Source organism: Oenanthe melanoleuca, chromosome 10, assembly GCF_029582105.1.
Source record: "Oenanthe melanoleuca isolate GR-GAL-2019-014 chromosome 10, OMel1.0, whole genome shotgun sequence".
NCBI lineage: Eukaryota > Metazoa > Chordata > Aves > Passeriformes > Muscicapidae > Oenanthe > Oenanthe melanoleuca.
Genome location: NC_079344.1, coordinates 10,061,884 through 10,179,946, shown reverse-complemented (window position 1 = coordinate 10,179,946; position 118,063 = coordinate 10,061,884). Strand labels below are relative to the sequence as shown.

Genomic DNA, 118,063 nt, shown 5'->3' with positions numbered 1-118,063 from the left:
GTTTTCCTTGGGATGGCTCCAGGTACAGAAAGGAGCCAGAGGAGGTGTAGAGGTGCCTTTTGATCTGTCCCTGGACTCTTGCACAAGGTTGGCACAGCCTCAGGCTTGGGACTTGCCATGCATGGACTCACCAAGCAGCTGAGGCTGGAGCAAACAGATCTAACCCCAGACAGGCCCTGTCCTCCCTGTGGCTTCAGGGCCAATGTCCTGCTTGGTTTGAGCTCATGCCCTGATGAATGTGGCTCTGATCAGCACCTTCCAGCTCAGCCAGCTTTGGGTAGGGGGCTGATCTGGCTGATAAAAAGGACCTGTGTGGAGCTGGGAGGGGGACCAGGCTCAGGGAGAAGGTAACCTGGGCAGAGACCAGGAACTTGTTCTTCTCTGAGCCCTGCTGCTGGCCAAGCGAAGAGATGGTCTAGGAATTGGTGTCCAGTTGGCTTTTTGGAGGAGATGCCTGGTTCATGAAGCAGAACAGACTCTATTGCCTGGGACAGCTGTTTATGCCTCCCTCCTCCCCACCTGAGCAAGGTGTCATTAGTGTCAGGTGCAGCTTGTTTGCTGCACAGGTACCATCCTTTGTCCTCCATGCTGACTTTTGGTGGGGCTTCCCTGACTGAGCTCCCTTTCACAGTGCAGTGCTAGGAAAAACAACTGTGCTGAGGCTTTTCAAGGATTTAGGAGGGTACATTCTGCTTGTCTTTAAATTGTTTTGTGATTGAAATCCATCTCCCAGTCTGCAGTGGCTACTGCAGCTTCTGTCTCTGCCCAAGCAGGAATTAGGCAGAAGCAGCTCCACCTGGGACCCTGGTTGGGTTTTTGTTTGCATCTGTTTTCTCTTCCCTGGTTAGAGCAGATAACAGAGAACTGGGGGTCATTTCTCAGGCAAGAAAGGGACTTGGTCTGGAACTCAGGGAGGATGGAGATGGGCAGTTCCTTGGTCCCATCTCCAAAGTGTAGTCAGTGATGAGGGGACAGGGATCTCCTTATAACCAGCAACGCTGCCAGCGCCCAAAAAGCTGTGCCCTGCTCCTCACCATGAGGGACCACAGAGCTCTGCTGTTGCACACTTTATTTCTCCCTCGCTGTAGCCCTCCCTTCCCAGAGCAGACACTCTCCTGTCCTCCCCTGGCAGCTCCAGGAAATGCTGTGGGCAAGGGCTGGTGGCTTTTCTCCAGCAGCTGCGGAGGGAAGGATGCTGTGCCTGGAGTGGGGACAGGAGGGACAGGCTGGAGTGCCTCAGCACGAGCAGTCACTGAGCCAATGCTACAGGAGGGAGTGGTTGGGGTTAGAGGCCACCCCTGGTGCTGTGGTACAGGGGGGCAGCAGGCTCCTGCTCTAGAGAGCCGTGTCCTCGGACTCGATGCGCGGCCCAAAGAGCTTCTCTGCGGTTGCTTTGCCGTCGTACTTGGGCAGGTTGCCACCAAAGTCTGCTGGCAAGATGTCAGCATCAATCTCCTGGTAGAAGGATTCCAGCTCCTCACCGTGCACAAAGACCTGGAGGGAGGTGGGAGTGACCCTCAGCAGAGGAACAGGGCAGCGCTTCCCAGCTGCTCCATTTCACCCCAGGACATGCCTCTGCCTGCAGGTCCCTTTCCCACACTCACCCTCTCCAGCAGTTTGCTCTTCAGGAACGGTTTGACCACGTTGTAGGTGGTGGTGAAGTACCAAGGCTGGTGGATGAAGTGGACGGCCTTGAACCGTGCTGGGAAGGAGTCCTAGGATCCCAAACCCAGACACAGATGGTTACAGATGGTGCTGTCCACCCAGACCTGAGCAGGCAGCAATGGACACTCCAGCTCCATGTCCCCTTCTCTATTTGATGGCCCCTTTCTGTTCTGACCCAGAGGATCAACCATCCTGGCCTCAGGAGCACCAGGGAGCTGAAGACCCTCCCAGACAGCTCACTGCTCCCGCTCCATGAAGGACCTTCCCTGGGAAGAGTGTCTGGCATTTGGTGCAAGGGCAGAAATCCTGGAGTGCCTGTGAGTCTCCATCCAGCCTGGGCCAGGCTGGGCTGAGAGGCTCATGAGGAAAGCGTGTCCTAGGATGCTGCAAGGAGTGGTAGTACTGCTTCTGGTCAGGCATTTGAGAAGGTAGGGGGACGAAATGGGAAAAATTTGGCAGGATTAAGCCAATTAGCTGGCAAGGAAGGGAGAGGGTGATGGGGAACAGCCTCTCCTTGATGCATTCTCATTGTTCCAGCATGGTGGCCATCCCAAACCATGCTGGCCCTGCCACCTCCCTTCTCTGAGCTCCCTGCTTCCCCAGGTCCCCTCTGCTGCTGCTGGGTGCAGACTTTGCCCCCTCACCTGCAGCATATCCACCATCTTCTTGAGCTCAGAGGGTTTGATCCCTGATGCCTGCTGCATGGTGAAGCCCTTGAAGTTCTCAATGATGCAGAACCCATTGATCTGGGTCTCGTCATTCTCCAGCAGCTTCTCCAAGATAATACAATAGGCACGAAGGATCTAATGGAGAGGAGACACAGCAGGGTCTTGTGTGAGGTCTCACATCCCATAGACCCTAGGAGGTACCCAGGAGAGTCCCTTGGAGTGTTATCCAGGGTCTGTTGGACTCCAGCCTGCTTGTCACAGCCAGCCCCCAGATTTCAGAGCAGGGAGGGGGTGATTGCATTCTCTTTTCAGGTGGTGAACATCCGATCTGGATCAATGATACACTGAGACCAAATTCAGGGCTGAGCAGAAAAGGAAGCTGGGAGTTACATGCCTGGAGACCTCTTTGCCAAGAAACCCTCTCCATGCCTTATGCCTCAGTTTCCTCTTCTGCCCTTGAATTAATGGCAGAATTAATTAATTAATGCCCTTGAATTAATGGTGTGGTGCCTTTCTTCAGCCCATGTTACCCCGAATTTGGCATGCACCTTGCACTGCATCCTTTGGGGGGTGAACCATGCTCTTCCAGACTCCCTCAGAGGATAAATTCAGAGGGCTACAGATTTGCTTCCACCTGTATGGCTGCACAGATGCACGTGTGTGTGTAAGGACGCTGTGCTCAGACACGCCAAGCAGGACAAGCCCAAAACAGGACCACTCTGCTGTGGGAGCAGCCTGTGCGTTGGGCTCACCTCATCGAAGGTGATCTCCTCGTAGTCCCAGTTCTCGATGTTGAAGAGCATCACCACCCGCCCGTACTTGTCCCTGCTGGCCAGGATGCCGGGGTAGCCGGCCTCGATGGTGCTGCGCACGGCCTCGGCGCTCAGGTTGTCAAACAGCTCGGGGTACTGCTGCCGGAAGTTCACATAGCCTGGGGATGGCAGAAATGGGGAAAGCTGGCTGCTCGCCCGGCCTCGGGGAGCTGGGCTGCCAGAGATGGGATGGGCTGGTGAGAGGTCAGTGCTGAGCCCCAGAGCTGTGGAAAGCTCTGCCTGGGACCCACATGTCTCCTCCAGCAAAGGGGGAAGAAGAAGCTCAGCAGCACACCAGCCCCAGCATGCTTGGTGTTATTCCTCCCTTTGCCAGGAGCTTCCCACACCTGCTTTCTCTCCAACACCTCAACAAGAAGATAAAGTAATTTCCCCCCTCATTTCCCTTCTCCCTTTCCTCGCTGTTTGGGTGAAACCCCCCATCTACCCTCTCTTGGCACCCTGCAGGCACAAAATAAGGAATTTCATCCTGGGAAAATGCAGGCAAACAAAACAGCTCGTCTGAGAGCCAGCACTGATAATTACAACTCATTATCCCCTAAGCTGACACAAAGAAGAGCAGAGCTAGAGCCAGGCAGGTTCCATCAGCAGCCACCCTCTGGGCTGCCCTTCTGCTCCCCCTCCATCCCCATGGGTCACTCTCAGTGTGAGGAGAGGATGCCACAAGCACCCCAACCTGTCCCCAGACCTAGAGGTGTGCCCCAGGGCTGCAGAGCCCCCCAGGCACCGTGCACAGAAGCATTGGGAGGGTGCAGAAGTGGCTCCTCACAGGGGTACAGAGGGGGGAGTGTAGGGCATGTATAGGGCACGAGGGGTCTCAAGGGGATGCAGCCCAAGCCAGCTGTGTTTGCTGCACAAATGAAACCATCACCATGTGTGAGGGTTTTTTCCATCTTGTTTGGGTAAATTTGCAAGGAATGGGACTGTCCTGGTGCTGCAGGATGCCTGGTGTCACCCTCATTTATTTCCTTCCCCATCCCAGCTCTTTCCAAGCCCCTCAACCCTGACTTTTTCTATTTATCCCCTCTCTTCATTCCCTTCCCATGTCAGGGTCCTACTCTGCCAGCACAGCCCAATCTGAGCCAGGAGGCACCAGCACAGGAGTGGGAGCTGCTGGGGGATGAGTACCCTCATCCTCACTCCTCATCATAACCCAGCACCCCTCCCCACCTTTCAGCAGGTCGTAGGCTCTGTGCACATCGAACTTGCGAGCTCGGATGAAGCGGAGCAGGAAGGAGTCATCCTTGTCCTGCACCTTCTCAGCCACCTTCTGGCACACGTCCTCGCCGCCCGCCCGCTCCTGCACCAGCTCCCGCAGCGCCTTCACCGCCATCTCCCGCTTCTCCTCCGTCTCGTTCAGCTCATCCTTTGCCTGGGGGGAGCAGAGAGGGCACCCAGTGATGCTATGCACACATCCTAAAACACCCCAGGGTCATGGAGGAACCCAAAAACTGGGAGAGGACAGTAGAACTTCCTGCAGCATCCCGGCATAGGGAGGGCAGGGTCACTCGAGTCCCCAGCTTGGAGACATTTTGGTAAGTGCATCCCCCCAATTCAAGAGACAGCCGAGGGTCTCCTCTGGCCCCTGAGGAGCAGAAGCCTCAGGCTGCACCTGCCCCAGTTCCCCAGAGCCTCCTCACCTTCTGCAGGGTGTGTGGGGGGATCTTCTCACACCTGCCAAAGACGGGGCCATGGTCCTTGGTGGTGAGGCGCTCCAGCTTGGTGCGCAGAGCCTGCTCCTCCTCCGACACGATCCGAAATGTGCCCGTCTGGGGATGGGGGGAGAGGATGTGGGGGTTCCCAGACAGCCCCCCAGCTCCCTGCCCCACTGCTCCTTGGGAGCTATGGGGAACGGGAGCAGCTCCACACAGGCACCCAAGGGGGTGCAGTGGGTTTGGGTTGGGCTCTGTGCTGCTTGGACTAAGGTGCACCATGTGCACCCCATCCCAGCACTGCAAGGAGGGCATGGTCAGAGCCCAGAGGACAGGGAGAGTACTCACAACTGCAGACATCTTGTCCTCTGTCTTCTGTCAGCAGCAGGACACTGGCAGAGGGAAGGAGGAATCAGCATGGATCCAAAGGGTCTCCACGGCCTCCCTTATGCCCCATTCCCTGCCTATCTTGCACAGATGGGGGCAGGAGTGGGTGTCCAGAGGATGCCCCAACCCTCCTGATCTCCATCACCTACTGCCTGCATCTCTGCCTGCCTGAGGAGGCTGAGCAGCCTGGAGAAACACCAGGGATGTTTGCAAAAGCAGCTTAAAAATCTGTGTATTGATCATCTCTTCATATATTTTTCTCACTCTGTCTTTCCTCTTTGGGGGCATCTTAGCCTGTGCTCACCCAGCACTGTTCTGTCTCAGACCACCTTCACGTGGGCAGAGCATCCAACTTTGGCCAGGCAGCCAGCTCATCCTTTTATTTCTACTACCAAAAGAAATAATATTACTAAAATGAATACTTATCCCTGAAGATTTGCCAAACTCTCAAGTCTCACTGCTCCACCAACTGCAAGGCTGGACTATAAACCTCTCAGCATCTTTCCAACACAGTCTGGGTGAAACACCCATCCATGAGGAGCAGGGCTGCCTTCGTCCTGCCTCCAGCATCTACCCCTGCCTGGCTGTAGCACCAGATCCGAGCCCAGGCTGGGTGAGGGATGCTTGGCTCCAGCTCAACCATTTCCCAGGGACATCCTCTTCCCCTCCACAAGGGATAGGCCCTTGTTCCAGGCACTAAAACCAATCCAAGCTCTGGAGGTACCAGGTTGAGTGAGGGCTGGATGATGGTCTTCAGTGCAGGTCTTTCAGTTGAAAAATGTCCTGGATACTCACCAGGAAGAGGAAAAGCTGAACTGTCCTCAGAAGGTCAGCACACAGAGTGAGATGGATGCAGGGATGGCGAGGCTGGAGTGGAGCAGCAAGGAAGCTGGGCGAAAGCTTTGTAGAGTCACCGGGTTGGGATTAGACCGTCACAAGGCATCAACTCACTGCAGCTTTGTAATTAAGTCAGCCCAGCCCAGGAAAGAAACCCCATTAAAACATTACAAAAGGCAGCTGAGGAGAGGGAAGGAGGGAGCTGGGGCTCCACCGCCAGCCGGAGCGTGCGTGGAGAGGCGGGCTGGATGCCGGACCCGATTAACAAAGTATAAAAGCTCCTTGTTGTGTAACTCGCTCATTAGCACGGGGCAGGGGCAGAGGCAGGTGGTGGGCAGCCTGCCATCCCAGCCTGCTCCCCGGGGTGAGCACGACAGGTCTCTTCCCCAGCTTCTGCCCCAAAAACCCTGGCAAGGTCCTGCTGTGAATTTGGCCGTGTGGGCAGGGTCTGGCTGTGGGGCTGGGTCTGTGGCAGAGGATGCTGCTCCTGGAGCTCTCCAGTCCCTCCCCTATGAGGCCTCCCAAACCAGCATCTATACAAGGCCCCTTTCAGCTTTAAAAAAAAAAACAAAAAACATACAGGCAAAATTTCTGCAATGCTTTCAAGTGATGATAACTGCTCAGAGCTCTGGGAACTGGAACCCATTCCACATCCAGAGAGATGCCACAGACCCATAAGGGAGGGGAGCACAGGGACATGGGAGAAACAAAGGTGAGTCTGCATATAGGTGCAACAGGATGGTAAAATGGGTTTGCTGGGATGCCCCAGCGTGCTGAAGCTCCAGGAGAGCCCTTGCAGCCTTAATTCTTTGAGTCAAGGCTTGTGGGAGCTGGGTGAAGATGTGAGGATGGAGCTCTGCTCAAGCCTGGGAGAGGAGCTTGGCCAGGCTCTTACCACGATGGGGATTTTGGGGAGGTGGCAGGGCTGGGCTAAGCACCAGAGCAGGGCTGAAGGGGCTTACACAAGGCATGTTTTGTAATGCCTCTGGGATTTACGGATTTGGTTTCCACACAGGGCTGTCCTGCGAGCGGAGCTGAGACCCCGATGGGAGAGAGGGAGGAGGAGGAAGGCACGAGACTCCAGATGGAAGGTGGGGGTGCTGCTGAGGGAAAATTCAGACCTGTGCCAGAACCCTGAGCATTGCTCTTCAGAGGAGACCCCAACCCTCCCATCCCCATTCCACCCCAGCCCTGGTGCAAGGCTCAGCTCCCTCCTACAGCTCGTTGGACCTTTGTGAGCAGCTCAGCACAAGATAGTGCATAACAGGGGTATATCATCAGCATGGGGTTTCCCAAATAGACCAAATAATTCTCTATTGGGGTGCCAGAGAGAATCTGTGATCCCTGGGCATCCTGGCCAGCATGGTCATACCAGGTGAAATAGTTTCGCAGACACATGTGCGACCCCTGGCATCAAAAAGCAAGTGTCTTGTCGTGGGTAGAAGGGTCCCAAGGGGGACCCACCCTGATGTACTGTGACAGATCCCAAAGTGCATCTCTCTTCCAGGCCTGGTTATCCCCACAGCCCCATGTCAAACCCGCTCCCTCGCTCTGCAGCATCAATTCCCGCTCCACGTGAGCACGGGGCTTGTGAAAGCTTCCACACTGTGCTGGCACCGGATCCTTTGGCCAAATCCCGCTGCTTAAAGGCGGGCTACACCTCCTGGTACGCTGAAGGCCACCCCTCACGTCCCCTGGAATTAAAGGGTTTACTCAGATGTATCTGAACCACACGTGGACGGCACTCGCTGCTGGTGCAGGGTGCCCTGAATGGGCACTTTGTGCCAAATGCCCCGTGTTATGAATACATATTATGGTATTGGCTTTTCACAAATATTAGGGTGGATACTGTATGTGTGGTGTTGAATTTGTTTTTAAGATGCAGTTTTCTTTAAGAGTAACATAGGCTGATAAATGTCTTTGTAGTAAGTGAACTACCTGTTTGGTTGGATATCACCCAGTGAAGACACTTGCTACACCAGTTACCAGCACTGACTGTCTGTAGAAATTAAAGATCACAGCCCAATTAAGACTAATAAGAAAAATAAATTAAAACCACAGCCAAGAAACATGCATGCTGTAAAAAGGCAAACTCAAGGAGTGGCCATGTAAAACAGTTCCTGGAATATGGAAAATAGTTTGTAAAAAAGTTTGAAAATGTATGATGGTCTATGAAAATGCAACGGGCTGTTGAATTTAAGGGGTGTCTCCAAAACAGCAGGTGTGGGCTTAGCTGAATGGCAAGCAACCGGCCGTTATAACCTTTTGTTTTATTGTCTTTTATTAAACCTTTTAAAATCTACCAGGAGAGTGAATCTCGTTTGTCACACCTGGTACTCCCGGCTGCTTGTACTCCATTAACTTTTTCAGTGGCTGCCCAGAGGGGCTGCGGAGTTTCCCTCACTGGAGATATTCCAGCAGCATCGGGCTGCAATTCTGTGCCGTGCGCCCTAGGACCACGCTGCCTGAGCCGGGAGAGCAGGAGCAGGTGCCGCGCCGCGGTTCCCGCTCCGTGACTGCGGGACCCAACGCACTGCCCAGCGGGACTCGAACCCGCGGCCCCGCGGGCGGCGGCGCGGGAAGCGCGCGCGGGGGGCGGGAGCTGTTCCCCGGGTGACGCGCGGGCACTTCCGGGCGGGAATTTCGGGGGTCGGAGCGGCGGCCCGGCGGTGCCGGGCGGTGCCGGGCGGTGCCATGGCGCAGCGCATCCTGTCGCTGGCGGCCGAGGAGGGCCCCGAGCGGCTGCAGGAGGCCCTGCAGGGCCTGGCGGAGGGCGAGGTGCGCGGGGCCCGCGGGCCGGGCGGGGATTCCTGCTCCGCGGGCGGCTCACAGCGTCCCCTTCTCTTGCAGCTGGGTGACATGGTGACCGGGCAGGCCCTGAAGGGCAGGGAGACGGCGGCTTTGCTGAGGGGGATCTTCAAAGGTGGGTGATGTGTGAGCTGCGCTCGGTGTGTGCTGCCCTGGTGCAGCACAGGGAAGTGTCACTTTTGGTAAGAAACCCGCTCCTCAGGGCTGTCACAGGGAAGCACGACATCCATAAATACATACGGGGAGGTAGCAAACTGGACTAGATGAGCCCGTGCTAAGCGCGATTTACTTTTGAGAGCCCTTGGTACCCTGCAGTAGGACTGAGCTGGCCGGATGGCAGCTAATTGCCAAGCTGGTTCTTCTCAAAATTTTGACACTTCCTGATCCCTGGCAGCAGGTTGAGTGAATCACAGGATGTGATAATAGAGTGGCCGACTAATTGATCCAAGTATCTAATTTCCTGTTCTCTGGGGGGTTTTTTATTTATTTTGTCAGGTAGGTGAAATGGGAAGTTGCAGGCAGGTGACAGTTTATTGCTGCTGATTTCCCGTAGTTTAGCAATGTGTTATTACTTGCATAACTTTTTCCCCATTTTTTGTCCCTCTATTTGCTTGCTGTAAGGTTCCCCCTGTTCCCAGAGGAGCGGTGTTCTCAGGAGGCTCCAGGTTTACAAGCACTGCATCCCACTAGTGGAGTCAGGGGACCTGCATTTGGGCAAGGTGTCTGAAATCATAGGACTGCTGATGCTGGAGGTAAAGCTCCTTTGGGCTGGCTTTGCTGGGCTCTGCTGAGTACAATTTAATATGTTAACTGAGGTACTTCACTAAGCCACTGAGAAAAATTAGTTTATCCTTTCCATGGATCTTCCCTAGACTAAGTTAGCTGGCTCTGTGTGAATTTGATTATCTTTAGATGTGTAGACTTAGGCTCAAAACTCCAAACCTATAATCACATTTAATGATCTGTTCTGTAAAAAACAGTACAAAGCAGAGATCTCAGGGCCAAATTTTCCTTTAAAGGGAGCATTTCCCTGTAAGGAATTCTGTCTTCTGCTGGGTTTTGGTGACAGTTTGGATATATATGTGGCATTCTGTGTGCTGCCTCAGGCTCTCTCCTGTTGTATGTTCTCCCAGGCCCGCCAGCTACCAGGCCATGCATTAGCAGAGCTTGCCAACCTGTTTGTGGATGTTATTAAAGGAGGCAGCCTGACCAATGGGAAATCCTTGGAGCTGTTTTCCACTGTTCTCACAGCACTGGCCAATTCCAAGGAGAACCTGGCCTATGGGAAAGGTAACCCCCATCAGCTCCTTCTCTGCAGCTTATCCTTTCTTCCTCTAGAATCAACTCCTAAGACCTTTGCTTTTTCAGGTGAACTGAATGGTGAAGAGTTTAAGAAACAGCTGATAAATACCCTCTGCTCCAGCAAGTACGTATGTCTGGAATGTCTTAGTTACATGGCAAAACATTGTGTTTCACATTGTGCTTGGAAAAAGACATCTCCATGAGCTGTGTGTCCTGTCATCCTTGAATCTGTGCCCTCTGTGACAGTGTCTGCTCTAGCTGGGAAGGCAAGGGAGCTCCCTGTTCCCAGATCTTGTGCGACTGTTGCATGAGCTGGTTTTGCTCCTTTTCTGGCATTTGTTATTAAAGGAGTTGGGGCAGTTCAGAACTATGGAAGTGTGGGTGGTTAGACTGGTGTTGATGATTTCTGGTGGAAATCTGGCTTCAAGTTTTAGTATCAGAATGTAACAGGGAAATGGTGACATTGAATAATTGTGTAGGAGAGAAGAGCTAAATGATTATCCAGCTTGCTCTCAATCTTCCAACATATCTCTGTTTTACCAGGTGGGATCCTCGGTGTGTAATACATCTTGCCAACATGTTCAGGTAATTCTTTTTCTCTTCAACATCAACTTGTGCTGTGGTCCTGTCTGTGTCCTATTTCATAAGCAGTTTTGGGCAAGTACAAATAAGAGGTCTGACCATAGCAGGCAAAGCACCATGGATGGTTGGTCAATGAACATCCACACCAGATCCATTTGGATGCAAAACACATCTAGGCATGGCATCGTGGTTTTTAGTCCATGTATGAGTGAAACTTGGCAAATAAATAATCTATTTCTGAAAAAAAATCTTTGATTCCACAGGGATATTCCATTATCAGGAGAGGAGCTGCAGTTTGTGGTGGAAAAGATCCTGAGGATGTTCTCCAGATTAGACCTGCAGGAAATTCCCCCTCTGGTCTATCAGTTGCTGTTGCTTTCTGCAAAGGTAAAAGCTCATGGGAGCTAGATTTCCCCAGGTTTATTACATGAGGAAAAAAATGTTCGGAGTGATCTACAGTCTGGATTTTGGCAGGGATTCTGATTGATCCCAAACCACACTGTAGGGATACAATGGAACATCATTAGGTTTTTTTTCCTCTAACTCCCTCTAGCCTGAAGAAGCTGACTGCTCAGAGAAAGATAGGATCATGGTCTTCTTTGTGGGAAAAGAAGCAAACCTTTGGGAAATAAGGGATGAGCACAGACCTCGCAGACAGCACAGAGGATTTTTTTTTTTCATTGTGGTTTTGCTCACTCTCTGTGACCTGCATGCTACAATAATAGCTTATGCACTATGACTGTCTACTGGGCTTTAGTCTGACTTGTACTGGGAATGTGTCATCTCCTGTGCTCTTCTCCAGAGCAGAGACTGCCAAGGACATCTCTGCCTTTTGACAGGGTGATCTGGCTCTTTTCCTTGCTTCATTTGTGACCAAGTCAATACCAGAATGGTCCAAAGACAAATTATATGTGTGTTATAGAGGGTCAATAGGGTCCACTGGCCAAAATGTATTGTTACATTTAAAGTTAGGAGTTTGAAAGCCTTCCCAATTGATTAAAACATAAAGGATCCTTTCTAATTAATAACAACTTCAAAAAAAAAAAAAAAAAAAAGACAATCAGAACACCCAAGAGCTTGAGTTTCTTCCAGCTATTTGATAATGCAGTCAGAAAAATAAGTGTAGTCAAAAGAAATATGAAAACTGGAAATCTGGAAATGAGCCATACAGAAGCACTCACCTGCCTTAGCAATTAATGGAGGGAAATGAAGGATACCCTAAGATTTGTGATAGGTGAGGGAATTGAGTATTGTTCTCTGGGTTACTGCAGGACCTGCAATGGCTTAATGTAATGTCCTGTCTTGCAGGGCAGTAAGAAAACTGTTCTGGAAGGAATCATCAGTTTTTTCAATCAGCTGGATAAGAGACAGAAGGAAGAACAGAGTGTTCCACAGTAAGTTCTTGCTCTGTCACACCCTTTATTTACTCCTGGCTATTTGTAGTCACACTGGTCCTGCCCAGGGCTCCTTGAATTTGAACTGTTAAACCTTGTACAAGAACATCTTTCTTGATCCATAAGGAATGATTTCTGGCTTTGGATGGCTTGTTATTTTCTGGTAAAACTCACAGGTCGGTGGATCTTGAGGTGGCCACAATGCCCCTGGACCAGCTCCGCCACGTGGAAGGCACTGTCATTCTCCACATTGTTTCTGTCATCAACCTGGACCAGGACCTGGGTGACGAGCTAATTAAACATCTGAAGGTATGGCAAAGATGGGGCAGCCACTGTTCTTGAGCATACTGAAACAGAGTTTAAAAACTTGGTTTGTTATCTGGACAAGGGATTTAATAATTTTTATGATTGCAGTCATGTTCTCTTTAGTGAGTGCTGATGTTTGAAGAGGCATGTGCTTGATGGCTTCTTAATTTCCAGGGTGTTTCAGTTGAAGATAACAAGCTTTCTCACTGCTCCTTGCTGTTTCCTAGGCTGAGCAACAGAAGGAGCCTGGTAGAGCCCTGTGTCCCTTCAGCGTGGCTCTTCTGCTGTCAGTTGCTGTAAAACACAGACTGCAAGAGCAGGTATGTGCTTGATTAGCTTGGAGAGAGAGCTTCCATGGGGTGCACTCTGCACTCCCTGTAAAGGAAAGGAAGCATGGTTAGGTCAGAGTCCCATCAGAATTAGGCTTAGAAGGTTTTCAGGATTCTCATGGGTAGGCAGTTAGATCATTGGTATGCTGTACTTTACTAAACACTGTAAAAGACCTCTGAGCAATATCACAATTTCCAAGAGTAGTGATTCCTGTGGGTTGGTATTGTAGGATGAGAAGAAAAGCAGTCTTATTTTTCTAATGTTTTGGCTCTGTGGTGGCCACATGAAGAGCATCTGGCAGCAAGTCACCCTCCTTGAGGCATTTAATGAGACTGGTGTATTTGTTCTGACAAAGAAATGAGTTAAAATTTTTGGCAGGCTGTAGTGGAACTTGTGTCTGGCTAGTGCTCTTACTGGAACATACCCAAGAATATACAGGTCCCATTTCAAAGATCATTTCCTCACACTTAATGATTTTATGTTCCAGATATTTGATTTCTTGAAAACATCAATCACAAGAAGCTGCAAGGACCTGCAGTTCCTTCAGGCCTCCAAGTTTCTGCAGGATTTGTTTCCTCAACAGTATGATATAACTGCTGTCATTCTGGAAGTGGTGAAAAATAGGTGAGTTGCTGCCACGTGCTGCAGAACATTCAATGAGATTTAGGAGTGGGGAGAGTTTCAGCTTTGTTAAAACACTCTGGGATGCTAAATACTTCTGACCATGTGCCGGCAGGGATCAGTGTCAAAATCCAAAGGTTTTATCCCAGTTTTATATTAGCGAATTAAAAAAAACCCAACAACATGCGGTTGTATAAATCTGTTCATTCTACCTCAAATCTCAGGGTCTGGTGGTACAAAGGACTAAACTGATCAGGACCTAATCTGCAGTGTTGAGTCATGCTGCTGGCTGTAGTTTGTGTTCTGATCAAGGGATGAGGAGCAAATTCACTGTTTAATCTGGTTCACTGGTTAGTCCTTTAAACATTGTGTGGGGTACCTCTGGTCTGTCACTAGTTGTCCTTTAGTTTGATGGGAGGCATTCCTCATCTCTTTTTCTCCAACTTGAAGACTTTGACATGAGTAGGGTACTGGTGCATCCCAATTGTAGCCTGCTCTTATGTTGAGGTCTGACCTCAGAGTATGTCATTCCCACCAGTGAGGAAACCTTTGGGCTGGAAAGGAATTGTGATGGAGAACTGCAGAGTGCAGAGTGTGCTAAGCAGCTGTCCCTCAGCCTAAGGATAGTCACAGGCTTGTGAGGCCTGTCATCTTCTCTGCTGTCATCAAGTGTCTCTCACTGCTGCTCTGGACCCTGGAATAACTGCAGAAGATTTTACCTCTGCTCTAATCTAAACTTCCCTATGACTGAATTGTTTCTTTCCTCATCTGTTTAATGTTTTCTTCAGTGCATTTGGTTGGGACCATGTTACTCAGGGCCTGGTGGATCTTGGCTTCAGCCTAATGGAGTCCTATGAACCAAAAAAGCCCTTTGGAGGAAAAGCTGCTGATAACAGTTATGGCCTTTCAAAAATGCCAGCCCAGCAGGCTTGCAGACTGGGAGCAAGTATCCTGCTGGAAACATTTAAGGTAGTGTATGTTTTGGAGAGGATTTTTTTTGGTGAAGGTAGAACAACTCTGTTCTTATTCTCTCTTGGTAAACGGTGTCAAAACCTTGCTTGCTATATCAATTGTGAGTGTTTTGCAGACAGTACTAGATTTTGGCTCTTATTTGCCCCTTTCCAGCTGGAAAAGGCCATCCTCATGTCTGTTCCTGCTGTCATGATATTTGTGTAATCCCTATTACAGTTTCCAAGAAACTGCAGAGGTAGAGAATGTAGAGAAATTCAGAGGTACAAATAAAATTTGACAAGGTTGGATTGAAACCCATTAATGTTCGCCAAACTGGTAAATTTTCATCCCATAGATGTTTGGAACCATTATGTTCTGAGTGTACTATGTGTGCTTTTTGTGCTGGTTCTGATTGTCCTGGGATGAAATCTGAATCAGTCTGTGTGGATTTAGGTGAAAGGGGACTTCTGGTGGCCATCCTTGCTTATCTGCCAGATCTGGATTTTCTTTGTACTGTACAATGTCTGTGCTGTGAAGTACAGAAATGTCTTAAAGGTTTTGATTTTTATTTATTGTTCTTCCTCATTCAGGTTCATGAGCCCATCAGAAGTGATATTCTTGAGCAGGTCCTGAACAGAGTCCTCACAAAAGCAGCATCTCCTGTCAGCCACTTCATAGGTAACAGAAAAGAGAGAGAAATGTGCTCTTCTCTGTGGACAGTCACAACACAGTTCCTCAAATCACATTATAGGATCACAAAATTTGGTTTGGGTTGGATGGGACCTTTGAAGGTCATCCAATCCACTGCTTTGTAATCAGCATGGAGATCTTCCACCAGACCAGGTTGCTCAGAGCCTCATCCAACCTGACCTTGAATGTTTCTAGGGATGGGACATCCACCACCTCTCTGGGCAGCCTGTGCCAATGTTTCACCACCCTCACTGTAAAAAATTTCTTCTTTATATCCAATCTGAATCTACTTTTTATTATTTTAAAACTATTAGCCCTATTCTTATCACAACACCTACTGATAAAAAGTCTGTCCCTGTCTTATAAACCCCATTTGAGTACCAAAAGGCTACAGCAAAGTCTTCCCAAAGTCTGCTTCTCAAGACTGACCGACCACAACTCTTTCAGCCCATCTCAATAGCAGGGGTGCTCCAGCTCTCTGAGCATCTTTGTGCCCTTCTGGACCTGCTCCAACAGGTCTCTGTCCTGCTTGTGCTGAGGACCACATAGCTGGACACAGTACTCCAAGGGGGCTCTCACCAGAGTGGAGTGGAGGGGGAGAATTTCCTCCCTCAGCCTGCTGGCCAAGCTGCTTTTGATGCAGCCCAGGATGTGACTTAGTTTCTGAAGTGCCTGCTGAAGTCACTTGAAGCTAAAAAAATCAGTTGTTCCTTCTCTGACTGAGGTTTTTGCCTTGTATTCATCACAGATTAAAAGTATTTTTGCAGGCAGTTGCCATGGAACAACTGACACACAGAAAGTCAGAATTATCAGTCAGTTGTCTGTTCCACGTTCCCAGCTTTGCCTTCTCCTCTTCTATAGGCTTGGGAGCCACTGGGGCTGCTGGGATGTCAGTGCTGCAGCCTCTTCCCTTGCATCTCAGTGCCCTCTGGTGGGGTGAAGCCCTTCAGCTGGGCTGGGAGCATTTTTAACACTTGGTGCCTGCAGTGGGCTCAGTTTGTTGATACTCATTTTATCATGGCCTCTCTGTGCTGTGGAAGGTCTTTGATTAGTCTGTAATTGTTAGCTCTACAGACATCTTCTGCTCAGGCTTTTCTTGGCATCAACTGTTCTTTTTGTCCTTTTATTTTTCAGACTTGCTGTCCAATATTGTTGTGTCCGCTCCTCTCGTGCTTCAGACTTCATCCTCCAAAGTCACAGAGACCTTTGATAATTTGTCCTTTCTGCCCATTGACACAGTGCAAGGGCTCCTCCGTGCAGTTCAGGTAAAGCTTTGCATTTCTCCATGCATCTCCTTGCTAGTTTAGTTCCAGTGACAGCTCTGGACCACAATTACATGCATGATCTGATAACCCTCCTCATGAAATGAGCTTTCGTTCTCTGCTGTGGGTTGTCCAGTGTAGCATGGAACTGTTCTTCAAGCATGGATTTGCATGTGCCCTCTAGCAAAAAGCATATGGTGTGGTCTGGCATGGGACCAAAACTGCTCTGTGCTGACCTTTCATCTGGAAGATGCCCAGATGCTGTATCCTGTAGAAAACTAAGTCTACGATGTTTAGCTGAATAGCTATAGCTGTCACATTGATTTTTCTCCTTCCAAGTTCCATGTCAGTATTCCTCTTTGCCTGGGCTGAGATATTGCCCTGGTGTTTTAACTTTTACCTGCTTTGTCCAACCTGTTATTTTCCTAAACCCTTGCACTGTGTCCTCACTAACCTGCTAAGGTGTCTCACTGCCACAGCTCTATGGGTTTTCTTGTCTATTTTTAAATGTTTTGGTCTTCTTACTGTACTGATGACAGTACTGGAAATGCAGGGCCAGATGGGCTTGAGGAAGATGAGCTCATATTCCCCAAGGGCTTGGCATGCCTTAGTGCTTTTCTCTCCAAAGGTTATTTTTCTTTCCAGCCTCTGCTCAAAGTCAGCATGTCAGTGAGGGACTCCCTGATACTTGTCCTCCAAAAAGCTATCTTTTCCAGGTAAGCTGGGAAGAGGATTCTTTGAAAAAATTTCTACAACTCATTTATGGTTTTAGAGCAGAAGTATTTTTTATTTTGCCTAAGTATCTTCTTACATAACTAGACAGTGACATCTCCTGTCCCTTTAGCCTGGAATTGTGGCACAGCCATAGCTCCACTGAACTGAAACACAAATCCCAGCCCCCATCTGAATGAATAGGCTTTGCCAGTTCAGAAAGCTGTTGGGAGCTCCAAATACATAGACAAAATTAAAACCAATTCCAACATGTGTCTAGCACAGTTGAATACATCCAGGGAGGGTCTGGAAGGAACCACTGATCAGAATGCTGAGCTGCCACATTCTCTGTGATCCCTTGCAAGGTGTTGCCATGCTTTGGCTGCCTGGTTATGAATATAGAATTCAAAATTTAGGATTATTTTTCAAAGCAAGGAACTTGGTCTTGGGAAAGACATGGCATTTCTGTGAGCAAAGCAAAACACTAGGTTTCTATGAGGAATTTTCCAACTCTGAGGTCTGTGACACTCTCCCAGCATTCAAGGGATATTTAATACTTGGGTCTTGGTCTTGTTCTTGTGAGCACTGTAAGGACAAAAAGGAGATTGAATATTGTGAGAATGTAGAGCAGGGGAATTTCCAGCAAACTGCCCAGCTCTTGACTGTTTGGGATTGTACTGCCCTTTTGGGAAATACAGTTGTACAGGGCCCAGTCTCTGTATTTGTGGCCTTTTTTACATTGCTGAGTTGGTATTTTATGTGCTTCTGAGCTTCTTGCTTCCATGTTTCCTTATGTAACCCTCTTTCCTGTCCCAATTCCCAGGCAGCTCGATGCTCGTAAAGCTGCAGTTGCTGGCTTTTTGCTCCTGTTAAGAAATTTTAAGGTTCTGGGCAGCTTGTCTTCCTCCCAGTGCAGCCAGGCCATTGGTGCCACTCAGGTAAGTGCTGTTCTGCAGTCCCTGTGTGGACACGTGAGACAGTCTGGTGTCTAATGTGCACTGTTTGAAACAGCTCAAAAGGGAAGTGTTCCCCCAGAATGGAAATACAGCTTTAGTAAGGATTAGTCCTAGAAATCCAGTAAGGATTTCTTTCCTGTAATGAAAGCTTTAGGAAGTGCAATGTGCAAAGAGACGCTGGCCTAGAGATGTTGTTCCTCAAAGTCATTCTCTCTTACAGCACCAGTGTTCTGGGGAGCATTCCCACTGCTCCATGACAATGATGAGGAGCCTGATAGCACAAGAACTATCTCAGTAATTGTTCAGGGGCCAGACCCTTACCACCTTGCTCCTGTGCTGTGATATTGTAACCAGTATAACGTGACTAATGTTCCTTCTCAGGTCCAGGCAGATGTTCATGCCTGCTATAATTCTGCAGCTAATGAGGCCTTCTGCCTGGAAATTCTGGGCAGCCTGAGGCGATGTTTGAGCCAGCAAGCAGACGTTCGACTCATGTTATATGAGGTAAACATGGTTTCTTCTGTCTCTTAAACAGCCACAAGCTCTTCTGTGGTCTGATTCTTCTCTAGCCTCAGGTAAATAATAATCATGTTATTGTGAAAAACAGCCTTTCAGCTCAGTTTTGTTCTTCATGGGCCATGTGTAACATGTTTTCACTCCTTCTGCTCTTGTTTTTTTTACCATTATAAACCCAAAGACACGTTGATGTATCTTCTTCAGCTCGTGCATTGTTTAAGAGCAAAAATATGTCAAGGTCTGTCTTGCTATGGTAAGGCCTAGGGAATGGGAAGGATGTTTGATGCCCTGTGAGGAGGAGTGGTATAACAGGCATTGGGTAGATGTGGAGCTGTTGAGAGTTAATTATGGGCTCCAAAGAAAACCCTCTCTGGAGAGTATGGAGAAGCTTCCTTAGAGACTGCATCAGGGATCTGTCTTCTCTTCTTTTCCAAGTTTCTATAAAAGCTTGTCTGTCCTTACATCTGTTGTGATAGGCTTGTTATAAAGGGCCATTTTTGGGTGCATATCTTAGGTTGTGTTAAAACCATGGGGTACTACCTTGAGGAAAAAAAACCTGTAGAGGTCAGAGAGGTTTTGTTTCCTTCTTGTCTTGACCTTTGATGAGCTGCAAGTTCTGCTTGTATTTGTCACTGTTGCTAGAAAACTTGTGCTTGCTTTATCCATCCACTGAATTTTCTCAGTCTGCAGGATTTGTTGCCTCCTACAGTTTCCCCACTGGCTTGTTTTGCCTTTGAAACAGGGCTTCACAGTTTGAAGTTGGATCTTGTGCTAGTGTTAAATAGCAGTGAAAGTCACTTTGGGCTTGATGCCACCGCTGCTAGGGAGATACAGCTTGTGAGAGGGCCCCTGTGAGGAAATTCATACTTTTTCTGATTCATACCTTCTTTCTGTGTTGCCTTTGCTTTGCCAGGTATGGAGTTTTACATTGTTGCTTCCTCATGGTTCCTTGCAGTGCCAAAGTGTCATTGCTGTCTTATGACGCCAACTTATTGTGCCTGTTGTTCATGTTCTCTGCTGTGTCAGCCAACTTGTCCTTCCTTCCTGTCTCCAGGGTTTTTATGATGTCCTTCGCAGGAACTCCCAGCTGGCCAGCTCTATAATGGAAACACTCTTATCCCAGGTAAAGTCCTGCTCCGTGGTGGGGCTGCAGGGGCTCTTTAAGAATTCTGCACTTCAAGCAGTATGGCAAACAATTCAGGTTAAATACTGGGGAAATCATTCCCTCACACTGGTAACCTGCCTGAGTGCTGTGACACTTCCCTAAAGAGGTGCTCAAACCCCTGCTACGCTGAGAGAGCAGACTGGTAAACGTCTGGACACAGGTTCATTTCCTGCCACAGGGTGGAAGTGGAAGGATCTCTTGGAGCTCTTTCCAACCCTTCAGTTCTTAGGTGCTGTGGGAAGTGTGAGCCCAGAGAAGTTCTTTGTGCTCTCCCTGTTCCTTAGCAGTGCACAGTAGTTACCCTCCCATAGTTCCCCAAGGATATGTGCTGACACAGTAATTATTGTTGCTGTCCTCCCATCGGGAGAATACCCAAGTCCATGTAGGATCTGGGAGGATTAACTCATCCCCCAGCAGTGTTGCTCATGGCAACAAGACAATCACATTTCCTCAATCCATTGGACAGGCTGTGCTTTCTTTGAGACAAGTAATTTTCTTCCCTTTAATCATCCAAAGAGTTCATGCTGACTAATTCCAGCTTTCCCATGACAGTATAGGATCTGAGAAAGGAATATGAACAGGGCCAAGGCAGCTTTTGGGTAACAGAAGGCACTTAATAGTAAGTTGGTGTAAAGGTGTAAAATGTTATAGCATCATTATGTATCTATAACTTTCTATAGCAGCAGCAGCTATTGATCCTCACTGTTTAAGGAGGGCTAACACTGCAGGTGGGGTGCAAGTGAAGTTACTTGTTGAGGTAACACAACAGTGAGTGGTCAGCTAATCTTGTTTTAGGGCACTGACGTGTCCTGGCTGAGGTACAGGAGCAACTCAAGAAGGGATTTTAATCACCAGTAGAGCAGATGATGTGGCTCATGTACTTGTACAGTCCCCTTATCACAGTGCCAGGTTTTGCTCTCTAGAATGGGGTACAAAGATTATTGTACTCTGTTTTCAAACATCTTAAGAGGCTCAGTTACCAAGTAACTGGTTATTTTTATTTCTTGTTTTCTGTGACAGATAAAGCAATATTACTTGCCCCAGCCAGACCTCCTGCCTCCACTCAAACTGGAGGGATGTATTATGGCTCAAGGAGATCAAATCTTTCTGCAAGAACCACTGGTAAGGACTGTATTGGTTGGTCACAGCTGCAAGCTCATCTTTTACTAGCATTTTAGTTGTCCTTCTACATGAGCTGAATACCTTGTGCTTCTTCAGCCTCTTCTAGCCTGAAGCAATTCTTTTAATGGCACCAGAGCTGGGCATCTCTCCCCTGCCTCAGGCTATTTATTAGAGCTCCCCAAGCACAGTGGTTGTGGGGACCTGTGTGAAAAATGCTGTAGGAATAGTGTTCTTCTGTTATCCTCTATTGAGTTCACCCTGCAGGGTTTTTTTTTCCCTCCTTTAACTTAATTCCACATAAAATAGTTGTGCCTGGTGTGAGTGTAGCAGGGGGAAGGATTTGTCCTTTGGTTTTGCTCCTTTGAAATTGTTGGAGATGAGACCTCAACAATTTGTTGGATTTCCAAGGGAACAAATTCAAATTAATCATTTTGGTTCCCCCTAAGGAAGCTTGCATGCAGTAGCACACTCAGGAAGGGAGCAGACACTTCAGCTAGAGGGAGAGTCCCTTTGGAAATTCCTTTCCATCTCCTTCAGTACCTGAGGTGGCTGGGTAGAGGGAGCAGGGGAAGTTGTCTTTACATCCCATCTAGAAAAGCTCAAGCAGAGAGCACTGTCTGAAGCTGGAACTGGGTAGCTTCTGTGAGATTACTGATCCCCTCAATTTGGGAATGAGGCATATCCTCAAGACTCAAGGCAGTTACAAAGGCAGCTACAGCTCTTTACATCCCACCAGAACAGTCTGGCCCATGTCCACTTCTGGCAGTGACCTCCAGCTCAGAGGCTCAGTCTGACTGTGTGGCTGCTTCCTGCAGGCCCACCTGCTCTGCTGCATCCAGCACTGTCTCTCCTGGTACAAGAGCACTGTGCATCTGTGCCAAGGAGCTGAAGATGACGACGAGGAGGAGGAGGAGGGTGTGAGATTTGAGCAAGACTTTGAAGAGATGTTAGAATCTGTCACACGACGAATGATCAAGAGCGAGTTGGAAGACTTTGAACTGGTAAATCAGATTTTTCAGCTTGACTCAGTGGGAGAAGACGCTGATTTCTTGTCAGGTTTTGAAAAGATTTTTCACTTGTTTCTTTTATCTCTCAGGATAAATCAGCAGATTTTTCACTGTCTTCTGGTGTCGGTGTGAAAAATAACATCTATGCCATTCAGGTGATGGGAATTTGTGAGGTTCTGATTGAGTACAATTTCAAAGTCGGGAACTTCAGGTAAAACATTAAATCTTCCCCTCTATTGTTTGCCCAGCTCTTTGGAGTACAGCCTCATTGCAGGCACAGGATGGTAGTGCCAACACAGAATCAGTGATCTGAGCTTGAGTGCCTGGTGGCACAGCCACTCACAGAGCCTTGGGGAGTGTTTTCCTTTGGAATGTCATGTGTTGTGGGAGATGGGACCTGACATTTTGTAGAAGAGTAGGTTGAGAAGGATTGAGTGAGGTACACACTGCTAGGGAGGCAGGGAGATGTAATGGGTTTCATCATTTAGGCAGCATCATTGTGTAATTTGGCAGCTGAAGCTTCAAATGGGAAACTCCAAAAATGCATTTTCTCCATTAATGCTTTCTACTCTTTTATTGCAGTAAGAATAAGTTTGAGGATGTCCTAGGCCTGTTTACCTGTTACAACAAACTCTCTGAAATCCTGAAGGAGAAAGCTGGAAAGAACAAATCTGCCTTGAGCAACAAAACTACACGGAGCTTCCTGTCCATGGGTTTTGTATCTACTCTGCTCACAGCTCTGTTCAGGTGAGAAGGTGTCCATTCCTCTGTGGAGCAGAGCCAGACATAATTCAAAACGTGTGTTAGTGTGCCTGGAAAGGCAAGGCTGCTGCAACTCTTATCCTCTGCGTGTTCACTAGAAGCTAGCAAAACAAAGGGTCTTTTCCACCCTCAGTTCAGCCAGAGACTTTATTTGCAAGTGCATATTAAGTTTGGGATCTCACAGGCCAGCCCTGAGCTTGCTCTGTGCATCCCTAGTTCCCTGACAGTTGTGGTCCTGCAGGGACAATGCCCAGAGCCACGAGGAGAGCCTGGCCGTGCTGCGCTCCAGCACCGAGTTCCTGCGCTACGCTGTCAGCGTCGCCCTGCAGAAGGTGCAGCAGCTGGAGGAGACGGGACAGACGGACGGACCTGACGGGCAAAATCCAGAGAAGATGTTCCAGAACCTCTGCAAAATCACACAGTGAGTCGGTGGGGCATGTGGAGACATCAGCAATGCGTTTGGGGGATTTTTGATCCTCAGGTGGGGTTTTGAAAGAAGAATGCAGTCCGGAACTGTTTAAACTGTTGTTGCTGGGTTGAGGTCACTGCCTTTCTGTGCTCCTGAGAGATCAAGTGGAGGCACTACAGTTTCTGTGCCATAGTGAGTGATACAGCTTTAATTAATAACTTGGCCTGGAAGAACCAAATGCCATCAAACATTTTCAGTCTCTTTCTGACTTTTTGTTCATCACTCATTGTCATAGAGAAGGTAAGATGATTACAGGCTGGATTCTTGAGGCCTCTGGAATGCAACAAAGTTAAAATTCACTTGGAGCTACAGAACAAAACATATGTATGAGGGACACAAGCTTTAGAAAGCATTTGTTTAGGACTTCTGCAAGATGCTTGAAGACATTCACACATTTAATCCTTTGGAAATCCAAGAATGTGAACCATGTAAATGTCTTTTGGAATCTAGGTCATATCTGCATGGGGTCTTTTCAGAGCCCAGTCAGCAGAGAGCACAAAATGCAAATTACCCCTGCCATGCATAATGCCGGTTTTGTGTCTCACCCCAAATAATAGAGGCTATTTTTGTTGCAGTCATTAGGACTACATGTGAGCTACATGTTTTGCGTGATTGGACATTGAAACAGAATAAGATCATCTGTGCAGGCAACAGAACTAATGAGAAGAAAGGAGAGGGAACAAAAAAGGGAAGAAGTGGGGTTAGGGAAGCAGGAAAAAGATGTTTGCCTACAAATAGAAAAGTCTCCTTTGGGCCAAACAATTTTGCTTTCCTCACAGCTTTTTTACTTTGCTTTGCCTGCCTTTACCTTTCTGATTTTATTTATAGACAGCCCTGTAGTGAATTCTGACATCTCACAGTTCTGACATGCCACAAGAAAAGCTCTTTTTGTCACTGGTGGATTTGACACCAGTGGTCAGGATAGTCTGGGAAAGAGGAAAAGCTGGGTGGAAGAAATGAGTGCATAAAGATGGACTTGAAATGGGATTGGAGGTCCCTTGGCACCTGGAAGGAATTAAATTATTTAGTTGTGCAGGAAGAATGCAGTAGCTGTTTTCCTGACATTGAAATAATATCTTCTTAAAAAAGATCTCTTCCCCCACCCTTTTCCTATAGGTAAAAGACCTTCTAGTTTAGTTATATTAAAAATGCAATCCTTAGAGTAGAGTCTAGTTCTTGCCCTGTGCAGCCAGCTTTACTGGAGTAAATCTCATCTCCCATCCCACAGGGTTCTGCTTTGGAGGTACACTTCAATTCCCACTGTTGTTGAAGAATCAGGGAAGAAGAAGGGCAAAAGCATTTCACTTCTGTGCTTGGAAGGTTTGCTGCGGATCTTCAACACAGTGCAGCAGCTGTACTCTGCCAGGATCCCCCAGTTTCTGCAAGCCCTGGGTAGGCACATGGTATAATTCTGCTCTGCTTTCTACCCTCCAGGTTCCAGCCCATGTGTGGGCAGGTAGGGACCCAGCACCATTCATCCATAACTAGGGAGGGATGGGTCTTGTTCTTGTCTCTCAGTAACAAAGTGGGCTAAGTAGCACAGATTTTCACACCAGAGGCAAGTTTTAGAGATATATTTTACCTGCCTTTATAGAGCTCTCAGTCTGTCAGCAGAGGATAGTTGGGGTCTGATACAGCATTCATCTATTTGAAGTTTGCCTTTAACATGTTTTTCAGCTCACCATGGTACTGCAGTCTGTATTCCTCCTCTAGCTGTGAGCAGTCTTTCTCACTTTAGGAAATAAATCCTGTATTCTGCTCTTGGCATTTAGCTTTTTTTCTGCACCTCTCTGTCTCTGCCAGATATTACTGATGGTGACGCAGAAGAAACGGATATTAATGTCACAGAGAAAGCTGCCTTCCAGATCCGACAGTTTCAGGTGAGTACCACTGTGCTGCAAGTGTTCCAAAGCATTTGGGATTCTGGCAGGAAACACTGCTAGCTCTCTGTTGTTTGACCACAGGGTTGAGTATGTGATAGCAACTGTGGCACTGATTCCCTAGCAGTTCAGAAAAGTTTCTCATCCCTTAGGAAAGCTTCTTCAGGGTGCCTTACAGAGTTGGGTGGATGTGCATGTGTATTTACAGAACTCTAGGTTCTTCAGTGCAGCATAAACTTCCCTGAGTATTCTAAAAGTCACACTGACCATATGCAGAACTGTATGTAAGCACTCCTATCAAAAATCAGCACTTGTTCTTGAGAAGAGTTCTGGTTTTGTACTCTTTGTCATTCTCCTTGCTCTGATCCCTTTATCTGCTTGCAGCTTCTGGTTATTTGCTTATGCAACACATACTCACACTCAGGGAGTGTTTTCCTTCCCCTAACCAGAGGTCCCTGGTGAACCAGCTCAGCAGTGCTGAAGATGACTTCAACGCCAAGGAAATGCAGTCACTCATCACAGTTCTCTCCACTTTGTCCAAACTCCTGGATCCAGCCTCACAGCAGGTACTCCTCAGCCTTCACATGGTGGCTGGCTGGCACAGCCATAGTGTGGGAAGGAGATTATCAGATGGGGTTGGCATCTATGGGCTCTGACATGTGAGTCCTGCCTCCACTCACACACCACACCAGGTCAAAGGGACTGTTCTGTTACACTGTGAAGGGCTCTCCTGTCACACACCTGTAAGAACACTTAAGAGGAAGTTGTCTTGCCATCCCACTCCTGCGCATTCTGATCCTGCCTTTGGGCAGCTGAATGATTTGTTTGCCTGAGCAGGGACTCTTTACATAGCCTAGTTGTGGTGTGGCCTCCACATGGGATAGAGGCAAAAAAGGCCAGCAAACTTGTGTCCAGTCCAAACTGGCTGAGTGCCTAAATCCTTCCATGCAAGGAGTCATTTTCTAAAGTGCCCCAATTTTACAAGCTAGGAACTGCACAAACTGTGCCAGAAGTCTAGAGTCATCATTTACCTTAAATTAAATGGAGCTGTTACTCTGTCCAAAGGAATGTATAGCCATTACCCTGTCCTGGGTCTCAGCTTTTGACTTGTTAGTAGGATTAGTGTCCCTTGTAAAACTTTACAGAGCACAGTTGGGTTCTCTACTCATCTTCCTCTGCTGTGATTCAGTGTCTTGAATTTTTATTAGTAGTAGTAGTAGTTTTGTGTTTTGAATTCTGTTTCAAAGTCATGATGCCTTTTCTCCTCTTAAATAGTTCCTTCAGTTCCTGACTTGGACAGTTAAAGTTTGCAAAGAAAATGCTCTTGGTAAGTAAGCTTTGAGGAGCATGTTTAGATGTGATGTGTCAGGTCTGATATTAGACCCTTACAAGCTGTGTCCTGGTTTTACCTCTTCATCAAGATACATTCAGGTCCCATTCTGTGGCAGATTGCCACAACATTGTGATTATAAGTATGAGTATTAGCTAAAACTATTTGCATTTCTGAAGGAAAGGAAGCCACTCAAGCGCTTGACTTTTCTCCCTTGTTATTTAGGCTCAAATCAGGATTTATACTCTGGAAAGACAGTACTCTTGCCAGGGTTTGCATTGCACTTCCTCAGTGATTTTGGTCACCATTTTTCTATGACCCAACTATGGCTCCAGTCGTTCCCCTTGCACTATTATATGGGATGCCTGATGTTCTAAACCCTGCTTTTGTGGCTGGGGTATTTTGATAGGATTTTCACTACTGTTAAATCCGTACTGAATCTGAGACTTTCCTTCACTGGTTGTCTGATGCTCCTAAGTAGCTAGGCAAGCTCTGCACCTGGCACTGTGTCACTTCCTCTTCCCCACAGAGGATATTTCTTGCTGCAAGGGTTTGCTGTCTCTGCTCTTCAGTGTCCACATTCTCTACAAGAGCCCTGTGGGTCTCCTGCGGGAACTTGCACAAGACATCCACGCCTGCCTGGGAGATATAGATCAGGTATGATGCAGGAGCAGCTGAGCTCTCATCACATAGTGCTGTCAGAATTGAGTGCATCTCTGGTGCAAACTATGTGACAGCAGTTAAAGTTTTACTCATCAGAATTTGTTTTCTCTCCTCTGCCCAGGACATAGAAGTGGAGGGTCGGTGCCATTTTGCCGTGGTGAATGCCAAGACTGCAGCCCCCACTGTTTGTGTGAGTCAGAGCAGTGTGTGTGTGACACCTGCAGTGTCCAGGGCTACTGTGCTTGGAGCAGCTTGCAGGTTCCTGTTGTGCCAAACTCCTCCAAAACCTGTTTTGTTATTTGTTCTGTCTCAGCTGCTGGTTCTGGGTCAGGTGGATAAGGTGCTTGAAGAGGTGGATTGGCTTATCAAGAAACTCACCAGTCTGGGATCAGACACATCAGGTAATGAAAGTGGTCCAGTTCTTACTGTTACACTTTTGTCAAAAACAGATAAAGACAGAGAGCAAAAAGATATTTGAGGATTTTGAGATAGCATCATCTGAGGTCAGGTTATACTCTCCCTTGAGCTGGTTCCACATGAACAAAGTAAGATAAGGGTGTTGTCACAAAATCTCTCTAGTGATTATTTTCACCTTGTCCCACTGGGGCTTTATGCATCAGACACAAAGATGGTCTTTTTTGCCTCCCACCTGCACCACTGGATTCATAAAATATATATTCACCAGATATTCATCTCTTTCTTCTAGAAGACTCCTCTCAGGCATCAAACCAAACTCAGGTTCTGGAGAAAGGTATAATTCTGCAGCTGGGAACTCTTCTGACTGTCTGTCATGAGCTGGTGCAGACTGCACTCCCAGCAGGGAGCTGTGTGGACACTCTGCTGAGAAGCCTCAGCAAGACATACACAATTCTCACCTCCCTCATCAAACATGTGAGTGTGCTTTGCCAACAGTGGGCTGCCTCTGAGCTAAAAAACTTCTCTCCATCTGCTGCAGCAAGCTCACAGTGACCCCTGGCAGCAGCTACACTTGGGACTAGGCTATTGATCTCTTGCAGGAGAGTTGAGCCCTTGTTCTTTTGGCTTTCATGCCCTCAATTTTGTGGCCTTTCTGAGCAGTGATAGTTGTACCAGTGGAGATAAAAGGAAAGCTTCTCTCTAGCTGAATTTGGCTTTGCATGGCTCAGAGTTGCTGTTCCCAGTGTGTGCTGTGGGCTCCTCTACACAACTGTGTGCACAATGAAGGGTACTCACAGTGTTTTCACAGTGCTCACCAGCCCTGTTCTTGCCACTCACCCATTCCCTGAAGCAGGACCTGGGGGAGCTGGTCCATGAAACACAGGCCTGTGGAGCTCCTTTGAGATGAGGTGGTGACTGCCCCAGAGCTCTCCTCTCAGAGCTCTGGAATGCATACATGGCACTTGTGATATAACAAGCCCAGGAGGGAGGATAGTTGTGCAAATCCTGCCCTCCCCACTGTGCCATTGTATGAGCTGCTTTGAGCTCTGCCTGGATAAAGGGTGGGAACAGCACACCTAGAAGAAACTCCTGTTTTCCTTGCAGTATATCCAGGCTTGCCGCAGCAGCTCAAATACAATTCCAGGAAGACTGGAAAAGCTGGTGAGTGTGAGCAGGTTTCTGGGGAAATGGCTCATTGCCTTGAGTTAGGAGTAACACCAACCTCTCTCTCTGCTCCTTTGCAGGTGAAGCTCTCAGGCTCCCATCTGACCCCACAGTGTTACTCATTCATTACTTACGTACAGGTAAAGCCTAAATTAACTGGCAGAATCACAGCCAGTCTGTCTGATGCTGAGTGGTGTATCAGCTTCAGTACATGGCCACCCTTGGGGATTATTAATCTTCTTGACATGACCTGAGTTTCTTACAGTTCAAGCTTTACTTTGTCAAATATTGTGTAAGACATTTCAGCACCATTGGGACTGAGCATGCTGATTTCTGCTTGAGCAGGGAAGGAGCTGGGTTTTAGCTGGGTTTTGTTCCCCTCTGTTCATGTGGGGCTTTTTTGTATGAGATTAACAGTGCTGTTAACCACAATGGCAAATAAAGGTCAACAACACTGCAGTCATCACAGTGTGAAGTAATGTGGGTGCCAAAGACTGCAGTGCTGGAGCTAGGATTTATCTGCCTGGAGAGGAACTGGGTACTTGTGTGAGGACCACAGGAATTGTACAACATATTGGGGAAGGTGTCATGGTGTGCAGAGCTATCACTGCTGGGGGCTTCTCATACATGCACATTTCTGAATGTATAAATTAGATTAGTTTCTTTATTGGTTTGTTTTGGTTTTGGTTTTGTGGTTTTTTTTGAGATCACACCTATTTCCACCCTTATACTGCTACCTCTCTGTTACCTAGCTGGTAATGCTGTTAGCTGGCTAGAGCAAGGACTTCTCTGGCCTTTCTTGGCTGGCCTTTCTTCCCTGCTTACCCTCTAATGACACATCTTTTGGCATCCTTCAGAACATTCACAGTGAGAGTTTAAGCTTTGTAGAAGAGAAGAAAAAGAAGAAGAAAGAGGGTGAAGCTGCTGCAGTCTCCACAGTAATGGTAAGACTGACTCACTCCATTAGAACACAAGCTGTAGTTGCAGGATCATGTATCTCGAGGCTTGTGGTACCTGGTGGCTTCTTACAGATCACCAGACAATTTGTCATTTGGGCCTTTAAGTAAAAATCAAATTTAATCTACTGTAACTACAGAGAAAATGCTAAAAAAGCACAAACAAACAAAACACAACAACAACAAAAAACCCACAACAAAAAAGCCATCTTCATTAAATGCAGCTTAAACTCTCATGGACATGAAACAAAGGTCAATCTGGATATTGTCTGATACAGTCTGCCTTGTCTGATATTTTACCATTTGGGGTACGCTGTGGAATTACAGATATGGGCTAATTTATTGGAACTTGATTATTGATATTGCATCCTCTTTAAGTGTTTCTTAATTTTATCAGTACATTTAAAGATGAAGGAAGGAATGGATTCCACTAAAGTAAAGCAGTTGAAAATGACTAGATTATTTGTTTGGGAGCAAGTGAGCAGGCTGGCAGGTTCCTGGTCCTTGATGTCCTTTGTTTGTGCTCCCAGACAGCATTTTCGCTGTCTCGTCAGCTGTCCCAGACATTCCTGTGATGTTAAGGGTTTAAAAAAGCCAGAAGTATGATCTTCCTAGCTCTTCCCTGAGTGTATGGAAATGGGCTGAAATGCTGCATGTCCTTTACCACTCTGTCACCATGGGGAATGAACACCAGTGGTGGTAAATAAGCAGGACAACAATGTGGTGAAGCGTCAGGGTGCTCTTTGCTTGGATGGCCCGAGCTTGTGATGCCTTGGGAGAGCTGGAGCAGAGGAGCTGCTGACAGGGATATCAGGGCGGTGGACTGCAGGCAGAGAACAAAACCATGCACAGGAAAGCCTCACTGCAGAGCCATCCTGGGAGTCAATTTAAAACTAGTGACAAAGCTGGCAAGGCATGCAGGGTGGGGTAGGACTGGTACAGAGCAAGACTACTGAAGACTCTTTCCTAAACTGGGAATGTTGTGGTCTTCATGTCATGCTACAGTGCCATTGTGCCCTTCCAAATCTGACCCATCTCACTCCTCTCACATTTCAGGCCAAGGTGCTTCGGGACACCAAGCCAATCCCAAACCTGATTTTTGCAATTGAGCAATATGAGAAGTTCCTTATCCATCTCTCCAAGAAGTCAAAGGTAATGTAAAGCAGACATCTTCTGTGACCTGAAACTGATGGAACAGTGGGATCAATGGCAAGGTGGAGGGCTGCTGTTAAAGTCTCTATTAATGCTCAGATTAGGAAGGTGTAAGGACCTTTCAGCTCTTGCCCATGCTCCTGGCCCACCACTGCTGAATTGTTGCCACACTGATAGCAGCCCATGCCAACATCAGTCCTGCCTGTGACCTGTGGTTCCTGGTGGAGCAGGAGCATGCACACCTTGTGCCAGCTTTCCTCACTCTCCCCCAGTCTGTGTCATGAAATGTACCACAAGATCCTACATGAGGGTGAGAGCAGCTGGCAATCACTTGGCTTTAAGGAAAATGTAAATGGGCCCCAGGACTGCACAGGGGCAGGTGCTTTTTCACTTTGTGCTTCAGTCCTGTGGTATTACTGTGATGGACTCTCTCCCAGTGCTGTGGGAGGACTAGACAGGGTAGAAAACTAAACTTAAGATGCTCATGGCTTAATGTTTCCCCTCGGTTGCTGCAGGTGAACCTGATGCAGTACATGAAGCTGAGCACCTCCCGGGATTTCCGCATCAACACGTCCGTGCTGGACAGCGCCCTGCAGGAGCACAACTCGGAGGATGCTGAGAACGAGCCGCACAACGACCAGGTCAGACTCATTCAGCTGCTTTGACTGACAGCTTTCCTCTTTAGAAGCCAGCTGTATTTGTGAGTTGTGCAGGAATGTGTGAGGTTAGAACAGCCGGCCTTCCCCAGGTTAGCTCTCATTTTAATACTAAGCTGACAGGAAGGAGTGAACAGCTTCTCTCAGAACACTCCCTGCACCCCAGCCTTTTGCCTCAAGTGGCCTTTATTTTCATGCACCAGCTCTGTGTCTCTGGTCCTGGGGAGGTGTGAAACTTCAGGATCAGACCTTTGCAGTATGATGCAAAGTGGTTTTATATGCAAGCTTTTGTAGATAAAGACCTGCCAGGGCAAATTCTGCAAGGCATCATTCTCAGACCCATCTCCACTACACAGTGCTGGTGAAGGCAATGCAACGTGCTGGCTAAGAAAAATAAACAAATTACTCTGCTGATTGTCCAGGTTTTTATTGGTGCTTCTATCCACATTTTCCTGAGTGTTTCAACAAGCCAAAACCCAGGACAGAGTCCCTGTTCTGTGCTACTGGTAGCCCATGGCCTAAGTTCCAGCATGAACTGGAGAGGGGGTGGCCCATGGGGAAAGTATCAGTGGCTGACAGGAATCCCATACTCAGGTCATTTTGTTAGTGAGAAAAGAAGAGCTAAATCCTGTTCTGCACAGCTGGCTTCTTGCTCTAGGTAAACATTCCTTAGACTACTCACACAAAAACAATCACACTCTACTGCTGCTCTCTCCCTCCCCTCTCCAGAGCAGCACAGCAGAGCAGACAGATGAGAACCAGGAACCCAAAAAGAAGAGACAGAGAAAAAAATAATCTGGGGTTGCTGCCACTGCCTCCTCTCACAGTGCCCATTCCATGGTGGACCTGCCTTGGTCTCAAAGCCTGCAGATATGGAGATGATGGTTTATTGCTTCTCTTGCCAAATACTTATGCCTTCTTCCTTTGTGTCCATGGGAGCGACTCTGGCCCGTCTCAGGTTTTACAGCTGCCATCAGAAGTGCCTCTGCTCTTTGAATGTGCTGCTATGAAAATCTTACAGCAAAAGGGAAAGAGAGCGACTGGGATCAGTCCCTGCCAAAAGATCTGCTCCTGAAAGAACAGGGAGGCTTTGGAACGCAGTCTGGACAGTTGTCCTGGCACTCTGGTGTCGTCATTGCTTCTCCAATGAGCCTTTGGTTATTTCAATTATCTGATATATATCCAGTGCTTCCCCTGGAAGACAAGGGGACAGTCAGTTCCCTGCAGTACACTCAGACTGTGCAACAGAAGAGAGCAATTGTTGGGACTTGCTTTAGTTCAGAGCATCTAGCACAGAAAGCCCTAAATTTATTCAAATTTCTGTTTTGGGTGGTGGTGAGAATGCAGAAACCAGCACCAGCAGGGAGCTGGGAACATGAGCTGTTCTGCCTCGGAGCTGAAGCTGCTGTGTGCAGCTCCTGGGCAGTGAGAGGCCACAGCTTCCTCTGCCCAGGCTGGTTTTGCACAGTTTTGCTGTTATGTTTTTGCTGACCCTGATTGTGATGCACTTGTTTAATTTGCCTTGTTCTTGGTGAAAAGTGCCCTTTTTGCCTACAGAGCACAAATCCTGTTTCTAAAACACCCTTTGCCTGTAAGAATCCTAATAAAGGTTACTTAAGGGTGGAGCATCTGATGTGTGCAGTGACTGAGAGAACAAATCTGAGGGAAGGTTCTTCCCTTATCTGGGAAAGCACTGCTGCACAGTGAGGAGGAGCTGCTTTCCCAGCCACAAGTTAAATGTTTGCTTGCAGCAATTGGAGGGTTACACTGAGTGCAGATAGGGATGCCTTGAGGCCTTGGGACTGCTGAGGAAGCATGCAGCAATGCCAGAGAGTTCTCTGAACAGGGTTCTTGGCTAAGGGAGAGCAGGGAAGGAGGGAAAGGAGTAAAAGATGGAAATGTTTGGGTCTGCAGGGCAAAATATACAAGGTTGTTGAGGTGCTTCCTTTCAGAGGAAAAAAAATTAAATTTGGTTTGTGTTAAAATTGCACAGGAGGTCTCCTCCAAGGAGCACAAAGCAAACAAAGTGTGGGAGAAGAACAGAGCCAGGCCTGGCTCATCACTGTCACAAACATCTGGAAAGCAGCAGCACAAACTGCTTGACGACTGAGGAAAGAGGAGCAGGCTGCAGCACAGTGGTTGCCCTGTAAGTCAGATGATTTGTCAGGAACCAAGGGGCTCATGAGGTGCCTCAGCTGAACAAAGGAGCCCCCAGAGGATGACAGCTTAGGCCAAGTGCTCTGCTTAAGCTGGGGAGGCTTGCACGGACACCGCTCACCTTGAGGGATGCCGTACTTCTCCATCCCCATGGGATTTGATGGTGTCACACAGTTCATGGTCACCTCCTTCCTTAAGCACTGGTCAATATCCACTGCACTGAAGAAAGCCACTGACTGTGGCAGATCCTGGAGGCCCAGTTTGTAGGCAAACATGCACCTGGAGAACAAGCAAACAGGTGGGACAGTGCTGGACATCATCCTTGCCCTTGTCATACCCAGTTCCAATCAGCCACATTTACCAAACTGGCCAGCCACCCCTCACAGGGTATTATGCACCCACAGGTGTGGGACAAGGTACTTTCTAAGTCCTGGATAGCAGGAGGGTCAAGTATTGCTAAAGTGGGCATGGGAGGAAGAGTAATGGTGCCTCCTTGTAAGTAATGGAGCCTCCCTGGGAAAAGGGAAGAATCCAGCCCCTCACTGCTGGCTAATCCTCCCTGGCAGGCAGAGCAGATGCAGGATCTTCCCAGCAGGAAGCCCTGCGCTCGCAGGAGCCAGCACAAAGGCAGGAACATCAGAGTGCCTGTCCCTGCTGTGGCTGCAGAAAGGCTGTTTGTGGCATTCCTGCCTCCACACAGGAGAAACAGCTCACCTTGGCCAGCTCCTGTGTAACCAAATTCCCCACGGTGCTGGGAGGGGGATTTGGCAAAACTGGCTGTGCCAGAGCTGGATCAACAGGTGCCCTTGGAGGTCAGGAGCTTTGTAGGCTGAGCTTAGTTCTGCATGGGGCAGGGAAGCAGCAGGAACACCCTTTGTGTGAGAGGGGTGACAGTGCTGATGCTCACAGCAGAGATGAGCCCATGCCCCTTGCTGTCCCCTGAAGGCAGCAGGGAATGAGGGATGGAACAGTTTCAGACTCCCAGCTCCTCAACCAAGCCCAAAGGTTGCCATGTGACGGCTGCAGACCTGAAGCAAGCAAGAAGCGATGCACTTGCATCCCAGCAGAGCCAGTGACTGGCCCCATCCCTGCAGGGCCAAAATCTGATCATATCTTCTGTTTGCCAGCACATTATCCCTGGGAATTAAAGCCAAGGCCCATTTATAGCCACCTGAGTCACACATGAAGGAGCTGCAGCCTCCAGTGCTGCTAACTTGCCCTGAACAGAATAAAACTGCTCTGCACCAGCTTGCTGCAGGCAAGCCAACCCCAGCCCCTGGGGCTTGCCTGTCCTGTTCTAGAGTCACTTCTGCTCCTCCCCAGGAGACACCAGAGCATCACATCTCACCTTGTGAGGAGGTTGGTGATCTGCAGGGCCAGGGCTGCCCGGTAGCGATCCTGGTGCTGGACCAGGTACCGCACCTCGTCGTGGATGCTGATGCAGAAGCGCCCGTTGATGTCAAACTCCTCAAACAGCCACTTCATAGCAACCAACATGAGGTGCAGGTAGTCAACAGCTGAGCTCTGCACCACCCAGTTCACTCTGCTGGTCACAAACTGGTGAAAGGAGAGAGATGGACAGTAAGAGAGCACTGCAGACAAGGGCATGGTACCTGTACAGGACAGCTCCTGGGAAAAATCTGCTAGACCCAGGGTGCTTGGGTTTTCTTGATGGCATGGAGATAAAGGAACAATGGTTTTCCTGAATGGCTACAAGAGCCTAATGGGCCTCCAGCAATCTAAGAGGGGTTGAACACCAGGTACCCATTTTGGAATAGATAAACGAAACGAAAATCTCAGCAGCCCAGAGCTGCATCCTTACCTCCCCCTTGACCATGGCAGGCTCCAGGGCCCTGCTGATGTGACAGCCCAGCACTGGGGTCTGTGGGGAGGGGGATAAGGCAATGCTTTCCAGCTTGTTGAACATCTCAGACTCAGTGCCTCCAGCCCACACTCTTTGCTCCACCAAATTCCACTTCTTCCCCTGCCGGGACCTGTGGGGCAGAGGGGAGGTTTGATGGAAGAGTGGGAGGGGGCTGCAGGTCCCCATTTGAGACCTTCAAACACTCCCTCCTGGTTTGGAGCAGCAGCATGAGACCATGCTAACTCCACTGGGAAAGTGGATGAGGTTGACAGCCCCCAAATCAAACCTCCTTGTCCCTGGAGCAGCAGGAAGGGCAGACCAAGACTATCCAGCCCCACCTCCTTCTCTGCCCAGAGCCCATCAGGCTGCAGCCCTCTCTGCCTCACATCCCGATGCAGGGTTAGACCATCTCACTTTTTTATGGCTTCTCTCTGGAGCCGCTGGACATCCTGGCCCGACACCGATCCATCCTCCGCCCTGTCCACAGCCAGGTCCAGCTTCGTCACCAGCCACTCCCCCTCCTCAGAGAGGTGAAACCTGGAGGGGACAGCGAGTAACCCAGCTGCCGTGGGACAGTGCCACCAGCCCTGGGGCTCTGTCCCGGGCAGCACCCACCTGCGGATGCCCTTGGTGACGGCGTACATCTGCTGGGCCTTCTCCCGCGCCTGCTGCTGCGAGAGGCGGTGGTTGAACTGCATCAGCAGCCGCTCGGCGAAGGGCTGCCCCGCCCCGTAGATGCGCCCGTAGTTGAAGACCTTGGCGTGCTCCCGGCTGATGCCCACGGTGGCGGCCGTCTTGCTGTGCAGGTCGGTGGCGTTGCTCTTCTTGCCCTGCAGGGTCATCCAGCCGAAAGCCGTGCAGCCTGCGGGAGGGGAGCAGAGGTTGGAGGCCAGACGGGATCGGGATGAGGAGGCAGCCGAGCCTCTCCCCGGCGCAGCCCCGCTCACCGTGCATGCCAGCGAACTGCGCCTCGCCCAGCACAGCGGCGATCCACAGCTCCTGCGAATCCACGTCTGCCCCCACCAGGGAGTAGCCAGGTGGCACCTGGACCATGGCTTTCAGCTCGCTGCCCACCCGGTCAGCCTGCAGGACACCATGCCCAGGTGAGCACATCCCTCTCCTCCTCCTCCACGGCACAGGAGCAGCCTTCCTCCCACAGCACAGAATTCCTTGTGCCTTTAAGTTTTGCTCTCAATGTCAAAACCAGGTTTAACCCATGTGAAGCATCCTCCACTTGGTTACTCCAGCAAAGAAGAAGGGGAGCTTGAGAAAGACAGAAACTAGTATGCTGGTGTTTTCTTCCCCTTTCCCACATCCTGAAGCTCCAGAGCCTCTGCCCACTCCTTCCTTTCTCCCTTATGAAAGCACATCAGCAAGAGGACCTCAGCTCTGGCCCTGCTCTCTCAAATTCCACATCCACATCCAACTCCTATCCAACCCAAGCAGCTCCCATCAGTCCAAAACACAGAGGGAGCCCCAAAACAGTCCCACAAGGATCCAAGCGTGGCCATACCCGGGCGTTGCTGGCTGTCAGCCAGGTGGGCTCCACCGCCCGGCGGGTGACAGTGCCTGCAGTCACCACCTGCGGCAGGATGGCTCCGTAATCGTCCTCCTCGTTATAGTCAGGATGCCTGGGACAGAGGCAAGGATGAGCACTGCCCTGAAGGAGCCCTCCTAGCACGGGGTAAAGGGAACAACAGTCCAGGTTTGGGTACCGTACTTGGTCACCACACGAGGCAGCTCCCCTTTCTTCAGCCACACCACCATCTGGGAACTGAGGGGACACAGCGCAGACGAGATGCTGAGCTCCAGTGCATCCACACAAACTCCCCACCCTGAAAGCAGCTGCTCACCTGATCCGCTTGTGAGCATTCCTCCAGAATGAGATCATTTTGTTAATCTCTAGTGCTCTTGTCCCGTGGGTGCGGCCCACAGCAGCCCGCAGGGTGCCATCCTCCATCTGGGGCAGGAAATCCTTGGCAAAAGGGCTTCCCACGTTGTTATCATTCCCATCCTTCAATAGCAAAAAAAGCGTCAGGGCTCAGCAAAGCTCTGTGCATCCTCCTCTCCCAGCTACAGAGATGGATTTCCCCCACCCAATCCCATGGGATGAGATCATTCAGGTCCCAGCAGCACCGTGGGGACAGGAAGAGCCCCAGGAGCCCCAGCTTGCCTTGTGAGGCAGCTTGAAGAACCAGCACCCAGGGATGTTGACATCATTGTAGGGACCATTGCCATGGTGGAACGAGGGCTGGCTCCTCTTTGTGCACTTCAGCTCCTCCATCTCCTCCTGCAACTAGCAAAGTGAGGCAACACCAGGAATATTTTCAGGCATGACAGGAGGGGGAAATCAAGGAAAGAGAGACAATCCACCACCCCATTCCACAGGAACCCCCCCCTTACCAGCACCAGGCTCTGGTCTGCTTTGCTCATTTTCTCCTCTGGATCCACCTCAATCCGGCTCAGCTCCTCCATCTGTGGCAGAGAGGGACCATGGGGAAGCCAGATCAAACATCAATCTTCCAGTAACACTTACTAAAGGGAATTTCTTACTTGCAGCCCCTGGAGCTGCACACAGGGCTGGTTACTGCATGCACACAGGAAGAAGCACTACCCCACACCTCCCTCCCACCAGGGAACCCTCCATTCCTTCCTTCACCTTCTGCCACATGGTGCTGCTGTCCATCCCCAGCAGCTCGTCCTCCACAGCTACCTCCAGACTCACGGGCTGCTCCTTGCCCTTCTCCAGGCAGTGCTGCCTGTACAGGTTCTCAATCACCCTGCCAGAGGAGGGGACACAGCTGATGCACCCATAACAGAACCCAAAGGCTCTGGGGCAGCACCTGGGCAGCACCAGGGCTCCAGGGAGTTCCCAAATACCCTCGTGGGGCAGCTCCCAGCCCAGCACCCCATTACATCCCTCTCACCTGTGTGGGCAGGAGGGGCCATCAGTCTCTACAGAGGCTGCTGGCAAATTGTCCTGCCGTCCTGGCACCAGGTATCCCCAGCCATGTTTCTCTGAGTAATGGAGGGGGAAGCCGTCCCAGGCCAGGCGCATCAGCTTCGGGGTCACCCTCATCTGCAGGCTGATGAGGCTGGGGCCAGGCACCCAGCCCTGCTCCTCCAGGCGCGGGCACAGCTTGCGGTACCAGCTGGGGAGCAGCAGGGATGGTCAGAAAGCGCAGGGAAGGCCCTGGGGACACACAGGGTCCCCAACTCACCCCGGGTGGCCTGGCAGGTGCTGCAGTCTCTTGGGTTGCAGTGTGACTGTCTCCTTCAGGCGCTCCAGACAGAGCTGGCTCGCTGAGACCTTCTGCTCCTCTTCCTCACTGGGGGGACCAGGGTCTGGTGGGGCAAGGAGAACTGGTTTGCAAAGGGCTCTTGTGCCACCCTTCTGGGGACAGGGACATCAAACCAGTCCCCCACCACATGCAGCAGCATGGAACATAGCCCAGCAATGATTCACCCTGCAGCACCAACAAAACTTGTCCCTTGGTCTGGGCACCCCTGGATCCCTCATTCCCAGGGATCACCTGTGCTCACCCTCCTGCCACTCCCGTGCTGACTCTTTTGCATTCTTTGCTACTGGGGAGACTTGGCTGTTGCCATCCTGGCCTTTCTTCTTCTTCTTCCCAGGATTCTTCTTTTGCTTAAACTCCTGTATGTCCCATTCGAGATCCCAGAGCCAAGGGTCATCCTTGTACCTGATAACACACCATTGTCACACCACAGCTTTGTTCCTGTCCCTCACACCCACCCACAGTTCCCCATGGACCACCTGGTGCCTGAGCTCCTTCCTGCAGCCCCAGTCCACAGTACCTGTGCTTGTGCAGCAGCTGGCAGGCATCGTTGGCCAGGTTCATCAGGGACTTCTTCATCTCCTTCTGCAGCTCCTCGTAAATACCCTGAGCATCGTTCAGGTACTTCTTCCAATTCCCATTGACCGGCAGGTAGGACACTCCCATCTCCAGCATCCCTGCAAATGTGACAGGGTGGGGGCACCTGGGCCCCAAAGCATCAAGGAATTAGATATCTGCCACAGGGGACCAGCTCTAGAAGCACCAGACTACAATGAGTGTGGCTTCACCTAGAGTTTCCCAGCCTGACACAACCCTCAGTGCCCCTCCCCTAAATCATAAGAATCTCTGTATCTTCTGCCTGACCTGTGCAACAATCTCAAAACTGTATCGCTCCAGACTGCCTCAGGAACCCTGTTCACCTCCCTCAGCCACTGTGCTGATGCTTGTTCCTGCTCACCTACATGTCCTGAAAAGAGCTTCAGAACACCCTAAGGACAAGAGGAGCTACATCTCATGCTCAGAGGGACCATGATCCTCCCCATTACCCACCAAGCCCATGGCCCCTTGGCCAACACCAGCCAGAGCCTGGCAGCTCTCACCTCTCCATAAACAGTGGCAGCTGCTCTTGAAACACCTCGTGTGTGGCCTGGACATCACGGGCACAGTATGTCATCAGGTCCTGGGGACAGCAGCAGGTGAGAGCAGGCAAACAGCCATCCCTCTGCCAGCACAGAGCAAAGCATTGGGGCTGCAGAGCCCATGCCCACCCACTGCTGCAAGAAAGCGCAGCAAAATGGAAACTACCCCAGCAGCTACCGCCACCCTGCTCCCCTCTCCAGCTCCTGCTGCCTGCAGGATGGTGGGATGGCCTCCTGCACCTGGAAGTCACTCCTGATGTCAGCCATGGTGCCCTTCACAAAGATCTCCCGCGCCTCCTTCTCCAGCGGCTCCCCGCCGACGTAGAGCGCGTGCACATCAGCCAGGTTGTTGATGCTGCTGACGTGCACCCAGTCCCATGAGGTGATCTGTGGACAGCAGGGGGGGTCAGACAGTGTGGGAGGATGCCCAGCTGCAGCCAAGATCAGGAGTAAAGGATGCTGCTGCTTCAGCTTCAACCAAGGCCACCTTATCTGAAATGTGCTGGGGAGAGTTTCACTCAGTGGAGCTGCTCCAACAGCAGCTCCAACCCACTCTGCCGGTCCAGGAGCAAACAGAGCACACAGTCCCCTGCCACCCACAGCACTGGCAGCAGCTCAGCTCCCTCACTCACCGCCGGCCCCTCTGCCTTGCTGCGTGTTCTCTTCATGTGCTCCTTGACCTGCTGCAGCCCCTTCCTCTTGCCGTGCTTGGCAGCCATCCAGAGGCTGCGCTGGAAGCCCGTCAGCCCCGAGATGGCCATGTGCATGCTCATGGTGTCCAGGAAACGCATCTTGGAGCCCTGGGACACAACACAGCGGCGGAAAAGAGAGGGTTTGGGATATGCTGGAGGAGCTGCAAGTCCTCTGCTCAACCTGCTTTTGCCAAGACAAACTTTGCCTGCCACACTCCTCCTTTGAGAGCCAAAACCATCCCCAGTGCAGGCTGTCAGCTGCCCAGAGGCACCTGCCACATCCTCAGCTGCCACCCTGCAGCCTCCAGCAGCCCTACAGGGTGCAAGAATATCTTCCTCTAAAGGGAAGACAGGACAAAGTGAGCACAAGCTTGGAGTACCTGTGCAGACCATTATCTGTCAAAATAACCCTCAAGGGCCAAAGCAAATGATTATGTGGGTAAGAAATTGCAGCTGCCAGTACAAAGCAAAGGCTCAATGGATTACCTGGATAAGGTACTGCTCCTTGATGAAGGCCCGGTCAAAGGCCACATTGTGTCCCACCACCACTCTCTCCGTCCAGTCCTGTTTGCTGGCACAGCTGGCACCTGCTGGGCTCTCCATGGGAATGAGGTCAGCCAGGGTGAGGTGGCTGGACCAGGAGTAACGCTGCTCCAGCAGCCGCCTGCTGCACCACGAGTACCTGTGGGGGACACGCGGCACCCACAGCTGACACAAAGCACTTGCAGCACCAGGGGGTGCTGAGCAGGACCCACCTGTGGGAGGGAGGTCACCAACCCCGGGGACTGCCGTGCTTGCTAAGCAGGACACACATTCCACGCCCTGGGGCTTTGCTGTGTCTTCCCTGCAATCCAGCAGTGAATTGCACGAAGAGGCTCTGCTCAGGACCATCCCCATCCCCAAAACCGTGTCCCCCCAGCCCTGCTGTGACCCCAGCGTCCTGCTGGCACTGCATCTCACCAGGCGTGTGGGGACACCGCCACGGCCAGCGTCGGGCAGTGGCCATCGGCCACGCACACCTCCACATCCAGCACCAGCGCCCGCTCCTCGGGGAAGTCGACAGGCTCCGCTTGCCCGTCGGGGCCGTAGCGAGTCCAGCCCAGCTGCCAGGCCCACTGCTGGGGCAGCGGGGGCAGCTGGCAGCGCAGCAGCTCGTTGGCCGCCTCCAGGTAGGGCAAGCTCTGCTTCTGCGCCAGCAGCCGAAAGTGCTCGTCGATGTTGTCGCCGTACATGCGGGGCAGCTGCAGGTGCACGTCGGGCAGCGTGGAGGTCTCCATGCCCCACAGCTCGTGGCGCTGCAGGTGCCGCACGCTGCGCTGCACCTCCTCCGCCGAGTAGCGCACCTGGGCTCCGCGGAAGATCTGCTCGTGGAGGCTCCTGGACAGCATCTGGATGTTGAGGGGGTTCATGCGGCGCTGGCCGGCGGCCGGCTCGGGGCTGGGCTCCGGGCGGGGCTCCGGGCTGGGCTCCTGCGGCAGCGGGCGGCTGGCAGAGGAGCTGGACGGGCACCGCCGGGGCTGGGGGCTGCAGCCCCTCACGGGGCGTAACCAGGACACGCGTCTCATCGTCCCCCTGCCCCGGGGTGTGCCCGGCACGGGCGGCTGCAGCTGCGGGGGGAGGAAAGGCGGGGAGTGAGCTCAGCACTGCCCACCATCCCGCCATGCACACACTGTCCTGTACGGCCACACACTCCTCGGTACAGCTGTGCCCCATACAGCCGTGCCCGCATACAGCCGTGCCTCCCATACAGCCGTGCCTCCCATACAGCCGTGCCCCCATACAGCCCTGTCCCCATACAGCCGTGCCCCCATACAGCCCTGTCCCCATACAGCCCTGCCCCATACAGCCGTGCCCCCATACAGTCTTGCTTCCATACAGCTGTGCTCCCAGACGTTTTCTCTCATAGAGCTGTATCCCCATGCAGATGTTTCCCCCATAAAGCCGTACCCCCATACAGACGTTTCCCCATACAGATATTTTCCACCACACAGCCGTGCTCGCATACAGGTGTTCGCTCATACAGATGTTTTTCCCCATACAGATGTTTTCCACCATACAGTCGTTCTCCCCAGCTTGCCCACCGTATAAATGTGCGCTCATACAGGTATTTTCCCCCATACAGATGTTTTCCCCATAAAGCCGTGCCCCCACGCAGCCGTGCCCCCAGGCAGATGTTTCCCCATACAAATGTTTTTCCCCCCAAATTCCCACCTGCTTCCCGCAAGCGCCGCCGGGGCCTGGAGCAGCGGGCAGATCCAAACCGGGGCGCGCGGGGGAGCTTCCGGCCGCGCTGACGTCCCGTCCCGTCCCGCCCCCCTCCCGCGCATGGTACGGCCAGCGGGGATTCCCTCAGTAAGGCACGCGGGAAGGCGGGAGTGGAGGTGGCCGCGTGGCCTAATGGATAAGGCGTCTGACTTCGGATCAGAAGATTGCAGGTTCGAGTCCTGCCGCGGTCGCACGGGGAGCGCTATGTTGGTGCCCTGCATTTTTTGCTCCCTCAGCCAGTGCCGGCGCTTGGCGACCCCCGCGGCCCCGGTGCCGCGCTCACCGAGCGCCCGGCGCGCCTTTTGCTCGTGAGTTTAAGCGGCCCGAGGAAGGAGGCAAGGAGCGGGTAAGCGGCTGCGTGCGAGCGGGATGGGGCGCTCGGGGTGGCGGGGACGACACCCACCGCGCTGGTCCTTGTCACCTTGAAGGTTCCAAGCCTCAGGTGGATTGGGGATGCAGCAGTGGGTGGAGAGACGAACATGAGCACAGGGTGTGGGATAATGGGCTGTAGGGTGCAGGCAAGAGGGTGGAGGGTGCAAGGAATGAAGATGCAGAGGGCAAGGAATGGATGCAGGGTGAAGGGAATGGGATGGAGGGTGCAGGTAATGAGTGCTGGGTACAAAGAAAAGGTCACTGGTGCAAGGAGTGGGATACAGGTTGCTGGGAACGGGTGTTGGGTGCAAAGAATGGGATGCAGGTTGCAGGAAAAGGCCATAGATGCAGGGATGGAAGGCAGGGCATATAGAGCTCAAAGAATGGGATCTAGGGCAAAGAACAACATGTAGGGTGCGAAGAACGGACTGTAGGGTGCACGGTATGGATGTGGGATGCAGGGAAAAGGCCACAGGTGCAGGGAATGGGATGTAGGGTGCAGGGCAGGGGATGTAGGGTGCTAGGAATTAGGGTGCTAGGATGTAAAGTGCAAGGTACCGATGTAGGGTGCTGGGAATGGGGTGCAGGGTGCAGGGTGCAGGGTGCAGGGGCAGCGGATGGGATGCCAGCTGCAGGGTGAGAGGGATTCAGGGCGCGGGGGATTCAGCGTGCAAGGAATGGGATGCAGGTTGACAAGGAAGGGAAATAGGAGGGGCCAAGGTGCGGACAGGCGAGTGCAGGCTCCCTGGACACCGCAGGAGCTGTTCTGACTGGGACCGTGGCTCCGTGCCGTGCCGTGCCGGGCCGAGCCGGGCCGGGCCGGGCCGCCAGGTGGCGCTGTGCCCCCGCCGCTGTGGGCCGTGCCGGGCCGGGCCGGGTCGGGCCGGGCCGGGCCCCGCGGGGCCGTCGGGGCTCGGGCTCCGCTCGGGTCCCGTCCCGCTCCCCGCTTCCCGTGCGGCACCGAGCAGGGGCCGCGGGCACCGTGACTCCCCTTCGCCTCCCCCGGCCCCTGCGGAGCTCCAAACCCCGGGTGCGGCTCCTCTCCAACTCCCCAGCTCCTCATCACCCTCCCCTCGGGGCTGCGGGACCGGGGGGATGGAGGGTGAGGATCCGCTGCCCTCCCGAAAAGCAGAGCCAGCATGAGAGCGGTGTGGGATGTGAGGAACGCGCACACCCCCGCAGGGCGCGATGCAGGGTTCTGCGGCTTGGAATGCGATTCACAGCCCCTCGGTGCCCCCCAAAGTCCCTGCTGCCCCCCAGCTCGAGATTCGATGTGGGGGTTGCGCTTCGCACAGTTTCACGCAGCAGCGGAGGCACCTGCTCTGCCTGAGCCTGCCAGGAGACACAGGGGTTTCCTGCCCTCGGCCACCTCCGTACCGGGGACTTAAGGTTTCCCGGTCTTGCTGCGGGAGCTCGGCGCGGCGCGGGGTGCGGAGCCGGCGGGGAGAGATGCTCCAAGGCTGCGGGTGCTCTGGCCGGGTTGGAAGAGCCGCGAGCTGCCCTGGAGTGAAAGGAAGAACGGTTTAGAGACCCCCGGCTCCGGTCTGGGTCTAGGAAAGGACCCCGGTGCACTTGTTCTCCCCTCCGATGCAATGTGTTAACGCCGATTTCTCGTATTTGGCGTCTTTTATCTTCTTATTTTTATCGTGTTAGCAAAAAATTAAATACTAAAAAATCCAGACTCGCCCCACAGGAAAAATTCCTTCTCTCTCCAAAGCATACATAGAAAAAATAAATTCTCCTCTAAATGTTTCTCGCGGCAGCGCTCTGGGGAGGGTTGATGACAACGAGCTCCGCTGCCTTGTCCGCATGCAGGACCGGGCCGGGGCTGCCTGTGCCTCACCCGAGTGCGGGCAGGAAGGTTCGCCAAGGCACGGCACCACTATAGAAAGAAAAAATCTCCACTGTGAACAACCCGAAATAACCTCAAAAATCCGCCGTTTCAGCAGAGCTGGATGCAATGCATAAATCGGAATGGGATGTGTATAGTCTTTTTTTTTTTTTTTTTTTTTTTTTCCCATTAGCTAGGTTTTTTATTTTTATGTCTGTCTGTCAGAGAAGCATCTCCATCCAGGTGCGCCCCGTCGGGGTCCGGTACCGGAGGTGGGAGCTGCGACCTCTCGACAGCTTCTTGGAGACCCCGCTCCCCGCCGGGAACTCAGTGCTGTCTGTCGGATAATGGGGCGGTGGGACTTTGTTTAACCCCGCTGCCCCTGGGGCCAGGGGTCAAGGGCTTCCTCTTCCCCCGGGACACGGCAGAGACGCCGCTGGTCACAACGGGAGGACCGCGGCGAAGGGGGGGAAGTGGTGGCCGCAGTGCACCCCTGTCCCCGCTGCGGCCCTCCCCGTGCGATCGGCGTGGAACCCCGTAAACTTCCTTCTCTCCCCGGCATCGAGGGGCTGAGAAGGGCTCCAGATGCGTTTTTTGGGGGAGCAGGGGGCAGCCGAACATCACGACGGGGCAGAGGGTGATGATGCAGAGAGGCGGCCCCTGCCTTCCAGCATCCCCCGGTTCTGCTTTCCCCTCCCAGCCGGAGCAGGACGTTTTTAATGGGGTGCCAGTTTTAACGGGGTTTCACCCCCTCCCTCCACAGGTAGAGATGTCTCAGCTGCCCCCTCGGAGCCAAGAAACGAGAGAAACGGGCAATTTTTATAGGTGACGTACGGGCTTACGTGGGAATCCGTGCCCAGCACCGCTCTTTCAGCTTTTTTTTCCTCCTGAAATAACCCTTCCGTGAAGCTCGTACCCCCTATTCCAGCTCGCAACCCCTTTTTCAGGCTGGTGAGGAATCGGGAGAGAGGGAAGGAAAAGAGAAAAGAAAAGCACCCCAACATTCCGCTCTTTCCCTGCTCGGGAAGCGAGCCCCGGAGCTCCCAAAGTGAGCGCTGAAGAGGGCGACGGGAGACAGGAGGGAGCCGGCTCCGAGGTGGAGGGGTCGGGGGTGGGATGAGAGTGAAGGAGGACCCTCCTTTTCGGGATTAAGGGAGAACCAGCAGAGGAGGGAAGCTGTCAGCACCGCGGGCATCCGAGGTAAGTCTCTCTCCTGCCCGCAGCGCTGGTGCCTGAGCCAGGGCGCTGCTGCGGGGGATGCTTTGGGGGTTCAGAGGAGCCCGATTCCCGGGGCTGCCCCATCACAACCACCGCACTCTGCGGGGCCGGGGCTGCTCTGGCGGCTGCAGCTCCTGTGGAATCGGTGCCGGTGATCCCGGCCCGGGGCTGCGGCAGCCCCTGCCCCGCTCCTTGCCCGCTCCCTCGGGGCTGGGTCGGGGTCCCCCCCGGGCCGAGCAGCCCACGGATCCCGCTCCCAGCCCCCGGGGCTCCTCCCGTGCGTGTCTCAATTCGCTCAGGCTTGACTTGGCAATAAGCTCTCTCAATAGGGTGACAATAGAGCCCCGGTGGGACCCGAACAAAGAATTTGAAAGTAGTTAAATTGCAGAACACGTCCATAGCCTGGGTGCTTGAATTTAAAAAAAAAAAAAAAAAAAAAAAAAATCAGAGAAAAGAAAAAGGAGAGAGACTTTTCTTTGGGCTGGTGAGAAAATGCTCAGGGTAAAAGTTGGTTTGGCGTCTTCATTTCAGCGACAATGGAGCAGAGCTAATTCAATAGGAAACGCGGGGATTTTTTAATGAAAAGACCGCCGGGGTTACACCGAAGTTAAGCTCTTGTGAATTAATTATTAGGGCAAATAAACTGGGAGGGGGGGAACGCTCGGGAGGGAGTATTGCAATTTCTTAATATTCTCCTTTTCGTGTTTAACGACAATGCCATTAGGTTTTCGACTCTGGGTGAGCAAAAGGATTTCTTACACTCCCCGGGAAGAGGAGAAGACTCGCTTTTGTTTTTTTTTCTTTTATTTTTTAATGGTGTTAATTGCTTTTAAAATAAAATACTACGGAATTTGGCAACGAGCTCCGATTTCTGCTGGCGGTGGCATTAGGGGTTGTATTTCTTTTCGTGACAACTCGCAGATGCAAAAAAGGAAAATAACGGGGGAATTTAAAAACACAAATGTAAAGGCGAGACGGCGTGTTCGGCTGTTTCGGATCTCTCGGGCTCGATCGGTTTATTTTTTCCTACATAGAAAACCTGTCTGGGGATCCCTGTGTATTCATCGGGGCGGCGAGAGACTTCCCAGAACCGCTCTGGGGCATCGGTGGAGTGAATCGGAGATAAAAATTAGCAGCCAGGTTAAACGCAGGAAGGAAGAGGAGAGGTCGGAAGCGAAGTAAAGGTGTGCCAGGAGGGATTGGGGTCTGTGGGGTTGTGGGTTTTTGAGCCTTAAAGCAGAGGCTGCAGGCGGTGCAGTACGCGTGTGATTCTGTAAAGACGATAAGGAAGCTAGAGACGGAGGGGAGAGGAGAGGACGCGCCGGCGGTACCGGCGTGCCCGCGCCCGGTTCCAGCTCGCTGTGGCACCGGGCGCTGCGCTGCGGCTGTCGGGGCGAACCGGGCTCCGGGCTCGGCCTGAACGTCGGGGAAGGCACGGCACGGCCCGGTACGGCTCTAGGAGGGACCCCCTTTCCAGGGCCGGGGGCTCGGCCCGGGGCAGCCTGTGTCCCGGCTCTGCCCGACGGCCGCAGGCGGGCCGGGCCGGGCCGTGTCGGGCCGGGCCGGGCCGGGCTGGGCTGTGGCGGGTCCTTTCAGCATTTGGACAGCGGTGCGGAGCCGGGAAGGCGGCCGGGGGACGGTGGGAGATGCCCGGGCCAGGAGAGGGTTAGGGGCAGCCACAGCCCTTTCCGTCTCCGCCATCGCAGGGTCCGTTCCTTAAGGGATGGGGGGCACCGCCAAGAGGGGACTGGAGTGGCGGGGTGTGGGGGGAGCTGGCCCCGCTCTCTCCCGGAGAAGCGCTTCCAGGGGCCCGGGGAAGAGTGGGGTGCCCGGTGGGGCGGCCAGGTGAGCGACGGCGGCCCCGGGGGAGCGGGAGGCAGAGGGGCTCACCGGGGCGGAAGGGGGGTACACGGCCCCCCTCCCCCGCGCAGCCCCGTCCTCGGGGGGTAATTAAGGGGTGAGGCGGAGGGGCTGCGCTTTCTGCTCGGCGGAGCCTGCCAGCCACCAGCCCCCGCCGCCACCGCCGCCTTCCTCCCGTCCTCCTCCTCTCCCCCTCCCTCCCACCGCCTCCTCCCCTCCCCCTCTCCCTCCTCCTCCTCCTCTCCGCCATGGTTGGAGTGAATAGGCGGCTGCTGGGCTGACGTCAGTGCGGGCAGAGCCTGCCGGCGGCGGCAGCTCCCGGCCAGCGAGCAGAGCCGGCACCGGCAGCAGTCGGGAAGACGCACGGAGCCGGGGCAGAGCCGCTCCCGCCGCCCTGGCCGGCCCGCGCCCGGGGCTGGGGCTGCCGGAGCCGCCGCTCGGTCGGGGGCAGCGCTGCCCGCCCCTCCGCCCGCCCCGGGGAGGGGAATGGCTCCGCAGCCCGCTTCTCCCGGGGACCGCCGTCCTGCCCTCCGCACGGCAGCACAGTGAGTGTCGCGGCCGGGCATCGCCGCCTCGGCGGGGCGGCCCCGGGGAGGCGGGAGGGTGCGGGGGGACGGTGTCCTGCGGGGGGACACACCGGCTGCCGGAGGGGGAGAAGGGAGAGACGGAGAGAGCGAGGGGGGATACGAAGTTGGGTCGGTCCCCGCCGGGAAGTTGGGCGCCTCCAGGTGCCGGCCCCACGCGGGACCGGGACCGGGACCGCCCCCGCCGCTCCCTGGCCCCGGCTCACCCTCCGCGGGGCACGATAGGGAAACACAGGGCACCTTTGGCTGCCGGAGACGCGTTTGCTCCGGCAGCTTCCCCCTGGGTGCCCGGGACGGTGCAGATCGGGAGAGGGGCCCGGGGCGGGCTAAGCCCCGACGGGACGGCGGGGAGCGGGGCCGAGCGCTGCCGGGAGCTGCCGAGCTTCCCCCAAATCTCCGCTCTCGCCGGTCGGAGAAGCTGCACCGGCCAAAACGCCCGGATGAGGCCGAACCTCCCGGGACACCCAGGCTTTAGGCCGCGGGAGAAATCCCGGGCTCCCGAGGAAGTTCATCCTCCCGGTGAGCGGGTGCTGCTTATGGGCCTGTTTTTAGGGGTGAGGGGGACACCAGAGCGTCCCCATCCCCTGCTCGGACTTACCTCTAAAGACCAGCAACGGGTCTACCGCTGCTCGTGCCCTGATCTGCCACCTACTTCTGTTGCTGGAGGATTTATTTCATTTTTCATTTGCTGTATGCATTTTCTTTGCTTAAAAAAAAAAAAAAAAAAAAAAAAAAAAAAGCCTTTTTATTTTATTTCATCATTGTGTATTATAATTTTCTTTTTCTTTCTGTTTTTATCCTAATTTTTTTTTCTTTTTTTCCCCCCTTTCATTCTTCCTTTTTACTCCCTGCCTTCCCTCGAATGCTTATTTCCTCAGGGCTTGTTGTTTGGTTTTTGTGTTTTGTTTTGTTTTATTTTGTTTTGTTTTCCCTGTATCACCCTGGAAGTGAAACGCATTTTAGGCCTCAGCCTTAAGGAAACCCGAATCATAGCAGTGCAGGTGGCCTGAGAGTCTGCACCTGGCCGGATCCCTTCGACGTGCCTCCACCCCCGGCCCCCTGACGGACAGCACCTCGCCCCGCCAAGCGAGGAAGGTCCGGGGCGGTCCCCACCCGGGTCCCGGCCCCGACGGCCGGAGAGAAAAGAGGAGCCGGGGGTGAGACGCAGTCGCTTTGCCTTTTCGGCGCTGGGGTTTGCTCAGAGGCGGCTTTTAATTACTAAACAAAGCGACGCGTTTCCTTCACGCCCGTAGGGAGCTGCCGCTTCTTTGCCGAGCCCCATGGTGAAGGGAAAAGCAAAAAAAAAAAAAAAAAATCCACCAAAAAAAACCACCCCAACCCAAAAAAAAACAATTAGGAGAAGATGCAGCTCGAGACTGCGAGGCGTGGGGGGTTACTCCAGGTTGGCTAAAAATAACTTCTCCTAATTAAAGAAAAGTGACGTCAGACGTGCAGGACGTAGAAGAGGGGAAGGCAGCGGACTCGTTCCTGGGCGATCACGTTAAATAATTCAGGGCCGGCCTGGTGACCGGGCTCTTCCGAGGTGCCCGCCTTGCCTGGCAGCGGGGTCACCCGAGCAGGGAGCGGGCAGCGGGGCCGTGCTGCCCGCGCCTGGGGCGGGAGGTCCGCGGGGCCGGGGCCGGTGCAGCACCATGGCCAGAGCCACCCCGCACCGCCGTCCCTCCCGGCCCGTCCCGGCCCGGCCCGGCCCGTCTCGTCCCGTCGGGCGGCCCGCCACCCTGGGTGTTTTCTCCCGTGCAGATGAAGGAGAGTCCCGCGGCCCCCGTGGGCTGCCCAGGGGAGGAGGAAGCCAGCTGGGCGATGCCACCGGAGCTCCGGAGCCAGGGCAGTCCCGCCGATCCCTCCCCAAGCTTCTCGCTGGTGCTTTGCGCTGTGCCAAGAAGCCATTTTGTACGCATCCTGCTAAAATTGCGCCAAAAAGAAAGCCCAGATAACCCCTACCCCCCAAAAAAGAACCCCCAAAAATAGCCAAAATTAAAAAAAAAAAATCCACAATAACCTCAGCCTAAAAACAAACAAAAATACCCCGAGAGCAAGGTATTCTCTCCCACGTACTGGGGCTCTGCTTAATACAGAGAGGGTCAAGGCGACAGCTCCGAGTAGAGCAAGACATTGCCGAAAAGGAGCAGGAAATAAAAATATTATCATATATATTTCTGCCAAGAAAATCACCTCTTTTGAGCGGCAGAGAGAGGGGATCCCATCTCCAGCCCCGAGAAGCCCGGCGAGGTGCGGTGGTTTACCCGCAGCATCCTCGCCTGAGCGACACGGCGGCCCGGGGGCTCGGCACGGCGGGCGGGAGACCTCGCACGGCGGCAGCTGGGCAGAGCTGCGGCTTAGCGAGGCTGCCTCTGCCCGTCTGGGCCCCCTCGCCGCTGCAGCAGGGACAACGGGGCTGGAGCGGGGCCGCCGAACCGGCCCCGGGAGCGGGGAAAGCTGTCGGCGGCACCCCAAGGTTCTCCCCTCCACCGGGGCCCCGCGGTGAGTACCGGGGCCTCCCCCGTGGCGGTAAAGCGAGGCCGGTCCCTGGGCCAGGCAAGCCCCCCGTGCCCGCTCGGTGCCACCGTCCCCGCACCCCCGGGCTGCGCTCCGAGGCAGCGGGGCAGACGGGAGTCTTCCCCCGCCCCAGCTGCCAGCATTCTAGCGGCGACCACCCTAACAGCGAAACCGATAAATTAGGAGAAAATCCAAGGCCGTCAAATTAAGGAGATCCCATTCACAGCAATTTTTTTTCCTCCCCTGTCTCCAGGATAGATTAAAATAAACGCCGGCCAAGTCCCCTCCAGAGCGGCTCCGGGCCGCGGGGAAGGCACCGAGGGGCTGGGGACAGAGAAAATATTTCTCCTCACCTTCTCCAGCCCCGTCGGGGCGGCCAGAGCACCCCCGCGCCCGTTTCTCGTTAGGCAGGAGGCGGGAGGGAACCGGCAGCTCCCGGGAGCCAAGCAAGGGTGGCCGGGCTCGCCTGAGCACCGGGAGCAGCGGCGGCTCGCAAAGGGCTGGCAGCCCGCGTCCTTTAGCTTTTAGCCTGATTGAGCTCGTAGATTTTATTTACTTAATTTTTAGATTTTTTTTAAGGGGATGGTGGGGACCGGGGGGGGGCGAAGAGAGGGAGAAATAAATAATCCGAGCGGAGCTCGCCGGGAGCCGGAGGCGGCGGGACCGGCAGGCAGCGCTCTGCCGCGGCTGCTCCCGCCGAGATCGCTGCGTTTCGCGATCCCTCGTTTTGTAGCAGGTCACATTTTACCCTCGTCTGGTATTTAAGGAAAGGTGATGTTCAGAAGCGGCGAGGGATTATAATTTTAATTTTTTAAATTTAATTTATTTTTTTTTTTTTTATTTAGTGAGGAGCAGGTCAGTTAAGCACTCTAGATAATCATATTTACCTCCTGGCATTTTAGTCTGATTATTGTTGCTGTTATTATTTGTATGTGCCGGATTCGATGCTACACGCACATCGCGTTAAGAATCAGTGCAGGAAATAGCAGAACCTGGTGGGAAAATAATTAAAACTGTGGGGAAATGGGGAGCAGAAAGGATCTGTCGGGGATCGCGGGTGCATCCCCGGGGGCACGTCTCGGGACGGGCGGAGAAAGGGTCTTTGGGGCCGCCCCCAGGTGCGGAGGCCGGACGGGAAGGGCATTGCTGGGGGAGGAGAAGGTGTGAGAGGGGTATGCTGCGGAGGGGGTGCATGGCGAGGAGAGGGAAAAATGGGAGAAGGGAAAACAGAAAGAAAATGGATGGAAAGGGAAAAGGTAGGGAGAAAAGAAAGGCCAGGGAAAGGGAGAAAGTGAAGGGGAGAGGGGATGGGGAGAGGGAAAAGAGGGGAGAGGGAAAGAGTCGAAAAGGAGAGAGTGCCGAGGAGGGGGAAAGGGAAGTTAGTTGCAGGTGCAAGGCTGTGCAGGGATGCTGCTCGGCTCTCGCCCAGCCCAGCGGAGGTGCCGCGGGGGCACGCCGGGGCGGGAGGAAGCGGGGAGGGGGTAGCGGAGGTGAGAGAGCCGCGGCACAGGCCGGGGCTGGGCGGGAGGGGGCGGCGAGGGGCCGGTGCCGCCCGGTGCCGCCCGGTGCCGAGCCCAGCCGTGCCGGCCCGCCCCGTCCCGTCCCGGCCCGTGCAAAGCCCATCCCGGCTGGAAAGCGCGGGAAAGGGGGCGCTGATTTAAATGAGGGGTCGGGGATTGGCTGGGCGCGGCGTGACGTCACTTCCCAAAGGGGGCGATTACCATGCGAGGGGAGTAGAAGTTGGGCAGCGGGGCGGGAGCGCGAGTGCCGCTCGCCGGGCCGGGCCGGTGGCTGGGCACCCAGCGCCGAGCATCGGCCCCGCAGCCCAGCCCGGCACAGCCCAGCCCTGCGCTGCCCGGCCCGGCCCGGCCTGGCTCGGCTCGGCTCGGCTCGGCACAGCCCGACCTGTCTCGGTACGGCGCGGTTCGGCTCCGAGCCCCCGCGGCACAGCCCGCCGTGCGCTTGTGGCTCTGCCCCGGCTCATCTCCGCTTCTTATTTATCTTTTTTTTCTCTCTCTCTCTCTCTTTTATTTTTTTTTTCTCTTTTTTTTTTTTCTTTTTTTTTTTTCTTTTCTTTTTTTCTTTTTTTTTTTTTTTTTTTCTTTTCCCTTTTTTTTTTTTTTTTTTTTTTTTAATGTGTGTGTGGTTCCCGGTGGCAGCTCCTGGCCGCCCTGCCCCGGCCGTGCCCGCACCTTGGAGCGGACGGACGGATGGACGGACGGATGGCCGGCATCCCCGACGGAGGGATGTTTCTGTCTTTGGTTATCTAGCTGTATGAGTGTTGTGGAGCCATCATAAAGCTAGATAACCGAAAGTAGAAATGACTTCCAGACCTGCTCGCCCAGGGGAAGCGGCCGCACCAGGACCGGCAGTGCAGAGACGGCCGGACTCGCCGCCCTGGGGGCTCCAGGTAAGGGCTGCGGTTCCGCGACCTCCCCGTCGAGCCGCTCCGGGCAGCCCGTGGCACCGCGGCAGCGGGCGGGAGGGACGGGGACAGGGAGGCGAGCCCTGCGCCAATTCTTCCTTTGCCAAATAAATTCCGGCTTTAATTATCTTTTAAACGCACGTCGAAATTCACTCCTAGGCTGCGGGGTGTCGCGGCTCTGGGAGGATGGAGAGAGCGAGCACCCTCCCCAAATAAATCTTCCCCCCGTCCCAGCCTACGGGTGAGACCACGAAACCCCCCAGCTTTTGAATATCTTTCCTTCTCTCTCTCTTTCTCTCCTGCTCTATTTTTTCGGCTTTGGATTTGATCCTGGCCTCCCTTTGGAAGGTCAAGTTGGTGAGAATGTGATCACTTTTCTTGCGTGCTGGCTGTTGCTTTTGTCCGTAGCTGCGGGGGAATGCCCAGGGAAGGGGTCCCGCTGCTGGGTGCACCCCTCCAGCTTGCAGCCGCCCGGCCCTGAGGCTTCTTTGGGAGCCGAGCACTTGGCAAAGCACAAAGCCTCCCTCACCTCCTCTGCAAGCCCCAGAAGTTGAAACATAATATGTATTACAATGTCTGGCAAATAAAAAAAAAAAAAAAAAAAAAAAAAGGTGGAAAAAGAAAGAAAGAAAAGAAAAGCAATTGGCACATCTGCATTCCGTTCCCATGGCGACACAAAGCACCGTGCTCTCCGCCGAGCCTCCCCAGCACGTTTTCCCAGCTGGCGTGGGGCGAGCGCCCCTGGCCGGGACCGGGGTCCCCCGGGCCCCCCGGCACCCTGGGGCAGGCTGCGAGCATCGCCACCAGCCCCTCGCCTGGCGCTGGCCGCTCGCATCCCGCAGGGATCATCCCCGCGCTGCCGCCAACCCGCACGGGTCGTGACAGCTCCGGGAGGGCTGCAGAGAGAAACCTTCCTGTGGCAGGGCTGGCGAGCGGGCTGTTCGCTGGCTCTGTGCCCCCCAGGAGATGCTGCGGGAGATGGGGAGGGCTGGGAAAGGCGCTGCCGCCTTTCCGCTGCTCGGCGAGGTGGAGTGCCGGTGCCCTGCTCCATCCTCCCCTCCGCAGCGGGCATCCCTGGCCGAGGGCGCCGGGAGCGCCGCAGGGCCGAGCCGCCCGTGCCCGGCAGCGTGCGGGGGCGGCGAGAGCTGGGAGCCCCCCGCACCTCGCAGGCAGGTTTTGCACCTTCCCTTGCACGGGGTAATGGCGTCAGATGCCACGTAGGCCCGCAAAGCTAAATCTGCCTGTGCACCCTTCCAGGGCCAGCAAAGCACCGCCATAACCACAGTAAGGAAAAAGGATCTCAGCCTGAATTTGGCTATACCGGGAGAAAGAAAAGTTCTGAGGAGCTGTTATTATATATTCTAATGAGAAATCATTGGAGAAATTAAAAAGGGCAGAGAAAGACGAAGACGCCAGCACTAATTCCGCAGGAAGCCTCCCAGGGAAAAGGCTGTGTGAGTGTGAACGCTGAAAAGCATGAAGGCCTGGAATTAGACTATCATTTAGAAAGCGTTACTAATCCGAAGTTACAGCAGTAATTCCATGATTTGCTGGGTCCCACACGCAGCGCCAGAATTAAAGATACGGATTTTCTAGAAATGTAACTCAACTGTGGCACCGAGTCTCGGCAAGACCCGAATGAATCATTCATTCCAAAGGCAGCGAAAGACGTGTCATTAAGAACCAACCTCCTTCTCTCCAGCCCATCTGGAATATGTATACTCGATGCAATCCCAGAAATTGTGGAAGAGATCGGAGGTGGGGAGGAAGGAATGTAGTCCTTTCCCTCCTTTATTATGTTGGCTATTTTTAAGAAATAATTTTCCAATTATTTTCACAATATTGTGAGTGGCACTCAATTCTTCTCCTATTTATTTTTTTTTCCCCTTTCGTGCGCTAGCATCGAGTCAGGTGCAAACGGTTTCAGTGGAGATGCTTTAAAACTAGACTGAACAAAGCAGGAGGGAACTGAGCAAGGTGGTTGATGAATGCATTTATTCCGGAGTAATGATTTGATGGGGGATGGAGGAAAGAAACATTCAAATTCCTAATGAATGTAATTCAGGAGGAATCATTCAACCAGCATGTTAGAGAAAATCTGTTTGGTGGGAGTGTTCTGCACTGGCAGAACCCAGGAGGTATTTCTGTTCCTGGCTTTTGTAATTGCAAAAAGGTGAAAATATAAAAAGAGGATCTGAGGAAAAAAAATATACACACATATAATAAATGTCTTTGTGTGTGTATATATAAATACATATATATATATAATTTTATGAAATAAAATGGAAGTGTGGAAATCCGTGTCTACATGAGAACTCTTACAAAGGGTTGATGCAAGCTTTTACACCTTGCTATTCAATCAGCTGGTCAGAAAATACTCTTGACTTTTACTATTTTTTTTCCTCCACAAAATCACCTCTCCTGAGTGATTTTTCAGGTATTTTTTTAGGCCATGTACTTGGTACACTTACTTCACAGCAGCTCCCCTGAAGGGGACTGAGACAGGGACTGAGCGATTTGGCCTTTAATATCCAGGAGAGAGAAACTGTGATTGAATTTTTTCTGGTGCTTTAATACTTCATTTTTGCCCCCATTGTTGGCATGAACCTATGGGTGTCTCAAGGAGCACCCCCTCAATTAACAAGGGATGTGGCAGTGAGTGATGAGGGACAGCCATATGAAAATCCCCAGCTCATGTGTGCTGGGTGGGGGGTCAGACAATGGGTGAAGCCCCCCAGCAGCAAATCTCTGCTTGCAACATACCCGCTGCATCTAGAGAGTCCCTGGCAGCTCCACCGACAGGTCTTTGCTTTCTGTCTGTTTTTTTTAAGTGTCATATTGGAAGGGAGGTCTCCAAGGGTCTGTCCTTGGGCCAGGGATGGATTTTGGCTGGACATAGTTCCCTTTGTAGCTTTGCTTTTTGCCCTGTTAGGGTAGCTGTTGGTTTGGATGGATCTTTGCCCCTGCATAGGCAAAACCCAGAAGGGAAGGTGTCTTTTTTGGGCGTGCTGAGATGTGAGTCCATGTCACGGCATTCCTGGTTCTTTCTCTTGTCACTGGGACCCTCCTGGTGGAGCAGTAGGATACAGCGTAGGCCAAACGTGGGTGAGGTTCCTGGAGCTGGGTTGTGATGTCTTTGTTCTTCAGGCAGAGCTGGGGATGGGCAGAGGGAGACAGAAGCAGAAGAATCGGCATGTGCCATTGGGGGATAAATGGAAAATGCAGTGCGCGGGTTTCACCCCAGGGAAACCATGCTCTGGGAGATCGTGTGCTCCAGCTCACCATTTCCCACCTTCTCCTAAAACTTGTCCACCATGCAGTGGGTTTGGCTTGGTGCATGAGACGAAGGGGGTTTATACCAAATACCTGGGGAAGCCAAACTCACCAGGGCTCGGGGTGAGGTGGAGAGGAGCTGTTCAGGCCCTGCTGTTTGAAGGAGCTCCCCTGGAAGCCAGGCTGTGTGAGCATGCACGCTTGGTTATGGATGAAATCCCATCAATGGGCGTTTTTGTGGAACTGCCTGGCATGGCGAGTTGCACTCTTGAGGCTGGGCTCAGCCGTTTCTTTTGTCTCTCTTGGCTCCCATGCCCTCCCTGCACCCTTGATGCCTCCCTTTACCTGCTGCTCTGCCCTGGCTTTGTCTGTGCTGCCAGAGAAAGGGCAGAGCCCAGGAGCTTGGAGGGTCCATCCTGCCTGTGGCCATGGATGGGTGCTGCTCATCCACCAGGGAGGGATCACAGCTGCCTGGGAGTGCTGGGAACACTCTGGTGTCTGGATGGAGGGAAGGTGCTGATTTGGCATCTGCAGGTGTGAGCCCTGAGGCACCTGGCACGTGGCAGTGCAGGCACACCGTTTGTGGTGTGGGTACTGCGTGTCACCCCGACACTGCTGCTGCCACATTGCAGCCCCTCAGTCACCCTGAGTCTCTGGATGTCCCCAGGGGCCACCAGCATAAGATGGACGTGTCTGCCCACCCTGGCTTCCCCAACACATGGTACAGGGAGTCGCCCTGCCCAGGTCGGGGTTTTGGTGTTTCGTGTCCACAAATCTGGTCACTTTGGAAAGGTTTTTGCCGGAACTCAAACTGGAAAAACATCATCTTGGGCTTCTCACCATCCTTCTGTCCCTCTGAGTGCACGTGTTTGTCACCAGAGCTTGCACACGAGGCTGGGCCATCACTCTGCCCACAGCCAGGCTCCCGGCATCCGCTGAGAGTCAGGATAAGGTTCTGGCTTTGGTGTTTTCTAATATTTGTTCAGGGGCTCAGGTTTGGTTAGGAGCGTTTGCCTTGAAAGCTGAGGAGTGGGGGTAAAAAAAGAAAATGGGGGGAGCAAAAGAACACAATCTCCGGCAGTTTGCTGTCTCTTGGAAACTCAGCTTGCTGTTCCTATAGAGGCTTTCTCTTTTCCTTCACCCTGGTCTGGCCTTAAGTACCACTTTAAGCGGGCTTTGCTCATTCACATCCAGGCTCCTTAGAGCAATTGAGCCTGCGGGGGTTTGAAAAGAAGGGACAGTCCTTCAATGGCAGGACCTTGGGCCAGGCTAATTGGTTTTGGTTCAAGGGGATACTGGATTTGTGAAAAGCCCAAAGACATCTTTCCCACGCCAAATCCCGGCTCTTCAGAGGGGGAAGTGAGGGATGCTAGGTGGAGAAGGGAGCTGAAAGAAAGATGGCTTAGTTGAGGAACCTCGTAAGGACACGGGTGCCCAGCAGCCTGGGCAGGGACGGGGCAGCGCCCCGGGTGGCACGGCAGCACAGTGTCCTTCCTCCTCGGGGCAGTGGACAGTGGTGGCTGGCTCTCGGTGGCATGCTGGCAGCAGTGGCCTGGGTTCATTAAAACCAGGCTTTTTCAGAGCATGCCAGATTCCCATGGAGATGCCACAAATGCGGGAAGGATGGGACATGGGTCCAGAAACCAAATCGCATCTGTGTGCTCACCTGTGCAGCCGTAGGGGGGGAATTTATTGAGGTCTCCTATATCTCATTTTGATTTAGGAATTTATTTATTTTTAAGCACTGACTCTCTCTGGCACCATTCCAGCAGTCCCACGACCTTTACTCTCCCCAATCCATAAAAATCACTTAATTATTGGGCTGAAAATCAAGGCTTGGAAACAAAGCCAGCTTATGGGACCATCAGTTCTTGATATATTTCCTGAGAGGACATATTTCTGGGCACCTTCAGAGCAGAGCACGCAGCTTGTTGGATATGAGATATCAAGGCATTATTTATTGAGGAAGTCTTCACACTCCCTCATCTGTTATAATTAACTGATGACATTTTTTCTTAGGTTCAAAATATGGTGAAAAAAGTATAATTAGCACGAAGCTGAGGCACTGCATTAAAATGTCTCCTATAGTTAATGTAGGGTAGTCGTGCTATTTATTATAGGAGGAGCTGGCTCTGACCTCTGTGTTGCCTAACACTTTTTATTGTAAAGATTCTTGAACTTTTTTTTCTTTTTGAGAACCTCTGACACTCCCATTGTTTGCTGTGGGCCCTTGAAATTCGTCTGGGGGAAGCTCTTCGAGTCGAGAAATGCCTATTCTTTGTCCCTTAAATTCCTTTCAGGTTTAGCTGAATTATGAATTGTTCAGAATCGCGATTTCCCTTCGCCTGCCTCTTGGGTGGGGGAAAATTAAAATTTATTGTTCCCCTGGAATAGTAATAACAGATCAGGAGCAGGGTGAAACCATGGACTCCCACCACTTTATTGCAGAGCTCTGGGCCAGCCAGGGAAGGTGGGAGGGTGCTCACAGCCAGCTCCATCACACCTTTCCACCTTTAGGTCATATCCTTCCAGCACAGGCCTTTCTCCTGGGAGAAAACTCCTCCATGTTCTGGTGCCAAGAGGAAAAAGTGAAGAGTATGTGGGTGCACTGGCCTGGGCACTGCCAGCCCCAGCAGTCCCCTTCTCCACTGGCCCCAGGAGAGCAGCCTTCTGCCGCTGCCAGATAACATTAGTCCTGTATTTCATAGTGGCAGAAATCTGTGCCGAAGCTTGGGGCTTGAAATCTCTCTGCCCGCGCAGGATGAAGCAGGGATGGGTGCGGGGTGGAGGAAGGGGAATTTGTTACACTTGCCTACAATTGTTTTTCTTTTTGCTTATATAAACAATCTATTATTTATTAGCTATAAATAATGCATTTTTCTGTATGTTTAGAATGCACGTGATTTCTGTATATTAAAAATGTACATGGTTGAAGGCACCAAAGCAAGCGCTGATAAGTCGGGGGGTACCTGATTTCATTTTGACCATGAGACGTTAATTCAGCCTCTCCCTGCCCATGCCCTTACGAGGCTGACGACACGGTCACAGCCTATTTTTAGCTCACTCCCTCTTTTCCTGTCCAGAGTGGCTGCACAGCGAGGTGGAATTAAGGTTGCATGGACAGCCATAAATTGGACACTTCCTAACTTTGAAGTGCTTGACCACGCAATCTAGGCGAGGGCTCTTCAGGGCAGTATTTCTGCTTGTGGCGTTAACTGCATTGGCTGGGGACGTCAAACACGGGGTAGAGAAGCTGTAGAGCAGAAAAGACCTATCAGACTATTGAAAGTGTTCGTTTGAATAGGTGGGGGAGTCAACACAGCCTACACTTGATCTGAGCTAAATGGCCAAGAAGATGTCTCCAAGCTGAGAGGGGGAAAGCCTTTGTTCCTTCCAAGTCCCTGCCTTGATGTTTTCTTTGCCTTTGGTTTTCCCTCGTTCCCTCCTAAGGAGGTTTGGGCTCCTGCTCTTGAGGAACCTTTGGCTCGTGTAGGGAATTTATGTGCTGGTGGAAGCGAGGGTGTCCCTAGGAATGTGCACACATGCACGCTCCCGTCATCGCACCAGCAGACGTGTGCTACCAGCTCGCAGGTACTTGCTGATTGGCGTCCTTGCCTTGCCTTGCACACTCCCTCTTTCCCATGTCACTGTCAGGAGCCATTCCACATGTTGGAGGGAAAGGAGAGGCCTTTGTGTTTTACATAGGAAGGATAATCTCTTTTTTAGCTGCTGGAAGAATTATTCCAAAGGTGATTATATGCAAAGCACATTTATCTTTGCTTGAAATAGCACTTTTTTGTTTTCTTTTTTTCCTTTGTTTACTGGTGGGTATCTCCATTCTGGCTCTCAGTAAGTTGCTTGGCTGTCTGTTTTTCAGTATAGTGGACACCTTGAGCAAATCAGTCTGGAAAGTAAGCAGCCCTTTGTTTTACTTTCCCAGGTATAATGCAGTCACAGCCCCTTGCACATACCTTGTGCTGAGACCAGAGCACTCTCCCCCAGCTGGCAGTGTATTTGCCCTGGGTTATAATTATTTGACCGAGCAATTTTGTGTTTCCAGAATTCCTGGAACCTGATACCTGCCTGGGGCTGTTTCTGGATCAGCACAGGTATCCAAGTTTCCTGCGTTTGGTTTTCCATTGTTTGGGTTTGACTTGTGTTTCATGAGCATCTCTTTCACAACTTTCCCCCTCTCTCCTGCGTCTCAGTTCAGCAAAGGGCCTGTCTATCTGAATGCAGGCAATAAACATCTGTTCTCACCCTCACTTCTGTTAATGAGATAGAGACAGGTAAGCATCACACATACCAACTTCTCTGCTCTCAGCAACATCAAGGAAACGGTGACAAGTTATTAATGGAAAGTGATGGTCTGGGTGCTAATTAGTGCTTCCTTTTCAACTTTTACCCACATGTCTGCCGAGATGCCCATCCCAGCCTCTCCTCTCTCCCTGCATCCCTTTGTTTCCAGCACGTTCTGTGTTCATTGTGCACATCCCATGTCAAAGAGTCTTCTCTATTTTTTCCCTACTGATCACTTTCTGCATCCCTTCATTGCCTTTTTTTCCCCTTTTCCCTGGCACCCTTACCCTCCTGGTTGTTCCAGCCAAAGAATAAATATTATATTATACTAGGATCTGAAAGCTTGGGAATGGGGTATGTGAAGTTGGTCAGGAATTGCTCATCTTTGTCACTGGGTAGTAATATTTGCTTGTGGCACTGGTGCACGGGGTCAAATTACCCTGGGGATGTGAGGTCAGAGATCTGTCCCCTCTTCCCACAGGTAATGCTGTAGGGAGCCTCCCAGCAGCTCACAGGTCTTGATCATGGAGCAATTAGTATTTAAAGTAGATCTTGTGGTAATGCCCAGAGACCAAGTAGGACAGGCCTCCATGGTGTGAGCCTGCAGGAGATGACAGGTCCTGCCCCAGAGAGTTTGTGATCTAAACCCTAAATGGTTTTGCTGTCCAGCAGCCCCTGTTTTTTTTTAATGCCTGGTTTTTGAGATCCACCCCAATTTATGCTGCAGCAGCTACATGATTCCTGGTCTCAGCTTGGTGCCCGCTCTCCCCCGTTTTTCTTTCTTCTGGTCCCTGGGCTCTGCCCCTTCCCCAAGGACACTAATCATCCCCTCCTCACCTTTTCTGCACGGGCTGTGGGTTTCTTGCTGCCAGGCTTGTGTCCCAAGGAGCTGCCTAATCTGCCCCTGTCATTCCCAGTCACAGGCTCCGCACACACCATAGCTTTATGGGGAATGCTTGCAGGGCAGTGGGAAGAGGCAGCCATGGTTTGCACATCAGCTAATTAATTTTCATGACTGAACGATGCTGCCTGGTCTCTTGTTTATACTCCTCGCCTCTCCCCTTCTCCCCCTCCTCGCTGACACACACACAAGACGACACATCTCGCAGGAACGTCAGCATCCTTCCACAGCCTTGAGACGCGAGCAGTTATTCTGTTGGCTTGTCAAACGTGGGTTTCCCTGCTTCATGGTACACAGGGGCCCCCTGTTTCACATTTGCTGATTCTTATTAGACCCAGCGCGCCAGGGCCCTGTCTCTCCCTGCAAAGCAACGCGCCGCATCCCATCCATAAATCCAACCCTGGAACAAAGCCTCTTCTACCCTGCCCCATATTTCTACCCAGCCTGCCCGCTTTCCCCTCTCTCTCTCTCTCCCCCTCTCCCGTGCTGAAGGTTTCCTAGTGCCAGGGAGATATGATAATTCTTGTGAAGAGAGCATGAAATGCCTCTGCTCTTTGTGTCTGTTTAATTCAATGAGAATCCCAGCCCCAGATGTCATGAATGGTGGGCTTTGTGCTGGCCCTTCCTAAGCCCTAACCGCCAGCCCAGCTCTCTGTCTTTCTTGTTTCCCACCACTGGATACTGATTAACAAACTAAATTATTTTTCCTCCCTAATGATGTTTTCCCACTTTGCCCACCAGGCTGGAAGAAGCCACGGGGAGGAAAGAGTTTGTGCAAAGGATGAGATAGCCAGGGAGAAAATTAAAGAGACAGTGTTGCTGTCTGGGCTCTGGCAATGCAGGTCCACTCGGCTTTATTTCCTTATTAGAGAACGGGGTCGTGTCTGGCTGTATTTTACGTGGCTGGGTGTATTTCAGCCGAGGGATGGGCTTGAAACATCTGCACAATGTATGCTCTGGAGCATGCCAGGGTCTGTAACTCACTTGCAATTGTGTGTGCAAGTTTGCACGGCCCCAAATTTAAGGTCTCTTTTTCCAAACATGAGTGACATGTGGTAATTACTTGACATCCGTCCATGCATATGGGAACCTCTTTCTAATTGAGACAAATTCTCTTTTCCTTAATCAGACATGACTGAGAGTTCGTGGAGTGGGATGCCTTGGGAAGGGCTGGGACGTCTCCACCTGAGCAAGGAGAGGTGAGTCCCTGGAAGTCTTGCTGAAGGATCAAGTCCAACTGATGCATGGGAGACCAGCTCTTTTACCTGATCCCTCCCTCCCTCCCACAGCCAAATTCCCAGCCAGGCTTTTGAAACAGGGCCAGTTGTTAGCTGCTGCTTGAGAAGACCAGCAGCGATAATCCAGGGAGCCTGGATGGAGCTGGAGGCAGGTGGCCAAAGTAGGATTGTGCAGAGCCACCTGCTTCTTGGAGCCCAGCAGTGCCTCTTTGCTGGACATCAGCAAAGCTGTGTCCAGTGAACACCCTCCTGGGAACAGTAAAAGAGGATGGGTGTCAACCTTGTGAGTAGAAAAGATGATAGGGAAGGAGAGAGCCCTTTAACAACAATCTGGGGGTCTGAGCTGTGCCGTTGGGAGTCATTGAGAGGGGGTTGGTTTGGCATTTTGTTTTAAAAAAGCCCCAAACAAACAAAAAAACCAGAGCACCTGTGTTGGTGGTGTGGACTCCTCTCAGCTGGGACACAGGCAGGGACAGATCTGATGGACAGAGCATGATGGAGAGCTGGGTGTGCTTAGGAAGGCTCTACAGTGGTGCAGTGCTCAGCCCTGTATTTATCCGACAATACAATATATGTATTTATTTCTCACAATTGAAAGCTTGAGTCAGAGAGGGCCAGAGCTCTGCCTTTCCCTGTGCAGGTCTGGGAGGTTTGTGCAGGCTCAGCTTGTGCAGCGGCTGCTCCTGTCAGAGCCAAGCCAGTGCTGCGGTACCCAGCCATGGTTCCCCTTTTCCTCAGCTTTGACTCAAAGGGGGAATAAACAGGGAAAAAGGAGCTGTTTGCCTGCACCCACCTGCAAGCACACCCACTGCATCCAGCAAAGCACTGCCTCGTGCATGGCCTTTGCTTCCCACTGCAGTCACATCTGACCCTTATTACTTCTGCAAGTTAGAACAAGGCAGGAAAAATGGCTGTGCAGTGAGTTTCTTCATGCGCCAGGATTTATTAAGAACAATAGGGGAAATCAATCCATCTATGTAGAATACATCGCAGGCTGCAATGGGATAAAGCATTTATTCCGCTCTTGAAGGGTAGAGCTATAACTCATGGGAGGCAAAACCCTTAGTGCTCTGGAGTCCCTTCCCTTCATGTGTGCAAAGAAATGCTTTAGCCCATGGCAACCCACCAGCTATTGAATTTGTGTGGAGAATCTGCCGTCCTTCCCCTTTGCCGGCCCCTTTTTGGAAGGCGAGTCACTCATTAAAACACACCTCTGGAAAAATGAAGGGGCTGTCGGTTCGAAGGCATCTCTGCATCTTGGTTTTACTTTAAACAGAAAGGGAATAGAAATGTCTCAGTGATTTAAAAGCAACCCCCCACCAATTTTGAATGGACAGATTGTGCTTTAACCAACGCAGGATTTGCTGCAACTTTCTGCTGATGCCCAAGGACCAGGCGCTGCAATTACAGCGGAGAGGGATGGGTTGGGGTGTTGTGACAAGGCGAGATGCTGTGCAGGGAGATGTGTGTTGTGCAGCTGAACACCTCTGTGCTGACTAAATAGATGTGTGTGTATATATATAAGTACTCCCTGTGCCCAGCTCTCTACTCATGGTAGAAGGCATGCAGTGCAAAGACTGGAGCAATAGTTAGCAGGGGCAAAAGGTGACCAGGATTTGTTATAATCTTTCTGGGTGTGACAGAGTGTGAAGCTGGGGGGGCTGGGGGGGTTGGCATTAATAGTGAAGTGGTATTTTCACTAAGCCTATTTTCACTGGGTCTAATCTATGTTGTGGGAAGAAGATCTCTTCCATAGGGCAGACCCAGCGAGGCTGGTGAGTTGTTTGGAGGGGTCTGGACTGCCAAGGAGCACGGGCAGTAGGAAGCAGACACGTCAGACAGCCTTCCTCAGCAGAGATGTCTTGGTAGGTAGCGTGCTGTTGGGCAGATGGGGTTAATTCTTACACCCAAATCAAAAGGCAACCGAGGGGGGAATGTTTTATTAATGAAAGCAGCCCTTTGTGAGTATTCCTCCCGAGGCACGTTCCCTCCACCCGCTGCCTTCCCCCCTGGCTGCTGTCTGGCCCCACATCTTGCTCAGTACCTGCTCAGCTGCCACTCACCCACTGATAGGTTTCATCAAGAAATGTCTCCATATGTGTCTGAGTCCCGAACCTGGGTATGTGGGATGGGAGGAGGAGGAGGAGAGATGAGTCCTTGGCCATGCTGGAGACAGGGGTTTGCCACAGGCAGGCAGAGCTCTGCTGTCACAGGTTGCACGTCAGGCCATTGATTGCTGCAATGGTGCTGCAGGAATCACCTCTTGCTGGCACTGAAGAACAAGAAAAACAGAGTGCAAGGTAAAATGCAGGTTGAAAGTGGGTACTTCAGTAGGTAGGGGATGAAGGAAACAGCTAGAGATTGGGTTGGCAAGGTTGGAAGTGCCTTGCTCACCCTGCAGTCCCCTTTCTATCTCGCCATCTCTCTGCCTGCCAAGCAATGGGCTCTAGAGAGGAGCAGGGGATTTCTGTGAACCTGGAAAGCAGCCTCTCCTGGTGTTTCTTACTGTGCTGTCTCCCTGTGCCCGTGTCCTCGGGGGCCCTGGACACCTTGTTCTGTTAAAGGACAGGGCCGTGGGAGTGGCAAGGGCTGTGTGTGGAGATTATTTCTGTCGCTTTGTTAAAAATAAAACAAAAGCTGGTTTATGACAATTGATTCAGGAGAGAGAGGAAGTGGAGCTCAATTCCCAGAGCACCTTTTAGCAAGGCTCTGCATGCGCGGGCGTGTGTCGTACGCGTGTCAGAACTGAGCACCCACGGAAGGCCGGGTCGGGAAACCTCACATGGAAGCGGGGAAAAGACCCCAGTGCATGGCTGCTTCCCTGAGGGAACCCCCGCAGGGCTAATGTTTGATCTGAGGCTCCGTTGTACTCCTCTGAAACCTTGGGATGTCAGGAGCTCGAAGGGAGCCCGGGATAGAAGAGGATGCTATTTGCATTTTCCTATGAATGCATCTATTTGTATAAATCTGGTGTCTCTGTGCATGCGCACACTCCCCTACGCATGCATTTGTTTGAAGAGCAACACGCTGTCCCCGTAGTGTTCTCCGCTCAGGGCCAGAACTGGTTAGTCTGAAATTCAGACTCTTCCTGGAGGAGCTGCAGCTCCCCTCCCTGCTTCAAATCTAGCAATGGCTATGGACATAGGAGTCCCGAGATGGTTCACCATGCGATAGCAGAGTTTCATTGTGGGGGATGAAGGCTCCCCCTTTCAAATTTGCACAGACATCAAAAGAGTCTGGAAGGTTCAAACAGATCACAACGTAATCAAAATGCCAAGCCACCGTCTGCTTCTGCCTTTGGGTTGACAAGCAGGATTAGCACCCAAGGGAAGCAGGGTGTAATAGTGTTTCACGGGCACTGTGAACAGCCCAGGAGTGTGTGGAGTACAGAAAGGTTAGCCGAAGGGCAGGTCTAGTTACAGACGGACGGTTGGGGGGCGGATTTTAGAGCAAGGAGCTCTACACGTACAACCTCCGTGGGTATTTACTTTAGCAGAAGGCAGGACTCTCCTGTATACCAGTGATGTCATGCTGGAAGCAGTTTAAGCTAAACTGGAGAAAGCCAGTTTAAGAGTGGAGATGTGCACCAGCGTGGCGAGGAGCAGCAGCAGTTGACCTATAGTGCTGTCATTATAATGGTGTGGTTTTCCGTGTAGACAACCCTGGAGCGGAGCAGCTAGCCTGCCATCCCTTATGTTTCACTGTCTAGCTGAGATGTATAACATGGCCCTGCCTGCATGCAGTTGCAGTCACCCTCTGGTTCTCCACAAGAGTACCGGAGCAGATGCCGAATTTTCAATGTGCGTTGTGTGCCTATTGCACCATGTAAAATAGTCCCATCATAGCTAAAGACACATGAAATGCTTCCCAAATACTGCTTTAGTGTCAATAATTGCTGGTCTTGTCCTGAGGGCAGCCCAAGACCAGAGATGAGAGTTCCTTGGTTGGTATTTGGTGTTGCTCATTTGGAGAACTGAGCAACACTGATGTGTCCACTGTAAAGCCTCCCATGGAGTGAGAAATGTATCTGTAGCTTTGTCTGTATTGTCTGTGTAACCATGCGTTTTATTACTGACCTTGTTTTAAATTTGTGTTAAATTAAGGTTTAGGAAGCTCACATCTTCTTTACTGATATCTCTGCAGTTTGGGTTTGGGATTTATTTCGTTTTGGCCAGGAGAAAGGCATAATTTGCCTATAACTCACTCTCTGATGGCTGGACAGGTGACATCTTGCCTTGTAGCTCTCAGAATGCTCTATCTGTCCAGGCTGTGTCTTCCAGGGCCAGTCCCATGCCTGGCAGCCTTCAGAGCTCGCTGGGACACAGCGAGGCAGGCGGCGACCTGCGTGGGGATAAGCCCACTCGTGCCCAACGGTGAGGCCATGGCGAGGGCACAGCCGCTTCTGTGGCCACGAGCAGGGCCCAGGCAATGCGTGCTGCCTGGTGAAGGAGGAGTGTACCAAGATTGTTCCAGCCAGGAGGGCTGTGGAAGGAGCTGTGGGAGTGCCGCGTGCCCAGCGCCTTGGCACCGTGAGCAAGGCCCGGGCTAAAATGGCCGCTCGCCAGTGCACTCTGGCCCACCATGGCAACTCCTTTTCTCCCGGGGCCCCCTTTACTGGCTGCCACCGCTCCCGGGTGCCCACTGCCTCGGGGCTGGCGGAGGGGAGCCCGCTGGGATGGGCCAGCTGCAGGCCTGAGGCAGCGTGGGCCCCGGCGGCCATTTTGCGGGAGGCGAGCGCCGCCTGTAAGATGGCCGCATGGGCATGAGGTGGGGTGCAGCGCTGCCTTGTCCTCGCCACGCTGCCTCCCTCACGCCGTCCCCTCCTTATCTTGCTAATTACCGATGAAGGCAGAACAATAACGGGAGCTGGCATGCCCCAGTTCTTTCTCTGCCACCTCCTTCCTCGGGCGGAAAATCTGCGCGCACACCTCCCCCCCACCGCCCGCCAGCCCCTCTGTGATATTAACTGAATTAACATACTTCCTAATTTGCCCTGTGTTTTTCCTGCGCCGGCTCCCAGCCGCCTTGTCATGGCTTCTCCAACTGGTGGGGAAGAAGCGAATGCGTTCATCCCCTCCGCTCGTTTGGTTGTATGCGAAAAATCCTTAATGACATCTAAAAGGGGTGGTGGGACAATAGCCCACGCGGGGTTTGGCAGGAGACGTGCAATATTTACCCCGCCAGACCATCCTCGCTGCCTCTTTGCCGAGGGATTACGACGGCCGCCGTCCCCGCGTTCCTCCATTTATTTATTTTGCTGGTGGCGGGGGGGACGCGTTGGCACGCGGCTGCTTTGTGCGCCTTGCTTCACCTATGAAAAGGACATATTAAGGTGTTGCCATAAACCCCCGGATGACAAAGAAAGAGCCTTTCTCTTCTGCTTGTGGGCAACAATGACAGAAGCCTTTAAAAACCAAGAATTTTTTTCCCCCCAATTGCAGAAGGCTTCCCCTAAAAGGAACTTAAATATATACCATTAATTCTAAAGCGCTGAGCTCCTGCTAACTATGCCATGCTTTTTTTGTTTCTCATAGTATTTGTCCATTGCAGAGAGCAAGCCAAGGATGCGGAGACTCCCCCGCCCTCCTCCCTTTGTTTAAGTGACAAAATGTTTCTATGTTCTTGTTTAGAAAATAAACCTTTGTGGGTTTTTCAGCTTTTAGTTTTATTTTTTTCCCATTTATCGTGGTGTGAAATCCAAACTCCCCTTCTTCCCAGATCTTGGGAATCCATGTTCCTCATGATCAATTTTCCCTCCTTTATCTAAAAATACAACATTATTTTATAGCATTACTCTGAAAATGCAGCAGTTATATTTTGAATTTGAGTATTCAGAGCTTCAGGATATTGCAATATTTTTTTTTACAAGCGATGAATGAAATGCAATGATTTAAGTGTGTAATGCACAATACAGATGCCATGCATTGTAAATACATTTCAGGGGCATAAAATCCAACACAGAGAGCCGGTGTTCCACGAAAGCTGGGAGTCCAAAAATAACTGTAAAAATGAATTGTCTGTCGGGATGAATCTCTCAGATCCAAGCCAATATTTGCAGGGTTACAGTATACAACTGGCTTACTTATTGGCATAAATATCTCATTTTAAAATGCCGATGATAAACTGAAAAAGGGGTGAAGGAGATATTTGACTGATTACTGGATGCCATGGATTCCCTGCATTTAATTTCATACTTACATGCTATTTACTTATCCCATGTTTATGGGTATGTGCTTTAGCTTCATATAAATCTCTCCTGTCTGTCTGTCTCACTGCGTTCTTTTCTCTTCTGCCATCCCATCTGCTTCTCATGGTCCTTCTCCTGAAACCACATCACAGGATCTGATGGGGATAATGGGAATCCGCCTCTGGTCTCTATCATAAACATGCCAACGTGGGCTATTGTGTCGGGAGCCGGCGGTCACCAGATGGTGCTTGGTTGCCCAGGGTCTGTGTCACTGAGTTTGGTCTCTTGATAAACCAACAGCTCCTTTAGCATTTTGTTTTCCCCCAAGATCTACCTGCTCTGGCTGAGGAAGGTGTAAGGACCTTGGGTAATGAATCCCAAGGGATGAAATCCTTCTGGGTGTGTTGGGCGCTTTGCAGCCTCAGCTATGCAGCTATGAGCTGCCCTTGAAGAGCTGAGGTTTGTTAATCCCTGTGCTCAGCCGTGTTCACCCTGTCTGCATTCCTGGAAAGGAAAATGAGCATGGTAGTTTGGGACTGAATGCTGTCTTCATGTGAAAAGCGGTCCATGTCAACCTAAGCAGACATCTTGCTGTCTTTATGTACTGGGCTTGGGAAGACAGGGCAGAGACATCTCTGTGATGCAGACAAAATCAAGCTGTCTCCTCTTGCCTGGGCTCATAGGCAACTTTTGAGTGTCTGCAAAAGGACTGGCTTGTGCAGGTATCATTGGGAGATGGAGATGTTACAGAGTGACTGAAGTACGGGGCTTTCCCTGTGAAAAAATGTCCTCCAGCCATGAGAGACCCAGGGACAAATCCTGCTCTTCATTATGTGCCTGTATGTCCTCAGGAGGTCCTGGACATTGTTGTACATGTGAGCTGCAGAGCGGGGATTAATGTAGAAATAAAGATTGAAGATAAAAACAGTGAGAGCGATGGCTCTTCCTGAACACAGACAGATGGAGAGAGCCTGGCATAATTACATTTAGCAAAGGGCCGCCATGAATGAAACCAATTAAAGGAGAAGCAATGCTCATATGAGAGTGAGAGGGAGAGGGGAAAGCAACCAACTCTCTGGGTCTTCTTGGGCATCCACCTTCTATAGGGGCGAGTCACGTACCATCCCCAAGTCAGGGGCGAGCTTGTGCATGCACCTGCCTCCTGGCTTAGGGGGACTTTGCTTATCTGCCATGGTGAAAAAAGAAGGAAATGGGAAACATCGGGTGCTGGCGGGGCCGGCATGGAGCTGGCTTGCAGCCAGCCCCAGCCTCGCCGTCTCCATTGTCTCATGGCTTTAATGCGTGCCTAGAAATCCAGTATTTAGGATTCAGGTTACCATTGTAAAGCAGAAAGGTCGTGCTCAGCGCCACTTGGCGTGGATTCCTCTGGCAGCTCTTTTGCCTGCGTGCCCCATGTTGGGACGGTGTTGGCAGAAGGCCTGGGGCCAGGAGGCTGTGAGGAGCACGTCTTTGCTGCCTCTGGCATGGTGTATGCACCTTGCAAGGGATGCTGCTGGCTTTGGGATTTACGGAGGGCAGCAGGAGGTGTCCAGAAAGCCACACAAAGGAGAGGTTTGCATTTCCTGGGCAGCCAAAGCTGAGCGTGCCTTGCTGACAAGCTTGGCATAAAATCTAGCAAGGCAGGATCAATGTGTCTCTTCCTTTGGCTCTCACTTGGTGGGAGCTTCATGAGTAGCTGCTGCTGGTGGCCAAGGCTAAGAGAGGCTTTTGGGACTGTTCCTCCTGATTTGATTTGTAGTCCCAGAAATGGCTGTTTTCCAGCTTTCTTCCCTTCTTCTACTACCCTGCTCTCAAGGGAAGGAGCCTTTTGGGTAGAAGAGCAGCTGGCAAGGCTGGACTAGAATAATTCGCAGGGGTTTTAGAGCAAACCTTGGGATTTGGGGTGTCTGTTGCAAACCCCAAGCAACTGTAATCAAGGACTGTTTAAAAGTCTCAGTTCTCACTTAAAATTAATAGAATTATGCTAACAAGAAATGTATTTAGGGACATCTTAACTGCAGGGAAAACTCTGGAAACAAGTCAAAGACCTTGTAGGGCTTAGTCATTATCAGTCTGAAAAAAACTCCTCCAATTAGTTGGCTTTTGGAATGAGTCTTAGCAATTTTGGGGATCAAGACTCAAAGCTCAAGGCTGACAGTGCAGGATGCTGTGTAACGCCCAAACAGGGAGTACAAGAGAGACTGACAACACAGAGTGTCATGGATCACACTGGGTTGGATAGCGACTGGCTTGAGTCTCATTAAAGCCCCTAGAAACACTGAGGACTCTCAGAAATGGTCCCAGCCACTGTTGTATGGCCGTGGGCACAGAGAAACTTGGGCACAGAGGTCTGTGGTCCGGGAGGTAATAATTGGTGATGTTGGTCCCTGGCACCCTATTCTACAAGAGAGGGATGCACATTTCTGCATGTACTAATGAAGGTGGTGGGAGCAAGGCTGTACAGATGCAGACTGGCTGTGCCTGTGGATATGTGTGGCTCTGTCTCATTCTGAGAACAGCTTGAAAAACAGTATTTTACTTCCACACTGCCAGAACTCAGAAAAAAAAAAAAAAAAAAAAAAAAAAAACCTTTTTAAAATTTATTTGGTCCTTGCTTTAACTGGGAGGTCATGTACTGTGTGCAGCACTGTGGAAGACTCTGCTTAAGAGCCAGAGAAGGAGATGCTGTCTCTATGGTGTCCTCATGGGACTGTGCAGGATCTCCCCAGGCTGCTGCAGACATGTCCCAAGTTGCCACTTGGACCAGTGACTCAAGGGAATGTGCTCCTTCAGTCCATTTGTGATACATTTCATAGGTATTGCCTTGGTCCCAGTGGCCGATTCTCTGAATGTGCTGTTGCCAGTGTGAGTTTTAATACATCTTACGCAGAAGTGTACTGGAGCTTTCCAGAATGAAGGGCAAGCTGCATGTGTGAATCTGGACCTGTACCAAGCTTTTAAGGCAGTTGTGGTCCTGCACAGTCCCCAGGCTGAGCTTTCTGATGGCGTGGCACTGAGGAGCAGAGTAGAAATAGAGAGCTTCTGAGTGGGTGCAAGGCTGGGACCCATCTGATTCATTTTGCTTGCAATCAGGTGAATGGGTGATGTGTCACAGCAAGCTGAGAGCTTGGGGAGAAAACAAATGGTTCACATAGATAAGTGCTGGCTGGGGAGCCCATCAGGTGCCTGCTCCCTTGCAAAGGAAAGATCCTTCCTGCAGCTTGTTGCTTTTCTGTAGGCTCTGACTGACTTCTGCCTCCTTGCCTCCTTCTCATCCCAGAGGACAGAAACTAAAGGAGTGCCTGCTATTGCTGCAAGAGCTTGAGGATGTGGTAGGAAGTGGCTGGTCTCTGCTACCTAATTAGCAGCAAGGCTGAGTGCTGGGAAACAAAGGCTCCGGTTTCTACACTCTCTTCATCCTTCTTCCCTTCCTTTCTAGCCCCTAAAACCACTCTACTATGGGATGTTTCCACAGATACCTCTGTGGGTGCGTGGATGTGGAGGGCAGTGTCTGGTTTTGTGCAGTGGGATGAAGATGGGGATGATGTGCTTTATTCCAGACTTGGATCAAGCACTCTAGGGAAGGCGTGGCTGGAGGAACAGGGATGCATCAGCTGCAGCTGTCTCGAAGCTCTGCAGAGTGCCCTTCTGCCTCCTTTGGGGAAAACCTGCCTGTGTTGACCCATTTGGGCATGGAGCAAGCAGAACTGGCCACAGATGCCTGCTGTAAGAAAGGCTTTGCCTGCTCCATGCTCCAAAGGCAGTACCAGCCTACTGGGATTGTGGCACCAATGATCAGTGGGGCCAGTGCACTTGGCTCAGGGGCTGAGAGCTGTAAGGGCTCTGCTGGGGAGGGATCCTCTGTATCTTGGGGAATTTTCACACCTGCATCCTCTGATCAGACCTGCTCAGTGAGAATCATGGTGGCAGGCAGAGGGACACAGGGGTGTTTGAACTGTGTGCTGTAGTCCTGAGGGGCTTGCTTTATGGCTGTGCAGAATTAGTCTGTGTTTTCTAGGCCACCTTTGAAAAGTGGCTGAAAATTTGATTTCCGTAGCCTAAAAACTGAGCTCTGTGTTTGGCTCATTAAAAGACAAGCAAGGACTAGAAATCTCCTGTGACTTGAGAGCCCAGCCAAGCTCTGAATGGCTCAATGACAGTGGAAACGGGCTTTGCTTTTACCATAGTCAAGTTTACCGCTGCTGTTCCCCCAGTTTGTGCACAAGTGCCACACTGAGGAGCTTCCCAGCTGCTCTCTGCTGCCTGAAGTTGCTAGGGCAGAAAGGCTCCTTTGGTTTGGGAAGGACTGGAGTGGTGGCTGTCAAGACTGGCACCTCTTTAGTGCTGTGTTTTCATGGCTGTGCTTGGAAATGGCGGGTGGGCATGAGGCCACCAAGCCCTGAGAGGAGGGATGTCTCTGGTGACGACCACTCATGTTGCCATGCAGCCCTGAGGAGCGGGAGGCTGTGTGTCAGCCCGATGGAAGCTCTCTGCAGGTCCTCCTGCCCGAGGAGCTGGCAGTGACACATTTCTGACACAAACTGAGAGGAGATGCGGGCGTGAGATCCCGGTCATGTCATTTGGGATCAGGTACCAAACCCAGCCGTCGCTGCACGCCGCGCAGGGAGCAGCTGCCCCAAGCGATGGTGAACATGATCCTGAGCTAACCCCGAGGCACCTGCTCCCTGTGTGTGCCTGTGGCAAGGTGCTATCCTCAAGGTCTCCCAGCCCCACACATAGCTGCTGCCGGGCTCTGTGGCTCTCTGCAGTGGAGCTGTGTATGCCGGAGGGATGCTGACTGAGGATGTGACGGGTTCGCACTGGGCTTGCGTTAGATGACGGGTGCCGGCTCCACAGGGTGCAGGCACAAATATCTCAGGGGGATTTGCTTTCCTACAGAGCCTATTGCTCTCACAGGAAGATGGAAAAATTCGGGTCCTAAAGGGATGAACACTGCCTGCACTTTGAAGGCAGGCATCCCAGGAACCATAGAGAAAAAAAAGTCACCCACTGATTTTTTTTTATTTTTTATTTTTTTTTTATTTTATTTTTTTTATTTCTCCCTGTTTCTGTCTGCCTATCAGCCTGTCAGCCAGCTAGATGCTAATCCACAGCAGCAGCAGCACAAATAAAGCTAGGCTAGAGGGATGCTAATTTATGCCTGGATTTCATGCTTTGTTTTACTTCCCCACTTTATTGGACAGAGTAGGCTTTGTGAGTGACGTAAAATGTTGCGTGTGCTCTCCCCATGGCAGGTTCCTGCACATGCAGCAGGAGAAGTTCATTTCTCTGTAGCCCCTGCTGCCTTGCACATGCCTTCCTCTGCCTCCCCCGGATCATTTTTGGGGGGTCATTCCTGATAAACCCCCATCTGATGAGGACTCCCTCTAAGTTTCGTTGCACTCTATGTGAAACCCGGGGATGTGTTTCCAGTCTCATCGTGTCTTCTCTCATGGTGCCAGCATTTATGCATCTAAACTGTAATTTTTTATGCTCTTGCTGGGTAACCAGTCTTCAGCCTCAGCAATTTGCATGAATAAATGTCATGTAAAATCATCTGCTCGTGGGTAGTGGCCAGCCAAAAAGTTATGTTGTGAGGCAATCTGTTCTGAGTGATCTGTTTAATGAGATGTTGAGATTTACAGCTCTCAACATCCATGGGCAAAAGCATGTGTGGATTTAAGATCACAGCCCTGAGGTGACTTTACCTGTGTAGTACAAGTAGGTGAGAAGTTGCATTACTTGTTGGGAAACTCAGTGTGTTAAACTGTGCTGTTGGGCAAAAGCCTTTGAAATGCCCTGTCTTAAAGGGAAATGTAAAGAAAAGAGGTGTTAATAACAGAGGGTCTTGCATGGTTTCTTGCAGGAGTCTTGCATGGGATCCCCACTGGGACCTTAAGAGTATAGGAAAGGATGGATCAGCCACCAGAGGCAGGGAATGGATGTGTTGGGGGTTTGCTAAGGTTTTCAGTTCTGATTAGAGGCAAAGGGAAGGAGATGCCCGAATACCATCGAGTCTCTGTGCTTGCCAGGCTGGTACTGACTCTGTTCCCTGCAGCCAAAGCTCCATGAGCAAAGCAGCAAATAACTGGGGAAGGAGAGACGAGGCAAGACAGAGCTGAAGGGGGCTTTGAAATGGCCACACTGGCAGGGATCTATGAATTCCCTTGCTTTTTCACTCGGTTTTCTCACAACTCCTGCTGGCCTCTGCAGAGCAAGTTGAGGGGAAGAGCTCAGATGTGGGTCTTGTAGCAAGGTCTGCCCTCAGCTTCACCAGATTAAGTCCTAAGTGAGGATTTAATTGCGTTCAGTAGAAGCTGCCCAAATTTACAGCATGGAAATGAGAGCAGAATCACAAGTGTCCTTGTTTCCTTTTACCATCAAATAGATTTTCTCAGCCTTGAGTTCTGCAAGCTGATCTCTGTAGGGTTTTATTTCATTTGCTGTCTTCATTGCCCTATTAAAACAACAGCTCTGTCCCCGAGTCCCTGCGTGTCACTGTGTGTCGAGTGCTTGTCCCTGTGTATTGGGGCACAGGAATGCGGCAATAAAACTGCTCACAACCACTTGTTTGGATAAAAAGCAGAGATTTGCTTACTTGGCAGTAGTTTCCCTTTTTTAAGCAGAAATGTTTGCACAGGTGACTTTTGTTTTTGTCGCAATGGTTGTGAGAAATAAATTTTTTGCCTCATGTACATTCTTGGGTTTCTGTGTGACATTTTGCCCGGCCCTATTTAGTAATGTCCAGGAATTTTATGGAAAGCACACAAAGGTCTAGGGGGTGAATCTGACTGCAGGAGCAGTGTTGGAGGAGCTGAGCTACCTCTGCCCACCAAGGCAAGGCTCATGTGGGTTTGCATCACAGCTTTTCTCTTCTCTGACTAAGCTAACGGACAGGAATAGTTTTTTACTCCTAAGGTGCACCTGTTTGTGTAGGAGGATGTGGGATTGTGGCATTTGTCTTTGCAGCTTTCACTGGGCTCCTCCACCAGGCTTTCTTTAGGCTGATATCTGCTCAGATTGGGGGGAACCTCTGGGCAGCATTGCATCTTGCATTGCACAGGCCCTCACGTGCAAACACCGTAGGTGTGCGGAGGTATCTGGCTTTGTGCGGATCTCAGAGCCAGCCTCTTTGAGGTCTCTTTGTTTTGTCTCCCTCTGGGTATCTTGTGTGGATGCATTTGCATGTATGGAAAACGTTGTCATCATCTTCTCCCCCTCCCCAGCTCCCGTTGCCTTTGCTCTGCTGGCTCTTGGGCATTTCCAGCTGAACGGAGCCTGCCAAGGCCAGCCAAGCGCGGTGGGGCTGGGTCCAACACCCCCCATCTGCACCTTGGCTATTTCCTCCCCCGGGCGTGCCTGGGGGTGGTCAGGGCATTGAGGCATTTTTCCCTATTTTTTTTTTCCTCCTGGTATTTAATAAGTAGCAATAGGTGGACAGTGGGCTCCTGGAGGGAGTCTGGTCCACCCTCTGAGCCCCCAGCTCCAACTCCCTGCTGCTCCCCCCTTTCTTCTCGTGCTGTAGCATGTCTGGCAGCAGCACCAAAGAGAGCAGTCCAAACCGTGCAGCGAGGCTGCTCACTTGCTCTAAATCCACGAGGCCAGGTTTAAGCACTTTTTGTTCCTGCCTGGAAAAGCCTTGGAGTGGTTATACCCATAAATCTCTTGCTCCTCCATGAAGATGTCCTTCCCAGGACATTTTAAGTCCCTAATCCTCTCCAAGGCATCTCTGGCTCTATCTTCTCTTCTCTAACCTGTACCTGCCCCCCTGCTGCCAAAGACCTGAATGGCCTGAGGCTTCATCCCTTCATTCTGCCAGCTCTGAGTGCACCTCTGTGCAGCCCTGCTCCCACTCCACTGTCCCGACATCCTGCTGTCCGCTTCGAACTGGGGACGAGCTGGGCCATTGGAGCGGCCGGGGGCGGAAGAAGGGGGTGGAGGAGAGACAGGGCAGCTGCGAGGCTTGTGTTAGTAAACACTTCCTTGGGTTCACATTTTAATTCCTTACCCCCCTTCCACATCTTCTCCCCCATCCTTTCCCTTTTCTATATGCTCACACAATGAGACCATTGTCAAGGGGTGATTTGAATGAGGGGTCTCCGGGCATGTTCCCAGCATTGTCAAACAGAGTGGGAAAAAAACCACAACTCCAGCCCAGCCAGGAGGACCAGACCAGACTGAGACAGATGCCTAAATTAGTGACAAAGCCTTTTGAATGTCCCCCCTAGACAAGGGTTGCCTTGTGCATGCGTGCGTGTGTGTGTGCATGCTCGTGGGTGTGTATTTGTGGCTGGGTGGCAGCTTGCATGTCTCCCCATGTTAATTAGTTTTGCATGCATGTCTGATAAGGTGCCAATGAATATATTTGTACTCCTTCCATTGGTGAAAGCTGTCTCGGCGGCGGGGGAGATGCGGGGCGGTGGGGGTGTGCTCCTGGCAGCCTGGGGTAATTGAGCTGTGCGGGGCTGGGAGAAGGGGCGAGGGTTGCATCGCCACAGCTCGGCTTCCCAGCCATGGGATCTGCTGCTTTCGTTGCAAATCATGGAGAGTTTAAAAGAGAACTGAGGCTTTTTTTTGGTTCACTGGGTCTTTCTCTTCATCTTGGCTGATTGTCTGACTGAGGGTCTGTAGGCTCTTTCTTCTCCTCTGCCCTGTGTGTCTTTCTCTCAAGTCCCTTAAAAGGTGTTTATTTCCAATGGATTTGTATCCATCTTTGTATACACACATACACATGCAATCAGTCACACAAAGCCCCAGTAACAAAACCTCCGCCTCTTTCTCCAGAAAGGGAGTCAAAGCTGCTACCAGTTACAAAATATGGGAGGGAAGTGAAGCGTGTGGGTGCCAGGGGTGGAGCAGTGGAAACAGGCAAATGGAAATGCAGAACAGGAGTTGGAGAGACAGAGATAACGTGCTCTATAAAGGATTTATCAACATTTGCTCAGGATAGAGTTATTAATTACCAATGCAGAGAAAAGTCTTTCTACATCCCCAGCGTATGGACCAGCACATAATGTCATTCCTAGACTGTTGTTATCATTCATCCATCCATCCATCTGCATTCTGTAGGTTCACACAAGAATTCATTGTATGTGTAGGGATGTAAACATCAGTTCACATCTAATTAATTTTCTGTCTAAATTAATTTTGCATCCTTTCCCTTAAATCAACAAGACTTAAGAGCCCACATACATTTCTTGAGCAGAATGGGAAGAAACTCTTGAATGGGCCAAGATGTCTTTTCTCCCTGTGGTCCCATCTGAGCAGCTGCCAGATGCAGAAAGAGCAGGCATTTACATGGCACAAGACTGCTCTGAAGCAGAGGCATTTGGGGAAGTTTACTGGAGCAAAGCTTGCTTCCCGTGGAGCTTGGTAGCACCCAGCTTGATGTTGGCTCCAGTTTGCTTTGCCTTCTCTTCCATACTTGGGTTCTGATGCAGTGAAGTAATGAAGAGCAGGAGCTGACAGAAAATGGAGCAGGGCTGGCCCTGCAGGGAGCCTGGGTGGGAGATGCTTGGTCCAAGAAGCAGAACATGGGGTTGGTTCCTGCTGGGCTGGCTGGGGAGGAAGGGGAAGGTCATAAACGAAGGTGGCTGTTGGCATCAGCAGGGTTTGGGTTGGGTAAGGCTGATGCCTCTTCCCCCACTGACTTTGCAGCTGCACTGGGCTTTCCTCTGCTACTGGGAGGGAAGCTGGGAAGTGACATGGGGAGATGGTGGAGTAGCCAGGAAGCAACAAAGCCACCTGCCTGGAGGAGAGCTGACAAGTCCCTGGTGGGGCAGAGTGGGCTGCAGGAGGAGCAGCTCTCCTTTGTGCTCAGAGAAGTCCAGGAACACAGGCAGGGCCAGGCTACACCTCCCCATCAACCTGCACAGGACATCTACGAGGGCCAGCCCAAAGAGTGCCCCAAAATCCTCACTGCCACTCTAGCAGTAGGTACAGTGGGCAGCTCATCAGTAATGTGCAGGAAAAAAGGGATTCCCATGAAATGCAGGTCTTCCAGTTGGAGAACAAAGGCAATTTCATGTGTCTTATCAGCGGTGCCTAATTGCGCAGGGTGAATAATGAGCAGCTGGAGAGGCAGCACTGCGGTCCCTCCGCGGGCTGCAGCCTGTGGCCGCCGCTGGAAACCCCATGTCAGTGCCAGCACAAAGTGGGCATCCTCAGAGCAGTGCAATCCCAGCACCCTGTGCCCATTTCAGAGCTGTTTGGGCTCCTCCACTGCAAAGGAATTGTGTTAATCCCACATGGATGTAAGAGGGGAACCTGCTGTTGGAAAAAGTCCCTCTGCAGTTGCTCAGACCTCTCATTTACACAGAGGGTGAATGTGTCATCCGTACCTGACCCAGATGCAAGGTGGCCTTTATTCACAAAGAAAAACCAGGCACCAGCATCCTGCAAAGGGCTTGCAGTTCCCTCCCTGTCTGATGCCTCATCTCCGAGCAGTGGCCATGCTAAGGACCCCTTCCAGCTGACCTCCCATCCCTGTGCCCTCCTCTCTTGTTTGCACATCCCTACCTCTCCTTAATTCTGCTCCTAAATTCTGGGCAGGGCTGTGGAAACCGCTTTGTCAGAGCTCTTCACCAGGTTGATCTGCAAGAAGGGGTTTTTTTCCCTTTCCCCATTGGGATAACTATTCCCACACAAGCAAAGCCTCTTAATGAATCCGTGGCAGCAAAGTAGGTAACGTGCTCACCCTGCCAAGGCTGCTTGGCACAGCTGGAGTCACGTAATCGGGCTATGCTGCCAGCCGGGGACAGAGTGGGAAGAGTTAAACTGAGGACAGTGCAGGGACAACTAATCCCCAACAGGAAGAGTAGCAGAGACCTCCCTGTCCTTCATCATCCTCCCCCTCCATTCATGCACTTTTCCTCCCTCTCCACCACATCCTATTCCTCTCCCACATCCTCCCTTCACTTATTTCTTCTTCCGTCTTTCTCACCCTCCTCTTCTCCGTTGCTTTCTCACTCCTCCCCCGTGGTTTCCTCCGCCCCCCCCATCACCAGCCCAGTCTCCTCTCACATGCTCTGTCATGTCTCCAGAGCTGCTTTTCGAGTGGGACCAAGGGACGGTGTATTTGGGCTGCGGTGGAGGTCACAGCTATATGGGGATTGTTTAAAAGAGATTTGCCCACATCCCAGCCCATGTGACCAGCCTCAGCTGCAGGTCTCTCTTTCTTAATCTGGAGATAAGCGTGATTATCCGAGGAAGGGCTGTTCGGAGCTTTGTAACTGTGACAGGGGAGCTTTCAAGTCGCACTTTGCTGGCAGAGCAGCGTTTAAAGCCGGGGAATCAGATTCCAAGCGTGGCTTTGCATCTCTTTTCTGCTGGGAGCATGGTGCAAGGCTGGCAGTGGGGATGGGAGCTTTATTAGGACTTTGCTTATGATGCGGAAAAGGAGTTAGGGGAGGGAAAAGGGGGGAAGAAGGAAGTGAAAAAAATCCCAATTTGCCGTTTCCCCATCACTGGTGGCATAGGAGAGATTGGCACTGATTCAAGGGGACAGGCCAGCCTGAGCCCTGGTGCAGAGCAATAAGGTCCATCAAACCTGGGGTCTGGCTTGTTTTTAGCCTGGGGTTGTGTCTCCTTGTTCTGCTCTACCCCGCCTCGCTCTGTTGAATCCTTCACACAAGAGGTCTCTGGGGCCCTGTTTGGAAATGAAATGCTGTTTTAGCAGCTCCCATGGCACAGCTTCCCAGGGAGGGATGGCAGGGCCAGCTTTGCTGCCCGATAAACACATCGGCCCCAGTGCTCAAGGCAGCCAAGTGTCTGTCCCTGTCCAGAGAAATATTTGCTGTAGATGAGCCCTTGTGGGGCATCTCTGCAGCCAAGGTGGAAGTACAGGGACATACAGCAATTGTGTAGTTCAGTATCCTATCACTGTCTTGTATTGCTGGAAGTTGAAATATTTAACTTCTCATACAAGTGATGTGGTCCCAAAAGATTTACTTGGCCGGGACAGGCATCAAAATAGGGTTTAGTGGAAATGTTCAGCTCTGGAGCAGGTGCTGCTTTGCTTCTATTTGTAGACTAGAAACTCAGGGCAGAGACTCATAACAGTGCTTCTTTTGATGGAGATGGGTCAAGGAGAAAGGAACCTGGATGCGAGCCAAGGGCGGGAATCTGGGGCGAGGTTGAATCAGGACGAAGTGCCAGCGCTTTGGACCGTCACTTGGGCAGGACTCACTGTTCTTGCCATATCCTCCCTGGAAACGGTTCAGCTTCCAGCACAGCAGCTGAGGCCAGGACACCCTGAATTCCATCTGCTCTCCCCACACCACCCATTCCTAGTGGGTGGGAATTTGCAGGGAGAACACCCAACAGCCCTTTTGCCTGGGTTTGTTCGTGGAGGGGCAATTTCTTGCCTGTGTCAGAATACCAAGGGTTAGAGTACATCCCTCTTCTTCCTCTCCCACGAAGGCACATCTCATTTTTGCATCATGCTGCCACAAGGGCTAGCTGGCCTAAAAGCAGCTCAGGACAAAGTCCTGTGCCTGAAGATTGAAATGTGTCTCTGCAGGGCAGGTACCTCAGTGTACCTCCAGTGGTTGAAGAAGGGGAGCTGCTGCAAATGCATCCTTTTGAGAGCAAGCTCTCCCACGTTGCCTGCCTGTCTTCAGAGCCCCACACAGCTGCTCTGTGGGTGGAAGCTCTGTTTTTCGTGTGCCCCCGTGAACTTTATTTTTTGCTATTTTTCTTTGTATGCTGCTTAGATGAATCCTCTTCAGTGCCTACAGCTTATTCCAGGGCTTTGCTGAGGATCTGGCCAACACATGTAGCCTTACTCTTTCTTGAAGAAACTAAATGGGTACAGCATCTTTTCAGTGTGGTGACTGTAAGACCAAACAGCCCAAATCCCAACCTACAGCCATGCTGCTCAGGTAATGCCTGTGCCCCACTGGAGAGCAAGAGCTCCCCTTGAAATCCCACAGCCTTGGATCCGGCAGCGGGAACGTGGGCAGGAACGTGTAGGTGTTGGCATGTGCAGGCAGGAACACGTGTACGGCAGGGCGAGCGTGCCCAGCTCTGCAGCCCACGCCTGTCTCTGAACCAGCCCCTCTTGTGCACTGGCCTCACAGGAATCTGCCCCACACCTGCCTGAAATGAGGATTTAAGGGCATAGGGCTGGTGGCAAATTAACCATTGGTAAACGGAGGGAAGCACAGTAGATGGGTTTATCAACAGATCCATTTGGGATGCAGCAAGGGAAGGTTTCCTGATGGAACAAACAGAAGGAGCTAGAAAAGGGAGTAGTGTGGTAGATATGGGTGAGATCAAAGGCTGTGACAGGACCAAGAGAGATGAGAGGTGGAAGCCAGGAACAGTTTGTGTTCCTGAGTGTCAAGCAATGCTGAGGAGAGTGAAGGAAAAACACTGGCTGCTCTGAACAAAAGCCACTGAATGGGGTGATGGGAATGGCATGGAGGGGACAAAGCAGGAGTCACAGAGCAACAAGCACCAAGCATGGGCATGGGGGGCTTTCCTTGCTGGGTGAAAGATGGGCTAGAGAAGGGGGCTTGCACCCAATGAGGATGTGCAAGGTGGTCGTGGCCCATGACAGGGAGCCAGCAGAGTGCCACAAGTTTAGGGCACAGAGTGGCTTTGGGAAGAAGAAGCTGTCAGTGACAAGGTGGGTGGCTTCTCCAAAGCTGGGCAGTGTTTCCAGGAGAGGGAAAAGGATCTCTACACCTGGGTTGGGAAGGGCCAAGTCATTTCTCCAAACACCACGTTAGGCCAGATGCTGGAGTTTGAGCACGAGCTGGGCAGTAACACAAGCCTGGACTGGAATGCCTGCACAGCATCCCTGAGCCATGCTGGGCCTGCAGCTCACCCTGCAGCACCAGGACTCTGCAGGGTCCAAGGGGAAGGGAAGAGCTCTGGCAGTTGAATTCGGATTCTCCTTTCATTCATCCAAGCATCCACCTTCACTGCCTGGGCAGCTGAGACCCAAGGGCAGTTTGGGCCCTTGCTATTGTTGCTGTTGATCAGAGCCTTTTCTTACAATGCCCTGGCACCTCCTTACATGAGTCTGGTTTTTGTGATTGATGGCAAGCAAAACTCTTGTCCAGAAGACCATAATGTTTGCTTGAAACCTCATTGCTATAGTAACAAAGGTCCCCAGGACACATCTGAAGTAGGTCACCATGGACCCCATATTTCTGTGTCTCCCAGTGCAGCACAACTCTAGAAACAGAATGCACCCGCCACAGTCCAGCTGGGCATCACCCTGGCACAGCCCAGATCCTCTCAGGGAAGGCCAGGCTGGAGAGCTGCCCTCCAGTGACAGCACCCAAGGGTACAAAGGGCTGTCCTGCACCTGGTCACTTCTGTTCCTCATGCGGCCCCAGTGCCAGCTAATGGTGTTCCCCAAGTCAGGGCTCCCTTCCAGCCTCCTGTTTCCCCATCCCCCACCTCCTTGCTGCCTCCCTCCCCCCTTTCCCCCAGTGCCTCTCCTCCTGCTTTGCATAATTTTCCATTTTCAGTGTCCCCTTTTCTTTTTCTCCTCTCCATATGGTGCGTCCCCCTCTCTGCCTGGCGCAGGAGCCATCCTTAACAAGCTCGGCAAAGCCCTCTCTCAGGGACTGCACATGAAAGATGCTCTGTAAAAACAGAGGCTGGGATGGAGCTCCCCCTTTTTTTCCCCCTTGATTTATATGGGGCTGGGATGTGGGAACGTTTCTGGGTCGCATTTTAGAGCCGCCGGGTGCTTGTGCCTGTTCTCTCCAGCCATTCAGTGCAGACCCCTAAGGCCAGCTCGTCCCCAGCCTTTGATCTGCAATGCAGAAAGAGCATCCAGGGCAAGTTTGTGCCTCTCATCCAGCCCCTGCCCTCATTTTGGCTGGCAGAGAGGGATGCTCTGTCCCACCACAGCGGGGAGAGGCCGTGCCCTTTCCTCTCAGTGTCCGGTGGCCTTTTCCAGCTGGCTACTTTGGCTCCCTCCTACATCCCTGGCACCATGAGGACCTTCAGACTCATGAGGTCCAAGGCACTGGGTCGTGGTGAAGCAGCAGGTCGTGGGATTTGTGATATACAGCGACTCAGCCTGTCTAACCCACCCCTGCCCCTCTCCAGCTCCACTGCAGATGCTGGCCAGTGAGCGCCCAGGGGTGCGTGGGGGGTGCTGGGGCTGAGCAAAGGGTGCTGGGGCTGGCAACGCCTGCCCAGCATTTGATGGGTTAAGCCAGTCTCTAGCTAATTTCTCCCAGCGGCTCCCCTCCTCCTCCTCGTACTTCTGTATGCAGCAGGCAGGGCCTCAGCGCAGGTTCCTGCACTGAGCTGTTGCCAGGGGAGTAGTTAGGCGAGTCTGAGCTATGTGGGGAAAAGGCCCGGGCTGTCAAAGTGTCTGAGATGAACCATAGCCCGGTCCCCCTGCAGCTGGGCCCAAGCATGCATCAGCCCTTGTTTGGAGCCTGGGAATGGCAAAGCCCAGGGAGGTTCAAGGGCAAACTTGCTATTCATTAGTCAGGGGTCCTTGACGTTCCCACTCTCTGTCTCCCTTCTTCTTCTTCTTCTTCTCTTTTCTGTCCCTCTTTTGACAGATTCCTGGGTGCTTTTGGGGAAAGCTCCCCTCCTCCTCCTCGCCCCAGCAAAAGCCCTCCACATAAACTTCCCCAGCAGACAAGGCAGGAGGACAATAACGTCAGGGCCACGATGCAAACGAGAGCCAGCGGAGCAGCCGCATCCCCCGGGTGTCCTTTCTCCCCGGCCCTTCCCGCGCTGCTGCGGGAGCCTCAGCCGACGCATTCATTTCGCTCATCTTGCCCATCGCCGATGTTTTATTATCTTGATGCTTGCAGGAAATTGTAACTTGAGATAAGGAAAATGTCAGGCGCCTTCTCCTCTCTCCTGTAGCCCAAAGCACCGGGAAGTTGCTCGGTAGGAAATGTAAATGCTTGCCCAGGTGCAGAGGATGAGCACGAGATGGAGGGAGCCTCGAGAGGCCGCGCGAGCATCTCCGTCAGGAGATAAAACTCGCGGCGTAGGCGGAACACGGAGCCTCCCTCCCGCCCTGCTGAACAGAATATTTCATAGCTCTTAGAAGCCGAAGCTCCCTTGTAATTATCCAAAGCAAACAGCACGTGTTATTAGTTTAAAATGATTTTTTTTTCCCCCTCCCCGGGCCCCTGGAGCAGAATGGAGGTGTAATTGTGCTAAGGAGTTAGCAGGGGAGAGCACAGCTTTTGGTCACATTCAAGTTGGAGGGCTTGAGCCAGGGAGGCTGGTATGAAAGGCTGGTATTTGCATAAGCAGCGTGCATCCCTACAAAAAAGAAAGATATCAGGGGCTTGCAAAATTCAATCAAGGCTGGGAGGGAAGAAGAAAAAAGGGGGGGGGGGTGGAAGGGAGGGGGGAAAAAAATTGACAGTGAAAAAGGTTTTTCTAAGTAACACCCTGTCGAGATTAAATTGTCCAGAAAGTTTCTCCGTGTGAGCCGGTGAAGCGGAGGCTGGGCTGAGGGCAGGGGAGGAGCGGGGTCCCTCCTTCCTGGCCTCAATAGGGGACAGGAATCTGATTAGGCAGAGCGTTCTGCATCCATTTACCATTATTTAAGGTTTTTTTTTTTCTCTTCCCACCGCCCAGAATTGCTGTGGCAGGGCAGTTTATCAGCGCATAAACCTCAGTGCTGGCTTTGTAAGGGCACAAGGAGGCACAGGAGCAAGTGTTGGGGCAGAGGCTGAACTATAACTTCAATTATTTATTCAGTTAAAAAGAAGAAGAAAAAAAAAGATGGACAGTAAATACACACACAGAGGGTTGTTTACCCTGTGCAGGGTGTTGGGGAGGGAAGGCAGTGTTGGACCTGGAACTGGGTCCTGGTGGAGCCCTATTTTTGCAGGCACCCTTAGTTCAAGGCTGAGCTCTGCCTGGAGAGAAAGTGCAGGAGATTTGAATTTTCCTGAAGCTTATGTCAAATCAGTCAGGTTGGTCCAGCCCCTCCTGCCCTCAGTTACTGAGTGCCAGAAGTTCCAAGCCCACCAGGCAGGCAGTGGGTTATTTCCAGGCTGGGTTGGTGTCTGGTAAACAATGAGCATCCTCTCTATCCGCACTACAAAGGAGTTTCTCTGCAGGCCAAACCTCAGCCTGTCCCTGCCCAGGACAGAGGACTTTACCTGCCAGGTAAAGGCTTCCCCGTGGTGAGAACAAGGGTTCCTCCTCTCCTGGGCTTGGGAAAGCATCTACCATCATTCAGATCTCATCTGTCCTCAACCTAACATCCTTGCCAGGCTTGGGAAAACATTCGGGATGACTCCTCATCTCACACAGGATAAAAGAAGTGCTGAGCCCTGGGTTTTTGCAGCCTGGGTCTCCTTAGACACACACAGCATGGGGTCTGTCCTCTCAACACCCAGAGGCAGACACAGGCCATGGCCTTTCCCTAAACCCAAGCACTTGGGGTAGGCTTAGCATCTACCTCTCTTAAGTTTAGACTTGCTTCAAAGTTGCAGAAGGGAAGGGATTTTCCTTGGATTTCCATCAAGTGCTTTATGAATATTGCAATAAAGGGGTTACAGAAGATCTATTTTTAAGAGAGAGAAAAAATACCCATGAAAATTGTAGCCTGGACCCCAGAGTGTGGAGTATTTGCACAGTTCAAAGAGTTACGGTGGTTCATCCAGTCACAGCCTGGGAACGTCGCGGTGCGACCTACAGCAGATCACATGCAGGCTACTCCCAGGGCGGCTCATTAGAGAGCCACACAGAAGATTTATCTCTTAAAATGGGCTTGCAAATATTTTATAAAATTTGCAATATTTTATAAAATTACAATTTGATGCAATAAAAAGAATAAATTAGCCAGCTGATGGTTCCTTTTGCAAGTGTACTCAAGGATTTGTTATATTAGTCTTTACTCCTTGCAGTGTAACAGTTTATGGGCAAAGCAAAGGGAAGATGGGAAGAGGATGGGACTGGTTTGGAGGCTAGGGAATACACACTCAACATGGATAAAGTGTAAAGGAAATAGATGAAAAAAACCAAGAAAAAGGAAGGAGAATGTGCTGCCAGGTGGAAGATGTGTGGGGCAAAGCACGGGAGGCGTGGGGAAAGCCGAGAAGGGGACTTTGGCTGAGTGTCACAGCTTCGGCTCCAGCTCGGTGGCTTGGTATCACTTTCTCCAGTCAGGCAAGGGCGCCGAGGGCAGGGAAAGTTAACACGAAGATTAAAACATCAGAGGGCTGTGCCTTTAGTGGCTCTGACATGCAGAGTAATCCCATGCCCCAAAGCCTAGGGAGGAAGGACAAGTGGTGAGCCCTCCCCTGGCTGGCGGTGTGCGGGGCAGGCAGAGGTAGGGGTTGAGGAGGGTGCAGGGGAAGCTCGGCATCTTGGGGACTACAGTTTTCCCGTAAGGAAGAGGGTAAGTTTGTCCAGAGCCATGAGAAACGTGTGGTGAGGAGGGAAATAGGATTGGAGTTCTGCTCCATCAGATACAAGTTGGTCTGTTCTCAGCCAAACACCACTGGACCATTTCTCTGACAGAGATCATAACCACTCCACTGTTTTTCTTTCCTTCCTAGATCCCAGTGAGCGGACAAGGGACTTCTGAAGCCTGTGAGTTCCTTCTTGCAGTTGGCTACCACCTGCCCGGATTTGCCATCTGACTTCTCAGAGTTTCTCCAGGAGGATCCCAACTGCTTTTCCATTGGCCTCAGAGAGGAGACAGCTTTGTCTTATGAACACAGTGGATTTCTGCATCACTTCGAAACACAGCAGTGCAGCCATGGGGAGGGAGCCAGGGCAACACAGGGAGCCAAGGGATCATCCCACATCACTCCTGCATGCCGCCTTCAGTGCCCTCAATACCCCAGAACAGGACCGAAGTGCCTAGGCAGAGAGACCTGAGCCAGTCACTGCCTCACCTGGTGAAATACCAGGTGTGTGAAGTTTGGAGGGAGGTTTTAGCCCTCGGCTTTGCTCATGGAGCAGAGCTTGGCCCTTGCTGGTCTTAATCCCTGGGTCTGTGAAGCTGTGGGAGTGCAGCCTTCCTGAAGGCAGTGTGCTTGGGGCCCTGAGGACCGTGAGCCTATCCAGGCCAAGCAGCCCTGCTGCTGTTTTACTGCACCTTCTCTGTTCCTGTAAGAGAAATGTACTGCCTGTAATTCTCTCCCATTCAAATCCCCCCCCGACCCCACCCCATGCACTGTTGAAAATAAACTCTCCCTTTTGCAAAAGTGAGCGTGTGATTTGGTGCAGTCTCGAGATGGAGGAGGCAATGGGCACAAAACAAACCCAGGCAGATCAACAGGGAAGCGGGAGCAGCCGAGAGCCAAGCAGCCGGGCCGCGCCGTGCCCCGCATCAGGCACATTTCCCTGAAAGCCCGAGCGAATCCCTCGCCGCTCAATGATCTTTATTTGGTCTGAACCCCGTCTGGGAAGTAACCGCTAAACCCAATGCAAACAGACCCCCGTGAAAGAATATAATGAATATGTCTCTCAAATGATTTGGAGCCCTTCTGCCTGCAGAGCAGGGTTCCCCATTGTGCCCCGCTCCCGGCGTGCTCGGGGCAGGCTGCGCGAGGTGGCCGCTTTCCCAGCTGAAATCCGAAAAAAGCAAACAATGGGTCAAGGCCGGCATTGTGCGAGCCCAGGCAGGCAGAAGGAGCGCAGCCCGGCATGGCCAAGTTCAAGGCTGGGCAGGGGGCCGGGCGCGGGGATGCTAATGGGGGCTGCGCGGGGGCTGCGGAGCAGGGGGGCCGGGGGTCTGCGTGCTCTCACCCTGTGCAGCCCTGAGCACCCACAAACCGCCCGACAGAGAGGCGATGATTGCCAAGTGCGGCAAGGGGTGCTGGGAGCACTGGTGGGACTGGGAGGAATTTGGGTTGCTGAGGGTGCTTGTGGGGCTGGTATTGCTGTGGGGGATTAGCGTGAGTTGGAGGAGAACTGATGCTGCTGGGGGCACACTGGTTCCGTGGAGGTGTTACAGGGGGAACTGGTGCTGCTGATGGATATTACTGGGGGAACTGGTGCTGTAAAGGGGCTGCAAGTGGAGATGATGGCACAGTGCAGGACCCTGCTAGTGCAATCTGGGCTTGAGAGCCTCGCAGAGGACACAGCCTCTATGGGTCTGCCTGGCGCTCCAGGCCTGAGCAGAGATCCCCCACACCCCTCATCTCCCCGCCGCTCCCCCCTCCCCGGATGAAGTGTGCGGAGACAGGCGGAGCGGCCCGTGGAAAAACACCATGGAGGGCCTGCACAAAGGGGGTTTTATTCAAATTTGTTTAGAGTTTAGCGGATTTGCATGAAAAATGTGTGAGAAAAGCCGGCTCCAATGACCTCATCCCCAGCTGCCATTAATGTTCAATTAAGTGCTGAATAGTAGCAAAGGGGGGACCGGCCGGGACGTGCAGAGAATCCAGGCTCGGGCGCAGACTGTGAGAACCGGGCGGCCCCCCCGACCGTCTGGCCCCGGCCAGCCCCGACGGGGTCCCCCCGCCGCCGCCGCGCTCTGCACCGGGAGGTGCGCTGAGCCCGTCGGGTCTCAGCCCGTCTGGGTTATTCCCCGGATCAGTCGCATTCTGAAGCAGTGCCCCCCCGCCGAGCCGAAGGTGGGTTTGGAGGGGCGATGCCCCCTCTCCGCGTTGCCGGGGCTGTTGTCACTCCCCCCGCAGCCCGCCTCGCCCGGCCCGAAGCCGCTCTCCGCCTGGCAGACGGTGTCAAAGCCCAAGTTCAAGTCCACGCCGAGGGGCTCTGCCCTGGGATTCCCAGCTCCTTTCCATCCTCCGCCTTTTGTTCGCTTCTGACAATTGCTCTTTATTTCTTACACACCCCCAGCCTCCCCCCCGCACCCCCCTCCCTGCCCGCACTTGGCACCGTTTAGCTGTCTGCCTGCAAACTTAACAACCCCGGTTCTTGGTATAAGCACTCAAATTACCCTTCTTTCTACATATAAACACGGCCCGGGGTGTGCGGCTCTCCCCGGCCGCGGGGTCCCCCCGACACAGCCCGGCTCCCCCGCGCCGACCCCGGCCCCGGCCGGAGGAAGTTTCTGCTGCGGGACACGGCAGGAGAAAACGAGCCGAATACAGAACCCCCGCTCTGCGTGGCACCCCGGGCCAGCGCTCAGGTAAGGGAACACACCCCCCACCTGCTTTTGGGGGGCTGCCTCTGCTTCGGGGCGTGATGACACAGCAGGTTTTGGGGAGTGATGGGCGGGTGACTCTCTGTAGGGGTTCCCACATACTCCTGGCAAAACCAGCCCTGCCTCGGGCACGCTGATGAGGAGCCCCGAGCCGACCTCCCCCGGGCGTGCGGACCCTCCCCCGGCCGGGGTGCGGCGGGGACGCTGCCCTGCGGGGGCAGTCGGAAAACCAGGGGAGGTGGCCTTCCCAAACCTGCCTCTGCCCCGGCCTGCCTCTCTCCGCCCCTATCGAGAGGGGAACACCCACCCGGGGAGCGGACCGCGGGGTTGGGGGGGTCTTTGAGGGCCGGCACCCCCAGGGCTCCCGAGCACCGACACCCCCGGACCCGCTGCTCTCCGGGACAGGCTTCGGGGCAAAGTCCTCGCCGGGGGTCAGCGGCACCACCCCAGCTGGGTCACACCGCCCTCTGCACAGTGTGATGGCATGGGGCTGCGGAGGCCGTAGGGTGACCGAGGGCGGTGCTGACTGACCCCACAAATAAACCCCTTTCCCCTACCTGCGGCTCGGTAGTGCTGGGATAAACTGGTCGGAACGGGGCGAGTCTAGGGGCCTTCGGCAGATTTAGGTTTTCGGCTGATCTGATTTTTTTCTAAGAGAATTTCGGGTGAAGGACGTGGGGATAAACACACATGCCCCTCCACTTCCCGGGGCTAAAATAGATATAACGGACTGTAGGAGCGAACACACCTTCACTGGGGAAGTGAGCGAGATTTGGGAGAGGGAGAAAGGAAAGGAGGGGATAAGAGGTTGAGAAGGGACGGGGAGGAAGTGGGATAGCGGGTGGAGAAACAGGAAGGGATCCCCCGAAAGCCGTCCCCGAGCCCAGCGCAGCGAGGCGGGCGCCCTTCCCCGGCGCCTCGGGACAGCCCGGGCCCGGGGACACCGGCGGGACCGTGCCGGGCGCGGGGCCGTCACTCGCATCGCGTCACGCAGCATCGTGTAGTATAATACGGCGCCATAAATGATAGCGGAACATAAGGATATACGTGTTCTTTACATGTGTATGGAATGGAGCGCATATAACGCTGTATTGCACTGCAGCCGTGAGTCGTTCCAGGGTGCCCCCTCCAGTCCCAGCGCCCCGTGGAGTGTGGGGAGGTCGCGCTGTTCCGCGTCCCCGCCGAGGGTGCGCTGGGGTCACCGCATCCTCGCTCAGAGAGCGGGGACAGAGCACTCCCCGCTCCCCAAAACAGAGCCTTTCAATCTCACGTGCGTGTTTGAAAATAGCGGCGTGGCCGCACCCTAGTGCCCCGCTCTTTTTTTTTTTTTTTTTTTTTTTTTTTTTTTTTTTTTTTTTTTTGTGTGTGTGTGGCTATTTTAAAACCCCACACTCGCACCGGTGCCTCCAATGTCCGTCCCTTCCGTGGGCCCGCACGCGTGAATGTATGCAGGGCTGCTTCTCCCCACTAGTGCCTGTGGACACCTCTCACTCCCCTCAGCAGAGGAACCAGGGCCGAGCCCCTCTGGGGCACCCACTCGCGGCTCTGCGCCCACCGGGTAATTCACACGCTGCCGGCGGACCCACAGAGATCACAAATTGCCGGGTGCTCAGCACACGGGCGAGAGTCCGAACCCATTGGAAGAATGGAAAATTCTTTCCCCCCAGTCGCTCGGAAATCAAAAATATCCTCCCGCGTGGGGATTGGGCTCTGGGTTTAGGGAAAGTGGTACAAAGTGGGGGGGAAAGGAGGGATGGAGGTGAAAAAGGAACAGAGAGGGATATGGGGAGTTGAAGGAGAGGATGGAGGGACGAAAGGGGAGAAGGAAAGATGGAAGGATGGAGGGGAGAAGGAGCGATAACGGGGAGAAAGAGCGATAACGGATAGATAAGAAATGGAGGGTGAAAAAGGAGGGATGAAGGGTAGAAAAGGAGGGATGATGGGTGTAAAAGGAAGGATAGAGGTGGGATAAAGAAAGGAATGGAAGCGAGAGAAGGAAGAATATAGTGGGAGAAGGAGGAATGTAGGGTGGAAAAGGAGGGATGGTGGGGAAGAAGGAGGAATGGAGGGTGGAAAAGAAGGGATGGAGGAAGAAAGGAGGGATGGAGGGAGAAAGGAGGGATGGAGGGGGGAAGGGTACCGCGCCTCCGATTGGCTGCTTAAGCACAAAATCCGGAGGTGGGTTTGCGGGGAGGGGGCGCGGAGGGGGCCGGGGAGTGCTGAGGGGCAGAGGTGGGTGCTCGGGAGGCTGCAGACCCCCCCGGCAGCCATTTTGTGGCAGTACCTGCCTTGGTGCCAGGCTGGGCGGTGGGGCCGGAGCAGAGCCCTGCCCGAGCCTCCCCGGCCCGGCGGGGCGGTGAGGGGCGCGGGGCGGGGGGAGGCCTCCACGCCACGGTGGGAAACGTATTACCGCGCCCGCCACGCTTGCCCATTGACAGAGATAAACATGCAAATGAGTCTCTTTGCATGTCATTAGCATACAGGCAGATTGCGGGGGGAGGGGCCGCAGTGTGCGCACTGCAGCGTGCTTTAATGCAACACCCAAACAGCCATTGCGGGTCTCTCCCGCCAGCAGCACCTGCGGCTCCCCGCGCCCCCCGCCGCGGGCAGTGGGTCCCCATCACTCCCTCGCACCCCCCGGCCCGCCGAGCCACCACCGGGGCTGCCCCGCCGGGCACCCGGCTCGTCCAGCCTGCCCGAGGCTGCAGGGCACAAGGAAACGCGGGGATAAATAAAGCCAAACCTCGGCTCTTTTGGGGTTATTTCTGTGTTTTCACCTTTTCGCGTTCTTTCACCTTGTGCAGGGAAGGAAGCGGGCGGGGGGCCCTCAGCCACCCCTCTCGCAGCCTCGCTCCCGCCGCCGCCCTTAATTGAGTGGGTTGGGTGGAGTGGGGAAAGGGAGTGACAAAGCCGACAAATTTGGGGAGGGAAGGTGCAGAGGAATGGGTACCAGGGTCGGGGATCCCCACGGCTGCCGGAGCTGGGGAGCGGCCGGGCTGCGCCCTGCGGGGATGCATTTGCAAACGACGGCTGCGAACCTGGGGTCTGCGTCCGTCTGTGGACACGGGTGTGGCCGCGACCTCTGCGTGTGCCGCCCGTGCGTGCCCGCACACGCGTGTCGCATCCCCGCGCCGCACGCGTGTCCCCACTCAGGTCGGGGTGTCACAGCGGCGGGTCATCTGCCGGGGGGTGTGTGTGCTGTCCCGCACACCCGTGTGTGTACCAGAGCGGAGGGTGCTCGCACACACCCCGGACACCCTTGGGGAGCATTTCTTCCGCGGGCGAGCACCGCACCCACGGCCAGGGGGGTGCGCGGAAGGGCCGCCGCCCCTCGCTCGCAGGGGGATGGGGGATCCCTCTCGGCCCGGCTGCCCCTCCGTGCCGGCCGTCCTGCGGCCAGGGTGGCACCGCAGAGGGCCCCGGCTTCACCTCTGCGGGTTTTCGTTGAAGGGGGAACAGCTCTCCCGTCCCTGCGAGGAGGGCAGGAGAACGGTGCGCGGCGGGCCGCGGGGCGAGGAAAACTCATCCGTGGGGCAACTCAGCCTCCGGGGGAACAGGAGGGCACTTCCCGGGCACCTTCGTGTCTCCCTCCCTCCCCCCCAAAATCCCCGCATATCTACGGTGAGGGAGCGAGGAAGAGCCCTGGCACCGCGGGTGCGGGGCTAGATGCGGGACCCCAGTGCCCCTGGCTGCGTGTAGCCCGAGGGGACCCGCTGGAGAATGGACCCCAGCCCCATTTAGGGGGCACTCGGCGGGGAGGCACCCCCTTTCTCTGCGTGTCCCCGAGACACGGCACAGCCCCCCGTCCCACACCTCCCGAAGCAGCGGCTCCCCACTCCGCAAAGAAACCGGCTTTTTGGTCTCTCAAATGCACCCAATTTTTATTCTTGCAAAGAAACACACTTTTCATTCTTCAAAATAAATACGATTAAAAAAAAAAAATCTTGTAAATAAGGCGGATTCTTATTCTAGCAAATAAACCAGCTTTTCTCCGTCCCGGTGGTTTATTTCTGGCCGGGAATGACAAGGCAGGGAGAGGATGCGGGGCCGGACCGGGCAGTGTTTCGGGGAGGGGAGAGTCCAAACTCCGGCCGGCGTTGAGAAATTAAATCGCCCTGGCTCATCTCCGTGTCCCGCCACAGAGGAGATTAAAGCACCGGCGAATTTGTTTTCTAACACAATTTTTAAAACCCCGAATATATCCTTGCCCGTATGTCCTCGGGAGAGCGAAAATTCACAGAGAAGCCCCGTAATGAATATTTTTTCTGCTGAAAATTCCTCCTAAACTCAGTTAATAGATTATGATTACAAATTATGCCGCCTCTTTTTTCAGCGACTTAATATACAATTGGAAATTAGAAACACCGTTGTTTTGGTGGTATTATTATTATTATTATTATTATTATTATTATTATTATTATTATTATTATTATTATTATTATTTTGCGTGTGGTTTGCTTTGTGTATAGTGGGGTTTTTTAAGTTTGAAGTTGTTTGGTTTTTTTTTTAATGTACCTGAAATATAATTTTTTTAAGCTTTAGCAGCCTTTCAGAACAGCACTCCGGATAAAATTCGGAGGTTCTGCCTTTTAAAACGACAAAAGTGTTAGGCGAAGGTTCTGGGAGAAGCCCCGTGACACGGACAATGCCGAGCGGAGATGACTCTGTCCGGCGTGTGCCACTTACGGGAATCATCCTTTTAATTTCAGTCTCGAGTGGGAGAATTCCAGAAGTCTGAAAAGTGATTTATGGAGACCCTGAGACCTCCGGCCGCCGGGGCGGCACCGGCAACCCCAGTCCCGGCCCGTAGCAGCCCCCGAACCCGCTCTCCATCCCCCTGTGCCCGATTCTTCCAGGATCAGGACGGCAGGGACAGCCCCGAGCTGCCGGGCAAAGTTTGCAGCGCTCGGCAGAATTGCTGCCAGGGCTGCGTGGGGCGCAGGGTGCGGCCCGGCTCTGCGGAGCTGGTCCCGGTCTCGGTCCAGGGCTGCCACCGTGTCGTGCCGCCCATCCCGGGTGCAGTCCTCACCCGGGGCATCTCTCCGTCTCTGGGGCCAGCCACAGGCGGGGAGGAGGAGGGGGGGAATGCGGTTAACGAAAGAGGGCTGTATTTCTGACAGCAGGGCCAGCTCTTTGTCGCTAGGACAGGACAGGGTGACCCTGCGTCTCTGCCACCCCGTTTCACCGTCGGGGCACGGCGGGGAGTCCACGCCGTCCCCAGCACCGGGAGCAGCCCGCATGCCGACGAGGGCGGCGGAGGCTGACCGAGCCGCTCGATATTCATTGAAACAGCCCCTCGACTGCTTTGGCGTTCCCCATCCACGATTTCCGCGCACTGGCGGGTGTGTTTGTGTTGGAGTGGGCTCCGACCGGTGCCAAACCATGGCCCGTCCCCACAGTACGGCCCCGAGGCTTGACGGCCGCTGCGGCGGGCGACCCCAGCCCTGCAGCGTGGGGATAAGGAGGCGAGAGGTCAAGATCGGGCCGGAGCAGGGAGGACCACTCCTCTCTCGGGCCGTCGGGACGTGGCCGGAGGACGCGAGGGGACCCGTCAGCGCCGCGCCCCGACGGCGGCCCCGCCCCTGTCCAGGGTCCTGAAACAGTCTGGGGCCGCCGAGCAGCCGACGGGGCGGGCTCGGGGCGGGGGGCGGCGGGACCCCGCGGGATGCGGGAGGGACCCCTCTATTGCGGGAAGGGACTCCTCGGGTGCGGAGCGGGAGGCGTCGGTGTATGGGGCGGGAGCCGGCAATGCCACCGAGGAGACTGTGGCTCTGACGGCGGCGAGACGGGCCGGCAGCTGTAGGGCCGGCCAGCGGCCCCGACGGCGCGTTTCCATGCGCTATTCTTCCCCGATTTACTGCTTGTCACCGACAGCTCAATGGGGGTCCCCCCGTCTCCGGGACCTAGGCTGCCTTCCCCCTCTCCCGCCCCCGCCGGCCCCGGGGCCGCGCAGAGCCGACCCCCCCCCTCCCACCCGCACCCCCCCGGCACACCGCTCTGCCCGCCGGCCACTCCCCTGCGCGGCTTCGGGGAAGTTCAAGAAGTTGCCTGGCCCCGCTCCCTCCGAGCAGAGCCAGCCCAAACACCAGCGCCTGCCCCGGAATATTTCACCGTCGGGCAGAGGGAAGGGAGCGGGGGGAGACGGCTTAAATCCACCCCCCCAAGCCCCTCGGGCTCTAATCTCCTATGCATCGTTACAACTGTCCGCAACGAGGCGGGGGAGGCCGGGCTGCAATTAGCTATAGAGCCGCTCGCCTTGCAAACAGAGGGGCTCGGATTATTGCAAATTCATTTCTATTTTCCAGGCCAGCGCTTGTATTCTCTGTTAGCATAAGAATAGAGCCAGGCCCTGTGAACTCCTCCGACCTACTGACCCCTCTCCCCAGAAATGAATAGCAGCACTTTCCGTCGTCCCCCCCTCGCCAGCCTCTCCAGCAGACTCGAGCCACGGCCTAAATTCCTAATCAGGGTAATTTAATATATCTTAAGCCCCTGGCTGCTTTATTTTCACTCCTTTTTTTTAGTTTGTTTTAGGCATTCACTGGCTCTCACCCCGTCATTAGAGATCCTTATTTGACGGATATAAGAAGCTGTTATGAGACTACAAGTCTCTTTTTATCTTCTAAATAAGCTGTGCTTCCCCGTAATTAGAATGGTGTTCCCAGCCTTTGAGGCCTTTCAGGGCAGCCTAACAAAAAACTTGCAGGAGCTGAATAATCCCGAAGTACAGACTCCCCGGCCCAAGCACAGAGCCGGGACAGAGAGCTGCGCCGGCGGAGCAGGGGGGGTGGGCGGCTGCGGAGGCACCCACGCGTGGGCTGCCCGCAAGTGCGCAGGGGCGGCCTTGCCCGCAGCCCCGGCGCGCCGGGGTTTCGGTGGGACCAGGACAGCCCCTCGCCCTTTGTTTGGGGCTCTACTCCTCGCGCTTCCACCCTTCTGTGAGGGTCTCCCCCCCTCCCACACTTGTGACAGCGTGACCCAACTCCACGGGACAACCCCGGCACCTGGCGCTGACCCGCGCCCTGAGTGTTCGCCCCCATCCCCGCTCCGGGGGATGAGCCCGAGAGCGCCCGGCGGGGCTGGGGGGTCCCGGAGCGCCCCCGGGAGCCTCGAGCCGTCGGGGGGATCCCGGCGGGGCCGCGCCGCCCGCCCCCCATTGGTCAGCGCGGGCTGACGGGCGCGCTCGGGGCTCGCCGATTGGCTGGCGGGGAGTCGGGCTCGGTGTCGTCACGGCCGCTCGACGGGGCTCCCCGGGCGCGGGGACGCGGCGGGCGATGGGCGAAGGGCGCGGGGTCCGTCCCCGCCCGGGAGCGGCCCCGCAGAGCCCGGCTGTGCCGTGAGACTGCCGTGCCTCTGAATATAGATATACATAGGTGTGTGAAATAGATGTGGAAACGCCGGGAAAGTGGCTTTGGGATAATTAGCCTTCTTGATGTGGTTGGAGAGTTATCTAATCCAGAGGAGCCTAAAGGCATCATTACGGAGACAATATTTCAGGAAATCCAATTCATTGGAGCAAAAATATGACATTCATTTTGCTGGTTATGTTATTACAAATATCCTTCAAAGCCGACATTTCACACGCCCTTCCTCCCCCCAGAAAAAAAAAAAAAGAAAAAAAAAAAGAAAAAAAAGATTAAAAAAAAAAAAAAAAAGAAAAGAAAAAAAAAAAAAGTGAAATAAAATAAAATAAAATGACCAGACTGGAAGCCCCAAAGCTATGGACTGGGATTTGGGAGGAGGAGGAGGCCGACAGCAGAGGGATCAGCCCTCAGCTTCCAGGACCCGAAAGCATAGGGCGGAATAGAACACGAAGGTCTTTAATGCTGGAGGGAGATCCCAGAGGGAGGCAGAGAGCTGTGGGGGGTTCAGACAGAAAGACGCCCAAACACCGGACCCCAGCGCTGCGGCTGTCGGGGGCCGCAGGAGGCCGCCCCGTGCTCGCCTTGCGCTGGGCTGCGCGCTATTTTCAGCTTTTCCGCGGACGAACTTGCGGTGCCAGCGGCGGCGGGCAGCGGGCAGAGGGCAGCGGGCAGGACGGCTCTGCCTCGTACAGCCAATCTCGGAGCCGAGCGGCGTAAAACCACGGCCCTTTCGGGCACGGCTTCCCCTCTGCCGGCGCTGCCCGGAGCTCCATTGGTCAGGCATGGCAAGCGCCAGTGCTACTGGTGATACTGGTGCGACTGGTGCCCGCCGGGGAGCAGCTGGCCGGGAAATGCTCTGCCGGGGTCTCGCTGCCTGGATCAGCCTGTTTCCCACCTCTTGTGTTTAGGGCCGGGGACAGGCGCGGGGCCGCAGCCGGGGATGGGGTGGTGTCAGTCAGCATCTCCCCAGACCCCACTCAACGAAATCAGCCCCTTGGAGCGTGCCTCGCCTCCCTCCCGCACCTCAGACCGCCGGGCACCCGTCCTGCTCCCCGCCGGGGCAGGGACACGCATGGGCCTCCGCCGCCGTGCTGCGCCCCGCGCGTCTTTTTGTGAAAAGATGGGCAAAATGGGGAAGGGAAATGCTGCTTCCCGGCCCTGGCCGGCAGTCTCGGCGGGGAAGCCGGGCCGCCCATCCAGTCTCGGCTTCCCGAGCCGTGCCGGGCTCCGAGCGGCCGCCGTGGGCTCATCCCGGCGGGGCGGCGGCGGGTGTCGGTCCCGGACCGCGCCCAGCCCGGCTCCTCCAGCTGCTGCCACGTCCCCGCTCCAGCTCGCAGCCTGGTTGTTTTGTTTAATTAAACTCAATGTCAGTGTTAATTTTCCGCCTGGCCGGGCAGCCCTGCCTTTGCCGGTGCCAGAGTTTGGTTACAGATGTCAACGCGCCCCATCGGGGCTGCGCCGAGCCCGTGGAGACGCGCTGCGCCGGCCACGCGTGGCCACGGCCGCGGGTTCCCGGCTGTGGCCGTGGGCTGCGGGGCCAGGGGAGGGCAAGGGCCAGACTTTCTCGGAACCACCCCCGCCATTGGCGTCTAGGTCCTGCATGGGCAAAAAGGGTGGGCACTCATCGTTGTGATGCATGCGTGTAAAGAGCTGTCCCTGTGTGTCTCCGTGGGAACGGGTTAACTGGTGACAATCCGTTCCGGCGGGATGGGGGCGAGACGCTGGGAAACCTGGAGGTTGCATTTTGGGAGGGGAGAGATCCTTGGTGCTTTAGCAAAGAGGTCCCCTACCGAGGTTCATGCCGGGCTCTGGAGGGTAGAGATGCTCCAGGGACAAACGGAGGACCCCGGACCACGCCCAAACTCATGTCAGCTCTGGAGATGATCCCCTCCCTCCCCAGAGGTGTCCCAGGCCAGGCCAGACCGCAGGACAGTGACAGGGAGGGGACACTTTCTTGCCTGCTCTTGCCCTACTTTCTTCAGAGCCCTCAGCCCCAGCTCATTCACTGCGTTTCCAGCAGCCAGGCACCTCTCTGCTCTCCCCAATTACTTTCCCAGCCCCTCCACATTTTGGTGGCTGCAGCACCCCAGGTGGCTGCCGAAGCAGCTTCCTTTGCCAGGCATCCAGCTGGAGTATCTGAGCCCCTCTTTCTGCAGGTTGGACTCTATTTAATTCCTCCTCAGATGGCAGCTATTGCACAGCTCCAGGATGCCTCCCTGCCCTGCCCCACTGCCTCCCCCGCGCCTGTGGGATGCCCTCAGTGAGGCAGCGACCCACATGGCACAGGCAGACCCTGCTCCTCACTTATCCTGCCTTCTTCTCTGGTCTGTCCTGAGTCATTCCTGACATGCCATGTGCTTCTTGGCTCTTGCCAGTGCCCAGGCTAATATTTTCAATATCCGTATCTTGGAGTACTCTTCCTCCATGAATGTAGCGGTTTCCTTGCCATGTAGGTAATGGATTTATTTTCTCTGTGCTCAACACTGAATTCCTCCTTCACTTGAAGGCCAAGTTCATTAGCACGATGAGTTCCTTTCCATAGCTCTCTACACAGAGCCAGATCTTATGCTGGAGCAGCAGTGGGTATTGTCCTGTTGCTGCTTCCTCTCTCCTGCCTGGCACTTCCGAAGGCTCGCACTCCTGCCTGCTGCGGGGCTCCGGCACTGACTGCTCTGAGCTGGGAACCCCTCGGGTTTGTTATGCCACTTTGTCTCCTAACTTTTAACCAGTTATTCATTTCCCAGCTGCTTTTCAAACTTCCCTTCTCGGCAACAAGCTCGGCCTTATTTACCAAACAATCAGGTTTATTGCTGTTTCTCCCCATTCTTTGTTACCATTTCTATCTGTTTTCCCCATTAAACTCAGGACGTTGTGGTTTTCCGGACCCCCCGTAGAGCCCTTTTGGGGAAGTTGGCTATCCTCCATTCCTATTTACAAAGACCGATTCACACAGGAGGCTAAACTACAGCTACTGAAATAGCCATTTCATATTTAACTTATTCTAACAGCCTCGCCTAAATCCTATCTTTTCTCACTGCTTGTTTTTGTGCACTCGATCAAGCTGCTTTGCAACCTCTCCTCCTGCCATTTGGGCCACCAGAGCATCCAGGCCCCCCAAATATTGGGAGATTTTCTTTGAGACGATGGCAACAGTATCCAGTGTAGGAGAGTCTTCAATGTAGGGGTTCATGATGTTTTCTTCTTCCTCCTCCATTCTCTTTTTGTTCAGATTGCAAGCCCTCAGACATCTGCCTCTAGTGCTTTTTATTTGTTTATCATCAGCAAACCATTCCTGGAAATTCCCTTTGTCCTGCTTTGCTGTTTTATGCCGATGCTGGGGAGTTCACCTTGGAGAGGAATCGAGGATGGGGTCTGGGGGCTATAGGGGGCCACAGCCCTTACTTGGGTGACTGGCAAAACAAGCCACCATATGCCTGCCCCACTCTGATGGGGGGGGATTTACTTCTGGCACCTGTCCCTAAAACTCCCCTCTCTTCTGGCAGTCGCCACGGTCCAACCATCCCAGTCCCTTTTCCAAGACAGGCATCACATCCCAGGAGATCAGTGAATAATTGTGGGCCCAAACCAGGAGAACCCAGAGGGGCTGCAGAGTTGGCCAGTGCTGGTCTCTGAGGAGATCCAGCCCCTGGCATGTGTCCACCCCCTGCCTTGATGGAGGTGCAGGTGTGAAGACGATAGAGGAGAAAAACAGGCCCTGCCTTATTGGAGCCGCTCGTAAACAAAGCCACTTGAGTGGAGAGGATTCAGAGAGCCCAACAGCCGCAGGAAACTATAATTACGTTTAAATATTGTTAGCATCATTATCTTTTATCCGCCATCAGATTAAAACAATTATGGCATTTTCAGGAATCGTCCTTGGCATTCTCTTGACCGACGTTATCTGTCAGGCAGGAAATGTGATTTTCGCTTGGAGAGGTGCCAGCCACTGTGCGGCCGGTCCCACAGTCCCTGTGAAGGGAGAAGCCAGCAGCCAGAGTGAATTCCCATTTCATGGAGAAGCCCACATCCACCCCATTCCCTGTGGTCAGGCATCACTCACTCCACCCTCGTCCCCATGTCGCTCTGAGTTTCTACTGATTGGCTTTGGGATTGCCAAATGGTGGCAAGGGGAGGCAAGGGGACTCCAGCCTGTGCCATCACCTCTGCCGGTGGCTGTGGCAGCGCGCCGGAGCGGGTGGCCTTGGCAAACACGGCTCCGTGCCTGAAAGCTGTGGTGAGCAATTTACCCGAGGAACTCATTTCAGGAGATCTAGTCTAAGTTAATTAAAGATGGCTGGCTGGGGTCATCGCCTTGGCAACAATTAAGGGCAGGAAAGACGCCTCATTAGTAATAGTTTTTAACAAAAACCATAATTTTTCATATCAAGACAATCCTGGGTACATGAGATGGGGGGCAGGAGGGTGCTTTCTTTCTGGCTTTCTTTTTCTTCACCCTGTCTGTGGGTTAGCTTACGAGGCAGGACTGAGAGATGAGAAAACAAGATTGAAAGGAAAAGCCCCTTTGCAGATCTGTGTGCTGGTGAGGGTCTGGTGGCCAATGGCCAATGGAAAGCACCAGAGCTGTTGAGAAAGGGGTACACGGATGATGGGGGTTATGCCTGGGGGGCAGCAGGTGAGATCCAGTTTCTTGGGAGGGGGAGAAGCCACGAACCGACCATTGCTGCCTGCACATCCCAACCCAGGGAACATAGTGCCACTCTGCCACCCCCAGCCACCAGCGATGGGGTTACTCCTCCAGCTGTGCCTTTGTTTTTTAATTTCCCCCTTGTACTCCAGAAATCTTAATGCCGCTGCCTACTAATGCCAGGCTGGGCAGAGCAGCTTTATTTTCTACTTAATTAACTGTCATCCAGTGATTGATCAATTAATGATGGAGCCATCATGGTAATGCTCTGGGAGCTGGTGCGCCGGGGCCAGGCCGAGTCATGTGCTCGCCTTCCCACTCCTACCTGCTCCGGCACCCGGCACGCTCCCCCCGGCACCAGGGCTGTGCCGACTGCTCTCCTGACAGCAAAGGACACTGTGACAGATGGAAAATCCCTTGCTCCCAGGAAATTTGGCCATTTACAGGGCAGATGCATGAGGGGCTGGGGACTGGCAACTGGGGACCAGAGCTGATGCTCCTGCCCTGCCTTCCCTGACCGGTGTCTGGGGTTGGCAGAGGGGCCACTTCCCTGCTGGACACAGTGCCTGCTGCTGTGTTAATCTCTAGTTCAAGTATTTTTGCAGCTTTTCCTTGCCTTAGTGGCATTTTGGTTGATTTTGATTACCTGGGTGATGCTCTCACCACTGACTCAAAGGAGTCAGGGTTCAGCAGAGCCAGCAGTAGGGCAGCTCTGCTCTCGGCCTCCTCCTTCTCCTCCAAAGTTGCACACATGGCTCAAAAGGGAGAGATAAATATAAACTCCATTCAGATATCCATAGAAACAGAGCTGGAGATGGAAGACCCCATGCAGATAAAAACCTTTCTCCTTCCCACACATTGCTATTCCCAGTATTATCCCAGAGCATTTTATAAAACCAGTAGAGCTGGGCAGGGACCAACAGAAATGACCAATACGGTGTTAGCAGGAAAATCCCGGAATGGGGGAAACACTTTTTCTGCTGAATAATTCATCTGTTATAAAAAAACCCCATGAGGACTGTGCTTAAGAAGGGGTGAGGCTGCACCTGGAATAGAGGGGCCCGTCGGCACACACGTGCACAGGGCTGAAAGGGATGCAGCGAGACTCCGGTGCGGAACTGGTGTAAGTCCTGTCGCTTAATTACTGTTTCCTCTCCACGTCGTGAAAAGTGCTGAGATGCGGATTTGATGTGCTGAAAAGCGTCTGGCATCTTGTCATGCACCAGCCCATCTCCAGCATTCAACAGCTGGAGAACAAACCTCCCCACGCACCCCCAGGTGTACTCCTGCACCTACAACATCACCGCCTGTTTATCCACGGGTCGGTCCCAATGATAACGTGTTTGTTCAGACAACTCTGACGGCTGCTGGGAAAGAAACTGAATTGGTACTAAAGGGAACCAGCCACTGCTCGGGGCTGCGTGTGCAGCTCCTCCTCCCCACCGGCTCCAGATTGAGTTGTTTGTCTCATTACATCCCTGCACACACACCCGCACCCACACACCGACACATATATAATCCCGTGCGTACAGCCAAGAGAAAACCTTATATAGTATTATAAACATCGTGCTATTTTTTGAATTAAAGCTCAAAACTGTTCATTGGAGATGACACACGCAACACGTTCAAGCCCAAGAATAGGTTTGGAAGCAACTCGGGAAAATATCAATATTCTCCAGCGTTTCCTTACATCCCAAAACCAATCCAACATAATTTCTGCTATCAATAATGCATGTTTACAGGGAGAAGACATTCAAGGAGGCCCATGGCTCCAGCCCATCCTCCCTTTAGGGGTGATTTTTCTGTACTTCCCTGGGCTGTGAGATAGATTTATTTCACCTATCCTCATGGCAAGGAAGCTCTTTGCAGAATTAACCCTCCTGGGAATTTTTTGGGTGAAGAATAGAGCCTTTTCTCTGCCTGCTCGGTGCCTGGAGGTGCTCAGTGGTGTGAGGTGTGGTGTGCCAAGAGAAGCTTAGGCAGTCCCTGGGCTCGTGCCGGCTGCTGAGCTCCCACATGTCGTGGCCATGTGGAGCCTAGAAATAAGCTGAGGTTTGGGTGGCAAGGAGGGGTTTGCAGTGTGCCAAGGTGGGGGATAAAGTGGGGAGTGGGTGGCAAAGCACATCTCCCTCATAGCCACACTGGAGGGAGCAGAGAGCTGGAGAAATTGTGAATTCATTTGGAAAAGTAATGGCTGAGCACCCTCAGCATCTCCCTGGCTCGTCTCCCCATCAGCTGCACCCGCTCTGAGGCAGTGGGAGCTCGGCAGATCCTGGGGGGCTTTTGTAGGACTGACCATGGGGTGGAGGAGGAGGAGAGGCCATGGGGGAGGCGGGCTGGCTGCTCACCCACACAAAGGGGACCGGACCAGTGGTACCTGTCATGCCCTGACCCCATGTGGGGCAGTCAGGAGGGCACAGACATATTGTGGCCAGCTCAAAAAGATGGCTCAAGACAGAGCTGGAGCCATTTAAAACCAATTAATAACTGTAAACTGTCCTGGCCCTTGCTGTTCATTAGGCAACCACAAAGAAACTTTATTTTAGAGTTGCAAGTTGCAAGTCCTCTTTTTTTTTTTTTTTTTTTTTTTTTTTTTTTTTTTTCCAGAGAGGAACTTTTTAAATATGTAATTGGCTCTGGGAACCAGGACCCAAAGGGGTTGCAAAAGCAAGGGAAGCAATTGCCTTAATCAGTCCAAGATCTCTGATTTATTTATGTATTTATTTCGATTTCAAAGCAGTGCTGCTCATCATATCAGAGCCTTTAGAAGCACAATTATTCTCTCGACAGAAGAGCTAACCTAGGCTGCGATTATTTGCCTTTCTGAAAGGCAGCGGTTCCCCGTCAGCCGTCCTTCCCACGAACGCAGTCCCGCTCCCCCATCTCTCCGAGCGATTTTAGCATCTAAGAAACATTCCCCCCAGCCTTCCCATGGCCACAGCCCGCCTGAGCACCCAGCCTTTCTGCCGAGCTTCCCAGCTTCAAAGAGAGGGGCGAGCGTTCACTAAATAATGATTCTTTATTCCTGCTCTCTGGCTGCTTTTCAAGCGGTGGTCGGGAAATGTGCTCACGTCTTTATGGCTTGTAAAAGACACCCGAGGTCACAGGTGGAAGATGCTGGGCAGACCCAGCCCCAGGTGGGTTTTGGACTCTGGGAGCTTGCTTGTGTTTCACCCCTGAGAAAAACTTTATTTCCAGGCTGTGCCTGGAGCTGGGTTAGGAGTAGGATCGGGGTGGAATTCAGAGGCGATGCTCTGCTGGCCTGCAGACACAGAGAGTGTTCCAGCAGTGGAAGGGAACAAGTGGAAAGGCAGGAAAAGAGGGAGCTGTCCTTTGAAAAGAAACCTTCTTGAAGCTGCAGTGCAATGCCCGGGACTGGGGCAATGTCCTGAGCCCTGGCTGCCCACCCTGGGAGCACCCATCCACAGGGTGAGTGGGCAGGTCGAGGCTTGGGACGGGCAGGCTGGTTCCTGCGAGCGCTGGGGTGGATCCTACTCTGTTCCCTCCACCAGCTACACAAAGAGACAATCCCTTTTCACTGATGGCCCTGCAAGGATCCCCATCTTGGGGGGCTCAGCTGCCCCATCCCTGGAAGGTTCCCACGGCAAGCAGCGATACAACGCCGCGTCCCCAAATCACCACGGGGCTCCTCCGCAGCAGCACGAGCCATCCGTGGGCTCGGGAGAAATCCTCGCGTGTTGTTCCCCCCCCCAATCCCCGTCCCTGCAATGCATATTTTGCGAAGGTTTAATTGGCAGCAATTATTAACTAGCACAGACCCTGGAAACCTGCCAGTCAGGAAAATAATGAACCATTTTAATACACATTCAGCCCATAAACAAATGTGGCTGCCAGAGCCATTGCGGCCGCCTGGCACGGGGAGAGGCAGCACAGAAGATCAGCAGGGAGACCCAGGGCAGCCCCACTGTCCTTCTGGCACTGGGTGAGAGTCTGTGTCCCCAAAGCCACCCCGTGTCCTTACAGGAAAGGCCTTGTCTTTCCCTGGGGGCTCTCAACAGGACCCCAACACCGCCCTGAAATAGCAGCATCAGTAATGAAATGGAACCAAATCCATGTAGATTTAAGGTGTAGATTTGGGCTTTGGTATAGTTTTGGTGGGTGGAACTGGGTCTGTGCACTGGGAAGTGGGCACAAGAGATCCCCAAGACTGAATCCTGCAGAGCATCCTTGCTCCCTTCTTTGCCCTGCATCCCTCCCTTGTTCCCACTAGCCCAACTGGGGTCCTGGCCCCTCCACCCCGACTCGCACAGTCAGAGGCACAGGGAATAAACCCGCTGTCCCCTGGCAGAGAGGAGATTCTTTATCTGCCAAAGGGCTCCCCCAGAAATGTTTCCAGGGTGTTCAGACAGAGGGCAAACAGCCTCCTCTGCCCGCTGCAGGCAGGAGAATGAGATGTTGTGTCCCTAGAACATTCCTGGGGCACTGGCATCCTCCAGCACTCCTCAGCACCCCTGTGACATCCAGCTCAAAAAGGCAGGACCCCCTCGCTAAAAAAAATATGTGGGACACAGGCCTGAAATTTTTCACTCAGGGAAATATTTCTGCAAAGGAACCACTTTAGGTTTATTCTACAAGGGCTACATTTTTCCGTGTTATTTTTTAATTTTCTCTCTTTCTCTTCTCTCTCTCTCTTTTTTTTTTTTAATAGTAAAATGGGCTGATGGTTCTTTTAACTTTCAGTAATTTGTGGAAATTAAAAAAAAAAAAAAAAAGAAAATCATTTGCAACGCGACCCAGATTTAAATGGCACTCTCAAATGGATGTCGCCTGGCTTTGTTTTTTTGCCTTTTTTTTTTTTTTATTAACTCACTCCCAGAATGGTGAAAAATCTCTCAAATTTAGATCATGAAAGTGTCATTAATTGTTTTCCTGATTTTTTAAATGTTCCTGGCAAATAATTATTCTGTATCTGAAAGGAGATTAAAATAATCTTCGTTTTACACGTAGCTCATAGAAGAATATTTTACAATTGGAAAATAAAGCAAAATTGTATAAACCAGAGAGACTTAAAATATATAAATTAGTAAAAAGGTGGAATCAGCTCTTTCCTCAGGTTCCTGTGTGTAAAAAAGCAGTTTTATATCTTGCCTGAGCTAAGACTATTGCTGCCTGCTTTCAGAAGTGGTTTCTTCCCTTGAATTAAGTACCAAGGTAGTAAAGATACAGTATTTATAAGCCAAAAAATAAAGCAGGCACAATTTATTAAACAGCTACAATGTGACAATAAATAATTTTAATGTCAATCAAAATCGGATTATTGTCACTGAAATTTGGATTGAAAAGATAAAAGCCTGAAAGGGAGAATTGAAATCCAACACTGGAGACGATTCCAATATCTTTGTTCCTCGCAATAAATATTTTGGGTGAGAGTTTAAACCAGCTCATTCTTAATTTGGGGGAAAAAAGGTTGAGTGTGGTAGATTTTAAGAAATATACTATGAAAATATATTCATGTTTAGGATTGGTGAGAAGAGCTTTTTTTTTGTGAGAAATAAAACAATTTTATTTTATTGTGTTTAAAAAAACAAACCTGCTTGCGTTTTAAATTTCTTTTCAGTGACAGGCAGTGGCGGGAGAGGGATGCTTTTCTTGACCCAGTGAATATTCCCCCTCCTTTCTCTCATTTTGGAAAACCCAAACTCAACACCCCTTGAATTAAAATGGTCCCATGATTTGGGACAGGTATTTTTTGGTGCAGCTGCATTCCAGAGGCCTGGGGAGCCCCAGCTGCTGTGAGGTGGCTCTGCTCCCACACAGCCCCAACTGCCTGCCTGCCGTGCTGGGGCCTTGGGGGCCAGGGCCCCCTCCCAAAACCCTCGCTGAAACATTCCCATTTGCTCCCAGGGATATTCAGAGTGAAGAAAGCCCTTTCTCAAGGTAGCAAAAACCCCAGTAACTCCCCTGGTAGGGAGCAGGGCATGTGGGAGAGTGGAGCCAAAGAGCTCTGGGAGAAGCATCCTCATCACTTGTTTTTTAGCCCTAAAATGAGGATGATGAGGATGGGGTGCAGGCAGGGCTTCTGGCCTCTGCTTGATTCCCCTGACAGGCTGAGACTCTGTGGGCAGGAGAAGGGTCCCTTCTTCATCCCCTTCTCGACAGCACTGCCCGGCTGCCCACCGGCCTCTGGCAGCAGCTCTGCCTTGGCACCGAGTTCAAACCGTGCCTGAACCGGCAAACGTTCAACTGGAGTGGCCGAGGCAGAAACACTCCGTGTGTCTCTAGGGCAACGTGTTTGTTCTGCATCCCAATAACGCCCCATCCCTCCCTGAGACAAAGCTCACAATTGTTTTTACGGGGATTTAGATGCATGGCATAAATAAGTGCACCTATTTATATACATTTAAAGGTGGGTATGTATACACCAAATTAATATCCAGTATTGGTTTAAACCCAGGGTGTCAGAGCAGGCACGGATGGAGGTGTGGGCTAGGAGTGGGATGTCCAAGTTTGTCCCCGGAGCGGCTGATGGATGGACAAGGAGGAACCGGCGGGGCCCGGGTGGTTTTAATCAGCATGTGTGTGTGACAATAGTTGGGTGAAGAAGGGGACCTGACACAGGCATCCTTGATTTGTTATAAATCACACACATAAAAATGAGGAGGGGGGGTGAAATTAAATCTTGGGGATCGCAGTGCTTTTAGTGCCAACTCAATCCCCAAGCTGGAACAAAGCTTTGCCAGCCCTGAAATAAATGATGCTTCACCTAATGGCTCTTATCCCTTCCCCACTGCCTCCGACCAGGCAGCTTTGGGGTTTTAACGATGCCGACGTGATGAGAAGCAACGTCTGGGCCTGGTGCTGATTTTTACCAGAGAAGGTAGCCCTGCCAGGTGGGCTGGAGGCCCTGGGGGACTTGTGGTGGGGAGGGGAGGCTCGTCCCCATGTCCCCAGGTCCCTGCTCGGCCGTGGCTTCGCTGATGCTCCGCAGCCGCCGGGCTCCTCTCTCTGCTCAATTGCACAGCGCGCAAATGGAATCGCTCTCCTCGCTGTGTTTGTGGCCACGGGAGTGGAAGAATTACATTGGGCTGAAAATAGTATTTACTTTTACTGATTGAAAAATAGATGTTACGAAAAAAAAATAAAAAAAAAAAAAGCAAAAGCAGGAATTGAAACTATAATTACAACAAACCATATGTAAACTCCCAGGTAAACACTGATTATACTGTGTCATTTCAGCCAGACTTTATTAGCGAGGGAAGAAGAGAATCTTCCTTTTCTCTCCGCCCGTGGCAGAAGCAGCATGCAGGGTCCCACTGCCTGCCATTTGCAGAGCACTTTTCACCCTAAAAAATCTCAGGTTCGTGGCCTGATCCTGCACAGCTCTCATCAGCTCCGTTTCCTGGGTGAGCTGTGCCTTTCCCCTCGTGTGGCTGCAGAGTGGGTGCTGCTGTGGGTGCAGACCTGAGCTGCCCCCTGGCATATCCTCTTTGGGGAGAAGCAGGGAAGGGACTGGAGTGTGCCAAGGGAAGAGAAACTCAGGGCATGGGACCCAGCCTGCTCACTCCTACAGCATGTCGGGATGGGATGGGATGGGATGGGATGGGATGGGATGGGATGGGATGGGATGGGATGGGATGGGATGGGATGGGATGGGATGGGATGGGATGGGATGGGATGGGATGGGAGGTACTAGGTGCAGTGTCCCCTTTCTCTCAGGCAGTTCACAGGCCCAGGTGCAGGAGGACAGGTCTGGTTAGATCCCTCCTTGGAGAAAAGCTGGATGAGATGAGTGGATGTAGCCTTGCCAGGCCCTTTGCTTGCTCCCTAGCAATGAAGCCAGACCCCCTTTGTCATGAGCTGCATCCCCAGAGCCCAACACCCCAAATGCTGGAGAGGGGCATAGTTGGAGTATTGTTTCTGGACGCCTGTGTTACACAGCATCCCCCTCACTCACAGCACGGTGTTTCCAAAATCTCTCCTCCCTGCCAGGTCTGGTGGAGACAGAGCAATGCCATCATGTCAGTCTCCACTCTGTCACCCTCAGGACACCTCAGAGCAGGTCGCAGCATCCCCTCCTCTGCCCTGCAGTGCGAGGGTCACCCGGCAGCACTGTCCCCCTCTGATGAATATTTGGGGGGCTCCTGCCGCAGTTTCCTTGCGGGGTGGATGAGGGGAGATGGGAACGGAGGGCAGGAAGGAAACCACGAGCGCCGTGAGTAACGCCAGGTATCCTTACACAACGGGGCTGAGCTCTTGCCTTACAGCTTTGCCATAGTGGCACCCTGTGGCAAAATGCATTACTACAGCTGGCAGGGGCTCCGCAGGGGACACGGCCTGGGGGGCCCTCGCCCTGGGGGCTCGCACCCCGCGGCCACACCCGCTCCCCACGCATGCAGGGGTGCGATGAACAGCCGGTGGTCCCCTCCGCCGTGACATCCCAGTCCCCCGTGGCGGGTACCACCCATCTCCGTGGGGTCAGGCGGGATGCTGATCCAGCCTAGACATCCCCTGGGATGGTGCTGGGATGCTGCAGGCTCTCTGGCCATTGCAGCCCGTTCGCTTGGGGCTCTCGGGCAGCATCTCGGGCGGCGTGGGCAGTGTGGAGATGCGGAGCGGGGTGTGTGTGTGTGTGTGTGTGTGTGTGTGTGTGTGTGTGTGTGTGTGCGCGCTGGTTTTCTCCTCCCGGAGCAGACCCGGAGTGACGGAGCGAGCTCTTTGTCTGCCTTCGCCTGCCTGTCACGGCTCCCGGCGTTTCCCAGCCACCTTGCACGGCGCGCAGCCACTTTGGCAGGAGCTGCCTCGGAATTTTAATGCGGCTGATTAACGCGCCGCGGTGTAATCGTGGAGCCAGCCGTACCCCTTCCCTAGCCTTGCTTTTTGGGGGAATAAATAAGCAAACCCAACCAGGCACCCCCACTCACGGTGCCTCATCCTATTCTGAACCGAGCTAGAGAATGGGACCGAACTGGAGGCAGGAGGTGATCCCAAAGGAAGAGATCCTCATGGCTGTCCTGTCTCAGCCCAGAAAGACGAGGGGTGTAACAGAGGTGCCTCTGCCATCCTGGCACATGGTGACAGAGGTGGTTTTGGGGCCGGCACAGGGATGTGTAGGGGTTGTGGCACTGCATGACACCACAAGGAGTTTTAGGAAGGGTCACCTCTCCCTCTGGGAACAAGGGTGAGCAGTGGAAAACTCCAGGCAGAAGGGGAAATGGTGAAGGAGGAGAGGGTGGAGGGGAAGTCTGCAGAGCAGGGAGAGGATGGGTGAGCAGATCTCTGTGCCACCCAGGAGATGACGAGGGGGAGTTATTGACACGGAGGACACATTGCTAAATTTTCAATCTGTCCCTTTCTTAGGTGGTGTTGACAGAAGAAGATGGGTGGGAGATTTCAACGGCAGGCACACGTGTCCCAGGAGAGGGTGAGACACCAACCAAGGTGGAGCAAGGAATGAGTTTTGGACAGCTGCTGGAGAGAAAGCCAAACCTTCTTTGGAAAGTAGGGTCACCTGCAGGCTGGGAGCACCTTATGAAAATCCCATCCCTCCAGACATCCAGGAGCATCAAGCAACCATCAGGATCTGGCATGGGTCCCATGGGCACTGGGGAAGGTGCAGGGCTGAGCCAGGGGCTGGGAGAGACTCTGCACCCCTTGTCTGTGGAGCTCTTAGAGGAGAGAGGGGTGCAGGAGGAGACCTTTCCTGAACATCAGCTGCTCTGGTGGGGCTGTGCCAGACCTCTGCTGCAGCCAAAAATGGCACCAGGAAGAAGAGACACTGAACCTCTCTGCAGAAGCGTGGGGCTGCAGGTGCCTGCCAGGCTTGGTGTGGGGATGCTCCCAGCTCCTTTGGCCCTCCCTGAGGCACCCACAATTCCCATGCAGGCTGTCAAGCCGAGCCCAGCAGGGACATGAGCAGCCAGAAAGGGAAGGAAGGAAAGCGGGGGCAGGTGACAGGGACCAAGCCTGGGCATCCTGCACTGTTCATGTGCCAGTGGCTGCGAGCAGTGATGTGCTGCCTCTTCTTATGACATGGACACACAAGGCAGGATGCTCCTGGAGCAGAGCAGAGCAGTGAGGGTGGGAGGTGCCACTCAGGACCCGTCATGCTGCTGGGATGTGCCCACGGATAGAAGGGGAAATGTGAAAGGGACAACAGGGAATCAAGGGAACACAACAGCACCTGAAGAAAAGGGCTGAAGACTGAACATATGTTTGGGTTCAGATGGGAGAGAAGATCCATAACTGGAGCATGTCCTTCAGTGAGAGATGATTTCAGAAGGGTTGTGAATCTTTGAACTGGCTCAGGATTTGTCTGGGAAAGGTTAGGCTGGTGTTTCTATCGTGATTGCCACCAAACCAGTTCAGCTGGGGATGGCTGCACTGTTTATTCATGGTGGGGAAGGAAGGGACCAGCTGACTTTTAGATTCCCAAAAGCATAAAGAGGGGGAATGGGCCCTTTCCTATGACCATGGACAATGATCATACTACTTCACCTCAAGGCTCTTCAGATGCCAGCCATGTCCCAAAAATGAAATGGTGAAGAAAGGGGGAATAAGCTCCAAAGCAAGAAAGGCAGCACAACCTCCTCCCCTGCCTTAGGGCTGCACTTACTAAAGGCTCAATTGACCCTATTTTTGGGACCTGAGAAGTGAACCCGAAATGCAGAGCAAACATCCCTTTATGGGGGTTTCTCATTTCACTCTTAGACCCGAGACCTCCCCATTTCCACAGCTGCTGGGTGCAGCCTCCTGGTCCCACCATCACAGCCTTTAGTCCCAAGCAAGAGCTTCCTTTAGGAAGGCAATTTCATTCCCATGCACCTTCCCTGGTTTTCTTTGGGTCTGTGTCCCCTCTCCAGCATCCCTTTACCCTATTAATATCCTTTGACTGTCCTCACACCTGCAGACAATCTGGTCCCCAACCACCTCCACCTCCCCCCTTCCTCAAAAGCTTCCCTCAGCTGTCTTTAAGTCGTAGCTGAAATCTGTGGTATGTAGGAGGAGAAATTCAGTCTGACAGCAGTTTAAAACACCGCACTACTTGGCAGATTTAAATGCTATTTTAAATATAAGCTATGACACAACGGACAAAAATAGCATTGAAAATACCCTGTCATGTTCCATATTGCGAGGAATAGGGAAGCAGACCAGGCTAGAAAGGAGCAGAGAGAGGGGCCAGATGGAGAGGAGAGGTTATTTTGTTTGTTTTAAAGAAACTGGATAAATGTATTTTGTATGTGACTGAGTAAATGTGTTTTATAGAGCAATGAGCCAAAAAAAAAATAAACCTTCTCATGAAAAATCTACATTTTTTATTTGATGTGGGATTTGCCAAAGCAGGTTTGCTGCTGAGAGGATATATTTGTTATCAGGTTGTTTTGGAGATACTCAGCACCAGAAGTCACCAGCTACTGAAGACCACTAGGTCTCTTCTGAGTCTTTTTCTTTATTTATCTATGTTTTAATAGGAATTTGGTCTTCTCAAAAAAAAAAAAAAAAAAAAAAAAAGAGAAAGCCATCCTAAATACCTGGAAGTGACTTTTCACCAGTGACTCCCAGCTCGGTGACCCTGCACTGTAGGAGCTGATGAGCTGCAGTGCTTGGCTGGGAGTGTCCCTGCAGGGTCAGCCCATGGCACCAGGGAGGGATGGAGGGATGGAGGGATGCAGGCTGAGCCACCACTGATTTCCCATTGAAGGTACGTAGGTATGTGCCTGGAAAATCCTGGGACCCCTCCTGACCCTGCAGCATGGGTTGCTTGCTGGCATGGGTAGGAAGCACCTGGAATATCTGGAATATCCTGCAGGTCTGTGAGGAGAGGTTTCTTCTTCCTGAATACAACTGCTGCTCCAAGCTGCTCTTTCATCACAGCATCTTCTTCCCCACCCCTCCACACACACTGTCTTACAGGGCAGGACAAACATCTGTCCACACTTCGGGTTTGTCTCATGGGGCTGGGTTTTGGCTCCTTTCAATCTCCCCAGTCTAACCAGCAGTAAATCTAGTTATGAGAATGACCTGAGGAGAGTCCAAGAGATCTGGGGAGAGGGCAGAATGTGAGCAAGTCTGAGGCTGCAGCACCATGTGACACACTGGAAACCCTGGAGAAAAGGGCTGGTGTTCCCCACTAGACTGTCCCTGCCTGGGGCAGGGCTGGCACCCACGGTATGGAGGTGCCAGATGCCAGCTGTACCCCCACAATGGGGTAGAATTTGAGATTCACTCCCAATACAGGGTCTGAGCAGCTCTGTCTCTGGCTGCCTGATTGCAGTAGCAATTGCCCCTCCTGTGCTGGGGTAAGGATTTGGTCCTGACAAGCACCTGACAGCACAAGTTACCAGGGTGGCAGAGCTGCCAGTGCTCTGATGAACACTCTGGCAGGAATTCAGGGGCTCCCCAAGCCTCCTGCATCCACTGCTAATCCAGCTGCAGCAGCTGAAACCGGGGGCAAAACCAGAATGAAATATTTTTGCTATCATCTTTAAAAATTCTTGTTTATTTTAAACCAAACATGTTATTATAATGTAAACACATAATTTGAAGAATTTAACAAAACAGTCCAATGAAGCCAGGTTAGCATTAGAAATCAAAGACTGAGATCTGTCAACCATTTGCAAATCACCATGGCCTGGGAAAATGTGCCCTCCAGATCAGATTTCTCTGACCATCCAGTGGTGGATGCAAAAAAAAGCAAAAGCTTTTTATTAGGAGAGAGGTCAGCCCTGAATCTGTGCTCCCTTCTTACCCACTCACCCCTGGGTGCCCACCCAGCTCATGGCTCCCCCTGACCCTCTGGCTCTGCCCACCCTTGGCATTCCTGTGGACAGCAGCTCTGTGGGCACTCTGGAACAGAGTGGGACCTCAAGCACTGCTGACATCAGGAACAGAATTACTGCTCACAGTGCCAGAAAGCCTGTCACCTTTTCTAGCTCTAGTCTAAGGCAACTGGCAAAGCAGGGCACCCACACCTCCACATCTTAATAAACATTTTAGAGACTCCCAGCTGCCCTGTCTGCTGCAGGGCAGAGTCAATAGGCAGCAGTTCAGCATGGAGTCTGGCTCCAAGTGCCAAGTGGGATGTACTCACTCAGCAGCTCTCAGCCCTTGTGCACCTTGCAAAGGGGGCTGTGTACCCTTCCCAACACCTCCCTGTGCATGCAGAAACCCAGAGCTAGTGGGAAACAGGAGGATCCCTGGTGAGAGGTGAAGGAAAACTCCTGGTGGGGCCAAGAGAGGCTTTACTGTAGCATGTAGACTAAGTACCATCACTGCTGCCAGAGCTAGCACTGAGAGCTCCACTCACCAGGATTTTCATGCCCCACTCAGAAAAGCAGAATCATGGCTCTGAAAAAGCAGTTCTGTTGTACTTCTTTTTATTTCAGGTGAAAATAAAAACATTTCAGTGTCTTTTGATCTGCCTCACTTCCTTTCTGACACATTCAGGATGCTCACAAGCGTTTTGGTATGGTGGGTCCCCATACCTCAGCAAGGTCCCAGGATTCCCTGGGGAATTGCATCCATGCAAGTACAACCAGCAGCAGAGAAGCAAAGCAAGGATAGGATGTGTCCCTGGTCCCTCTGCTTTTCCCTGGCTGTCACCCCTGCTGCAGTACAAGCCTCAGGGTGCAGATTTACTGATGCTCAGGTACTTGGCAGAGCCACTCTGGGGTACACCGGGCTCCTGCCCACCTGCAGCAGGTATAGCAGGGCCGAGGCTGCTCACTGGAGTGGTGGCATTGCAGTCCTGCCTCCTCTTACCGCCCTGCCCAGCTGCGACAGCAGCTCAGCTCCCTCCCTTGCTCTTTGTTAACCACTGAATTCATCTGACAACTCAAAGAGAGAGAGAGAGGGGAGAGACCCTGCGGCCCGCCGGCGCGGTTCCCCGGCTCCCCCTCTGCCCTCATTTGCAATGCTTGAGTGGGGATTTCTCTATTTACTAAGCTAACAATGTGGGTTCCCAGGGCCTGGGCTGATGATGACATCCCGGCGCTGGTGGGTGGTGGGGCCGGGGGGGCGGTGAGGGCTGGGGGGGATTGCATAATGCCGAGGCAGGCGTGGGAAACCACAGCATCTGCGAGAAAAGTCTCTGCCAGCCGCTTTGAGCGTGGCTCAAAGGGCTCCCGGGGAAGCCACGGGGCAGAGGGAGCCCTGGGGACCCGGTGGCCGGGGAAGATGCTCACACCCACATCTCACGGTCGCAGCCCCGCTGGCACGGCCGCGCAGAGCGGCGAGCGGCCCCGCTGCCACCGCCGCCGTCCCCGGAAGGGTTAACGCGGGCTGCCACGGGCCTGCTCATTACAGGGTTAAGGGGGAGATGGCACTTGCAAATCCCTCAATTACCCGGGCCAGAAGGCTGCTCAGGAAGAGCTTTATTAACGGTTGCCGTCTTCATTAACCGCTTCTCCACAGCTGCCTAATTACGGCCGCCATTAGGCTCGCTGGGTCTCCCCACCACCGCCCTGATCCCCGGCCCCCTGATTAACCTTAATTACACCTCCATCCTCGGAGCCGGGCGCTCACCTGAGCGGGGCCGCGGCCAGGGGCTCGGGGCTGTCTAATTGCGGGCAGCCCCGGCGGGGCGGCGCGGGGAGGGGGCCGGGGCCGCGGCCAGGCGCCCGCCGCACGCCAGATGTTCGCTGCTGAAAAGGCGAGGGCTGCCCTCGCACTGAGCTAAGCGGTGGCAATGAGATCGGTAGCACGGCATTGAGGGAGGCGGTGAAAGGGTTTCCCACCTGAGCCGATGGGGCTCTGCTGGGAGGAGAACGGGGCTTGCCGGCGAGGGAAGGCAAAGGGTGAGCGCTGGGAGATGCTGTGGGTGCTGCTGCTTGTCCCCCAGAGCTCATCCCTGCCGGGAGACTACTCATCCTTGGAAGGAGGTGGTTGGAACTAGATGATCTTTAAGGTCTTTTCCCACCCAAACCTTTCTACGATGATCCTTCTGGGTTTCTCCCCAGCCTTGTTCCTTTCCGGTTAGGCTGTGGGATGTCTCCGGGGCTGGATGCAGCGCACGTGGGTGTCAGTGCCCGGATGCGGCTGTACCGTGCACGCCCAAGCTCAGCATTCCAGGCAAGGCCGCAGATGCTACGGAGGGTAGCAGAGATCCCAGTGCCCTCCAGCTCTGCTGTCCCCAGGAGGCCACCACTGCTCCAGGATAGCCCCAGTCTGACATGCCACCCGACCCTCCCTTCACAAAGAAGATGCTGCTGCTTTTTCTCTCGCCCTCGCTGAGCAGGGTGAAGCTCAGCTCCTCGGGCACAGGGAAAATGGAGCTGCTTTCTCCCTCTCCCGCGAGAAGCCCCTGCCACCTTCTTCCCCCTCCTCACCAAACACCTCCCTTTCGGGAGAAAAAAAAAAAAAAAAAAAAAAAAAAGATAATAAAGTTCTTATTTCCACCACATTTGCCATTTCCTGGTCTAAGTAAAGAGTGTCATAAGAGTGACAAGCTAAAAGCCACTGATTACTGTGGATTCATGGCATTTATTCTCCTCGTGAAAAGAGCAAACATCAGAAATAATGTGGTCCGGCCTGCCTCGGAGCCTAACCCTGCAATTAATCAGCATTCATGTGCAGAAGGTGCACGAGCATCTGATATGTAGAGAGGGAGTAATTAAAGGCAGATGCAATCTCTGCTTCCCGCAGGCCTGGGGAGGGTAACGACGCTCCCCCTCACTGGGGTGCAGCCCCC

The 118,063-nt window shown here is 52.8% G+C and overlaps 3 protein-coding genes, 1 long non-coding RNA gene and 1 other non-coding gene across 6 annotated transcripts; 3 read left to right on the top strand and 2 right to left on the bottom strand.

Moving 5' to 3' along the window:
- Nucleotides 1–1,168: 1,168 nt before the first annotated feature.
- On the bottom strand, nt 1,169–5,175 carry RLBP1 (retinaldehyde binding protein 1). Its single transcript, XM_056500000.1, has 7 exons — nt 5,164–5,175; nt 4,804–4,932; nt 4,334–4,535; nt 3,086–3,264; nt 2,310–2,468; nt 1,605–1,715; nt 1,169–1,494 (listed from the first exon to the last, which is right to left on the bottom strand). The coding sequence occupies exons 1-7, from the start codon at nt 5,173–5,175 to the stop codon at nt 1,336–1,338; spliced, it is 951 nt and encodes a 316-aa protein (XP_056355975.1). The 3' UTR covers nt 1,169–1,335.
- Nucleotides 5,176–8,683: 3,508 nt separating this feature from the next.
- FANCI (FA complementation group I) lies at nt 8,684–32,836 on the top strand. Its single transcript, XM_056499878.1, has 37 exons — nt 8,684–8,817; nt 8,890–8,962; nt 9,469–9,599; nt 9,981–10,137; nt 10,216–10,273; nt 10,693–10,734; nt 10,995–11,118; nt 12,040–12,125; nt 12,302–12,434; nt 12,659–12,751; nt 13,249–13,385; nt 14,171–14,351; nt 14,924–15,011; nt 16,158–16,288; nt 16,931–17,001; nt 17,820–17,934; nt 18,334–18,456; nt 19,523–19,591; nt 20,654–20,755; nt 21,571–21,756; nt 21,852–21,973; nt 22,345–22,509; nt 22,766–22,945; nt 24,222–24,385; nt 24,797–24,873; nt 25,323–25,439; nt 26,149–26,200; nt 26,733–26,860; nt 26,988–27,056; nt 27,180–27,267; nt 27,573–27,757; nt 28,388–28,444; nt 28,528–28,587; nt 29,305–29,391; nt 30,460–30,555; nt 31,071–31,196; nt 31,941–32,836. The coding sequence occupies exons 1-37, from the start codon at nt 8,734–8,736 to the stop codon at nt 32,004–32,006; spliced, it is 4,023 nt and encodes a 1,340-aa protein (XP_056355853.1). The 5' UTR covers nt 8,684–8,733; the 3' UTR covers nt 32,007–32,836.
- On the bottom strand, nt 31,618–42,643 carry POLG (DNA polymerase gamma, catalytic subunit). Of its 2 annotated transcripts, XM_056499879.1 has the most exons (23): nt 42,574–42,643; nt 41,323–41,969; nt 40,849–41,044; nt 40,303–40,470; nt 39,911–40,057; nt 39,632–39,711; nt 39,052–39,234; nt 38,776–38,936; nt 38,454–38,577; nt 38,160–38,384; nt 37,892–38,012; nt 37,636–37,707; nt 37,406–37,522; nt 37,086–37,246; nt 36,953–37,006; nt 36,746–36,863; nt 36,180–36,315; nt 35,848–36,094; nt 35,647–35,769; nt 35,191–35,362; nt 34,717–34,925; nt 33,490–33,647; nt 31,618–32,405 (listed from the first exon to the last, which is right to left on the bottom strand). In XM_056499879.1, exons 2-23 carry the CDS (start codon nt 41,925–41,927, stop codon nt 32,344–32,346), a joined length of 3,639 nt encoding a protein of 1,212 aa, XP_056355854.1. In that variant the 5' UTR covers nt 41,928–41,969; nt 42,574–42,643; the 3' UTR covers nt 31,618–32,343. The 2 variants fall into 2 exon arrangements, with proteins under 2 accessions (XP_056355854.1, XP_056355855.1); XM_056499880.1 differs by lacking the exon at nt 39,911–40,057 and having other exon boundaries at nt 42,574–42,638.
- A 102-nt stretch (nt 42,644–42,745) lies between these two features.
- On the top strand, nt 42,746–42,818 carry TRNAR-UCG (transfer RNA arginine (anticodon UCG)). Its single transcript has one exon. It is a non-coding gene; the product is annotated as a tRNA-Arg (tRNA).
- Nucleotides 42,819–52,763: 9,945 nt separating this feature from the next.
- On the top strand, nt 52,764–88,504 carry LOC130257599 (uncharacterized). The gene is made up of 4 exons (XR_008841347.1): nt 52,764–52,922; nt 53,169–53,419; nt 63,037–63,106; nt 87,848–88,504. It is a non-coding gene; the product is annotated as an uncharacterized LOC130257599 (long non-coding RNA).
- The last annotated feature ends 29,559 nt before the right edge of the window (nt 88,505–118,063 follow it).

Bases quoted from the DNA above. Each gene is read 5' to 3' on its own strand.
- RLBP1 (XM_056500000.1), bottom strand. The intron at 2,469-3,085 runs GTGAGCCCAACG...CCTCTCCATTAG, and splicing joins AGGAGATCACCTTCGATGAG to ATCCTTCGTGCCTATTGTAT. The intron at 1,495-1,604 runs GTGAGTGTGGGA...ACCTCCCTCCAG, and splicing joins AGAGCAAACTGCTGGAGAGG to GTCTTTGTGCACGGTGAGGA.
- FANCI (XM_056499878.1), top strand. From the start codon at position 8,734: ATGGCGCAGCGCATCCTGTCGCTGGCGGCCGAGGAGGGCCCCGAGCGG. The intron at 14,352-14,923 runs GTAGTGTATGTT...TTCCTCATTCAG, and splicing joins TCCTGCTGGAAACATTTAAG to GTTCATGAGCCCATCAGAAG. The intron at 21,974-22,344 runs GTAAAACATTAA...CTTTTATTGCAG, and splicing joins TTCAAAGTCGGGAACTTCAG to TAAGAATAAGTTTGAGGATG.
- POLG (XM_056499879.1), bottom strand. From the start codon at position 41,927: ATGAGACGCGTGTCCTGGTTACGCCCCGTGAGGGGCTGCAGCCCCCAG. The intron at 39,235-39,631 runs GTGAGAGCTGCC...TTTGGGGCCCAG, and splicing joins CTGCCACTGTTTATGGAGAG to GTGCCCCCACCCTGTCACAT. The intron at 37,523-37,635 runs GTAAGGGGGGGG...TGCTAGTTGCAG, and splicing joins CAGACCAGAGCCTGGTGCTG to GAGGAGATGGAGGAGCTGAA.